The following is a 144179-nucleotide window of genomic DNA, read 5'->3' on the forward strand; positions in this document are numbered from 1 at the left end:
AATCCTAAACTCACAGAGACACCTTAACCTTGCAACTTCACTCAAATGTAATCTAACCAGATGTCCCATGCTTGGCTAATAAAGATTCATATAGGACTGTTCATTGTTAACATTGCGTCGGCTATGGGAAAGTTAGTGGGTGCTTGTGAAATAATATCACAGTCAGACTTAAAGCATCTCTAACTTTACACTGGGAATTCATTCCATGTGATAACAAGGAATGGTTGAGACAGTGAATATTTCAAAGGCTATGGGTGCTCCGTTTCCCTAGCCAAGATGTTCCAGTACAGCTACAACACTGACATCTACCCAACAATGTGGAAAATTGTCCAGTGATGCCCTATTCACAGAAAAACAGGATAAATTATGGCTCCAGTAGTCTCCTTGAGCATCAGTAAAGTGATGGAAGGTGACATCAACAGTGCTATCAAGCTACACTAGCTCAGTAATAACCTGCTCAATGATGCCCAGTTTGCGTTCTACCAGGGCCACTCCGCCCTTGGCCTCATTTCATCTGTTTACAAGCTTCGTTTCCTCAATTTATTAGTTGAGAATCAAACTGCTGATCATTCCCAGTGAGCAGGACACAAATTGTGCTTATCCAGCCCATGCTTGCGAGCTTCAGAACACAATGTCCAAGGTTAAATGTGGTTGTGCAATTATACAATGTTTATTAAGTCATCCAGACAGCGCAATGAATTACACTGGAAGCCAGTTTAAGATTATCAGGCAGGCACACTGTGAGATTCAGATTAACGCACACAGCCCTGGTTTATATCAGCAAAACAAATTTAAATTGGGCAAAATCAGGTCATGGAACCTGCCAATCTCTGCAGTATTCCCATGCCAATGTCCTGACCAATCAGTGCCTACCTGCCTGGTCTGAGAATTAAGACTGACAGTTAACTGTTTTTGTTGCATCTCCATGTCAATGATGGCCCAAACAGTCAGCACCCTCTTCTCATGGAGTACAAAGTACAGCCCCTTCTCCCAAGTTTCTTGTGGCATAATCCTGATGAGTGCAAGATGACCTTATAGAAGTGTTTAAGTTCTATACGATTGTTCCTTCAGGGTCACTGGGTCAATGCCTTAGAATTTCCTTCGTCACAACACAGTGGAAAAACCTACTCCCTGGGGACTACAGCAGTTCAAGAAGAAAGTTCATCACCACCTCCTCCAAGGCAATTAGGGATGAGCTGCAAATGTTGGACTGGCCAGCGAACAAATAAAAAATGTGTTGAAAGCAACACACTAACCCAATATGAGTTGTGCCACTTTACTTGCACCATTGCTGGGTGGAATCCATGGTAGTTCTTGCCTACACAGCCCTGTTGTTGGTGGTTGGTTTAGCTCAGTTGGCTGAATAGCTGCTTTATAACACAGAGCCACTGGCAACAGCTATGAGTTCAGTCCCCCCATACTCCGCCATGGACTGTAAAGATTCAAGACTGGCCAATTTTCTCTGCTTCCTATGTTATAACAGTGACCAAGCTTTACAAGTGTTGCATTGCTTGTGAAAGGCTTTTGGACTTACAGATGCTTGAAAGACTCAATAAAACTGCAAAACCTTTGTTCCCAAGTTGTCTTTTTTTTTGTAAACATTCAGATTAATTAATGTTGTTCCTTCTTGTCACTCTATAGTGATTGGAATGAAGTTGGCCAGGTAGATTTCATTGAGTATGAGGTCCCTGATTGGGTTTGTTATCCTAGGCCAATCAGGGAGTCCTGGCTGACAGATATAAACAGGAATCTCAGGGATTCTCCTCACTCTAGGACCTGGCTCTGAGCTGGTTGGTCAGAGTCTATGTACTGTGCACATGTTAAAAAAGGATGACTTGGTGATGGGATACCGGCCTCCATGGAGTTATTTCATTTTCAAAAACCAAGCAGTTCATGCATGGAAATAAAACTTATATACACCAAAGAAAAGTAGCTAGGTTTCTGGAGATAAGGTTGTTCTAAGGAAGGGTCGCTGGACCTGAAACGTTAAGTCTGACTTTTTTCTTCACAGACGCTGCCAGACCTGCTGAGCTTTTCCAGCAACTTCTATTTTTGTTCCTGATTTACAGCATCCGCAATTCTTTCGGTTTTTGTTCTTTGTTCCTATCAGGCAGCAGGAAGCTGTGGGGAATGGAGATGTGCGGGGAGAGGTGTTTCTGCACTAGACCGAGAAATGTAGTGCAGAGGAGTTAGCGATCTGAATTGTAATCCCCGTGATCGAATAATGGTAGAGAGGGATCTTCCCCATCCATGAATATACCAGGCTGCTGGTTAAAGTGAGGGTGAGGACGGGCACCAACACAGCACCGGAGAAAGGAAGTGGTCGACTTGCCTCGATGTAGGTTTCAGAAAGAATGATTGTAACCTTCACCAAGAAACATGACCTCCTAAAAGTAGCTAAGGTCAGTTTTGGGATAGCAAGAACTGCAGATGCTGGAGTCAGAGGTAACACAGTGTGGAGCTAGAGGAACACAGCAGGCCAGGCAGTATTAGAGGAGCAGGAAAGTTGATGTTTCAGGTAAAGAAGAGTCCCAACCCGAAACATCAACTTTCCTGCTCCTCTGATGCTGCCTGCCCTGCTGTGTTCCTCCAGCTCCACACTGTGTTATCTCTAAGGTCAGTTTTGGCATGGTTACCAATCCACATACACACCGATGGATAAAGCTTTTACTCTCCTCTTGTCTCCTTATATATTTACCACTTCACCATCACTAGTTGCACTTGAGAAGGAGCTGGTGAGCTGCCTTCTTGAGCCGCTGCAATCCATGTTCTGTAGGTAGACCCACAATATTGTTAGGAGAGCGAAGAGGTGTCTGTTTCGGTATTTTGACCCAACAACACTAACAGAATGCTCTCCCTAAACCTCTCCAATCCCTACTTTACTTTTGCTATGCAAATGGAAAACTCTGCAGTTTTCCAGCACATTATTTGCCAGCACCCCAAAAGCACAGCCCATGCTGATGATTCACCGCCTCCATCTCTCTCTGTGGGAAGGCCACATGGTAGAGTTTGTGCGATAAAACGGGTGATAACTGCCCAGATCTGGGGTAACAACTGAACATTCTGCCCTGTCATCTTTCCTCCAATGGCATGAGGTGCTGCACTTGGTTTGAGAAAGGTTCCCCTACTAATATAACAGTGGAAACTTAACAAAGAACACTGTGCAGCAACCTTGTATAAGCAATAAAACTTCAAAGTTGCTTCACAGGAGTGTTTTATAACCATAGTTCGTACTTAACCAGCTGCAAGGCAATACTGGGTGTACAAAAGGCTGGTCAGTGTAGGAGTGTCTTAAAAGAGGAAAATGAAGTAGAGCGCTGGAGAGGTTGAAGGAGAGCATTCTATCAATGTCATTGGGTCAAAATACTAAAATACATCCCTCTGCTCCCTTAATGGCATTGTGGATGGGGTCAGTCTTAAAGGGAACTTTGTCTAATTTCCAGCCTTCAGTTGGATTCCTGCTAGACTAATGGTAGCAGTGTGCCAGAGTGACTGCAAAGTTCCAAACCCTTGCTTTCCTAACAATAATCAAGGACATGGATCAAAATGTATTCTTCATCCCTCAGGGCTCTGCTTGACATTTTTACAAAGACTAACTCTTGACTTCTTTGGGGCTGCCCTTTAGCTTTCAGGGCTTCATTCTCATTCTCACTAACTCTTTTCTTGAATGACGCAGTCACGTAATCTCTATTAAACTTAAAGCCACAATACACAAGGGAATTATTCATTTACCAGACCATTATATTAAATTGACATACAGAAAACAAGCATTAATTAATAACATAATTTCTGTTCCAAATGACTGAGACACACTCTAAATGGTCCAGGCAATGCTGTGTTGTAAAATCAACTAGTGACACAATGTAAACTGTGGGAGATTGGGAACTGCACTGAAATTCTAGCATTTTGGCCATTTCCCCTTCTTTTAGTTAAAGTATGGGGTGGGCGTCTTTATGAATGAGACATTCCACTCCACCAATAATGGGATCACCCACTGGATAAAGTGCCAGTCACACACCAAAATGCTCACCTGGTGGTCTCTACGGCCCATCACTTCCTGGGATAGTGATATCCCCCACTCTGCCTGAAACCACCAGCCAAGCAGAGGCTGACAGACATTGTCAGGAGCAGCATTTCCTCAGAGGCCATGCCTTTTGGTTGCATGGCAATATCGAAGCCCAGGAAGAGTGGGCAAGGGAGGCAATTTATATTTTGGGGAAAAGATCACAGAATGAGGGTCACAAGGAGAAGCAAGGTCAGAGGCAAGGACAGGCAAAGGCAATCAACTACCCCTACCCTGCATTCCGATCCCTGTCTGGAGCAAATCTAAGCACTGCCGTCAACTAGTCAAGAAGTCTGCTACTTTTCTCAATGGCTAGGAACAAAATTAATCATTCAGATTAGGCCTTCAAGTCATTAATTAACCTCTTGAAAGCCTTAATTGGTGGGAAGGTTGACCATTTTCCTCTCTTACAGAACTTAATCCCTGAGATGGAAGATGTTTCCTATTCAGTCCTGAGATTTCAGTAGCATTCAATGCATCATTTAAACACCTTCTTTGTATCAGTTTTCAGTCCATTCAGTGTTTCAATTTCCAGCTTTTTCAATACTCTTTGAATGTCTCAGCCTTGCCCTCTGCCTTCTCTTTTTCATCACAAATTGGCTCCACCTCATCTCTTCACTCCACACCTTTCGAAGACTTTTAGGTTCGCACTTATGTTCGCTGCCACTCTGTCCTTATAGTCCCTTTCGTCTTTTCTGATTTGCTTTTGCACTTCCTTCTGAACTTCCTATACTTAGCCTGGTTCTCACTTGTATAACTGATCTGGTATCTGTCGTAGGCGACCACTTCATCATACTCTCTATCCCTTTCATCATGCAGGGATCTCACTTTTGGTTGGCCTACTCTTGTCCCTCCTGGGAATGTACTCGGACTCTGTTTGAAAGCCTCCTCTTAAGGCGAACTGTTTTACCCAGACAGTTTATGATCTGGGACAGAATGAAAGTATTAATCAGTTGCTCCTCGTCTTGTTCCATAGCTAATGTAAACCTTATAATACAATTCGCTTGGTCCCTTAATATTTCTCTATTGACATCTGATTCTCCTGTATCACCTGCAGTCACATACAAACTCACACAGAAACGCATTGTAAGCCAACACATTATTTACATTGCATTAATCAGTTTGAATTATGTAACCTTTCATTTCTTTCTAGTTCCGGTGGAGTCCTGTGTATATTGGATATAGGAGCACAAGGAGGCTTTTCCGCCTATTGAGTCCGTCATTAGATTCTTAATTCCAGATTCCTTTTTATTGAATTCAAATTCCACCATCTGCTGTGGTGGGATTCGAACCCAGGTCCCCAGAACATTATCTGACTCTCTGGATTAACAGTCCAATAAACATAAAGAAAGCACACTTGCACAAGGAAATTCAAGAAAACACCAGGCACCAAAGAGGCAATCTTCTCTCAACTATAAAATATTGTTGATTAACTTTAGAATCCGTCAATTTCAAATTGCAGAGAACAGGGTAGTCAAGGGGCAGCTTATATGTTGAGGGTAAGGGTGATACAAATAATTGATCGTCTGTATAGTGGGTTTTGGCCTGCTCACTTTATACTAATTAAGCTGCTTACCACCAATCTCACCAACTTTGAAGGGTCACGGCCAAAGATTATTGACAGGCATGTCCAGGATCACCATTGTTCAAGTCCTTAATGTTTTGAGAAATATATTATTGTTTTAAAATTTGTTGGGGAACCAATCTTATCATTTTCCAGAACTAGACCAGTTGACTCCTCCAGTCGGGTCTAACATTGCTAATCTGGGAATCCTATGTAAGTTTTGTTTATTGGAAGCTGAAGGTCCTTTGCAGCATCTCTAATCAGGATGGTTTGTTCTGATACTCGTGTTCAAAGCTTGTCAACTGGTATTTAAGTCTGGCATTTAAGACTGTAAGTAAATCATGTTGCAAAAGTAACATTATATCAAACTTCCCAACATTGTTATTTCTAATGCGAATTCCTTGACAGTTCCAGAAAACTTCAATATGTGGGGGCTTCCATTCAATTTTGGACACATTGTTTATTTTGACTCTCTTCAATTTTCAAATCATATTTTTGAACTGTTTTCCAAAAATCCCATTGCCCCAAAAGCTCATTCTTTAAATTACACCCGGGAAAACCATTTGCAATAAGATGTAGTGGTTGAATCAGAACGATACAATTTTTAATATTCATTCACAAGATTTGAGCATCAACTGGCTAGACAAGAATTTATTGGCCATCCCTAATTACCTAGAGGGCAATTAAGAATCAATCACATTGCTGTGGGTCTGGGATCATGTATCAACCAGACCAGGTAAGGATGGCAGTTTTCTTCCCCAAATGGTATTAGTGAACCATAGGAGTACTTCCCTGGATAATCAACAATGGATTTGTGGTTATCATTAGACTCTTAATTCCATACTTTTATCAGATTCAAAATCCACCATCTGCCATAGCAGGATTTGAACACAGGTCCCCATGACATTACCTGGGTCTCTGGATTGACAGTCCAGCAATAAAGCCACGAGGGCATCACCTCCCTTATTTCAAATTGACTCTACAAGTAATATATTCGGATGCTGGACATCTAAACTAAAAACAGAAAATATTTGAAATCCACAGCACAGTAAGCAGCATCTGTAGAGAGTAGGAAACAGTTAATATTTCACACCTGTAACCAGGAAGAGAGTTGGTGCCAGTCGGAGATAGGATGGCTGTTCACATGCCAATCAGGCACCTTGCCAGTCACAGTGGAGGAGCAAGACTGACGATGCATTGGGTGTGGACACCATGCATAGTCAAAGGTCTAAGAGCAATATGTGAACTGGGATGGGCACCCACACCTTGCCAGTTGGCAGCATGAGGTGTTTTGTAGCAACATCAGTTACTGACGCACATTTTTACCTTGAGCTGATACCAGCTGTTCCTCTGTCTGGCAGCCTTGAAACCTTGGAAACACTACCACCTTCCCTCTACCTGTGGATCGATTTTGCACTGGCCGCTCCCAGAGCAGCAGGAGGTGCTGTTTCCTGGTGATGATGGCAGAACCTCAGTGGCCTGGATGGACAGAGCTTACTGCAGAGGTCAGCAGCAATAAGATCCAAGAAATCAAACTACGCCCAGTGCTGAGAAAGAGTCAACATCCTCCTCACTGCTGCTTGGCCAAGTGGCACAGAGTGAACTCGCTGCACATTGGTACGTCTGATGTAAGTGTGTGAGTGGAGAGGGCTTTTAGGATAGAGTGTAGGATTGTAGGCTTCAGCACAAGAAGGTGCGTGTGAAGTGAATGTGTGTGGGACTTGATGACGCTGTGTAAGTTGTACCAATTGCAGGAAAGTCGTGTGTGTGTGTGTGTGTGTGTGTGTGTGTGTGTGTGCATGCTTGCATATCTGTGTGTGTGTCTGTGTGTGCCTATAACGTCTGTGTTGTGTGTGTGGATCTCTAGTGCATGTCTGTGTGAGAGTTTATGTGTTCATATATGTGTCTCTGTGTGTGGGTGTTTGTGGGTATATGTGTGTGTGTATGAGAGAGAGCGCGTGTGCGTGTGTGTGTGTGCGTGTGTGTGTGTGTGTGTGTGTGTGTGTGTGCATGTGTGTTGAACCTAATGCCATGGGCTGTCATTGGCCTCCAAGCTCCTGAAGGGGTTGGGGATTATCATGTGAGTGTAATGTCCCCTCCATAGAGAGATGAGTTGGCCATGGAGAGCCAGACCCAGCACACCCCTCTGCGGCTTGGCCCTTTATTCATGGCTCTGTGCAGCAGTGGCTAAAATATAGGGGCACGAGGTACCCTGACTTCCCTCCTACTGACTCTTCTCATCCTGGAATAAGGGAGAAGCCATTGCACACTGAAAGGGAGAGGAAGTGCCAGCAATTTGTCATCTGAGGGTGAATCCAGCTTGTCAATTTCCCGAGGCTAGTCATTCCTCATCCTTCTGCTGTGTGAGGTTTTGCAGGGAATAGCAGGCTGTAACCATCGATGAGTCTGTCTGTGGGGGTACTTGCTATGTCTGGGTGGAATGTCTCCTTCCGTAGCTCAACGGCCTGGAACACTTTTTAAAGACTGCTGTGTGGCTCTGTGACTCTAAGACCGTGGTAAAATCTAAGGTGACTGGTATAAAATTACCATTCATTCCACTGTCAGCCGTCTCTGACATTTGTAGGCAGTTACTGTGTATGTGGTTTATTCAGTCATGTGCGATTGCTGAGCCAGCACCCTGACCCTCGGCTGTTGCTCTGTGTTGTCGTTCTGGTCATTGCTAAGCCCGATCCTGGGCACATCATTTACTTGATCCTGTTCTCCTCTACCCCAGGCAGTCTGCCTGGACTGGACTGTGGACCGAAAACCAGCAAAGAACTATTTGGTTTTTCTATTGACTTGACGACTGCAGAGTGTTAGGGAGTTCTCACATCCCAGTCTTCAACCGCCCCACCATGGCCAGATGCCTTCTTATGTTCCTGCCTTCCAATGTATCTCATGTGTAATCCCTTATAACCACAGAGCCTCTTAGTCAGTATTGTGTTCCTGATCCCACCACTTGGGATAGATTTTGTTACCTCTGATTACAGGCTGACTTCTCCATTAGCTAGGGAACACAAATAGAGGAAGCCACTCCTTTGCCATTGTTGTTATGTTGTGAGAGCTAATTCACACAGCAAGATTTCACAAACACATAAAACCACAACCTCTGTTTCAGAACTTCAAAAGAGACATGGCTGAAACTGAGGGAAGCAAATTCATGATCTCATTGCTGCTTGTGGGATCTTGCTGAGTGTAAATGGGAGTTCCAAATTTGCGCAATGGTGCCTTTCTCAATAAATGTTCTCTTTACGGGGGGAATCTGGCCTGTAACCAGAGGCAGAGTGTTGTGATACACATTGCATCATTCCACAGTGGATGTTAAAGTATGTAATCTGATTAGAGTATTTCAAAATGTACAACAGCAATCATGCCTTCATTCAATTTGAGACCATCAATTAGGACATTCAGGAATCTTTTGAGAGAAGTAATTCCTCCTCATCTCTGTTTTAAATCTGCTGCCCCTCATCCTCAAACTGTGGCCCCTTGTTCTGGATTAACCCACATGGGGAAGCCTAGTCTTTCCATCAACACTATTAATCCCCTTTAGCATCTCATACACCTCAATTAAAGCTCCTCTCATCCTTCCAAACTCTAGCAAATATAGGCCTAAACTGTTCATTCTTTCCTTGTAAGATAAGCCTTTTATCTCTAGAATGACTTTGTGTAGTGTCAACTGCCTCCAATGCAGCTATATCCTTACCTCCTGTAAGGGGACCAAAACGGTATGCAGTACTCCACTTTAATGTGCAATCATCATCTGATTGTCAGAGACAGGGAAGTCCAACAGCCTCACTTACTGGGGGTGATGGGAGTCACTGCTGGAGAGGAGGGGGACTAACTACTAAACACAGAGTGCCCTGGAGTGATGTCCCCAGACTTGCTGGCATCCTCTTTCCCATTGGGGTGTTATGACACCTTCAGGACTCGAAAGTTAAAAGGCCCCAAGGTGATTAGGAACCTAATTTCTTTAGCCTGGTTGTTCCATGAAATGTCAGCCGAAGGGGGAGAAAAGGCACGAGAGTAAAAACAAACAGGAAAATGGCAAAGCAACAATCTCAGATTAAAGCAATGTAACCATAAATATGATAACTACAGTTAGGTGAGCCAGCATCCCACCCTCTCCTAAATATACTCCACTTCCAGAGTCCAATCTGAATGTATCTGCATGGTCAAGGTTCACAACCCATTATTCTTTTAAGAGTTTATTTCCCAATCTAATATCTGAACGTCCAAATAACAACAAAAAAACACATCTGTGGCAACAATTGAATTAACCTTACTGTTCCGTCTGACTGATTTTTGGATTGCAATGTCTTAAATCTTGTATCAATTCCACATCCTGATTTAGATGTAGATTACATTTAGATTTTATTGTCATGTATACTTGAATGCAGGAGTCCAGTGAAAAGTGTATAAGGTCACCATTTTGAATTTGTGAAGAATCTAAAGACATTTTGATGGGGACTATTCTGGGTTTATCAACAACCATCAAATTGGTGAATGACATTTACTCTTTGAAGCAGCTATCACTTCCAATGGTACTGACCTGGAACCACAGAGATAGCAAGAACTGCAGATGCTGGAGTTGGAATCAATGCAGTGTGGAGCAGGAGGAACGCAGCAGGAAAGGCGGCATCAGAGGAGCAGGAGAGTCAACATTTTGAATTGGGACCCTTCATCAGGATCAATAATCATCAGCATCCTGATGAAGGGTCCCAACCCACAATATCGCTCTCCTGCTGCTCGAATACTGCCTGACCTGCTGTGTTCCTCCAGTTCCACACTCTATTGACCTGGAACCGCAGTCATTGGCTTTCAAATGCCACATAGAGCTTGGTCTAAAAATTCACTGGTCGAGAGAGTCACTTAAACCTGGACAAACACATCACATTGTATGGTAAGATTGGATTGGCTGTCTCTTACTTAATGTTTCCATCAAGTCTTTTTAAAGCTCTGTTAAAACTCTTACTGATTTCTGGGCTATGAAATTTGACCCATTCCTGACAATTGCACATTTGCAAGCTGCCTGTCTCAATCAACTGGTGGGAATCAGAAACTTTCCCGATCAGATCTGGAGTCAGGCAGGGCTGCCCACTCTCCCCTGCCTTGTTTGTGTGTTGTGTAGAGTCTTTTGCTGAGTCCATCAGGAAGGATGCAAGCCTGATAGGGGCAGGCAGTAGAGGCCCTGCAGGTAAAAGCCTCCCTGTACATGGACAACGCTGTTGTTTAATGCTTGGATCCACCGTCAATGCACAGACTCAGGAGCATCTGCAACAGGTTCAAACTGGCCTCCAGAGCCAAGGTAAATTGGGGCATCAGGGAGGCCATATTCTTTGGGAACTGATCCTTTAACCTTTTCATTGTCAGGACAGATTAGGATGAACCTGGCATATGCTAAAATTTGGGTGAAGCATATTGCCAAGGTGAGGCAGAAACTGGGCAAGTGAGAGCACCAGTCCCTCTCCACTGCGGGTACAAAGCCAGTCATCAAGCGTGAGATACTCTCAGTCTCAGCTGTACATGGCGCAGGTCTGGCCCAATCCCAAAACCTGAGCTGTTTTCTATTTCATCTGGAGGTCTAAGATGGACCGTGTATGCAGGGACACCATGTACAAAGCTCTGGATAAGGGGGACAAGAATGTAGTCAATCCTGCCCTCATCCTGATGACCACCTTTGTGTGATTGCTGCATCAAGCTGCAAATGTGCAATTGTCCAAAGATTCAGGTTAGGTGCATTAACTATGGGTAAATGTAGGGTTATGGGGATTGGGTAGTGGGGGTGGGTCTGGATGGGATGCTCTTCAGAGGGTCTGCATGGACCCGATGAGCAGAATGGCCTGGTTCCACATTGTAGGGATTCTATGATTCAATGGAAACGGTGTATAGACCTTCGGTACACAAACATAAAGTGTCACAAGGTCCTGATGTTCTAACTGTCCCCAGTGTTGTGAAGGTTGGGTAGTAATTGGTACCAGTGACTAGACTATAATGTTATCAGCTGTATCTTGTGGAAAAATTTGGATAAGAAAACCCCTTCAACTGCACGTCCATCAGGCAGTGGTCAACATGTAACCTCCTCAGTGCCCTGTGGGGAAAGGAGAAGCTTGAACTGGTCTTGTTGGAGGGTTCCCTGAGCAGACTGTCATTGGCAGAATGCCCCATTGCCAGAACTTTTCAACATGCACCAAGTTGTAGCCTGGCTGGCGGTGATCCTTCATGTATGTCCAGACTCCCTGAGCCACCCCACTCTGCCCTTGAGATGACCTCAGTGGTGAAGAGACTGTCACACATCTTCTTCTGGAAAGTTCCTTTCTGAAGGTCTGGAGAGAGATGCCATAGTTTTTGTCAAGGTTTGTCCTGAGCAGCTCTGTGACACGGGACTATGTCCTCTGTGTTGCCCACACACACTGAGACAAACAATGACTGCTCCTGGAGGACTATCAACTTGCTGAAAGATGCTCTTTGGTCTGCCCGAAACTTGTTGGTCTTCCAGAGCAAGGAGTTGACCTGACCGAGTGTTGCAGACTGGCACATTCCAAGGTCCAGGAATACGTGATGAGGGATGCACTAAAGCTGGGGCAGCTGTGGCCAAGGTGCAGTGGGAAAGACCACGTTCTGAGGTCCGTCTACCATGTAATACTGATCGTTTGTTACATCTCACAGCCTTTAGAGGATTGTAAATAATTTCTTGTTTACTAACTGTTTTTGTTTTTGCAATTGTTTTGAGGCTCTAATGAGAAATTTCACAATTTTACTGTATTTTCTGCAATGTCCAAAATGAACTCTTACCATATTGTACTTATAGATAACTTATGAATAAAGCGTATTTTTGCAAAACACATTTGCAAACCATCTGTGCAGCACAAATACGTGACCTTTAATGTGACTTCACTAGTGAAACATGACAAATCTTGCATGGAGAAAGTAAAAGTAGCTCAGTGGTAAGAATATGCTTAAAACTTTCAGGCGACCAGAAAGATAATTCCCATTAGATCCTTCCTCCATGCCTGAAAATGCACCCTGTAGTGATTGGAACCAGGTGGACATCATTGACTATGAGATCCACGACTGGAGTTGTTAACCTGAGCCAATCTAAAAGCCCTGGATGACCAATAATAACAAGGGATTTAGCAGCTCCTCAGTTCAGGGGACTGACACCAAGCTGGCTGGCTACAGTGTACTGTGCACGTGTAAATGAAGGGTGACTTGGTGATGGGATACCGGCACCAGTGCAGTTAATATCCACCCCTTCCTCACATTACCCTGGAGGAGGTTGAGAGACTGTTGTCCACTCCTCGTGAATGTGTCTCTGCAAAGAGGGTCTGGACAGACACAAACAGAAACTGCAGGAGAAACTCAGCAGGTCCAGCAGCATCTGTGGAGGGAGAGCAGAGTTACCATTTCGGGTCCACTGACCCATCATCAAAACCGATGATGGTGATGATGAAGGGTCACTATGGCCAAAATATTAACTCTGTTCTCTCTCGCTCTCTCCATTGATGCTGCCAAACCTGCTGGGTTTCTCCAGCATTTTCTGTTTCTATCTCAGATTTCTGGCATCTGCAGTTCATTTAAGGTCTGGACCGAGTCATTCTTGTCATGGTATGTGTAAGATGGTAATTGCCTGTAATACAGACCATTTATTTTGCAATGCATTAACATTTGTCCTTCATAGGACCCATTTATTGACTTGTAGGGACGACCAGCACAGACTACGGGGAAAACCATACAGTGTCTGAAATGGTGTCTATTTGGTCTTTAAATGTGGCATTGGAACTTTCAAACCTGGAAAGACCCTCCTGTGATCACATTTCCAACTCTTTCAATGCATGATTCACCAAGTAACACATGCAACATCTTATTTGTGGAGATATAGGGATGAGAACTGATATTGGGGCAGCACGGTGGCTCAGTGGTTAGCACTACTGCCTCACAGCACCAGGGACCGGCGTTCGATTCCAGCCTCGGGCAACCATCTGTGTGGAGCTTGCACATTCTCCCCGTGTCTGCGTGGGTTTCCTCTGGGTGCTCTGGTTTCCTCCCACAGTCCAAAGATGTGCGGGTTAGTTGGATTGGCCATGCTAAATTACCCATAGTGTCCAGGGATGTGCAGGCTAGGTGGACTAGCCATGGGAACTGTAGGGTTACAGGGATAGGGTAGGGAGGAGTGGTTTCTGGGTTGGATGCTCTTCGGAGGGTAGGTGTGGACTTGATGGGTCGAATGGTCTACTTCCACACTGTAGGAAACACATAATCTGTTGATATATCTCACCCTGGACCATGGTGGGGTATTACCAAATCCAACATACTTGCCCTCATAACTTCAAATGAGAAAATTCCACCAAAGATGACCGGGAATATTACTTTAAATGCACTAATGCAGTGGATCAAGAGAATCTAAAGGTTCTTACTAGTGATCACTGGAAAATCTTCCACAGACACTGTGTAATCAACAAATAGAATGGGCTCCAGAGAGAGTCATAGAATCATAGAATCCCTAAGGTGCAGAAAGAAGCCATTCCACCCATCAAGTCTGCACCAACCCTCCAAAGAGCATCCCAACCAGACCCAGCGTCCCCGCCCTATCCCCATATCTCTGTGTTTCCCATGGCTAGCCCACCCAGAATATCCCTGGACACTATGGGCAATTTAGCATTGCCAATCCACCTAACCTGCACACCATTGGACTGTGGGAGGAAACTGTAGCACCCAGAGGAAACCCACACAGACATGAGGAGAATGTGTAAGCTCCACACAGACATTCAGAGAATTGGAGACAAAAACATTGAGTGTACTTCAGAAGTGACTGGACCCAATACTGAAGAGAAAATAGTGTGACTTTGAGTGTAAGGTTTAAGGAGTGTCTTTATCACTTGGAAGACTCCTTTGCCTCTGGCCCATGTCAAACTCACTGCTAAACAGAGAAGGAGAACCGCGATTAGTTAAAGAGCTTACAGGCCTCTTCCTGTGCAATGATGCCTTCATGATTTAAGTGCAAAGCAATTGTCACAAAATCGTCAAGCAACTCTAAATGGAGTGTACCATAAACAAATGCGGAACATTATGTACAAACAAAGTAAGTATGACAGTGAATCTTTTAGTTGTTTAATCACATAATCAAAGGTTATTTTCCTTCTTGGCCTTTGCTTCCCACGAAAAACTCTCATTTTGCACAAAACAGAAAGCAGGAAATGAGGGCTGAGTGGTGTGAACTGCTGCAAACATAAGCAGACACAACCAAAAATAACCCCACCCCACAACTTTTCTCCTCATGATCCCTGACTGCTGTTTCAGAGTAACATTCCTGTAGGTCCATTCTTTTGTGATCTCTCCTCCTGGAGTTCTGGGAATGTTGGGAGATCTTGTTTCCCAGTGATGGCAACAGGAAGCAAGGCTATGCCCAATGCTAGACAACAATCTCCTGCCCACCGCTTGGCGAAACGGCACAGAGTGTACCCACTGGGCATTGGTACACCTGGTGGCATCAAGTTGTGTAAGTGTGTGAGTGGAGAGGGATGTTAGGCTGGGGTTTCGGATTGTACACTTCAGCACCAGAAGGAGAGTGTGAACTGAACGTTTCCTGCCCAGTTCACAGTGTTTGGATCTTTTAGAACGAATGGATCAGGATGAGCTTTGCCTCTCCACCCCTTTATTAACATACTTGGCTAAGGAAAGTTCATGCATTTAATCCACCAACTCTTACTCCAGACCACTGTAAAGCTTTTTGCCATTCTGGTATTATACCTGGGTTGTTGGACGCTTTAAGGTGTTCTGGTTTCCGAATGTTTCTGCCTGTCATGATGTAAAAGATTTCTTTATTTTATCTCTCTCTAATTTGCCTGTATTTGCATTTCTGTTAAAACAGGCCAGAGTCTGGAACTTGTCACTGAATGGAGCTACACATAAGAAAATCTTGACCAAAGATGTGGTCGCTGACACAAATTAGATTTGGCACAATAGATTTTTTTTTAAAGTTTGGACAATAGATTTTTGATTTTATTGTCACGTGTATTTCACAGTAAGAGTAGAATAAAATACAGTCAAAAGCTTTCATTTGTCGCCAGGATATGGCACCATTTTGAATAATTTCAGAATAAGGAAGAAAATAAAGATATAGCTTGAAGATCCTTTCCTGAACCACTCGCCACCACTTTGCTGCCATCTACACAGGACCCAACCAATGTCAAAGACACCAATCCCCAGAGCTGATTCTCCTCTGCCATCGTCTCGCTACCCCCTGCACTGGACCCACCATCATCAGCGTGTCTCTTGCTGCTGGGTCCACCTCATTGTTGTTGTCGTGATGCCCTTCCATCAACGTTTCGCTGCGCCAGCACCAGACCCAACCAACAATGAAGTTGCTGATCCTCATGCACCATAGGCCGCTGGGCCTATCTCACCCACATCATACCAGACATGTGAAACAGGTGGCTCACACACATAAACACCTTGTCTACAGTAACAGTCTTGGCAATGGTCATCAGGCCAGTTTGGAGGGGGGCTGGGGGAAGCAGAGGGTGAATGCTGTTCATCCTGCCTGAGGAATACAGCAGATCACACCTGTTTTGGCACAAACCTAGAGGAAGCCCCATACTGAGGTTAGGGTATGTTGTACAGAGGAGGTCTACCCGCTCTGAGAACTAACACCAAAACACCCAAAGAGGAGCACCTCGCCCTATAATCTGTAAAAGGAGCATGAAAAGTGGTGTAACCTACCTTTCAGCAACTTCTAGTGGACTAATCAAATAAATTCTCAACACTTACTTTACAATCAAGAAGTAACAAATTATTTATCTAACTCTAACAGTGAGCAAATTAACTAAACTATTAAAAAACTGAATAAACACCTTCTAACTACTACCATTCTCAAATAAAACAAGATTCTAATGGTACGCTGTTGTAACAAATACAAGTCCCACTTATTTAGGTTATGAGTCTTCTGAAATGTTCTGTGCCTTCTCCATCGTATCTTTTGGTCAGGAATATTGATTAGTTAAGCCTTTGGTACTATTGTTATTTAGGTGGTGCTTTCTCTAAGACATAGAGGAGGCTGCGAGAGCCAGTGATTCTCTCTTCAGGGCTGAGGGCGTTTAGCTCTAGCAGATGGCAATTAGCTCTCTGGTCTTTGTCTAACTGCCTCCTTCTTTTATATCCTTGATGACATATCAATACTTCTTTCAATAGGATTGGTCCTATGTTGTCAAAACCATAGATTTAAATTTAATTGGGTTTTGGTATCTAAGTGCCTGGTTCAAATTGATTGGCTAAATTCAAAAACTTGTTGTCCTGGTAAAAACTGCTGCTTGGCCTGCTAACTGTACGGCGTCTTGATACAAATATTTCAATTTGGGTGCTCTCTGTGTACTTGCAGACTTTCAAGCTGCTGCTTACAGGCATCCATTTTAAATCTCTAAGCACAGTAAAAGCACATCATCTTTTAAAGGGACCACACAATGCTCTCTCTTCCCCCCACCCCACCAGCATTTTACAAACATAAAATTCTAACTTCCTACCTCCCAATCCACAAATACTCTACCCAACATTGCAACAGTATGAACTACTGGCATTTGCCTAAGTTGCCAAAGCCTCGGCCAAAGAATGTATAAAAAAAACCTTCAAGAATGTTGATCAGTTTATGCTTCTGGCTGTGGACCCAATTCCAGGGTAACACATGGGACAGTTCATAACCACCTGATAACAAACTCTTTTACATGGGAACACCCTGAGCGACTGTTCCTGTGAGTATATATTGTTGTATGGTGTGTTAAGAAAGGGTAAACGTAGTAAGTGGAAGTTGCATTGATAACAAAGAGAAGATAAAGTCATCGTAGTCCCAGAGGACCATAGGCTGCTCTCTCATTAGAGAGAGAGAAACAGAGAGAGAGAGAAAGAGAGAGAAGATTTGTAGCTCGGGTTGTGGATGAGGTTGTAGACTTCCTCGCTGAGCTGATGTGTGTGAATGCAGACATTTCGTCACCCTGCTAGGTAACATCATCAGTGCGCCTCCAGTGAAGCATTGGTGTTCTGTCCCGTTTGTTATTTATGTGCTTTGATTTGCTGGGGTGGTCCAGAAGTGATGCCAACTAGCCCAACAAACCAAGGCATATAAGTAACAAGCGGGACAGAACACCAACGCTTCACCGGAGGCGCAATGACGATGTTACCTAGCAGGGTGACAAAACGTCTGCAACCAAAACCACCGGCTCGGCGAGCAAGTCTACAACCTCAGAGCAAGAGAGATGATGGGTGATGGCTCAACCTGAGGGTCACCATGTCTCAGACGCTTAGCAACTTTTAATAGATGCACCATAGAAAGCATCCCATCTAGATGCATCACAGCGTGCTATGGCAACTGCTGTTCCCAAAACCACAAGAAACTACAGTGAGTCATGATCACAAGCCCTGTCCATCATGCAAACCAGCCTTCAATTCTATGTCTTATCTGTACTTCCTGCTGCCTCGGGAGAGCAACTAACATGAAAGACCGTCTACAGGCAGATTGCACATACAAAGTATGTCAGAGTAGCAAAACAGAGTGCAGAGTATAGTGTTACAGCGGCAGAGAAGGTGCAGAGAGAGAGATCGACATTAACATTTGAGAGCTCCATTCAAAAGTCTGATGCCAGCAGGGAAGACCCCTCCCACCCCAGTTATACTATCTTCATCCTCTTCTGTTGAACAGAAGATATAAAAATTTGAAAACATGTATTATCAAATCCGAGAACAGCTTCTTCCCTGTTGTCGTCAGACTTTTGAAAGGACCTCTCAAATGTTAATGTTGATCTCTCTCTCTTCACCTTCTCTGCGGCTCTAACACTGTACCCTGCAATCTAATCTGTTCTGCTACCCTGACGTGCCTTGTATGGTGCGATCTGCCTGTAAAGCATGCAAAACAACACTTTTCACTGTATCTTTGTAAATGTGACAACAATAAATCAAACCAAAACTCAAAGGGAGAGGTTACTAAGTGGGTCCTTCATAGTAACTGAACCTGTGCTATTGACATTATTCTGCATCACAAAGCAGCTATCTATCCAACGGAGCTAACTATGCCCCTGCATTCATTGTAGTGCTTTGTATGATAGATATCAAAGTATGAGATGAAAGGGTAGGGAAACCCTGTCTCCCCCTTTAATTTACTTCACTCAGTTTGCATTTAGCTGATTGATGTCTAACATTGAAACATACTTATTCTTCTCGTATTTCCTAGTCCTCCTCCTTATTTTTATTCAGTGGTCTATAGCATATTCTTGATATTAGTTTGGAATTTTTAAAATTAGGCTGTTTAATCAGAAGGGGCATTTTTTACAACTTTTTACATACCACATAATCAACTTCTTCTACCTCCCAAGTGTCACTGATTTGTCATCCATTTGGGATTTTAAATGTCAATATCCTGAATCTATCCTCACTTTCTCTGGTTGGAGTCATACCTAGCTCAAATGAAGACGGTTGTGGCTGTTGTCAGCTCCAGGACATCTCTGCGGAAGTTCCTCAGGGTAGTGTCCTAGGTCCAAACATTTTCAGCTGCTTCATCAATGACCTTCCCTCCATCGTAAGGTAAGAAGGGGGAATGTTCACTAATGATTGCACAATGTTCAACTCCCTAGATTCTGTAGCAGTCAATGTCCATCTTCAGCAAGGCAACGCTTCTCCTTCCTCAGGCAGCTAAGGAAATTTGGCATGTCCATAAGGCCCCTCGCCAACTTCTACAGATGCACCATTGAAAGCATACTGTCTGGGTGCATATTGGCCTAGTACGGCAACTGCTCTGCCAAAGACCATAAGAAACTACAGAAGGTGGTGTGCACAGCTCAGACCATCATGGAAGCCAACCTTCCATCCATGGGCTGCATTTACAGGGCTCACTGCCGCAGAAAGACTGCCACCATCATCAAATATCCATCGCACCCTGGTAATGATCTTCTACAACCTCTTCCATCAGGCAGAAGATACAGAAGCCTAAATTCACGTATGAGTGGGTTCCCGAACAGCTTCTTCCTGGCTGTTATCAGACTGATTAATGGACTCTCTAGTCTCAAATAATGCTAATCTTGTTAATGTTGATCTGCCTAGCGCACACACTGTGCAATGTAACCTGTATGCTTCTGTCTAATTCTTTTTACAACCTCTGATTGTACATCCTTGGTTACTATGATCTGCCTGGACTGCTCATAAACAAAGCTTTTCACTGTCCTTCGGTATACATGACAATAAATCAATCAATCAAGACATGGCCAATTATCAGGCTTGCGCTGATAAATGACAAGTAACACAAAAATACCAGACAATAACTACATCACACAAAAATGATTCTAATCATCTCTCTTTGATATTCAATAGCATTACCATTGTTACCCCTGGGGTTAGGATGAACATCCTGAGGGTTTCCATTGTCCTTTAATTGAACTGGTCCTGCCATATAAATCCTGTGGCTGCAAGGACAAGCCTGAGAATGGGAATACTGCAGTGAGTAACTCACTACCTGTCACCCCAAAGCCCTCCCGCCATCTACAAGGCACAAGTCCCCACTTAGCTGGATAAACGCAGATCCAACAACACTCAAGAAACTTGATTGGCACCTCATCCAACACCTTCAACATTACTCTCCCAATGCTCACTGACAGCATTCTGGACCACAGCGATGTATACAATGTAGAAGCTGCACAGCAGCACTTCACTAAAGTTCTGTTGGCAGCACCCTTCAAATCTGTGGCCTTTCCCATCAAGACGAACAAGGGCAGCAGATACATGGGAACCACTTGCAAGTCCCCATCCAAGCCACACACCATCCTGACTCAAAAATATATCATCGTCCCTACAGTGCCACTGGATTGAAATTCTAGAATTCCCTTCCCAACAGCATTGAGGAGCAGTGGCTCAAGAAAGCATCTCACCACTACATTCTGCAGGACAATGGGTGGACACTAAATGTTGGCCAGCCAGTGACACCCACATCCCAAGATTGAGGGCTTTTAAAGTCTTACAGATGTGATTCCCCTCACATTCACACCGTTCATTGTCCTTGCTCGAGATGTTTCCTCCCCCTTGTTGTACAACATTCCAAGTTCCTGCAAGCTCCTAGTTTAAATGATTCTTAATAGCTGCCTCAATGACTATCACTTTCTTTGACCAGATTTGCTTTGTAAGCTCTATCTATGTAAGGGGTCCACTTTATTCTGCAAAGAATCACAGAATCTTAGAGCTATACAGCACAGAAACAGACCCTTTGGTCAAATTCATCCATGCCAACCAGATATCCTAAATTAGTCTAGTCCCATTTGCCAGTATTTAGCCCATATCCCTCTAAACCCTTCCTATTCATGCACCCATCTGGATGCCTTTTAAATGTTGTAATTGTACCAGCCTCCACCACTTCCTCTGGCAGCTCATTCCATACACGCACCACCCTCTGTGTGAAAAAGTTGCCCCTTAGGTCCTTTTTAAATCTTTTCCTTCTCTCCTTAAGTATATGTCCTCTAGTTTTGGACTCCCCTACCCTGGGGAAAATACCTTGTCCATTTATTCTATCCATGCCCCTCATGATTTTATGAAGTTCTATAAGGTTACCCCTCAGCCTCTGACACTCCAAGGAAAATAGCCCCAGCCTATTCAGCCTCTTCCTATAGCTCAAACCCTCCAACCCTGGCAACATCCTTGTAAATCTTTTCTGAACCCTTTCAAGTTTCACAACAACCTTCCTATAGCAGGGAGACCAGAACTGAACACAGTATTCCAAAAGTGGCCTAACTGACGTGCTGTAGAGATTCCAATCAAGTTAATGTGAGCACTTTCTTGTCCCATTGACAGCTCATTGGACACAAGTTGGCTAAAAATACTTGACTCGACAGAGACATTATTACATACTTCTGGGGGTGGGACTTGAACTCGGGCTTTCTGGCTCAGAGGTGGAGATATTACCACTGTGTCTCCAGAGCCCCCCCAAGACTGGGAATTTCCAGAGGTAGGCAGAAGTGCTTGACTCATTGGAATTGGCCATTTGTGTTGGTGAGGGAAGGGAATGGGAGCTGACAATAAGCTGATAATGATCGATCTTCTCCGCAGTGCGACGTCATGTGTTAAAAGAGAGTCAGATGATGCTGGGTCATACCCGGAGACAGCTAGAGATTGCGCTTTGTTTGTGTCTATTTATACGGGCAGACGTACCGAGTTTTCTTTACACCGCTCTCGGACATTGTGCATTTGAAGGATTTGAGGTATGGGATTCGTTGGTATCTCTGCAATTCTCTAGTTCATTTACTGGGGTTTGCCGAAGTGTTAATTTTCTTTTATATAAAGTAAAAATTTTGTACGATGACGGTGTGTGGGTTAGAATCTGTTATTCAACAACAGCTGTAATGTTGTAAACGTTCTGGAAGAAAGTCTCTCGTAGCTCACCGCCTCAAAAGTCAAGCAATGTTGTGTATGTTAATGTTAGTGCGGGTGTTTCTTTTTGTGTATTTAAAGCGTTTTGGTAAATAACTGACTCAAGGGCGATTGTTCATTATCGTTGTATTTAAAATAGTTCGCTTTTTAAATCCTGGTGCTTGGTAAAGAGATAAAGTTAGTACATATTCTTATTTTAATCTTTTTATAAGACGCTGTATTAGGTCAACATCTCTTTTTAAAGCTAGCTACCACGATGATGTGGGAAGAACTAACTTTATTTAGAAGCTACTTTACTTTTTACGGAAGAATCCACAAATTTCTCAACTCGCAAAGTCCCCTAAGCACTGCGAAATGACCTCAGTAGCTAGTTTTAATTTGAAATTTGTTTCACCGGTCATTAAGCAAGGTATATTTACACTAGCCAAAATAAACATTGCCATTAAAGCAACAGGTAGTTTCTGTTAAGTGATTGGAGAGTAATTTTGAGTGGGGTTGGAAATAGGATCATTAAACTATAGCTGTTTAGTACTAAATAGCCAGAGCTTAATTCGAAAACGAACTTTTCATGCTCTCTGAATTTTGGATCTGCAGTAGACTTGCAAGGAAATGGAGTTTTAAAAAAAAACTGAAAAGCCACCAGGATTCAAAATGTCAACTCTGCTTTCTTTGCGCAGATGCTGCCAGACCTGCTGAGTTTTCCTGCAACTTGTTTTGCTTTGAAAATAAACTTAGTATCTTATGTTTTTGCCACTTTTTAATGGGTTAATACACCTGTAAATGGCAAGCTGTCTATAGGGGATCACTGGAATGAACATGAACACTCAAGCCAGAGATAGTAGGAACTGCAGATGCTGGAGAATCCGAGACAACAAGGTGCAGGGCTGGATGAACACAGCAGGCCAAGCAGCATCATAGGAGCAGAGAGGCTGACGTTTCGGGCCTAGACTCCTCTTCATCAGAAGAGGGGGAGGGGAAGGGGGTTTTGAAATAAATAGGGAGAGAGTGGGAGGCCGATAGAGGAGAGGATAGGTGGAGAGGAAACAAACGGGTCGAAGAGGCGGGGATGGGGCCAGGAAAGGTGAGTGTAGGTAGGGAGTTAGGGAGGGGATAGGTCAGTCCAGGGAGGACGGACAGGTCAAGGGGGCGGGATGAGGTTGGTCGGTAGGAGATGGAGGTGCGGCTTGGGGTGGGAGGAGGGGATAGGTGGGAGGAAGAACAGGTTAGGGAGGCAGGGACGAGTTGGACTGGTTTTGGGATGCGGTGGGGGGAGGGGAGATTTTGAAACTTGTGAAATCCACATTGATACCATTGGGCTGCAGGGTTCCCAAGCGGAATATGAGTTGCTGTTCCTGCAACCTTCGGGTGGCATCGTTGTGGCACTGCAGGAGGCCCAGGATGGACATGTCGTCTGAGGAATGGGAGGGGGAGTTGAAATGGTTCGCGACTGGGAGGTGCAGTTGTTTGTTGCGAACCGAGCGTAAGTGTTCTGCAAAGCGGTCCCCGAGTCTCCGCTTGGTTTCCCCGATGTAGAGGAAGCCACACCGGGTACAGCGGATGCAGTATACCACATTGGCAGATGTGCAGGTGAACATCTGCTTGATGTGGAAAGTCTTCTTGGGGCCTGGGATGGGGGTGAGGGAGGAGGTATGGGGGCAGGTGTAGCACTTCCTGCGGTTGCAGGGAAAAGTGCCGGGTGTGGTGGGGCTGGAGGGGAGTGTGGAGCGGACAAGGGAGTCACGGAGAGAGTTGTCCCTCCGGAAAGCAGATAAAGGTGGGGAGGGAAAGATGTCTTTGGTGGTGGGGTCGGATTGCAGATGGCGGAAGTGTCGGAGGATGATGCGTTGGATCCGGAGGTTGGTGGGGTGGTACGTGAGGACGAGGGGGATTCTTTTTTGGTTTTTATTGCGTGGACGGGGTGTGAGGGATGAGGTGCGGGAGATGTGGGAGACACGGTTGAGGGCGTTCTCGACCACCGAGGAGGGGAAGTTACGGTCCTTGAAAAACGAGGACAACTGAGATGTACGGGAGTGGAATGCCTCATCCTGGGAGCAGATGCGGCGGAGGCGAAGGAATTGGGAATAGGGGATGGCATTTTTGCAGGAAGGTGGGTGGGAGGAGGAGTATTCTAGGTAGCTGTGGGAGTCGGTGGGCTTGAAATGAATATCGGTTTCGAGGTGGTTGCCCGATATGGAGACAGAGGTCCAGGAAGGGGAGAAAGGTGTTAGAGATGGTCCAGGTAAATTTAAGGTTGGGGTGGAAGGTGTTAGTGAAGTGTATGAACTGTTCGAGCTCCTCGTGGGAGCACGAGGCGGCACCGATACAGTCATCAATGTAACGGAGGAAGAGGTGGGGTTTAGGGCCGCTGTAGGTACGGAAGAGGGATTGTTCCACGTAACCTACAAAGAGGCAGGCGTAGCTTGGGCCCATGCGGGTACCCATGGCTACCCCCTTTGTCTGTAGCAAGTGGGAGGAATTGAAAGAGAAGTTGTTGAGTGTGAGGACGAGTTCGGACCGTAACTTCCCCTCCTCGGTGGTCGAGAACGCCCTCAACCGTGTCTCCCACATCTCCCGCACCTCATCCCTCACACCCCGTCCACGCAATAAAAACCAAAAAAGAATCCCCCTCGTCCTCACGTACCACCCCACCAACCTCCGGATCCAACGCATCATCCTCCGACACTTCCGCCATCTGCAATCCGACCCCACCACCAAAGACATCTTTCCCTCCCCACCTTTATCTGCTTTCCGGAGGGACAACTCTCTCCGTGACTCCCTTGTCCGCTCCACACTCCCCTCCAGCCCCACCACACCCGGCACTTTTCCCTGCAACCGCAGGAAGTGCTACACCTGCCCCCATACCTCCTCCCTCACCCCCATCCCAGGCCCCAAGAAGACTTTCCACATCAAGCAGATGTTCACCTGCACATCTGCCAATGTGGTATACTGCATCCGCTGTACCCGGTGTGGCTTCCTCTACATCGGGGAAACCAAGCGGAGACTCGGGGACCGCTTTGCAGAACACTTACGCTCGGTTCGCAACAAACAACTGCACCTCCCAGTCGCGAACCATTTCAACTCCCCCTCCCATTCCTCAGACGACATGTCCATCCTGGGCCTCCTGCAGTGCCACAACGATGCCACCCGAAGGTTGCAGGAACAGCAACTCATATTCCGCTTGGGAACCCTGCAGCCCAATGGTATCAATGTGGATTTCACAAGTTTCAAAATCTCCCCTCCCCCCACCGCATCCCAAAACCAGTCCAACTCGTCCCTGCCTCCCTAACCTGTTCTTCCTCCCACCTATCCCCTCCTCCCACCCCAAGCCGCACCTCCATCTCCTACCGACCAACCTCATCCCGCCCCCTTGACCTGTCCGTCCTCCCTGGACTGACCTATCCCCTTCCTAACTCCCTACCTACACTCACCTTTCCTGGCCCCATCCCCGCCTCTTCGACCCGTTTGTTTCCTCTCCACCTATCCTCTCCTCTATCGGCCTCCCACTCTCTCCCTATTTATTTCAAAACCCCCTTCCCCTCCCCCTCTTCTGATGAGGAGTCTAGGCCCGAAACGTCAGCCTCTCTGCTCCTATGATGCTGCTTGGCCTGCTGTGTTCATCCAGCCCTGCACCTTGTTGTCTCGGATTCTCCAGCATCTGCAGTTCCTACTATCTCCTTGTATGCAGTCCAGCACAGTGTGAAAAGCAAGACAAAAGCAGTTGCATTCCTTTTACAACTGCAAGTGTTCGCTGGATAGTCCATCCTGAGGTCCCTGGCATCATGCAAGGGCTGCATTGTTCAAGGAGGCAACTTGCTGGGGCAGCAGCTAAGCACTTGCTGACTTTTTTGCCCATTGGCAAACAAGTTTAAATTTACACCTGGACAGTGCAGGCTTGGTTTCTGGTGGTTACACTGCTGTTTTTGTCATTTAAAAGCTTTAAATCCCACGTATGCCAACCGTTCTGCAACAATCCAAACTGCTCTGTTCATCCCTGCACCCCCCACACCCCTGTTTCACATATACCTAGCTGTCTGATGGTGAGCAAACATTAACCAAAATGAGTGGTCAATGGTTGACGTTCATGATTCATCTTGGCAACACATTAATGGTAGAGAAATTGGATTGGCAGTAATGTCTTAAAGTATGAATAGCTTTTTAGCTTTTCTGCAATGCTGGAGAAACTAAGCAGGACCGGCTGAATCCATAGAGCAAGTTTAACATTTGAATCCAGTGAATTTTTTTTGGGCAACTGTTTTCAGTTCTTAAATACTAGCATTTATCACAAAGTAGACTGAATGAACAACCTGTTTGCTATGGGGAAAGTAATGAATATTTGAATGAGTTGAGACGTAACAATTTTTGAAAAGCAAAAGCAATTATAAAAATGCTGTGACGCATTTGTGGCAGGATTGAGTCAGTCAATTGGTGAGAAATTGTCATTTCTCAACAGGAAATTGAGCAAAGACCAGATTAGTTTGGCCTTAGTGTAAGTGATAAACTTGTGATTTGAAGGGAAATTAAGTAACCCAAGAAGAAGGAGTCTTAAACCACTTTCAAGTGAAAATGGAAGAAAAGAGAACTGAAACAGGAGCAGGCGCTCTGCGAACACTAAAGCTTTGCTACCATTTTAATCTGACAAACAGTATAATTTGTCACCTCTAATCTTTTCTTAAACAAAGGAATAACCCCCCCACCCCCATCAGACTCCTGAGTTGGGGCAGCATCAGTAAAACAGTTCTCCACTGCATCTAACCAGACAGGAAGGTTTCCTCTAATCAAAATAAAACTACCTTTTGCTTCTGGTAAATGAATAAATAAACAAATGGCTTCTTTGACTTCTTGTCCACCAACCACTCAAGGTAGGCACAACAGGGGGTTGAATTGTAAGAAACTTTCCCCAGCTTGTTCAAAAGCAAAGGAAACACATTTTTGGAAAAAAACAAATCTCTGCTACTTTCCCCATTGAAGACTCCTGGGACAAGGATGGCAAGAGTTTCAAAATCCACAAGTTCCTTACTCTTAATTTTTTTTAAAAACCTCACCTCAACCATATCGAGCACACCTGGGACAGGGACAGTGCAGAGTTTAAATAAAAGCTTCCTTTGGCTCTGCCAATGGGTCCAAACTCCACAAAAATTAAAACAGCCCTTTTCTGGGCACAAAACCAAGAACTAACAAACTTTTTAAAAGTTGAACAGAAACCTGCATTACAAAATCAAATAACTACCATTATTCTGATTTGGAAAACATTTGAATCTGTTCCTTTTTAGGAAATTTTTACTTGCCAGTTACATCTACAGTTGTCTAATAGATCAGTTCAATTGAGTAGCTTTTTGATCTGAAGTACAATTCTTCTGATATGTCACTTGCAAGTTAAAGGTGCATGCCTGCTTGAAATAATCACTGATCCATTCTTAAAGTAGAATGGCACCTAAGTAAGTTTTATATTAACCAGTAATTGCCTGTGGAATTTCGGGAGGCTTACTGGCATACAACCAGCTATTGGGGATCCACTTTTTCTTAAACACTTTCACACTTCTGGCTGTTGCACAAATGTAGATATTTACATTGTACTACTAGACTGTTCAGTGGAAAATATTTTTTTTGACTTGTGGTCTTTTTGGTGTGGATGGGTCAGGATGTGGTTACCACTTTGTGACAGCAGCCTGTCTCTCAAATGGCCAGATTTGAAAGAAAATGGTGAATCCTAGCATTGTGATGTCTGTAACCTAACCATTGTTTTTCAAAAATGGTAAATGAAACTCTTCCTAAAGCAACACCAACTAGTTTCCAGAAGTGAAATAAACTAGAAGGTCCTTTTTTGACTTTTTTTTTAATGTAGCAATTCTGCAGCAAGTAGGTTTGAATCATGCAGGCTTCCGCTTTAACTTCCACATGTGACTGAGTTTCTCCAACTACTTCTTCTGTTTTTGTTTGAATAATGTGTTTTTTTTTGTGAGCAAGTGGTTTTTTAATGGCTTGATGAGCAACTTGTGTGCTGTGGAATGGCAGGGTTGAGTACAAGATGGAGTCAAGCCCCTGAGCCTAAATAGTCTCTCTGGCTGGAAGGGTCTAGGTCTGAAACGTCAGCTTCCCTGCTCCTCTGCTGCGTGGCCTGCTGTGTTCATCCAGCTCTACACCTTTGTTATCTCTCTCTCTGGCTGGAGTTTTTTTTAGGCCCTCTAACTTCCTTCCCCTCCCTCCCTCAGTCTGGTCCTCTTAGTGTTTGAACTTGTTTGCAATCTTGCAAGTAACTTCTTTTAAACTGGCAATCAACTGCCAGAATGAGTCTGGTCATTCCTTTTTCTTAAAATAAGCTATTGTAACAAAGTACTTGTACTGTAGACTAAACTCTCTTGCTGCTTTGAGTGGCCTGGGGGAGGTGGCAACTTTGAACTGCAGAAAGGAGCATTCCTTTTTAAACCCTTATCCCACTCATCTGACTTGTGGTCCACAGTTGCTCCCTGCTTTCAATATATTTGCATTTAATTGCTTCAAAGTAGTAACTGACTTCTTCCCTAGATGTTTCCCTTTTGGGGAATTTGGGGAAACTCTGAATTACTGGCAGTAAAGCATTTCCTGGCCATTCTGCCTTTTTGAGGTCAGGACTCTGAGACTATCCTCCCAGCATGCATCTCCTAGACACTGGAGAAAACCTGCAAGTTACTACTAGCCTCACAGCAAAACTCAAACCACTGCCCTGACTCAACAAAATCTCCCTCTAGTCTGACTCATCCAGACTACTTGTGCTGTTCAGCTGCCTTTTTTTTCTTTATTTTGATACCTAACAGGGGTCATGCCCCCTCTTCTTTCATGCATTTGTTGTTTTTTTTTTCCCCTAAGACTAAATGAAACCATCTTGCCTGCAGCTAGCATTGGTACCTCCTGGTTAGAGACCAGCTGAGGCATGGCAATCTCTGGCACTGCTATTGACACATTTTCTGGTCCAATTTCCTTGATTGGAGTTGGAGACCAGCCATGGGGCGAGTGGAAACATGAGATGGCATGGGAATGTAGCCTAGGTTGTTTATGCAGCACTATGGCTCAGTGGTTAGCACTGCTGCCTCACAGCACCAGGGACCTGGGTTAGATTCCACCCTCTGGCGACTGTGTCTGTGTGGAATTTGCACATTCTCCCTGTGTCTGCATGGGTTTCTTCCAGATGCTCTGGTTTCCACCCACAGTCCAAAGACCTGCAGTTTAGGGTGCATTGGCCATAGTGTTCAGGGATGTGTAGATTAGGTGGGTTACAGGGGGATGGGTCTGGGTGGGATGCTGAGGTTGTCATAGAAGTCATAGAATCCCGACAATGTGGAAACAGGCCCTTCGGCCCAACAAGTCCACACCAAACCTCAGCATCCCAGCCAGACCCACCCCCACCCCCATTTAACTCTGGCAGACCGTGGACAGTGGTCTTTCCCTACTGAGCCTTGGTGGTAGCAGCTGCTGCCCCAAGCTTTAGTGTCCCTCAGCACATAGTTCTGTCAGTCTGCGACACTCGGTCAAGGTCCATCTCCTTGCACTGGAAGACCAGCAAGTTTTGGTCAGACTAAAGTGTCTTTTGCCAAGTTGGTCCTCCAGGTGCAGTCAGTGTTTACATAACAACAAGGTGTAGAGCTGGATGAACACAGCGGAGCAGAAAGCTGACGTTTTGGGTCTGGACCCTTCAGAAATGGGGTGGGGGGGTGCAGAAGGGGGGCTGTGAAATAGAGGGGGAGGCAGTGATGGAAGGTGGATAGTGGAGCAGATAGGTGGAAAGAAGACACAGGTCAAGGAGGCAGGGATGAAGCTAGTAAAGTAGGTAGAGAGTTGGGATGGGATTGGTCAGTGGGGAGAGAGGGACGGGTCTGTGGGGGGGGGGAAGACCCAGGTCAAGGAGTTGGGGACAAAAAAGGGGGGGGGTCGGGCCAGGGGGGGGGGGGGGGGGAGATTTTGAAGCTCAAAGTCCACATTGAGACCATTGGGTTACAGGTTTCCAAGGCAGAATGAGGTGCTTCCTCCAGCTTTCCTGCTCCTCTGCTGCCTGGCCTGCTGTTCCTCCAGCTCCACATCTTGTTATCTCAGACTCCAGCATCAGCAGTTCCTATTATCTCGCAGTCAATGTTTATCTGTGTATGCCCTGAGGAGCAGATGGTAGAGCATAAGAGCTGATCAGGATGAACCTCCAGTCTAAAAACCACTTCATCTTTCTCTAGACTTCCTTTGCAAAGGCACATTCACACTCCCACTGCACCTTTCTCCCCGCCCCCCCCCCCCACCCCACCCCCACCTACTCCTGGTGGGTGGGGGTGTGTGGTGTGGTCACTGCAGGAATGCTTTTTTGAGATACCAAGGGGTAGAGCTGGATGAACACAGCAGACCAAGCAGGAAGGCTGACGTTTTGGGCCTAGACCCTTTCTGATGAAGGGTCTAGGCCCAAAACATCAGCCTTCCTGCTGTGTTCATCCAGCTCTACCCCTTGTTATCTCAGATTTTTCCAGCATCTGCAGTTCCTACTATCTCTGCTTTTTTATGAGCTGCTTTAATACATAAAGCAAGAGGCCAATGTGAACACAAACCTTTTTTAAAGAAAATGTGACTGGGGAAGCAAGTGTTTGAAAACTAAAGCAGGATGCTCATTCATGTTTGATGCTAATAGCATTCCAAAATGACTAAACAAGGGCCTGAAATACAAGTACTGTCATTACTAGCTTAATGTCAACTGGTGGTTACATTAGCATATTTAAAGAAAATAGCTGGAGGTGATGGATCTACTAATTCCAAGTATCCTTGGATCCTGGAAAAGTGCCAGAGAATTAGGAAAACTGCCGATGTAATACTTTCCTAATGGGAAAGGAGAAAGGTCATCTGTCATGGGAAAATATTCTTGTATTCTGAAAGGATTAACAGTTTTAAAAAAAAGTATAATTGAATTGCAGAGTCAGCATGGCTTCATAAAGGAAAATCATGCCTGATACTTGTTGCTTAAGGTACTGAGCAGGGTAAATAAAAGAAAATTGGTAGATGTGATCTTTAAGATACTGCACATCGTTCCACCCATGGTGTTGGGTGTAGTGTATTTCTGATGGAAAGAGGAAAGGCTCATTAGAGATGTGATAAATGGCATCCAAAAAAATGCCTATCTGAGGCTAATGGCATGCCACAAGGATTAGTGCTAGGGCTACAATTTGTTGCAATATATTAATGACTTGGTTAGGGAAAATAAACAAACATAACCAAATTTACTGATCCCAAAGAGGTGGGAAGGCAAGTTGAGGATGGTGAGGACTCTGTAGAGGGATTTAGACAAGTTGCAGAAGCAAAAACTGGGCAGATGGAATATAATGGAGGTTTGCACTTTGGCATGAAGAGCAGAGGGGGTCACTATTTAAATTGAGAAAGCTAAAGCACAGCAATTTAAGAATCTTTGTGCATATCTCAAAGCTAGCATCCAAGTTCAGGGTCATAGAGAAGGCAATAGAATGTTTGGCCTCATTTTCAAGGGGAATGGTGTATTTAAAAATAGGGGGCCCTTGTTAAATTATACAAAGGCACAAGTGGATCACACTGGCATTGGCAGTTCAAAGCCAGTTAAGTTGATCCTGGTATAAGTGATTTTTTTTTTTTAATTGAGTAGGAGGGTCTGTACAAGAGTCCTGGGAAAGCTTGACAGGGTAGATGCAGTGAGGTTTTTCTCTGGAAGAACCAGTGACCAGAAGGCATACTTTTTAAAATATTTGTTCATGGGATGAGGGCATTGCTGGCTAGACCAGTATTTATTGTGCCCCCAGAGGGCAGCTAAGACTTGACAATGTCTGAGTAAGAGGCTGTCGGGCAGAGATGAAGAATTCTTCTCTAGTTAATGAATCTGTGCAATTCTCTTATTGCAAAGGCTGGGTCACTGAGTATTTTAAAGGCTGAGGTTGTTAATTAGTAATGAAATTGAAGGTAATGGGTATAAGGCAGGGAGTCCAAAATTGCAATCAGTCATCCATTAATTTGTATAGTGGAGCAGACTTGATGGGTTGAATGGCCTACTACTTAGGCCTTGTCAAATTGATCCTGACTTTATTCACTTGAACTCCAAAAAAGCTTAATTCTGATGTATACAAGTATCAAGACTGGTTATTCTGATCTTTTGGAATTGAGATTTGTAACTCCAGTTCCAGCACTGAACTTGCTAAAGTTGGGTGAAATTACTCTTGGCAAGATAAAACACTAACTCACCAAGAGTGTTTCAACAGTAGTGTTAACACTGCTGTGCTCTGTTAGGCAACTTGAGGGGATAATAATGAAATCTGTTTCTCCAACTGCCATGGTTTCTTTTGTAACTACTTTTTTTTTCCTTTCCTAAACAACCACTCAGACTAAATGTAATTCCTTTCAATCCAAGAATACTTTTTTAATATTAATACATACTTCCTGTGAAGTGGAATATGAATTGAACACCACTCTTACTTGGGAAGGACTTTGACTTTGTGAAAAATGTGTTTAATGAAGGAAGTTTTCTTGTGGATGTCTATATTAAACTACCTAGATAACTGCCAAATGGTCTATTGATGAATGATACAACCTAATTTTCACTTATCTACCATGAAGCATTCACTGGTGGGCTTATCTGTTTTTTTGGTTAACATCAAATGCTGTATGACTTTATTGCCTGGGTAGAGTGGTTAAATTTTTTTTATGACTGTAGAGAATGGTTTCCTGGTGGTAATCTCCTCCATTAAGCTCTTCAAAAGCAGTAGATCAAAAATACTCACTTGAATTGGTAGGACGAATTTGGTTTTTGGAAGAAGCATAGACTGGAATAAATAGCTTAGTAGTTCTGATGTCCTGGGTAGACTTCAGGTTAAACTGTAGAACACGGGATGTTCTACTTGCTGCTTTCCCTCTCATCAAATGAAACTTAAAATTGAGGTATGGAAGATTGAGTAATAGAACATACGTTCTAAACTCTTGAGCCTTTAACTTTCATTGGATGAACTTTTTTCTGTAAAGAGACTTCAAATACAAACAACACTACTTCTGAGTAATTTTTTTCCTAACACGAAGGAATGATGCTTGAGGCAGTCATGGAAGTTATTAGCTGACCTGATCTCAAAGGAGCAGATGACAACTTTTTTGATTTCTGAAGGGTATGCTGGCTTTGCACTTCCAATGCAGTTAATTCAAAAGGCACTACTTTTTTTTTAAAAAAACTTGGCTTGTCTTTTTAATATTCTTCCTGTGCCTGCCCACCCCCCACCAAAAGCCAAGGATGTTTTGTTAGCACTTGGTTCACACGCTTACTTTTCTACACAATAGACAATGCTGACATGTTGCTGGTCCAGAGTGTTCTATCTTGATAAAGCTCCCATGGTGACTTCATTTTCCTGTACTTCACCACCAAATTGGCATCTTTTTTTAAGCAGGAGTAGTCTGAAAAGCCACCAGACCTGCTTAGTTTCTCCAACACTTATTTGTTTCTGATTTCCAGCACATGCAATTTTGCTTTGATAACTGGCTAGGTTCAGTTTGCCCTGCCTCCTTGTGTACTGGACATAGCTGGGCAAATTTTTGCGTTGAGTCAATAGCTGTAATGGAATGATTTTTAGCTAAGGATTTGGCAAGTGACTGAGTGTAAGTCTTCAATACTACTTCTAGAATGTTGTTGGTGCCTGTAATCTTTGTGGTATTTGGTGCCTGCAGCCACCTTATTTCCAGTGAGCAGGTTAGAGATGATATCTGGGGATCTCGTGCTGTGATGGACTATCTACTAGGCACTTTTGCCTGAAGACTGCAATTGCTTCAGCCTTGTCACTTTTCTCTCTGCTGGACTCCTCCACTGAGTATGGAGCTATTTGTGCAGTCAGTCTGATGTATGGCAGGGAAATGGACCTTTCAAAGGTTTAAGATTTGTAGCTCAAGTTGTGGATGAGATTGTAGGCTTGCTCACCAAGCAGGTGTTTAGTTACAGATGTTTCATCACCCTGCTAGTTAACATTCAGTGTGCCTCCATTGAAGCATTGGTGTTCTGTCCCACTGTGTAAATAACCAATACACAAGCCACTGAAAGACTGAACCAGAAGTAGTGCCAACCACCCCAGCAAACCGAGGCATAAATAGGTAGCAGGGTGTCAAAATGTCTGCAACCAAACACCGCTCAGCAAGCAAGTCTACAACCTCAATGGACCCTCTTCAGTCCAACTTGTCCATGCCAACCAGACATCCTAAATTTAGTCCCATTTAGCCCATATCCCTGTAAACCCTTCCTATTTGTATACCCATCCAGATGCCTTTTTTAAACATTGTATATCCCTGCCTCCCATGGAGTTCTCTTCAATTCAATTATCCCTTCATGATTGGATGTGGCAGGACTGCAGAACTTGGATCTGATCTGTTGGCAGTAGAACCACTTGACAGTGTCTATGACTTGTACTGTTTGGTAGCTTTGCCAAGTTGAGACCTCCCTTTGGGCATGACTGGTGTGTCTCCTGGCACATCCTCTGCACATTAATTGATGGAGTGATATCACACAGACCAGTGGTAATGGTGGGGGCGAATACATTGGGCTGAGATTATAGATTGTGCTGAAGTGCAATTTGCGTGCTGATGGTCCACAGTGCCTCATGGATACCCTGTCTTGCTAGTTTTATTCAGTCTCATTCAGCACAGTGATACTGCCACATCACAATTGAGGGCATTCTCACTGTCTACTTTTGAAAAGAATTACTTTTTGGCTTTGTGTGCAATTTCTAACTTATTTTAAATTCCAGTCTGGCAATAAGACTTACACTACTTGAAGCAAGGTATTACAATAAAATTCCAGTTGCAAGTTCTCCCTTCAAGCTCCACCAAAATGGTAGAGGGCTATCTACAAGATGTAACTGTTTCCTATTTTCCCTTTTTATCAGAATTCACAGAATGTGACCTTTTTAGTATTGATGTACTACTGCTAGTTACAATTTCTGTAACATGGTCTCCCATTTGAGATGCTCTGGCAATAGTGAAATTGCCCATGCTCTCAATTTGACACAATTGTCATTGAAGCAAGGTTGCAACTAAGGTGGATTCTTTTTTTAACCTGTATCTTGTTGCACACTTTAAACAACTGATGCTCAGTTTATTTATTGTCCACAATATCTGATTTAAAGGAAAACTGCTGAAAATGCAGCTCAGTAAAACATACTGTGCATGGTGCCTACTCTAAGCCTTGATGTTTAGATATCAGAACACCTCGCACTTCATTGCCTTCTAATACTTTATCTGCTCAAACAATGGGCAAGTTCACACTGAACCTTGCTACAGTATTGCTTGCCTGTCCTAGTAGCAAGTACATGCCTGGCCAACTCTTCAAAGTTACTTGTAGTACTTTTTCACTAATGGATTGTAGAGTACAGTATGAACTGAAGGAACCAGATATGTAAACATGTCCAGCTGCTGCAATATTTTTCTTTCTGACTAGGTGTTATTTTATGGTGTCTATATGATCTCAAATCCTCAACTATTCTTCTAGCACCTGCAGGCAAATTGCCTAGTGTCTCATTGGTTAACTTTTTAATTACAAGATGACCCTTTTCAAATGTTTGATCTATAGTTATAAAGGTATGGTTGATTTATTTTGAAATGGTTTTCTGGGGATGGGAGACAGAAGGGGCTTCTACTTGATTTTCCAACCCAAAGATGGCACTTCCCAGGTGTTCCACATCCTGACTATTTCCCACTTCCCTTCCCCAGTGCTTGAGTCTGGACTATGGGGTTGCAATTGAGTGCCCATTCAGTGTAGTTTCGTGACTATTTCCTGCAGTCGGATGCCTATATGAATAATAGGGGTTTAGAGGGATATGAACCTGGGCAAGGTTGGGATGTCACAGGGCAGTTGGACTGAAGGGTCTAATTCTGTGCTGCATGGCTTTTTTTTGTTTGATTCTGGCATTTGGTTATAGTTCTGTACACAACTAAGTTTGCATATTGTGTGAGTGTAATGAGTCTGAAGGATAAACCACTCCATTCAGCTCAACATGGTTACTAGTGTTCATGCTTCTAACGTTGGTGTTTTCAGACCCTATTTTTGTGGATGTCAATTTAAGTCCTTGTGGCTTGTTTTAATGCTGCTCTCCACTTTTTGAGCCTTGTTGCTATTGAGTAAGGGTCATGGGGTACTATGACTGAGCTCTATGCCAATGCCACTGTGGATGGGGAGTGAGGATTACAAAGTCTGGAATCTGCACCAGGCCAGGTTACAATGTGGGCACACGATTTATCCTTGCCCAACTAACTGGTCCTGGAATATCAGATTGCTATGCACATAGTATAGAACATCTGAAAAACTCTTACAAGGCAGAAAGAAGCCACATACCACTGACCCTCAGCATCCCACCTGGAGCCCAAAATTTTAGCATGGCTAATCCACCTAACCCGCACATGTTACAACTCTGAGAGGAAACCAGAGAACCTGGAGGAAACCCATGCAGACACAATGTGCAAACTCCACGCAGTATCCTAATTTAGTGGAATCAAACCTGGGTCCCTGGCACTGAGGAGCAGAGCTAACCATGGAGTCAATGTTTTGGTAATGTATCATGGTGTTACTTTGAAATTGCTTACAGGACTGTGTTTTCAGGCTTTGAAGAGATGGCAACCTCACTACTTTTTGAGCCCAAACATTTTTCTGTGGCATTGCTCCCCCACAATTAGCTATCCTACCATCATAGGGGGGTGGGGGAGAAACTAGGTAATGCTTTTCCAACCTGAACAGCCATTGTTTGTTTTAGCAGAATATTAACTTTCATGACTCATGATCAAGTTCTCCCACACTCACCTGTTTGTTACACACAGTCGTCATTACCAGGAACCAAGGTTTTTAAAACAAACAGACTGATATATCTGATTTTGTCACCCTTTTTCTTTTGTTTGACTTGGCTTTCCAAATATTTAACATGCAGAGACAAATGGGCTAACTGACCTTTTTTTGATCTGTTTGGGGGAAAGGGGTAGGGTGATGAAGTCAAACAGAATTACTTTTCTTCTGAGTGAATCAAAAAGGATATAGTGATATTGTAAAAATCCAGTAGGCTGGACAATAACAAAACTATGGGTGTCCTTCAAAAAGATTGGTTGACTAAAAAAGGACAGTCCATCTTTTCCTCCTCCCAATGAAGATGCAAGAAAGGGCACTTTGAAACTAGAGCTGCTTGGGTAATGTAAATGTAACAATCCATTCTGTTCTGCTGTACAGGCTTTCTGATCCAGGAGCTCAATGGCCAGTCTGCATCCACTTGGCCTCTTGACTGCCAAGTGGAGGTGACTGCACAGGCAAACCTGTATGTTGGGAGCATGGTGATCATCAGGCACTTCATTTAATTCTGACTCCTGCTTACAGTAGACAGTTATACCCCTTTCCTAAAGAATTTGAGCACAGTGTGACAATGGCTTCCAGTAATTTGGTGACTAAAGTTGTAGAACAGCCCCTCTTGACCTTCAATGTGTGAATAGCACCAATAAATTAGACAGCTCTCCTCCAATTTTTACTTCATAGTTTGCTGTCTTTAAACCTGGAATTTCAGCTGAGAAGGAGCATTCCAGATTTTCTGAAGTGTTGGAGACATGAACTCTGGGCTCCAGATTCTAATCAGATGAAAAGAACTGTTTCCTTATGCCATGCTGATCCCAACATTCTTAAATGGATTTTAAACATCATATTTTCAGTGAATTCTTTAATAGTAATTGTCAGGGAGTTGTCAGCAAAGACAGGACACTTTTTAAAAAAAAAAAAGATTTTCAATGAGGCCTACAATTTAGAGGGAGACTCTCTCCAGTTGTAATTGTTCTACACAACTTCCACTATTTTGAAGATGTAGGCCTTTTAGTATGCATTATAACCCTCTGAGCAAAGTAACAACATTACAGGAAACCTAAAGTTATCCATGAGTACTCCGAGATGTTTCCCAGTTTTTTGTTTTTGTTCAGTATTTTTCCTTATCTCTGCTGTGAATCGGTGTCCTTTTGGGTTATGAGCTGTGGCCATTGCTGGCTAGACCAACATTAGTGGCTCTCCTGTTTGCCCTAAACAATGGCTCGCTGCTTTGATTCACTGGATTCTGTGCTGTTGGGAGTTTTTGTCTGTCTTGAAAAAGACCAGCAACTTTAACATCTTGAGCATTGCTTAACTTGTTTGGCTCCTGCCTGTCAACTTTGCATGTTCATCCAGTTGCAGAGTGTAGAATGTTAGTGTACGTGTTTTAACAAAGTGTGGGTTAATGTTTGTCGTAAACTTCAGCCACATAGCTGGGGGTTGTGGGTGCATGTTAACATCTAGATTGTTGATGACATAGGAGTGAACTTTTTGATGGGTTGCCTGACACTTCCACATCTGGGAAGGAACAATAGAGCGCCAAGAATTTTTCCCCACCTTTTGGAGGTTAAAGTTGCAGAGTGTTTGAGTTTTGAGATTCAACCTTAATTTATATAGCACCTTTTTTTAAGAAAAAGTGCTAAAACATCTTGCACCATCTTACAATTTTACACCTCCCTGTGAGGGGAAATCACAACAGATGAACCATCTCTAAATTTTGAGGTCAGGAGTCCCTAATCAGAGGTACCTCAAACCAGTGTAAATGTTAATGTATCTGAAACAAAAACTAGATTTCCCCCACTTGGGTATTCTTACTCATTGCAAAAGCAATGAAACAGTAATTCTATGGACTTTTCATCTTTTAGCTGTGGTGACATCACCCATGCTAAATTTTAAACATGATCATTGGGGACATCTCCAATGTCAGATGTCATGAGGCCAATGTGGAGCTATTGAGAGAAATCTACTGTTTGTGGCTGTTTTTATTCCAAGCTAGATCATTTAAACGTGAGGGTTGCTTGTGCTCACTTTGTCTGGTGGCATGCACAACCACCCACTCTGATGAATTGAGCACAAAAATGAAGCAGAGGCCCTCTTCCTAACCTGTAAACATCAGGCAAAAACTGGAATCCTCGAGTTGAGGGCTTCAACTTCATCTTGAAATCACAGGCTTTGTCTGTGTTTGCAAGCGTTACAAAATAGTTTTGCTGAGATGATGAGTACTGCCCCTGTGCATACCTACAGGATGGGTCTGGGTGGGATGATATTGGGAGGGTCATTGTGGACTCCATGGGCTGAATGGCCTGCTTCCTGTCCTGTAGGGATTCCATGATTCTATAGATACTCAGTCAATGATATACTTGGATCATGCCATCTCAAAAGGCATATCTTCCATGGACAGATGGGTTTTTGTACATGCTGTTGTTTTTCCCTCCTTCAACTACTTCTGTAACTTCAAGTCCTGTGCATAAGACCTCTGTTTTGTGTCACTTCCACTGTATATTGTGATGGTTCTAAAAGGGTCCATGTAAGAAACTACATTAAGCACCAAGCAGTCTTTTGCAGGCCACTAGGATTTCTGGCTTGATTGAATTAAATAGAAGCAATTTTATGAATTGAATCCAAGGTAACACTAATGCATAACAATCTCCATCACTTGTTGAATATGGACTGATTGCTGACTCCTCTTCCCACTGCCCACATCTTGATGCCAGCTTTGCACTGGTCAAGACCACATGTACCTGCAAGACCACACAAACACCTCTTGGTACTGCAATGACTGCACTTCATCAGTCACTTAGCTTTCTAGAACATCCTCAGGTTTCTGAAAGTTGCTGTCCAAATACTAGAGATAACAAGGTGTAGAGCTGGACGAACACAGCAGGCCAAGCAGAATCAGAGGAGCAGGAAGGCTGACGTTTCGGGCCTAGTCTAGCCTGAAACATCAGGCTTCCTGCTGTGTTCATCCAGCTCTACACCTTGTTATCTCAGATTCTCCAGCATCTGCAGTTCCTACTATCTCCAAATACTATTGGCTTTCTATTGATGTAAATGTTTTTTTACGAAACTGTTTGTTTGTTTTTGTTCAAAATTTGGCTTATCTTTCTGATGTTCCTTTTTTAGTGAGGTTCAAGCATGAATGGGTGTAATTTTTAAGGTCGGGGCACTAGGTTCCGAGGGAGATTTGTTGGGTGGGGAATGTTTTCACTCGGTGTCTGAATCTGAAATGTGCTGACTGGGAAGGTAGTGGAGGTTGGAAACCTTACAATCCGTTTTTAGGAAAAAAAAAAATTGAGTACTTCAAATGTCCCATATCTTTGAATGGGACAAGTGTGGGAAATTGGGATTAGTGCTCTTTTGGTGATAGTTATATTTGGTGCAGACTCTGGACCAAAGGACTTTTTTGCATGAATCTGAATAAAGTCACATGTTGGAAATAAAGTTGTCAAACTGCTCCAAATGAGTGGATACAGTTCATAAGCTGAGCATTACTCAACTCTTCCAAAGTTCAGATTATCTCAAACTGTATTTTTTTTAGGTGATATATCTCTAATGGAGTCGAAAGGTCCTTATGCACCACCCCCTAACTATACTGATGCTATGCAACCACCAAGCTACCAAGCAGCTGCTGACAATCTACCTTATCCTGCTGGATCTCCCATGGGAGGTCCTGGGGTGCCAACTGCTCCATATCCACCCCAGCCTGCAGCTGCTCCTATTGGTAAGTCTGTTACCCCCTTCCTTTCCACCCCCCCCCCCCCACCAAAAAAAAACACTAATGAATCCTTAACTGGTTACACACATTAGATGCTTGTGAAATGGGGAATTTGAGTACGTGTCCACTTGCATGAAGGTGGACAGCTTCCATGTTGTAGCCTGCAGAATGTGCTAATACTTGAAGTAATGAAGCTAGTTCGTGCCAAAAGAATAGACTAACTTGATGTGTTCTCATGGTCAAACTTGCTCTTGATCTACAGTAGTAATCTGGATTTATTGGCATTTTTCTATCTGCATAGTGTCTACTGACTTTTCAAGAAAGGGTTAAGTCTTGAGCCTGCACTTTAACCCATCCTGGATGCTGTTTGGTTTTATCTCCAAGCTTACTGTTGGCTGTTTTTATGCTCATCTGCCTTTTGTTTACAATGCTTGAACACTTAATCTACTTTGTTCAGTTGTGCAGGCTGGGTTTGACCTGTTGCCAGTATCTCTCCAGTTCTAGTGATGTGGCTCCAATATGTTGCAGACCACAAATTCTTCAAGGGAGGCATATTTCAACAGAATACTATAGAAATATTAATTATTTGATCTTTGGTCTATTTTAAATTCACTAAATATCATCTGAATGGAGGATGCATTTCATATGCTGCTTTTCTTCCTTCCCTTTAGTGGTGCAGACTGTTTATGTACAGCCCAGGCAACTTGGTTTCCAGCCAACGCAGACTACCTGTGCATCCTGTAACCAGTTAGTGTTAACCCGTGTTGTCTACTCACCAGGTGCACTAACATGGCTAAGTTGTGGAGGTCTCTTCCTTGTTGGGTAGGTCGTCAAAGTAACTATTTTCTTCCCTAAAATCTTGTGTAAAATTCACTTTTAAAATACAGCAGCCATGCACATCTGCCTGCTTCATCTAACCTCTTGGTTTAATGGACTTTTATTTTGCATGAATACAAAGCTGTTTCTGTGGATGCTGATAGGAGCTGGCAAACACTGGTGGGTGCAGAAAATGGGCTATTTGTTTTTTGATTGGGCCCACTTGCAGAATTGATAATGGAGTGCTGATCATGGAGAAGTGAATACTTCAGCCCATGAACATGACCAAGCAAGAAATTGTTACTGTAAATATGTCCTACTACAGGAAGGTGTCAAAGAAATCATCAGAACAGTGAATAGCTACAACCATGAGCCTGTTTTCTTTAAAGAAAACTTGAACACTGCTGAATCTGATCAAGTCACCAAACATGTCTGACAGTCCCAAGGGGCAATAATACCAGACATATGGCAGGCCTCCTGAAGTTTTTGAGAAAAACATTCTAAAAATTTCCCTCTTGAGGGGGGTGAGGAACTAAGATTCTGCTCCTAGCCTTGTGCGGGAAGATGCAAAGGTGGCACTGCTGCCTCGCAGCACCATGGACCGGGGTTTGATTCCAGTCTTGGGTGACCTTGCAAGCTCCATGCAGACATATTCTCCATGGGTTTCCTGCAGGTGTTCTGACTTCCTCCCACAGTCCAAGAATGTGCAGGTTAGATGGATTGGCTGTGCTACATTGTTCTGTAGTACGCAGACTAGATGGATTAGGCATGGGAAATGCAGGATTATGGGGATAGGGTGGGGTGGGGGGAGGTGTGCTGTGCCTGGGTGTCATGCTCTTGGGAGGTTTGGTTATAGACTCACTGGGCCACATGGTTTCCCTGCACTGTAGAGATTCTGATTCAGCAAGTGGAGTTGTAGTTAGAGGTTTGTGTTAAGTCCAAAATTGGAGTCTACCTTCCAGAATGAAGGTAGATAATTTCCTGACTAAATGATGGTGATTTGGTGATGTCGGGAGTTTCAGAAGAGACCCCCCAATATGGAAGGAGGCTTTTGAGGGTAATGTGCATCCAGAAAGGGTCTGGCATTAAAAAGCCTCTGATCACAGTAACTGATCATTGGCTGAGGAGGAAGTGAAGTGTACTTGATGTTTTGGAGTATGGGGTTCAAAAATGGATGCAATAGGGCTAGAACAACTAGCATAAATGGCTGGAATCACTGCAATCTAATTAGTGCAAAAGCATACTCTGGATTGTAGAAAACTGAATTTGTAGCAATAAGGGTCTATGGGAAGCTCATGAGAAAAATTCACTTTAGTGTACAGTAAAATGCTACTTTTGGCTTAATTCTAGCTCCATTCTACACATTCATACACATTCTAGCTCCAAGTCTACAACTAAACCACATTGTTCTGTGATGCCCTTCATTAGACTACCTTTTTTTTACTCCCACAATTGTTTTGCTGTCATCTCCTTTTTTTTTGAGGCATTGTCTAATTCACCAGTCTGTCTTGAAACAGCATTGTCCTAGATGTGCTCTAATTGTCTGACCTCTCTCTCTTATTATAGGTGTTGGCTTGGCTGCTGTCTGATCCCATTTTGCATTGATGGCCTTAAGGATGTGGAACACTTCTGTCCAAACTGTGGAGCAAACATTGGTGCCTGCAGACGCCTTTAAATTTCATTCGGGTTTTGCTTTGCTCTGGATGTAATGTTGGCATTTTACACCTGGACTGCTCTTCACACAGTATCTGTTCAATTGCTCAGACTTCACTGAGATTCAACAGGCACTGAATCTGGAAGGAAATATTTCCTAATGCAGAAGACTGTCTACAGCCTGCCTCTAATCCCATAATTGCATCTGCTAATAACCTGTGGTTCTGAGTCATGAGCAGCAATTTTAATGACTGAGAGAATGTTTTAAGTATTCAGGTATTTTGTCACTTAGTTTAAATATCCCTTTTTAATGGGTTTTGGCAACTAGCATTATCTTTAAGCAGGTCTCCAAGTAAAAGGATTTGGATTATTAGGTAAAACTTGTGCCATTTGGTAGTTTTGTTGATTACAATTCTTTTAATAAAATAGTAACATTAAAATTAAAAGAAATCAAGGCCTGGATTAAAGATAGCAGCATATATCACATCACATGCCTAAACTGGTGGTCTGACATTTCTCTGGGTGCTTGGTCTATTTGGCTCTACTGTAGTTACTTGATTAACTTGATTTTGGTACATGTTTGCACAAATCACCATTATTAACACTGCCAAGACTGTTGGAAACACTTGGATTGCATTATGGATTCTAGAGTACTGAAATGTGTCACTTCAAAAGAAATCCTTAGCTATTTTTAACCTTTAGCATTGTAAACCACAATCCCTTCCCCAGATATGAAAATTGTTAAACTTTGGAAGTTCACGGCGGGGGGGGGGCGGAAAATGTACTAACAAGAATTAAATGTGACTAACACCTTTTTTGGATTGGGGTGGACAAGTTCAGAAGTCTGACAAGACCAGATTATAGTCCAAGTTTATTTGAAATCAATGGCTGGTTGACTTCACCTGATGACAAAGGAGCAGTGCTCCGAAGCTTGAGATTGTTGGACTATAATTGGTCATGTGACTTCTGACCTTTTTCTGTTGTGAACACTGAACAAGTTGTTGCTAATTCCAATGATAACCCACTTTGCGTTTACCTGAAGAGAGCTTCTTTGTAAAGAGGCTAAACCAGGTCAGTGATCTGATCATGCAAATGACTTGACCCAACAGGTGTGTAATGATAGTCTCCAGACTTGCTGCAGTGGCAAGATGTTCATTTTATTGTGGAAATTTTAAATTTGTAGCAAATAAAATGACTTTCTATGCTACATAATCAGAACTTGTGTAGAAACAGGCTTGATTGTTAGCCTGCTGGTCAGATTTGCATTATTACATATGAAGAATAACTTGAAATGACAGTGTAGTTTAAGGAACTTTGAATAAAATGGGAGTTGTAGTCTAGAAAATGGCAAGAGAAGCTAACACCTCTTAAATGTGCCCTACTGGTTATGTTTCAGAAGTTCTCGTATTTAAAAGCATTTTTGTAAATGTTGTATCATAACTTGTCTGCAATCTTTGTTATCCTGACCTAGCAGATCTGCTTATTTTGACCTGTATCCACTACACACTGCCAAGCCTACTTTCATTTGAAAATGGACAGCCAATCCTAGATACAGTACAATGATCCTCTACTTTCCACTCAATTTAAACAACCTTATTTTAAAAGTATACAATCTGTGGAAAAGGTCCAATGCATGTGCAGCTAAGTATAGGAACTGTTTTGGGGGTTATGCATACAATACCTATTGCTTGTACTCATTACAGTCTTGCATTTATTTCCTTTTTATGCAAACTTTAAACAGCACACTATTAACTGCAACAGATCAGCATACTTGTAAAATGGCAGGCTTTTGCAAGCTTGGTGCCTGCAGACACTTAAACTAAGATGCAGCTTGGTTCTGTTAAACATAACTCTTGCTATTACACCTAGACTACTCTTCAGAGCTTTTAATTGCTAATGAGACTTTCACTCAAGACTCAATAGCCACTGAATCTGGAAGGAAATTTTAATGCACTAGACAGGCTGTAAACAGTCTCTAAATCCTCCTAATTGAATAACCATTGAATTTTAAAGTTCTGGTGTTGCCAATGCAATCTGTTTTAGGATTTTTGTTTGCAAGTTTTTTCCCAGACTTTAGTGCTGGACACCGATGGAAAAAAATCTCCAATACTGAAAAATTGGATCTTTATTTGAATATGACTTGTTCCAACCTGCCAGCTGTCTAGATTAGGCTTTGAACAAATCCAAGGTAAAATTTTTCTAATTGTAATACTGTAAATAAACCTTTGGCTTTTTGTACCTATTATCCCTATTTTGAGTGGGAAGCTTTTTCTGTCTGAAGTCTTAAAGATGTGTTTTGACAAAATGTCTTCTGCTCAATGAGTTTCTTCTTATAAATAAAAACAAAATCATCATCACCAGAGGTTCAAATTGTCTGTCTTCCACAACAAACTGGCACATTTTTACAAGATAATTAGACTGTTGCACTTATCACTGGCTGCAGCTGTGTAGAAGCTTGAATACCAGATATCTGTGCATCAGCTTTTTTTCCTGTACTGAATTCCAGTTGCTTTGTTTTGAAGCATGAGACTAAAATGGTGGTGGAGCCTGCATGCGCATGCGCATGCACAGTCTCAGCTCACTGAATCCATCTCCAACATTATCCAGCATTTGGTCTGTTCACTGACATTAGGAACACCGGAATTCCCTTAAAGCATGTTCTCAGTCAGTGAGATCATGGCTGATCTATGGCCCAACTCCACATACTTGCCTTTGACCCATATCACACTTGCTGTTCTCTTAAAGAAATTTTAAATCGGAACTGAATAATTTTAACAACTGATTTAGTGTCCACTAGTTTGACAAAGGTTCAAACCTCGAACATGCTTTTGTGGAAGTGCTTCCCAACATCCCTCTTGGACAGTCTGGCCCTAATTGTTCAGAGTATGCCCCCAGTTCTAGAGTTTCCAAACAATGGAAATAGAAGGTAACTGTTAAGCATCTTCTCAAGATATTAAGACCTCAATCAAGTCATTCCTCAACCACCTAAATTCTAGACAATATGTGTATAATCACTCCTCAAACTTGAACCCCTGCAGTTCTGGTATCATTCTTGCACACTCCAGGTGTGATGCCTAGATTTATTCAGTGCTCCAAGTGGGGTGTAACCAGGGGTTTTGTATAACTGCAACATAACCTGTATCCTTTGCTGTATTCAGTTGGAGATGTACGGCACAGAAACAGACCATTTTTTTTGGTCCAACTTGTCCATGCCAACCAGAGATTCTATATAAATCTAGTTCCATATGTCTCTAACCCTTCCTATTCATATACCCATCCACATGCCTTTTTAAATGTTGTGATTGTACTAGCCTCCACCACTGCCTCTAGCATCTCATTTTATATGCAACCCTCTGGAAGATTGCCCCTTAAGTCCCTTTTAAATCTTCCCCTCTCACCTTTTAAACCTATGCCCTCTAGTTTTGGATTTACCCCACAACAGGGGGGGAAAAACATCTTGCCTATTCATCCTATCTGTGCCTGTCATGATTTTATAAAACCTCAAGGTCAGCCTCTGCTCTAGGGAAAGTAGCCCTAGCCTATTCACCCTTTCCCTATAGCTCAAACCCTCCAACCCTGGCAACATCCTCTGTTTCTGCACCCTTTCAAATTTTGCATCATCCTTCCTCTAGCAATGAGACCAAAATTGCAGTCCTCCATGTAAAGGCCAACATTCCTTGCTTTTTTTTCCCCCCCTCTGCACCTGTTCATGGCATTTTAAGGATCTATGCATCTGAACCCCCTGAGTCTCTTTGGACAGCCACTCTATTTAACTTTGAGAAAGTACCCTGAACTATCCTTCATTCAAATGGATAACTTCATGTGCTGATGTAGAACTCCTCCCTACTGGAGTTTTGCCCATGCATAATTTTAAGGAAAGATGTATATTGATAGTATATCATCAATAATGCCATTTCACTGTTGCATCAGCAAATTTGGATGAGAATTTGTGCCAGTTAATTGTTAATGAATGGCACCCTAATACATCCTTGTGGGACATCACTTGTCACATCCTGCCAATTTGAATACCTACCCATTATCCCTACTTTGTCACCTGCCTCTCAGCCCTGTTAGTCTCTTACAGGACTCTGTCAAATGCCTTATGGAAGTTCTTCTTTTGAAATGAAAACGCATCTGTAGACATTGCCTTGTTCACTACATTAGTTACTACTTTCAAAAAATTCAATGGTTTGTCAGGCATTGACTTGCCCAACACTCGTATTTGATTTTTGACAGTTCACATTTCTTCCATACTTGTGTTTTCCAGCAGTCCCACCTTTATTTTGGACAGTCTCCTTGGGATGGTGGCAGTGGTAATGTCCCCACCTCTGTGCCAGAAGGTCTGGATCCATGTTCTAACTGCCCCCCAGATGTGTTTCTGGTTAATCAACCAGATTAACAGAATGTACCTTTTGTTTTGGAGCTATCCATCCTTATACTAGAGCACTCATTCATTTGGTTAGAAATGACTTTGCAACCAGATGGAGACCTGGTAAGATTGTTGCATGTCTCAAACCAGATTGAGAAATTGATATCTTAGAGAGATGTCAGATTTGGGATGAATAAAGCAGAGAATCAACTGTTGGTGGTAATTGCAAGTAGGTGTAGCCTGCTGTGTATTTGCTTGGTCCCTTGAGTGAGAAATGAAGGTGTTATAATCTGGTGTCCTGAGCCTTTCTAACTTTCCCTGACCATGCTGCACAGTAAGTAGATTTTGCTACCAGCAAGAGCATACCATCAACAAGAAGTGGCCAAGGGGATTGGTGATACAAACCTTTGCAATAACTTTTAGACTTCAATTTGGTTAAAGGCAGAAGTGCATCTTCCAAGATTCACTGGATGTAGCCTGGCCTGTGCATCAGAATGTCCATTATGTATTGGTAGTGCCAGTTTTTTTGTTTTTTTTTTTTTTTTTTGCTGAAGAGGTTATCATATGTACTCTGGAGCTACAGCAATGAATTTCAAAGGTGCACCTTTTTAAGTTTGATATTGAAATGAGCTGCTTTTAATTATGGTATGCCTGACTGGCTGAATCCAGCACAGAGTGGGGTGTGTGTGTGTGTGTGTGTGTGTGTGTGTGTGTGTGCGCGTACAAGCCCTGTGGCTTTGGATCATTTTACAACTAAAGGCTAATGTCTCGGCCATTGCCTCGAGTCAATTTACTGTCTTAAAAACCAAAAGTACCGTGGATGCTGGAAATCAAACTGCTGGAAAAGCTCAGCAGGTCTGGAGAGAAATCTGAATTAATGTTTCAGGTCCAGCAATCTTACCTCCGAACTAGTAGTTTGGAAAAGGGATTTTTTTTTTTTTTATAATGCAGAAGATAGGGAGGGTAGCTATTCCTACTCCTGGGCCAACTATTATCCCCTCCTTTGTCTGCCCAACTGTTCTTTTTGGGGTTTATACCCCACCTATTGGTCACTCCTTACCCCCTTCTTCCCACCCCCAATCTTCTGCATTAAAACTAATTATTTTTTTCCTAGCTACCACCAGTTCTGAGGAAGAGTCACTGGACCCAAAATGTTAACTCTGATTTCTCTCTACAGATGCTGCTACCAGACCTGAGCTTTTCCAGCAATTTCTGTTTTTGTTTCAATCTCCTATCCACCAGTCTGTTATGCCTCATGTCAGAGAGCCTTTTATTTCTCACTCTGCAGTAACTGTGGCCTACCCTTTCTCATTCTGACTTTCACTGTCTCCACACCCTTCACATTTTGCCGGGAATTTCAGTGCTCTTCTCTCTTCACTCCTGTTTCTTATCCATCTTTATTCACCAAAGAGTGAATTATTGAATTTGGATAGAATTTTGCGTGCTACATTCCATACCTTTTTTCTTAATAAGCCTCCAACTGGAAGATAGCTTAAAACACTAAGCTTGAAACAATGCCAGCCAAACATCTTGCAATTCTTCTCAAACAATCCTTTGTCATGTCCATATCTAATATTGATGCTCTTAAGATTTCATCCACTTTAGTTGGAGTGCAGTTTAATTCAATTTCCTTGAGAGAAATATTCCATCCCTGTTAAGTTTTTATAATTTATTATATTTTTGTGCTTGCAACTTTCATTCTCCAACTTTCAACTAATGTCCACTTGTGGCCAAAGAATTTTTTATTTATTTATTTATTTTTTTGGTGCTCCTAATTCAGAAATGGCTGTCTGTGTTGTTTTAGCATTTCTCCAGCATTCCTGATCGGAGATACAAAGGAAAATCTACCCTCCCATGATCTTTTACTATCAATCATTCCCTTCATCCTTGCTATTGTGATCTGACCTGGCCCTGATGGGCTTCTCTAGCACTTCGGGTCTATGAATACTTTTTCCTCTTGAGTTTTCCTATTATAATCTTGACCATAGAGTCACAGAGTTGTGCAGCATGGAAACAGACACTTTGGTGCAACTTGTCCTTGCCGGCCAGATTTCCCAAATTAATCTAGTCCCATTTCTCCGTATTTGGCCCATATCCCTCTAAACACTTCCTATTCATGTGCCTATCCAGTTGTCTTTTAAATGTTGAAATTGTACCAGCCTCCACCACTTCCTCTGGCAGCTTATTCCACAAATGCACTACCCTCTGTGTGAAAAAGTTACCCCTTAGGTCCCTTCTAAATCTTTCCCCCCTCATCATAAAACTATGCCCTTTAGTTTTGGACTCCCCTAGTCTAGGAAAAAGACCTTGGCTATTAACCCTATCCATGTCCCTCATGCTTTTATAAATCTCTCAAAGATCACCCCTCAACGCTCCAGGGAAAATAGCCCCAGCCAATTCAGCCTCTCCCTTTAGCTCAAACGCTCCAACCGTGGCAACATTCTTATAAATCTTTTCTGAACATGTTCAAGTTTATCAACATCTTTTCTATAGCAAGGAGACCAGAATTGAACACTGTATTCCATAAGTGGCCTAATCAATGTCCTTAGGGAAGGCAAGAAGATGGGTTTCTTGAGCCAGAATAGGGATTAAACTCTGTGCTGCTAAGCCACCACCCACATCCCAACAGACCAAGTTTCTGTGGTAACCACTTATTATCCATATCTATAACATGATGGAGGCTCTAATCATCACATCCCATGTCTGACCAGGAATCTGTAGCACTTGCTGCCTGTTATTTGTGCAAAACACTTATCAATTGAGGTTTCTGGGTCATATATTTCATTTGGCATGTGGGACGGATGTGCCTTTATGTCACACCCTCTAACAGGTTGCTAGCTTGTCCACAGGGCCTGTACGTTGAGGCATCACTCTGCAGTGAGAATGCCTGATTGACTGACCTGAAGATTTTCACGCGTCCTGATGCATTGAAAGGACTTACAGGCTGATATTCAACCTGCTTGACCATTTTATGAACACTCTTTCCATTGAAAACGTTCTGGGGTGGGTGTGAACCCAGAAGGTAGGGATGGCATCACTGTACCATACGATCCCCTTACTGTCTCCTCTATACATTCTCTTTGCTTTATTTTCATAACATGCAAAGTCTCCCGTACTGTGATCTTTGCTTTATCTGAGAATGACATTTTGCGGGGTTACACTAGATACACGCTGTGTTTATTTAGATTTGTAGTCAAATTCTTATTCTCAGACCTTTTGTTCAGCAATTTAACTTAGGCTATTTATAATCAACCTGTTCAAACATATTTTGATGTAACACTGGAGCAGGGCCATAGGTAGAGACATTACCACCGTGCCACATGAGTTTCTACTGGTAAAAGCTTGTTGTAATAAACTCCACCAGCAGAAGGCAGCAGGGAAACTCAAGCAGTTGTGCCAGACCTCCAGCAGAAGGCAGCAGTGACGGAGGGTGCAGAGCAGGGAAGCTCAAGCAGTTGTGCCAGACCTCCTCCAGCAGAAGGCAGCAGTGACGGAGGGTGCAGAGCAGGGAAGCTCAAGCAGTTGTGCCAGACCTCCACCAGCAGAAGGCAGCAGTGACGGAGTGCATCTGGAGGAGTCAAACAGACCCTCTCTGGGGGAGAAAATAGTCCTTGAGGTGGGGGTTGAAGGATGGCTCATGAAGGGGCAGGCATAAAATTCTTAAAGTCTAGCATAATGCGGAGGCTTTGTTCCATGTAAGTAGTTTATTGCTTAAACTTAATTTTAATTTCTACCTGAAGCAGCAATTCTTTACTCTGTGGCATCATGATATTTGGGATAACACAGCGTGGAGTAGGAGGAACACCGTAGGCCAGGCAGCATCAGAGGAGCAGGAAAGTTGACAATTTCAGTTGGGACCTTTCTTCAGAAAATGATATTTGGGCCTTTGTTTTCAATTCTCATTACATTGCAGAATGATCCATCTAAAACAATTGCATTCCTATATTGTGCACAATTTTGATGATGAATTTCTTAAATTACCGCAAAACGATTTTCCAAATATATTTTTCAGCACATCAGCAGAAGTGGATTCTTATGAACTTAAGGTTATTTGCATTCAAGACTGAAAATCTGCAGAGTTCAGATTTTGGGACAGCACGGTGGCTCAGTGGTTAGCACTGCTGCCTCACAGCTCCAGGGACGCGGGTTCAATTCCACCCTCGGGTGACTGTGTCTGGAGTTTACTCATTCTCCCTGTGTCTGCGTCGGTTTCCTCCGGGTGCTCCGGTTTCCTCCCACAGTCGAAAGATGTGCAGGTTAGATGGAGTGGCCTTCATAAATGCCCATAGTGTCCGAGGATGTGCAAGCTACTTGGGTTAGCCAAGAGAAATGCAGAGTTACAGGGATAGGTTAGGGGGTGGGTCTGCGTGGGTGCTCTTTGGACTTGGGCTGAATGACCTACTTCTGCACGGTAGGGGTTCTATGATTGGAAGCTGTGAAAAGATGTTGGCACATTGAAACTATAAAAGGGACATACATTGAACCATGCAAATAGGAGTTGATCCAGAGTTTAACCATGGCTTAGCTGGCAGCTAAGAAGATGTGGGTTCACATTCAACAAAAGAAAAATCAAGGTTACCTCTAGTGAGGGAGCTCTGCACGCCTGGAGGCTGCTTTTCAGGTATGATGTTAAACTGAGACAGTGTCTGCCTCTTTGGTGGATGAAAAAGACATATGTTAGGTTTCTTGTCCCAGTTGGATCAATATAAGTCATGCTTATACAGGGTAATCAGTGTCTGAACCCCTTCAAATTACATTGAAATTACTTCCTAGTTAGTTTGTTTAATTTAATTGTATCATGCAACATTCATTGACAATAGATTACTGGTTTGGATAGCTCTTTCTGGGGATCCCTCATCTAAGTGTACTGTGTAGATCTAACCTGTTTGCCTGTGGCTGTTTCAAAGTAATGGTATGGTAGTCTGAGTTCTGAGGAAGGGTCACTGGACCCAAAACGTTAACTCTGATTTTTTTTCTTCACAGATGCTGCCAGACCTGCTGAGCTTTTCCAGCAACTTCTGTTTTTGTAAGGGGAGTCTTATTAGCTGTAACCACTATTGAGCAGAACAAGTTCCCACAGTTGGCAATGTGATCGTGACTAGATAATCTGTTTTAAACACTTGCTGAAATGTGAGATAAAATCAAAGCTTTTCATCTTGCACTAGGACCAGGCCCAAAAAATTTTGGTATGGGAACACAGTGGTGTATTGAGGTGACAGGCTTGGGGTCGCTTTTACAGACAGAATGTAACTGTTGTGCAAAGCCAATTTCTCCTGAATATGAGCTCTTAAAAAAAAAAAAAAAAAAAAAAAAAAAAACTGGAAAAATGACAGGTTTTAATTTCAGTGTGCTCCCTTACTATTGCACAAGGTTTAACAAGATAATTAGGTAGGACTTTCTCCAAATGCTCATTTCCTTTTACATCTCCCAGCATTGATATCTCTTCCTGTCATCAGTCAGCAATCACTCTCACGTTTGTCCAACATTGGGAATTTTATACGGGAATCGCTCCTGACAACTTGAGAACCATGGCTGATTTGACTTTCCTTTGATTTCAATGTCCGCAAACAAAACTGTTCAAAAGCCTTGTGCATTTAATTCATTTTGCATTGTTCAAGATTGCTTAGCTTCTCTCTTCACACAGTCTTATATTAGAGATGGCATCCAGGTAACTGGCGTTTGCATTATTGCAATTTGTCCCTTATCTGCAATATTGGAGGGTTCATGTTTTGGAGTCCAGCAGTTCAAGGGAAGGGTTGAACACCACCTTCTCAGTATATATCGAGCTATGTGGTAATTGTGAACTTGCCAGTGTTCACTCACGATCTAAGAAAAAAAAACTTGTAATATTCTTCTACTTAAAAAGCTATAAATGGGCGTGAAGTGAGGCAATCGAGATTAATATTTGAATGCACTCTAATATCTAAGAACATACAATCGTAGCTATGGGTACTTTCTTGAAGCAAGTAGCAAATCTTGTAGCCAATGCTGTAGGAATGGTGGATAGTGTTTCCAATGCTATGGTAATCTATCTAAGAATGGGCAAGGGCAGAGAGTCCAGGGCTGACAAGGGATATCAAGAGTCTGATAAAGAAAAAGAAGGAAGCAGATGCTAGGTATTAAAAATATGAGAATCATAGGAGTGCATTAAAAAAGGGGAGGTCCTTCAAAAGTATAGAGTGTGTTTGGCATTGCTTAGAAAGGAAATTAGGAGGGCAAAGAGGCAAAGTATTAAATACATCCACCAAGGCCCCAGCAAACTTCTTCTTTGCCAGGATACATTTCATCAGGCCCTACGGATTTGTGCACCTTCATGCCTGCAATAATATTTAATCTATGACTATAAATAAGAAGTACTCATTTAAGTGCTCACCCACATCCACTGGCTCCATGCGCAGTTGCCCCTTTGGTCACTAATAAGTCCCACTTTTCCCTGTTAATCCTTTTTTTATTCATTTGTGGGATGTAGGTGTCGCTGGCTGGGACAGCATTTCTTGCCCGTCCCTAGTTGCCCTTGAGAGCTGCCTTCTTGAACAGCTGCAGCCCACCTGCTGTGGGTTGACCCACAATGCCATTAGGGAGGGAATTCCCAGATTTTGATCCAGTGACGGTGAAGGAAAGGTGGTGGTTTTCCCATAGATCTGCTGCCCTTGTCCTTTTAGATGGAAGTTGTCTTGTATTTGGAAGGTGCTCTCTGAGGATGTTTGGTGAATTTCTTAAGTGCACCTTGTAGATAGTATACACTACTGGTACTGAACGCCTGTGGTGGAGGGAGTGGATGTTGGTGGATGTGGTGCCAATCAAATGGGCTGCTTTACTCTGGATGGTGCCAAGCTTCTTGAGTGTTGTTGGCGCTGCACTCATCCAGGCAACTGGGGAGTATTCCATCACATTCCTGACTTGTGGCTTGTAGATGGTGGTCGGCTATAGGGAGTCAGGAGGTGAGTTACTCGCCGCAGTGTTCCTAATCTCTGACTGGCTGTTGTAGCCACTGTGTTAATGTGGTGAGTCCAGTTGATTTTCTGGTTAATGGTAACCCCCAGGATGTTGATACTCTTAATATAGTCATAAAAAGCCTTGGGGTTTTTGCTGATCCAATCTGTCAGAGATTTTTTTTATACAAAGATATGAGAGGCATAGAAGTAGACCATGAGAATCTTTTCCCCATGGCAGATATATCTAAAACCAGAGGACATAAGTTTAAGGTGAGGAGTAAGTATATTAGAGGAGATCGGAGTAAAAAACTTCTTCCACTCAGAGATTGGTAGAAATATTGAATGTGCTGAGAGGCTAAGAAGCATCTGGATGAGCACTTAAAATGCCAGGGCATGTAGGCGATGGACCAAGTGCAGGTAAATAGGATTAGTGTAGTGTGGTGTTGTTGGTTAGTATAGGCGTGATGGATCGAAGGGCCTGTTTCTGTGATGTATGACTCTATGTGGCTTGGAAAACCATGTGAGTGGGCAGAAGAAGTGCAGAAGGAATTTAACATGGGCAAGTGTGAAACATTATGTCAGAAAATGAAGGAAAGGAATATAAATTCTCCATGAATGGTATTAAAACAGCAGAGAATGAAATTGAAAGGGATAAAGAGGTGGTTTCAACACTCAACATGTTAGAATATGTGGACAGAAGGGGCAACCTATGAAACAAGTGAAAATCTGAACTTTGTACTCAAAGCACAGAATTCCTGCAGTGCAGATGCAGCTATTCAGCCCATCAGTCTACACCAACCCTGTAAAGAGCATCCCCATAACTCTGCGTTTATCATAGCTAACCTGCACATCCCTGAACACTATGGGCAATTTATCATGGCCAATCCACCTAGCCTGCACATCTTTGGACTGTGGAAGGAAACCGGAGCACTCGGAGGAAAGCCATAGGGAGAATGTGCAAACTCCACACAGACAGTCGCCCAAGGGTGGAATTGAACCTGGAGCTGAAGCGGCATTGCTAGCCACTGAGCTACTGTGCTGTTCTTTATGCAAATTTGCTTCATTCAAACCATCTGATAATTTATTTTTTGAAATACCAATATTGCTGCTGTTTATATTGATTGAATCAACATGTTAGATTTTTATTTGCAATTGAGAAGAGTCAATTATTCAGAGTACTTTATGGATCAGTTCATTTGCTTGTCTGAGAAGAGAAAGTGGGGTCTCTGTGACAACTGGCCAATAGCCAATCCAAACTGAGATGGAAATATTTATACAGAGGTACAGGAGATCAGCCTATTTTTTTTTAGTCAGTTGCAAAATTACACTCACCCCAAACCAAATCTTTAAACAGGGTCCCTGACAATATCAGCTCTGACAGTGACAATCAAACAGACCACTGCCATCTTCTTTCCAAGCAGTTGAGAGACATTAAATGCCACGTTTTTTAATTGGCTGTGCACTGATATATAAAACACTCAATTTGTGTTTTGTTTTCTCTTGATGAATTTCTTCATCAGTTTTTCTCTGAAATGTGTTCTGCAGTCTGAGAACACTTCTTTCAGTGATACCTTTCCTAAAAGCACAGAGTACCGCCAACACTTATCAGCCCTTAATGCATAATCCTATAGCCTTCATGAGTGTTAAGGAGTTTTGTTCAACTAACGTGCGCAAAATCATCTACGCCACAGATCCAACTGGGTGCACGATCAGTCCTTTTGCGGTAGAAGCTGCTTTCAGTATTCAGAAAGGGCAGTAGTCACTGGTCTGAATTTGCAAAGCCTTTGCAATCCCTGTTCAGTACTCAATTTCAATTGATCTATGTGGCACAGCCATAACACACTGGCACTTTTACAATTAGCATTTTTCTAATGTGCCCATTCTAACAGTGAGCATTATTTTTAACTATAAATTCACACAAATTGTTCCTTTGATTTAATAACATGTCTTGGAGTGCTACGTTTTATGAAAATAGTTGCAAAAGTCTTTTCCAAAAAATGTTTTCCATTGGGTACAGTCAAACCATGATGACAGATAGGGTAGACAGCCAGAAGTTTGCACATTCTCTCTGTGTATGTGTGGGTTTCCTTCGGGTGGCTCTGGTTTCCTCCCACAGTACAAAGATGTGCAGGTCAGCGGGGGGTTGGCCATGCTAAATTGCCCCAAAGTGTCCAGGGGTGTGCAGGCTAGGTGGGTTAGCCACGGATAATGCAGGGTTATGGGGACAGGGTGGGGGGTGTGGGTGTGGGTTTGGGTGCAATGCTCTTCGAGGGTCCGTGCAGACTCAGTGGGCCAAACAGCCTCTTTCTGCACTGAAGGAAATCTATGGTATGTGCAGCAGTAACAGGAAGACTTGTAGTTATAAAGCACTTTCACAACCTTGATGTATGTGAAGGTTATTTTTTACTGTGAATTAAATACTTTGAAGTGTAGTCATTGTTGAAATGTAATAAATGACCTGTGCAGGTTTCCAAATTCATTGCCAACAAAAGGGATTCAACAGCGCTGTCGTCTCCCAGACCAGCATCTCCAACATTGAGTTGCTCAAAACAGACCCACAGGGCAAGACTATCAAATCCCTACAGTGCAGAAAGAGGCCATTTGGCCATCAAGACTGCACCTACCCTCTTATGAACATCCCACCCTATCCCTGTAATCCCGCGTTTGCCATAGCTAACCGACCTAGCCTGCACATCTTTGGACTGTGGGAGGAAACCGGAGCACCCAGAGGAAACCCATGCAGACACGAGGAGAATGTGCAAATTCCACACCGACAGTCACCCAAGGGTGGAATTGAACTCGGGTCCCTGGCACTGCGAGATAACAGCGCTAACCACCGTGTTTGTGTTTGTCTAAAATAAAAACAGGGATTGCTGGAGATAAACAGCAGCTCTGGAATATGCATGGAAAGAGAAACCAAGTTACTGTTTCGAGTCCATTGTGGCTGTTTTTTCGGAACTCCACAGATGTTGTCAGGACCTGCTGAGTTCCCGCAGCACTTCCAGTTTTGATTTCAGATCCCCAGCTTTGAGGTACTTTACTTCTGTCTCAGCTTGGTCATGTATTTGAGTAGGATCTCATTTATGTGTTAAACTCCTGCTAACAAGGATGTTAGAGATACCTGCTTCATGATCAGCAGCTCATACAATGCAGTGAGTTGGCCCTACTCATATAACAAATACATACCAGAAAATAGAGTAGTGGTGATTAAATGATACTTACAGTAAGTTATAAACCGTAGCAAAACAGACAAAGTGGCAAATTACAAGGATCAGCACTGAAACTATTGTTCCTCAATCTGGGCTGGTGTAATACTCCATACCAAGGAGGATTGCAATAACTTAGAAGAAAACACTAATAGACTTGTAGAGCTGTCAGATATTCAGGAAATGAATTTCAACACGGTTTGGTTTGACATTATATATTTTGGTTAGGAAAATGAGATTGTGTAATACTTGGAAAATAGGATTCTGAAAAGAGTGGAAGAGCAATGGACTCTGGGGCTACACACATCACTGACTGGAGCAGAGCAGTTTTATTCAGATATCAAAGAAAGCAAAACAAAAACTGCTAGACTGAGGGATGGATTTGAAAATGGAAAAGCTGGGCTAAACCTGTCTTGAGAGATAGTAAGATCTGCCGATGCTGGAGTCAGAGATTACACAGTGTGGAGCTGGAGGAACACAGCAGGCCAGGCAGCATTAGAGGAGCAGGAAAGTTGACGTTTCAGGTCTTCTGAAGAAGGGTCTCGACCCAAAATGTCAACTTTCCTGCTCCTTTGATGCTGCTTGGCCTACTGTGCTTCTCCAGCTCCACACTGTGTTATCTCTAAACCTGTCCTGATCAGTTTGCAGTTTGAGTACTTTGCATAATTTTGGTGAGTGTACTTTTGAAAGAGATTTGGGTCACACTGTAAAAGTTGCAAAATGATTTACAAGCAGAGATGTGGGATTTTATTTTATTAGGAAGACATAAACAGGCTGGGACATTTTTTCTTAGAAGGGAAAGGTTGGTAGGTGAGCATACTAGAGCCTTTGGGAATTCTGATAGGTTTCTGCTAGAATAGACATTCTGCTAGAATAGCCATTCAGAACTATTTGCCTCCATATGAGAAAGCCAGCAAGAATTCAAATGGAGAAATCAGAAGAAATGTTTTAAACCAGAAAGATGAGAATGTGGAAGTCATTACGACTGGGAGTTTTTCGGCGACTAATATAGGTACATTTAAAGAGAAGGCAATAGAGGAGCGCCCTAATTGAAGGAGGTTGTGAGGAAGTGCATAGAGTCATACAGCATCAAAACAGACCCTTCAGTCCAACTCCTCCATGCTGACCAGATATCCTAAATTAATTTAGTCGCATTTGCCAGCATTTGGCCCATATCACTCTAAACCCTTCCTATTGATGTAGGAGCAAATTACTGCAGATGCTGGAATCTGTACTGAAAACAACAAATGATGGAGATCACAGCGGGTCAGGCAGTATCCATGTTTCGAGTCTAGATAACGCTTCATCAGAGCTGAAGCAAATTGTGGAGGGGGCAGTATTTATGCTATAGTTTGGGAGAGGGTGGGTGCGCGGGTAGGTCTGGAGGTAGTGGGTAAGGTACTGCTGGAGAAGAGGTGTTGGTAGTTCAGATTAAGTGATCGAAATGTCAGACTGGCAGAACAATGATGTGTCTCCTGCCAGACTTGAAAGGACAGTCACTGGGATGGGGGAAGGCGAGGACGTGATAACAAACTAAAAGGGAAGAAATGGTTCACAGTTTAAAGGTGTTGAACTCAATATTAAATCCAGAAGGTTGTAAAGTGCCTAATCTGACGAGGAGATGTTGTTTCTCCAGTTTGCGCTGTAATTCACCTGTACGTCTCCAGCCTTGTGTACCATATTTGCTGCACCCAATATGGACTACCCTACACTGGAGAAACCAAATGCAGGCTGGGTGACCACTTTGTGGAACACCTCCGGTCTGCGTGCAAACATGACCACAACCTTCCCGTAGCCGGTCATTTTAACACAGCGTCCTGCTCGTGTGCCCACGCATCTGTCCTTGGCATGCTGCAGTGTTCCAGTGAATTACAGCACAAACTGGAGAAATAACATCTCATCTTCAGACTAGGCACTTTATAGCCTTCTAGACTTAATATTGAGTTCAGCCCCTTTAAATTGTGACCCATTTCTTCCCTTTGTTTTAGCTTGTTATGTCCTCCCCTCCACTCCGTCCCCCGATCTCCGTTACTGTCCTTTCCAGTCTGACAGGAGACACATCATTGTTCTGCCATTCTCACATTCTGATCTCTTAATCTGAACTATCAACATCTCTTCTCCACCGGCATCGTACACCCACTACCCCCACTCAGGGTCCCTCTCCCAAACTATCGCATAAATGCTGTCTCCTTCACACTTCGCTTCAGCTCTGATGAAGAGTCATCTAGACTCAAAACATTAGCTTGCTGTCTCTCTCTCCATGGATGCTGTCTGATCTGCTGTAATCGCCAACATTTGTTGTTTACTTTTCATGTACCCATCCAGATGCCTTTTAAATGTTGTAATTGTACCAGCCTCCACTACTTCCCCTGGCAGCTCATTTCTCTTTGTGAGAAAGTTGCCCTTCTGATTACTTTTAAATCTCTCCCCTCTCTCCAAAAACCCATGCCCTCTAGTTTTGGACTCCGCTACTCTGGGAAAAAGACCTTGGCTATTCACCTTAACCATATCCCACCTGATTTTATAAACTTCTGTAAGGTCACCTGTCAGCCTCCAACACTCCAGGGAAAATTGACTCAGCCTATTAAGCCTCTCCCTATCACTCAAACACTCCAACCCTAGCAGCATTCTTGTAAATCTTTTCTGAACCTTTTCAAGTTTAGCAACATCTTTATTGCAAGGAGACCAAAATCTGCTGTCTTCCTCCAGTTGTACACTGTATTGACTCTGATTCCTGTAGTTCCTGCTATCTCTGACCAAAACTGAACACAGTATTCTAGAAGAGGCCTAACCAATGTCCTGTACAGTTGCAACATGACCTCCCAACTCCTATACTCAATGCACTGACCAATAAAGGCAAGCGTACCAAATGCCTTCTTCACTATCCTATCTACCTGCGACTCCACTTTCAAGGAACTATGAACCTGCATTCCAAGGTCTCATTGTTTAGCAACACTCCCCAGGATCTTACCATTAAGTGTATAAGTCCTGCCCTGATTTGCCTTTCCATTTACAAAATAAAAAACTTCACATGCGAGTGGAACACACCCCAATATGGACTAATCAATCTGTTTTGTGCAGAATGTTTCATGTAATTCAATGGGATCTTATCTAATAGCATACCCCCATTTCTAATATACAAGGATTAAGATGGATGTGGAATTGTCATTTATTTTGTTGGTAGTGATTAGAAAGAAGTCTCCTAATTGAATTAAATGTTGCTGGGTTATGTTTAAATAATGCAGGTTTCCCTGGGTCACTGGTTGTGACATTTCTTAAGCAGTATGGAGGGAATGATTTGTCTTTTAGCACTTTCACATAGAGGGTGGTGAGTAAATGGAACGAGCTGCCAGAGGAAGTGGTGGAGGTGAGTACAATTACAACATTTAAAGGATATTTGGTCAGATACATAGATAGGAAAGGTGTAGAGGGATAAGGACTAAACATTGACCACCATGTCCAAATCATCATCTTACGAGGTGGAAGGCTTCAGAAGTGGCAGATGGAGTTTAACCCTGAAAAGTGTGAGGTGATTCATTTTTGAAGGACAAATTTGAAAGCAGAATACAGGGTTAACGGAAAGATTCTTGGCAGTGTGGAGGAGCAGAGGAATCTCGGGGTTCATGTCCACAGTTCCCTGAAAGCTGCCACCCAGATGGATAGAGTTGTTAAGAAGGCGTGTGCTGTGTTAGCTTTCATTAATAGAGGGATTGAGTTAAAGAGCCGTGAAGTTATGCTCCAGCTACACAAAACCCTGGTTTGGCCACATCTGGAGTATTGTGTCCAGTTCTGGTCACCTCATTACAAGAAAGATGTGGAAGCATTGGAAAAAGTGCAGAGGAGATTTACCAGGATGTTGCCTGGAATGGAGGGAAGGTCTTATGAGGAAAGGTTGAGAGAGCTAGGGCTTTTCTCTTTAGAACGAGTAAGGATGAGAGGTGACTTGATAGAAGTGTACAAAATGATCAGAGGTATAGATAGAGTGGACAGCCAGAGACTTTTACCTAGGGTGAAGGTAACTATTACGAGGGGGCATAGTTTTAAAGTGAGTGGAGGTAGATATAGGGAAGACGTCAGAGGTAGGTTCTTTACTCAGAGAGTGGTAGGGGTGTGGAATGCATTGCTGGAGAGGGTAGTGGAGTTGGCCTCATTAGGGGCATTTAAGCGGCTATTAGATAGGCATATGGATGATAGTATAAGGTAGGGGTGGAGGTTAGATAGACTTTAGGTTTAGGATAAAAGTTCGGCACAACATCGAGGGCTGAAGGGCCTGTACTGTGCTGTACTGTTCTCTGTTCTATGTTCTAAGGCTGCCACCAAATGGCTATTCAAGGTATAATGTTAGATGTGTAATTTTAGTTTGGCTTCTTTATTTTTGTTCATCCTGCTCAATGAATTTCAGATGGAGGAAATTAGGGAAATTAATTCCAATTCCAGTTGAATGCTAAGGGGTAATACAATTTTTCTCAACATCTCAGTTAAGAATGCATAATAAGGCTTGGCTGAGAGCCCAGACATCCAATAGTCTATTAAAACCCTTGAGCCCTACAGAAAACCTGGTTTGATTGAAACCTCTGGCTATCTGACCTCTGCTGTCAATTGCACAAAATTCATTAGGGCAAGGTTTCAAGTCCTTGTGGTTTTGGCTGTTGATACTTCAAAGTGTTCAGATGATCAACACTTTATTGCCCTGTAGTGGAAGGACATTTTTTTTAACATAGTTAACAGTGACAAATGAATGACATTTTAAGAATGTATTTTATTACATAACTTATTGTCACGATAGCATTCATTGATAGTCTACAGTCTATCGTAGGTCCATAGCTTAGCGTGGGAACATGAAGAGCTATGGGGTTGTGTTTAGGGGATGCAGGCTGGCTTAAGGGGCATGAGGGATTAAGGGGTGGCTAGGAGAGAATAGCCTAGCATGCAGACACAATGAGATGGCATGGATGTATTGGGGTTGGAAGACGTTTGCGTGGCGCTGGGCTAGAGAGCCTTTTTCCCTCATAAGTGGGATGAAGTCCCATAGCCCCAAAGCAGGCCCTTGTAAACAGCTCGCCTTTGTACCCACCAGCTAGCAGGGCTGACTCCAATCTCTTTCCCGTGTTGGCTGACCTGACTACAGAGTACTGTACCCCCAGTGATGAAAATCCCACCTTTGCACAAAAATTCCTCTCATGGTAAAGCTGAGAATATTCCTGATTCTCGCAACCCACCTCAGTGATGAAAATCCAAGCCGTACGGTCTGTTCTATTCAGTCCCGATGAGAACAAATGGGGAGAAAGTCAGGACAATTGTGAAGCGCATCATTAGGTCCTCATGTGAAGAGCATTGAGATAACTTGAAGCTAACTAACCAGTCAGGAAGCTGTCAGGCCACCGTATTGGAATTGTTTCTTTATGATAACATTAATTTACTCACTTTGACAGTATCCTTGTTCAGATCTTCTAGAAAAATCTATTAACTCACTTAAGCTTTACTTATGCATCATCCTGGAGGGCAGTTTCTGATTGTTATTGCAGTAACCCAGAACTTTAAATACTCTGGCAATTTGATTACTGCTGACAACTTAATGGGACAACGGACTGCACAATTGTCACATGGTAGAAGTATTAACTAACTCACTGAAACTAAAGTCTGCCAACTTTGTGGGATGCTTTGCCTCAGAACTCAAGAAAAGAAGTGATTTTCTGAGCTTGCAAACTAGGTAGCATGGATAAATACCGCAGCAGTACACAGGCCAAAGACAAGCAAGATACAGGTTTGAGAGAACCCCTGTGTCATTGCAGTGTATCGTGTTTACGTTGTCTGTTTGAAAACAGAAATTGCTGGAATAGGTCAGCAGGTCTGGCAGTATCTGTGGATCAAAATCAGAGTTAACTTTGAGTCCAGTGACCTTTCCTCAGTTCTGAGGCAGGGTGACCGGACCTGAAATGTTAACTCTGATTTCTCTCCACAGATGCTGCCAGACCTGCTGAGCTTTTCCAGCAATTTCTGTTTTTGTTTCTGATTTACAGCATCCGCAGTTCTTTTGGATTTGACGTTGTCTGTTATTGTTAAAAATCTAGAGAATAGGAGCCCAGATTTTCAGATCATTGAAAACAGATGTTTGACCCTAGATATGGACGCCAATACCCTGCAGAAATCCTGAAGCACTGATGGACATGGGAATTTCCAGAGATGGGCAATTTCCTTGCTTCCTAGGAGCCTCTGAGCTACTCAGAAACTGTGGACAGCTCAGCTCCACTTGCCTGGGTACTTAGCCAGGGTATGTCATACCGATTAAAACCTAGTCCTATTCCTGGGTAACTGTACAACTGACTCCCCTCTCCCTGGTTACTCCCGCTATCCCTACCTTGATTCCCTCCTCAATACCTCACTCTGCCCCCTGCCCACCCTGCGGAGCTGACTTGGCAACCTCTAACTGCACAAATCCTAAAGTGCCTGATGATCCTCCTACCAAATCTATCTACGTTACACGCCAGCTACCCTAACCATCAACCAAACTACCCATCTGCATCTTACCCATGTGCTATCTTATCCAGTTACCCACTTAGTTCACCAATTCTACCATTCTACCCACTCAGTTCACCCATTATACCATTCTACCTACTCAGTTCACCCATTATACCATTCTACCTACTCACTCATTCATCTACCAATTCCTTAACATCACACTAGACATTTACACTTACTCCATAGTGGCCAATGCTGTAAATAAGAGGCAGGGACTATCATGAGGCTTTCTTCCCAGATACTTAAATGTTATGGTCCTTTACAATTTTACAATGGATAAAGTCACAAAATACCTAAGTTCTTTCTGATAATGCCACCGCCCCGGAAGGTACTGTGATGAATTGCATTTCTTTCTGAACATTTGCATGCTTTGGATGAAGGGAATCAAGATTCCCGGGAGTCTCATGTCCAAGAACATTAATAGTGCACTGAATCATTGCCCAGTTTGGATCATTGTAAAATATCGTGCATTTCATCAATAGGAGGAAGAGAGTTAAAAACGAAATCTAAACTCAACAGGGCCATTTGAGCGATAGTAGGAACTGCAGATGCTGGAGAATCTGAGATAACAAGGTGTAGAGCTGGATGAACACAGCAGGCCAAGCAGCATCAGAGAAGCAGGAAGGCTGACGTTTCGGGCTTAGACCCTTCTTCAGAAATGGGGGAGGGGAAGGGGGTTCTGAAATAAATAGAGAGGGGGAGGTGGATAGAAGATGGATAGAGGAGAAGATAGGTGGAGAGGAGACAGACAGGTCAAAGAGGCGGGGATGGAGCCAGTAAAGGTGAGTGTAGGTGGGGAGGTAGGAAGGAGATGGGTCAGTCCAGGGAGGACAGACAGGTCAAGAGGGCTGGATGAGGTTATAGGTAGGAGATGGGGGTGGGGCTTGAGGTGGGAGGAGGGGATAGGTGGGAGGAAGGACAGGTTAGGGAGGCGGGGACGAGCTGGGCTGGTTTTGGGATGCGGTAGGGGGAGGGGAGATTTTGAAGCTTGTGAAGTCCACATTGATACCATTGAGCTGCAGGGTTCCCAAGCGGAATATGAGTTGCTGTTCCTACAACCTTCGGGTAGCATCGTTGTGGCACTGCAGGAGGCCCAGGATGGACATGTCGTCTGCGGAATGGGAGGGGGAGTTGAAATGGTTCGCGACTGGGAGGTGCAGTTGTTTATTGCGAACTGAGCGTAGGTGTTCTGCAAAGCGGTCCCCAAGCCTCCGCTTGGTTTCCCCGATGTAGAGTAGGCCACAACGGGAACAGCGGATGCAGTATACCACATAGATGCCACAAAGATGCTACCCGAAGGTTGCAGGAACAGCAACTCATATTCCGCTTGGGAACCCTGCAGCCCAATGGTATCAATGTGGACTTCACAAGTTTCAAAATCTCCCCTCCCCCTACCGCATCCCAAAACCAGCCCAGCTCATCCCCGCCTCCCTAACCTGTCCTTCCTCCCACCTATCCCCTCCTCCCACCTCAAGCCCCACCCCCATCTCCTACCTACTAACCTCATCCGCCCCCTTGACCTGTCTGTCCTCCATGGAATGACCTATCTCCTCCCTACCTCCCCACCTACACTCACCTTTACTGGCTCCATCCCCGCCTCTTTGACCTGTCTGTCTCCTCTCCACCTATCTTCTCCTTTATCCATCTTCTATCCACCTCCCCCTCTCTCCCTATTTATTTCAGAACCCCCTTCCCCTCCCCCAATTCTGAAGAAGGGTCTAGGCCCGAAACGTCAGCCTTCCTGCTCCTCTGATGCTGCTTGGCCTGCTGTGTTCATCCAGCTCTACACCCTGTTATCTCAGGGCCATTTGAGCTCTATGTTGACTTCAAATAGACCCTGTATTCATTTTAGTAAAGCTTTTAATCTACATTGAGGGAGTCTCAAACATTTAGAGTAGATATGTGGTCTCTTGAGCAGAGGAATAGGAGTAGGCCATTCAGTCCATTGGGTCTGCTCTGATATTTAGTATGATTGTGGCTGATGGAACACTGGTTAAGAAGGCATTTAGCACACTTGCCTCCTTTGCTCAGACCATTTAATACAGGAGTTGGGATGTTATGTTGAGGTTGTACAGGACTTTGGTGAGCCCTCTTCTGGAATACTGTGTAAAGTGCTGGCCACCCTGTTATCAGAAGGATATTATTAAATTGGAGAGGTTTCAGAAAAGATTTTAACAGGATGTTGCTGGAACTGGAGGGTTTGAGTCACAAGGAGAGGCTGGATAATCTGTGACTATTTTTCACTGGAGCATTGGAGGTTGATTGGTGACCTTATAGAGGTTTATAGAATCATGAAGGCTATAGATAAGGTAAATGGCAGGTGTCTTTTCCCTAGGGTGGGGCATTTCAAGACAAGGTGGCATATTTTTAAGGTGAGAGGAGAAAGATTTAAAAGATATGAGGGGCAACGTTTTTACAGGCTGTGGTTCATGTGTGGAATGAACTTCCAGTGGAAGTGATGCATGTGGGTACAGACACAACATTTAAAAGACATTTGGATAAGTACATGAAAAAGAAATCTTTGAAGCGATATGGGCCAAGTGAGACTAGTTTAGTTTGAGATTGTAGTCGACATGGACTGATTGGGCTGGAAGGTCTGTTTCCTTTCTGTATGACTCTATGACTTTAATGCCTTTTACGCACACGCTTCCCCCTAAACTTTCATGCTATTGGTAATCAGAAATCTATCAACTCCTACTTTAACGTACTCAACTGATCTTCCACAGTCCTGTGGTGTAGAGGATTCCAGAGTAAAAATACAAATTATCCTCGTCTTCTTAATGGCAATCCCCTTATTTTTAAATATTTCCCCTGGTTCTGGACTCCAAGGGAAGCATCTTACCTGTGTTTACCCTTTTTCCATCAATTTAGGTATTTTGAAGGTTTCAATTAGTCATTTCTCATTCCTTGAAATGCTAGAGAATACAGGCTCGGTCTGCCCAATCTCTCTTCTAAGGACAGTCCTTCCGTCCCAGGGACAATTACAGCCTGGTGGCCCTCCATTCAGTTTTTTAACCTATTTTTCTAATCATGGTGTTCAGAGACGTTATTACACACCTGCCTGAGGCTGGTGGTGCTTGAACCCATACCTCCTGATCCAGGGATAGGGACAATTATCCCACTGTGCCATGAGAATTGCACTCCCTTTATTATAATAATAATTTCTGAGATAAGGAGACCAAAAATGCACGTACTACTCCAGATGTGGTCCGATCAAGCTCCTATACAATTGAAGCAGAACTTCACTATTCCTGTACTCAAATCCTCTTGCAACAAAGACTAACATTCTATTAGCCTGCCTAGTTGTTTGCAGCATCTGCAAGTTAGCCTTCAGTGACTTATCGACGAGGATGCACAGGTCCCTTTGCACACTACACTTTACAACCTTTCACAATTGAAGAAATACCCTGCACACCCCACCAAAGGGGATAATCTCACATTTACCACATTATATTCCACCTGGCATGTTCTTGGCCGCTCACTAAACCAGTGCAAACCTTTCTGATACTGCTTTACGTCTTCCTGAAAACACACATTTCTGTCACTCCTTAATCCCAGTACAATGCCTTCTATCGCACATACTTTAATTTTTCTAACTACCTGCCTGTGGGGAACTTGTCAAAAGTCATCTGAAAATCCAAGTATACCCCACATTCATCAACTCCGCTTTATTAATTTGTTCGTAACATCTTCAAGGACTTGGTCAAACACGATTTTCCAGTCACAAATATGTGCTGACTATGCTCAATCAGACTTTTATCAAGGCCTATTTATCATGGCCAGTTACAATCTGCTAATGTTATAAGGTTGACTGGTTTGTGGTTCACTTTTTTCTGTGTTTTTTCCTTAAGCAGTAGAGTGACATTTGCGATCTCCGAACCTGTATGAATCACTCCAGAGTCAATGGAATTTTGGAAGATAATAACCAAAGCATCATTGAATTGTTAGGCTTTATTGTCACATACACTCAATGATTACAGTGAAACGTTTATACGTCGTCATTTACAGTGCCATCTTAGGTACAAAGCTACCTAGGTACAGCTTCTTCTGTTACAAGATCTTAGAAAATAGAGAAATAAAAGCAGCATTGCAGAAATAAAATGTCCAGAACAGCAGTCTTCCAACCTATACCACACTGGCACCTTGCCTCCAGCCCACCCTGGCTCCAGACCACGCTGGGCTTCATCTTGAGGATCATGAGGCTGGGAGATCACTTCAGACCATGATGCCAGGCCAAGAGGATGCCATGCCAGGACCTGCCCTGCTACACCAGGAGGGCACTATGCCAGGCCGGGAGGCCGCTACGCCAGACTGGGAGCTACCCTGTTACACCGGGAGGCCGCTGTGCCAGGCCGGGAGGCCACTACGCCAGGCTGGGAGCTGCCCTGCTACACCGGGAGGCCGCTCCGCCAGGCCGGGAGCTGGCCTACTACACCGGGAGGCCGCTACGCCAGGCCGAGAGCTGGCCTACTACACCGGGAGGCCGCTACGCCAGGCCGGGAGCTGGCCTACTACACCGGGAGACCGCTACGCCAGGCCGAGAGCTGGCCTACTACACCGAGAGGCCGCTATAGGAGGTTTATCTCTGTTGCCACATCCTTCAACAATCTGGGACATACACTATCAAGACTTGTCTCCTTTCAGTCCTATTATTTTCTCCAGTACAACCTGAATTAAATTGCCTTCAATTCCTCATTCATCCAAGTCAAAATAGCTCAGTCGGCAGAGTTTTTAGACTGAAGATCTAAAGGTCCCCCAGTTCCATCCCATGTTTTGGCAAAATAATTTCTGTGTCAGCATTCGTTTAGATGTGTTGAGGAGAGTGAATCTGAACCTCTCTACCTCCCTTTGCTGGGTCAACAATTGGTTATACAGTTAATGGTAGGGCCCTGGAGAGCTGCTGAACAAAGAGACCTAGGGGTGCAGGTACATAGTTCCTTGAAAATGGAGTCACAGTTAGAGAGGGTTTGGCATGCTTGCCATCACTCCACTGAATATAGGGTTGGGGTATCATGTTGTGATTGTACAGGACATTGGTGAGGCCCCTTTTAGAATACTGCTTACAATTTTGGCCGCCCTTCTATAGGAAGGATGTCCTTAAATTAGAGAGGGTGCAGAAAAGATTTACAAGGATGCTGCTGGGACTGGAGGGTTTGAGCTAATGGGAGAGGCTAAATAGGCTGGGACTATTTTCCCTGGAGCGTTGGAAGCTGAGAGGTAACAATATACAGGTTTATAAAATCATAAGGAGTATGGATAGGATGAATAGCCAAGGTCTTTTTCCCTGGGTGGGGGAGTCCAAAACTAGAGGGAATAGGTTTAAGGTGAGAGGGGAAAGATTTAAAAGGGACCTGAGGGGTAACCTTTTCACACAAAGGGTGGTGCGTGTATAGAATGAGATGCCAGAGGAAGTAGTGGAGACTGGTACAATTACAATATTTAAAAGGCTTTTGGATGGGTACATGAATAGGAAGAGTTTAGAAGGATATGAGCCAAATGCTGGCAAACAGGACTAGGTCAGGTTAGGATATCTGGTCATCTGGACGAGTTGGACCAAAGGGTCTGTTTCTGTGCTATGTGACTGTAGTCACTTGGATCTTGAAGTCTGGGAGATGTCATGTCTCTTCCTCAGTGAGACCAAACAAAAAGTAATCAATAATCTTCCCTGCCATTTCTCTATTGCTCATTATAAATTCTGCTGACTCTGATTTCATTGGACCCACATTCATGTTAGCCTAATATTTCTTTATTGTGTACCTGTAGAAGCTTTTACAGTCTAACTTTATGCTTTTTGCTTGATTGTGTCCATGTTCTTTTCTTTATTCCTTATTAATTTCTTTGTCTTGCTTTTCTGTATTCTAAAAGCTTCCCAACCTCCAGATTTGTTACTATTTCAGGCCACTTTATGACTCTTTCCTTTTAATCATATATAAACCCTGACTTCCTTTGAGAGCCAATTTTGACTGACCTCTTTTCAGTTTTTGTATCTTGAAGCAATTTATATTTGCTGTAAGACATGTAATAGTTTCTTAAAGCCTGCCCATTGCCTATGTACAGTGTACCTTTCTAATCCAGGTATTTTCCCAATCCAGCTCAGCTATTTTGTGCCTCATCCAATGATAATTCCCCTCATTCAAATTTACCATCCTTACTTCAGTTTGAACTACCTCATTTTCAACCATAATATAGAATTCTATCATATTGTTGTCACACATCCCTAAAGGTTCTCTTACAACAGGCTCGTCAAGTAATCCTTTTTAATTACTGATACTAATTAATACTGAAACTGATAATTTTGATCTAAAATAGCATGCCCCCTAGTCAGCTTTTCACCATATTGCTGCTGAAAACAACGCCTAACACAATTCAGAAACTCATCCTCCACAGCTTTAATGTTCAATTGATTTACCCATATACTCAGATTGAAGACACCCATGATAACTGTATTGCCTAGGCTACATACTTCTCTCATCTCCCGCTTAATCCCATGCCCCACACTAACACCACTATTTGGTGGTCTATAAATAACTCCAACCAATGTCTGCTGCCTCTTGCTGTTCCCTAGCTCTATGCAAATAGATTCCATACAGTGCTCTTCTGATCTAAGATCCTCCCTCACTAATGTAAAAAACTCATCCTTTATTATCAGTGCAACTTCATCTCCTTTTCCTATTTGTCTGTCCTTCGTTAAAGTTGGATATACTTGAATATTCCATTCCCAGTCCTGGTCACCATGCAGCCATGTTTCTGTTATGGCAATTACATAGAGTCATATAGCACAGAAACAGACTCTTCGGTCCAACTTGTCCATGCTGACCAAATTTCCCGAACTAAACTAGTCCCTTCTGCCTGCGGTTGGCCAATATTATCTTTATTTGTGCCTGCAGATCATTTATCTTGTTGTGAATACTGAATGCATTCAGATTGAGTGCCCTTAACTTTGTGTTTTTGATACCATTGTCAAAACTGTTCTGAGGAATGGTCACCGGACCTGAAATGTTAACTCTGATTTTTACTTTATAGATGCTGCCAGACCTGCTGAGCTTTTCCAGCGACTCCTGTTTTTGTAAGTAATTGGGGATGTTGGAGTTGGCAGAAATCCTTCTGACCATCTTGGAAATGAGAGGAAGGCTCTTGCCGATTCCAGTCTTGCATTCAGTTAAGTATTTTGGAAAATGTATCTTTTCAGATAGTGACTTCCTACAGTCCCTTTTAAAGACTCGTAATTAGGATGCATGTAATCTGAACCCTGGGGTGGTCATGGAAGCCTGGTTTGGGAAGATACCCCTTCACCCAGTGATGTTTGTGTTAATAAGGCTGATGACTAAAGCCAGTTTCTTACGCAAAGCTCAAAAATCCATACTGGAACTTTGATCGAAACAATGGGCGATTCACGTAGAGTGCAGAAAGATTATTGGCACACTGACTTTATTGGATTCAAAAGTACCTGTCTTACAGTTGTAAAACAGACCGTCAGCCAATTACCGAGCAAATATGCTTCAAGATTGAGAGGATAATGCTGCCCTCTTGTTGGTTAGGCCTCAACGTGGAAAACAATTTTTACTATCAGCATGAAAACCCAAAGAACTGCGGATACTGGAAGTCATAAACAAAAACAGGAATTGCTGGAAAAGCTAAGTAGGTCTGGCAGCAGAGAAATCAGAGTTAATGTTTCGGGTCAGTTGACCCTTCTTCAGAACAGATAGTAGCTAGGAAAATGTTAGGTTTTATGCAGAAGGTTGAGTAGCGGGAGTGGTTCAGGAGTAAATGATAGGTAGAGCCCAAACAGAGAGAACAGTTGGACAGACAAAGACGTGGATAACAGTTAGCCCAGGAGAATGAATAGGTACTAATGGGGTCTATTAGTGGCTAATAATGGTTATGTGTAATAGCAGGCCATGTGATGACAAGGCCTGGCGTGTGGGGGTTGGCGTAAGGACATGGGAGAAGGTGTCTCAAGCCCTAAACAATGGCTGGAAGACCATCAACTCAATGAAAGATGCTCTTTGGTCTGCCCAAAACTTATTGGTCTTCCAGAGCAAGGAGCTGACCCCGAGCGAGTGCCGTAGACTGGCACATTCCATGGTCCAGGAGTACATGCTGAGGGATGCACTAAAGCTTGGGGCAGCTGCTGCCAAATCTCAGTGGGGAAATACCACCGTCTGAAGTCTTTATGCCAAAACATAATGAGGATTCCTTTAGTTGTCAGATTCTCTCAGTGCCTCAATATGAACAAAAATAGTTTCCTGCATAAATAGAGAGTGCCTTTTTTTGGCAACTCTAGAGAAGTTCTGAAAAATATCAAAGTCCCAATGTTTTGCTTGTTTTTTTACTCTCTGCAAAGACTATACAGATATAATTTAGAATCTTTATATGTACTTGTAGGTGACTTTTATGGATATAGTATATTTTTTAATATAAAAAATAGTTTTTTATTGACAGGAAGTTTCACATCATCCTATTTGTATGTTTTTTTCATACATTAATGGGATGAGGGCATCGCTGGCTTGACCAGCATTTATTGCCAACCCCTAATTGCCCAGAAGGACATTGAAGAGTTAACTACATTGCTGTGGATCTGGAGTCGCGTACAGGCCAGACCTGGTAAGGATGGCCGATTTCCTTCCCTGAAGGACTTCAGTGAACCAGATGGGATTTTGCTGACAACTGACAATCATCAGTAGATTCTTAATTCCAGTTCTTTTTATTTAATTCAAATTATACCATCTACCATGGTGGGATTTGGACATGAGTCCCCAGAACATTAGCTGAATTTTTGGATTGATGGTCTAGCAACAATACCGCTAGGCCATTACCTAGTATGACCAATTGGCTGCTGTAAGATGAACACATCATCTTGTCAATTGATTTTGCTATGAAATTGGAGCAACAAATTTGCTGCTGGTTTACGCTTCTATTTATCCTATTCTGAAAATGGCTAGGTTTGTTCCCGTCTTAAGAAAAAAACTAAAGTGCTGCTGTGAAAATGCATATTTTGAAAGCCTGGAGTTTTACAATGGATTCACATATTAAACAAAGCTATGTTGATCATGTGATTTTACCAGACTGCTTTTAAACAGTTCACTACAGACTAGCTTCAGCAACATGTTTTGATCAAATACCACAAAATTAAAATAAGTAGTCTGATGAAGGGTCTAGGCCCGAAACGTCAGCCTTCCTGCTCCTATGATGCTGCTTGGCTTGCTGTGTTCATCCAGCTCTACACCTTGTTATCTCAGATTCTCCAGCATCTGCAGTTCCTACTATCTCTAAGTAGTCTGCAGTTTTTTAATGCGAGATAAGTTTATCATCTATCACTCTAGAAATTCACACCTCCACTACATGGCATTGTGGTATAGAATTTACAGACCACTACAAACAGCAATCAAATCATTCCTTTGGTTAAAGCAAAGTGACATACATTTACATGTTTTGTATCGAGTCGCTGTAGTTAACAGTTTGATTTTTGAGATTACAATTGATATGACTGAAGAGTACAGTCATTCCTCCGTATCCGCCAGGATTCCATTCGTAAGATTCCCTGTGAATGATGAAATCTGCACGTCTGGAACTCGCTTAAAAATAGATTAAAAAGTTTTGCCCATGGATGTTGTTTCTTTTGCCTTTCTTATTTGTTGGCGCGGACAAGCAAATTTGCGATTTCGCAGATACAGATGATTTACTGTACATGTTATTTGACATCTGTGCTTCATGTGGTTGGACACAAAATATCGGAAAGGTCTAAAGTCAGAGAATACTTAATCTCATGAAAACACTCATTGTGCTGGCTGCCAGTATGATTACTTTGAAAAGGACAAAGGGAAGTGTTTTAGAACTGAAATGGATAAATACTTTCTGAAAGTACTGATCACAGAGGGCGAGGTGTCAGAACATATCCCAACACTGAAGGAAGAGTGTCAAAGCGTACAGATAAATTGTAGAAAATAAAGAATTGCCTGGGAGCCAAGGAAGGAGATATTAGGAGATGTAACAAACAACTTGGCCAAACAGCATCTGAAAGGAAGGGGAATGTGGAAAATATTGACAAGATGTCCAAATGAAAGCACAGCTACCAATGGTGAGGGAAAGGAAGTGGAATATTTATGTTAAAAAATATTTGGAAGAACGCAGAGTCCTGAAAGCAGCGGAAGGTGTTGCAGGGATCAGGAGGGGCAAAGTCATGGAGATTTAAAAACATGAGGTTGAGTGTTTTAAAGTTGTGGACTGGCACTGATTGTAGAACATTGGCACAGGATAGTTGGGTGCATGGGACTTAAACTAATTTCAAAAATAGAAGCAGAGTTTTTGGCAAACTCCCATTTATTGAGGATGGGAGGCTAGGTGGGATGTTAGTCAAGTCAGGAGGGCTGAGGGTTTCATTTGAAGATAGGTTGAGGCAAGTGCAGAGATGGATGAAGCTTTGGTTGTGGAAGGAGATGGTCTTTGTGAAAAAAATGGATTTAAGGTCAAGTTCACTTCATGGGAAATAGGGAGCTGACATTGGAAATAGTCTGGTTCAGCTTCAGAGAGTGCTAGCAAGAGGTCTATGTTCAATGGCTAGGGAACAAAGTTTATGCTAGCACCAATTCAATTGGATTAAATTGTAGTTCATCAAGAACAGAAATTTGGATAAGCACTTCTTAAAAATTCTTTCAATTATTGCCCAACTCTAATTACTTTTGAGAAGGTAGTGGGGAGCTGCTTTCTTGAATACTGAAGTGTATGAGGTGTAGGTACATCCATAATGCACTTAGGGAGAGAATTCCAGGATTTTGACGCAGTGACACTGAAGGAACAGCGATTATATTTCCAAGTCAGGATGGTAAGTGGCTCGGAGGGGAACTTGAAGGTGGTGGTGTTCCCATATATCGGCTGCCCTTGTCCTTCTAGATGGAAGTGTTTGTGGGTTTGGAAGGTGCTGTTGGAGGAGCCTTAGTGAGTTGCTGCATCTTGTAGATGGTACTAGTAGCTGCTACTACTGAGTGTTGGTGGAGGCAGTAAATGCAGAAGTGGTGGAATGGTTACAGATCAAACAGGCTGCTTTGGTCTATAGCAACACAAAGGCAGTGAAAGGTAACATTTGGGTAAATCTCTCGAAATTCACTGCTCCACTTCATGGCATTGTAGTACAGAGTTTGTAGACACCACAACAGCAATCAAATCACTCCTTCAGCTAAAGAAAAGTGACTGATATTTACACATTTTGCATTGTCAGTGTAGTGAATAATTTGATTTCTGACATTACAATTACAATTGATATGACAGAAGAGTACGGTCATTCCTCTGTATCCACAAGGGTTCCATTCCTGAGAACCCCCGTGAATGATGAATTCATGAGGTCGGAGTTCATTTTAAAAACAGGTTAAATCTGTCATGAGTGAATACATGGATCCTGATGTCATGTCATGGGATGGGATGGGATGGGGGGATGGCGGTGGGTGGTATTTAGATGAAAACTAGGAGGAGTCTCGTGTTCAATCGTTGCGAGACACTGGAGGTAATGGTGTTGGGGTGGGCAGCGAGGCTACTCTGGGGGGGTTCTCTGGTTTCACCTCATAATAATAGTGAAGGAAATCCCACTCAGCTGCAGGCTCATGGAGGAGAGGGTCTGGAGAACAATGGCATGGTCAACCATGTCCCCCTAAAAGTGTCAACATTGAAACATAGCAAATAGGTGCAAGAATAGGCCCCTTTGAATCTGCCCTACCATTCTATATGATCATGGCTTATCATCAAACACAGTCCCCTGTTCTCACATTCTCCCCATACCTTTTGATCCCTTTAGCCCTAAGAATGTATCTAATTCCTCCTTGAAAACATCCAATATTTTAGCCTCGAACACTTTCTGTGACAGAGAATTCCACAGGCTCACCACTCTCTGGGTGAAGACATTTCTTCCCAGTTCAGTCCCAAATGGCCTACGCTGCATGGTTAAATAGCCTGCCATCTTCAGGAGTCACGGCCAATGATATTGTTGCCACTATTGTACTTTCTTTTGGCCTTTTTACAACCTTCCTCTGGCATTGCCACAAAATGGGCAGGTCAAAACTGGAGAGCAATTGAATGGAGAAGCTTGAAATCTATCGATAATGACCATCATAAAAACCTCGTATAAGTGCACTGTTTCCACTTCAAAACCTTATCATCATGATCATTCGGAATACTACTTTGACTATGTTTTATAGAGCCAAAAAGCGTGGAAACAGATCCTTCAGTCCAAGTCGACCATGTTCCCAAACTAAATTAGTCCTGCCACGCTGCGTTTGGCCCATATCCCTCCAAACATTTCCTATTCATGAACTGATCCGAATGTCTTCTAAACGTTGTAACTATATTCGCATCCACCACTTTCTCTGGCAGTTCATTCTGCATACGGACAACACTGTGTAAAATAGTTGCTCCTTGTGTTCTTTTTAAATCTTTGTCCTCTCACCTTAAGAATATGCCCCCTAGTTTTGAACTCCCCCACACTAGGGAAAAGCCCCTTGCCATTCACCTTATCTATGTCCTTCATGGTTTTATAAACCTCAATAAGGTCACCCTCAACCTCCTATGCTCCAGTGAAAAAAGCCCCAGCCTTTCCAGTCTATTTTTATATCCCAAATCCTCCATTCCCAGCTACATCCTGGTAAATCTTTTCTGAACCCTCTCCAGCTTAATAATATTCCTTGTAAAACAGGGTGACCAGAACTTCACCAGACCTCCTGTCCTCTCAGGGGTGGGGACAGAGCCCAACCTGGTTCTGGTACCAGTCTCCTGAAGCTGCTCCTCAGGCCTGCCAATTTAGCAGAGGTGATATCAGGGTTGTCAGGGTTACCGACCCCATCTCCCCCACCCACATACGGCAGGCAGCCATTTAGGCTCCATAAGAGCCTTTCTTGTTATGACCATTTAAAGGACCCTACCTTCAACATCCCATTTGGTCTCCAGTTTCACACATTGGATTAGGTGCCACATTGGAAGTGGGCACACAGTTACAGGCTCATGGTGAGTGGTTGGAGTGGGGCGGGGGAGGAGGGTGACAGAACTTCGGACTGACTGCAAACATATCCATAGACTGCCCTTTGAACCCCACACCAGTGATATAGATGCAGGAAATACTTTTTTAATGGAAGTTCTAAAAATGCTGGGGAGACGGACCCCTTCATTTTGAACAACCTTACTTCCCTATCATGTCATTTCCAGTTGCTCCTCTCAAGCAAGAAGACCTTTGATTGGCTTTGCAGTTTCAAGAGGCTGCCCTCCATCTTTAATTACAGGAGAAACAAATCAATTAAAGGTTATTGCTGGAAAAATCCCAGTTAAGAACTATTTCCAATCCCAGAATTTCCCATCTGGGAAGGAGTAGACCTCGTTTCTGTTTCATGTCGGGAAATGTAGAAACTGTTCCTGGCAACACTGGGCTTCCACAATTCGACTATTTCTGAAAAAGGGTCCTGACCTGAAACATCAACTTTCCTGCTCCTTTGAAGCTGCCTGGCCTGCTGTGTTCCTCCAGCTCCACACTGTGTTACCTCCGACTCCAGCGTTGGCAGTTCTTACTATCTCTGAGTGAGTTATAATCCCACTGCAAAGTTTCTTCTAGGGATGCCTACTTTGACGAAGTTATTCTCCCCCCACCCCCCCCGTCCATTTCTGAAGAAGGGTCCCAACCCGAAACGTCAACTTTCCTGCTCCTCTGATGTTGCCTGGCCTACTGTGTTCCTCCAGCTCCACACTATATTGTCTTCCACAATTCACCTTCTGTCCAGTGGGTGGTGCTATGCCATATAATTGTCCCAAATCCCTGTATATTGAGTGCATTCAACCTGGTCCTGTCTCTTGCAATTCTCACTTTTTTGATATTAGTTTTCCCACTGATCTTTGACATCAGTATTTGTCCCTTTTATCTTACCCCTGTTCACTTTTACCTAATCTTCAACAATTTCACTCTTCAAATGGTCAAGGCAATGCAGCCAGATGCTGCTTAAAGTGAAAATGATATTTCTATTGAATTCGTTTGCAAAAATTCAATGACCAGAAGAGTTGTGCAGGTGCTTCAGATAAACTGGCTCTTGTCGAACGATCACATCATTCAATGAATTAACTTTAAAAGTTAAAGGGACAGCACGGTGGCTCAGTGGTTAGCACTCGCAGCGCCAGGGACAAGGGTTCGATTCCACCCTTGGGCGACTGTGCAGAGTTTGCACGTTCTTCCCGTGTCTGTATGAGTTTCCTCCAGATGTTTCAGTTTCCTCCCACAATCCAAAGGTGCAGTTTAGGTGGATAGGCCATGCTAAATTGCCCAGTATCCAGGAATGTGCAGGCTAGGTGGATTAGCCATGGGAAATCCAGGGTTACAGGATAGGGTATGGAGACGGATCAGTGTGAACTTGATGGGCTGAATGGCCTGCTTCCACACTGTAGGGATTCTATGAAATGTTTGTGATGAGAGGTCATTAACTTGATTTGTTATCTCTGTTTCTCTTCATAAATGCTGTCTGACCTGCTGAGTTTCTCCAGCTTTTCAACCTTAATCTCAGATTTCCAGCATTGCAGTATTTTGATTTTATTTGTTAATTTTTTTGGTGCATATTCCCAATGGCCCTAATCTGTACCAGCCTCAAAAACTAAATGGTGTTCTAAAGGTGCGTATTGAGAAAAGATTAAACGTTTAATTCTGATAATGCTGTTCAATAATTCCACTTGTTTGCTAGTCTGTAAAACAATCCTGAGAGATGTGGCCATTGTCAGTACTGTTTTGAGATTATCAGCTTCCAGGGAGGCGATGGCTTGGTGGTACTACTGCTAGACTATTAATCCAGATACCTCGTAATGTCTAGTGGACTGTTTCAAATCCTACCATGGTGAAATATGAATTCAATAAAAATCTGGAATGAAGAGTCTAGTGATGACCATGGAAACTATTGGTGGAAAACCGATCTGGTTCACCAACGTTCTTTCAGAAAAGAAATTTGCCGACCTTACCTGGTCTGGCCTATACGTGACTCCAGACCCACAGCAATTTGCATTCTGGGCAATTAGGGATGGGCAATAAAAAAACCCTATTGAATTTACAAGTGCGAGAAAAAAAAAACTTAACAAAGAGCAACAAAATGAAAGGGAAAAGCAATATGAATGTATATTGTTAGAAAATGGGGTGAAGTCAAGAGGCTGGTTGATTTTTAATTCCTGGTGAAGGCCGGGATGATCCCAACATACACTCACAGGCCAGGTTTCACTCTGAGGATACTTTAACTCCTTGCCTTGCCTACAGATGTTATGTTCAGAATGGCTGGGAAGACAGAGTTGGCCAGTACAGGTGGCCAAATGCCACTAACAATGGATCTACCATCATCGAGAAAGGGACAGGAGTAGGCCAATTGACTCTTCTACCATTTCATAAGATCACATCTGATCTGATTGTAACCACGAATGCACTTTTCTGCCAACTCTGAATAATTTTCAACCTCTTGCTGACTAAGAATCTATCCATTTCCGCCTTAAAATTATTCAAGCACTCTGCTTCCACCATCTTATCAAGGAGGGAGTCCCAAAGATTCACTATCCTCTGTGAGAGAAGTTTTGCTCATTTTTGTTTCAAATGGGCAATGCCTGAATTTTGAACAGTGGTCTAGATTCTCCCATAAGAGGCAACATCCTCTCCACATCTACCTTTGTCAAGACCCCTTGGGATCTTATATGTTTCAATGCCAGTGGATTCAAGACCAGCCTGTCCAACCTTTCCTTATCAGATAACCCATGTATTCCAGGTATTAGTCTGGTGTATCTTTTCTGAACTGCTTCAAACACACTAGCATCCTTCCTTAAATAAAGCAATCAGTACTGTATACAATGCATCTGATGTGGTCCTTGTATAACTGAACTGCAACCTGCTGACTTCTGCATTCAGTTCCCCTTGTGATAAATGATAATATCTATGAGCTTTCCCTAATCCCTTGCTGTATCTGTGTACTAGCCTTTAGTGAGTCATGCACTGGGACACCAGATCTCTCTGCATCTCAGAGCTCGTAATCTGTTGCCATTTTAGATTAAAAGCATTTTTTATTAATTCTTCCTGTCAAAATGAGCAATCTCACATTTTCTGACAATATACTCCATTTGCCACACTTTTGCCCCCTCACTTCGTCTATCCATATCTTAGAGCCATTGAGTCATACAGCATGGAAACAGACCCTTCCATCCACCTGGTCCATGCCAACCACACTCCCAAACTAAACTAGTCCCACTTGTCTGCATTCGGACCATACCCCTCCAAACCTTTCCTATTCATGAACTCATCCAAATGTCTTTTAAACATTGTAACTGTACCTGCATCCACCACTTTCTCTGGCAGTTCATTACACACACGAACCACTCTGTAAAAAAAAAAGTTGCCCCTCATGTCCTTTTCAATCTTTCTCTTGCCACCTTAAAAATATGTCCGCTCGTCTTGCTCACACCTACCCTAGCAAATAGACCCTTGCTATTCACCTTATTATGCCCCTCATGATTTTATAAACCTCTATAAAATCACCCCTCAACTTCCTACGCTCCAGTGAAAAATGTCCCAGCCCATCCAACTTCTCCTTTTAACTCAAACCCTCCATTCCTGGCAATATCCTGAAATTTTTTCTGAACACTCACCAATTCAATAATACCCCAAGTACAGTAGGGTGACCAAAACTGCACACAGTACTCCAGAAGAGGCCTCATCAATGTCCTGTACAATTTCAACATGACATCCCAACTCCTATACTCAATGGTCTGAGCAATGAAGGCAAGCATGCTAAGCGTCTTCTTAACCACCCTGTCTACCTGTGATGCAAATTTCAAAGAATTACATACCTGAATCCCTAGGTTTCTGTTTTACCATACTACCCAGGGCCTACTATTAATTGTATAAGTCTTGCCCTTGCTTGTTTCACCAAAATGCAATATCTCAGATTTATCCAAATTATTTTTGTCCTCCTTATGTCCTCTTCACAACTAATTTTCCTACCTTTTATTTTGTCATTAGCAAATCTGGCAACATTTTCTGCCCTGCCATTTCAGTCATTGAAATAAATTGTAAACAGTTGAGGCCCCACACCAGTCCCTGTGACACACTATTCTTTACATCTTGTCTAATGCAAGATGATAAATTTATGCCTATTCCTTGTTTCCAGTTAACTAGCCAACCTTCTCTCCATACCAGTTTTTTTTATTCATTCATGGGATGTGGGCATCAGTGGTTGGGCCAGCATTTATTACCCATTTCTAGTTGCCTGTCTTTGAGAAGTTGGTGGTGGATGAAATGACTCCAGAGGCCAGTATCCTGTCACCAAATCCCTCTTTATTTACACGTGGAGAGTCCTTTACATTGATCCAGCTCCCTTAGAGCCAGAGTGAGCTGAACCTCTGACACTCCTGTTTATATCTGTCAGCAAAGACTCCCCGATTGAACCAGGTTTACAGCCCCACTCAGGGAACTCATGTGCTGTGAGGTCCAATTGGCTGACCTCATTACAATCACTACATTCCTCCACCTCTGAGTCCAAGGGCATGGGCTCATTTCTTTTTGTAGCTCCTCCTGGGACATTTTAGCATTGGGTCAAGTTCCTCCATGTTCCTCCTAAAGCTTTCTATAGGTATGTCAGGAATAAAAGAATGACTAGAGTAAGATTGGGGCCGGTCAAGGACAGTAGTGGGAAGTTGTGCGTGGAGTCCGAAGAGATAGGAGAGGTGCTAAATGAATATTTTTCGTCAGTATTCACACAGGAAAAAGACCATGTAGTCAAGGAGAATACAGAGATACAGTCTATTAGACTAGATGGGATTGAGGTTCATAAGGAGGAGGTGTTAGCAATTCTGGAAGGTGTGAAAATAGATAAGTCCCCTGGGCCGGATGGGATTTATCCTAGGATTCTCTGGGAAGCTAGAGAGGAGATTGCAGAGCCTTTGGCTTTGATCTTTATGTCATCATTGTCTTCAGGAATAGTGCCAGAAGACTGGAGACTAGCAAATGTTGTCCCCTTGTTCAAGAAGGGGAGTAGAGACAACCCTGGTAATTATAGACCAGTGAGCCTTACTTCGGTTGTGGGTAAAGTGTTGGAAAGGATTACAAGAGATAGGATTTATAATCATCTAGAAAGGAATAATTTGATTAGGGATAGTCAACACGGTTTTGTGAACGGTAGGTCGTGCCTCACAAACCTTATTGAGTTCTTCGAGAAGGTGACCAAACAGGTGGATGAGGGTAAAGCGGTTGATGTGGTGTATTTGGATTTCAGTAAAGCGTTTGATAAGGTTCCCCATGGTAGGCTATTGCAGAAAATACGGAGGCATGGGATTGAGGGTGATTTAGCGGTTTGGATCAGAAATTGGCTAGCTGTAAGAAGACAGAGGGTGGTGGTTGATGGGAAATGTTCATCCTGGAGTTCAGTTACTAGTGGTGTACCTCAAGGATCTGTTTTGGGGCCACTGCTGTTTGTTATTTTTATAAATGACCTGGATGAGGGCGTAGAAGGATGGGTTAGTAAATTTGCGGATGACACCAAAGTCGGTGGAGTTGTGGATAGTGCGGAATGATGTTGCAGGTTACAGAGGGACATAGATAAGCTGCAGAGCTGGGCTGAGAGGTGGCAAATGGAGTTTAATGCGGAAAAGTGTGAGGTGATTCACTTTGGAAGGAGTAACAGGAATACAGAGTACTGGGCTAATGGTAAGATTCTTGGGAGTGTGGATGAGCAGAAAGATCTCGGTGTCCATGTGCATAGATCACTGAAAGTTGCCACCCAGGTTGATAGCGTTGTTAAGAAGGCATACAGTATGTTAGGTTTTATTGGTAGAGGGATTGAGTTTCGGAGCCATGAGGTCATGTTGCAGCTGTACAAAACTCTGGTGCGGCCGCACTTGGAGTATTGCGTACAGTTCTGGTCACCGCATTATAGGAAGGATGTGGAAGCATTGGAAAGGGTGCAGAGGAGATTTACCAGGATGTTGCCTGGTATGGAGGGAAGGTCTTATGAGGAAAGGCTGAGGGTTTTGAGGCTGTTTTCGTTAGAGAGAAGAAGGTTAAGAGGTGACTTGATAGAGACATACGAGATGATCAGAGGATTAGATAGGGTGGACAGTGGGACCCTTTTTCCTCGGATGGTGATGGCTAGCACGAGGGGACATAGCTTTAAATTGAGGGGTGATAGATATAAGACAGATGTCAGAGGTAGGTTCTTTACTCAGAGAGTAGTAAGGGCGTGGAATGCCCTGCCTGCAAAAATAGTAGACTCGCCCACTTTAAGGGCATTTAAATGGTCATTGGATAAATATATGGATGATAATGGAATAGTTTAGGTTAGATGGGCTTCAGATTGGTTTCACAGGTCGGCGCAACATCGAGGGCCGAAGGGCCTGTACTGCGCTGTAATGTTCTATGTTCTATGTTCTATGTTCTAAGTCTGCCTCAGATACAGGCAGCATGTAACGCACAGTAGCTCGCCTCTTGTGCCTGGAGCTACTCGGAACAAGTTCATTCTCTTCTTCAGGTGGCAAAGGTGTCGAGTTGGTGACATCTCATCATGTCTGTCTCAGAGTTTGAGATATCTTCAGCACTTGACTGAGAGAGAGAATCCATGGCTTCTGAAACAGTTGGAAAGGCTGTTGAGGAGCTGGGCACATTTTGCTCCCACACCGTTTGCGAGTTTGTAGCTTTCATATGGTCCACATGCTTGTTCAGGAACCTTGCACCCACCCAAACTTTATACATAGCTCAACCTGCCGTCGTGTCGACCGTGTCCCTTACCCATGCAGTGCTATTCCTGTGATTCCTACACTGAACCTGGTCCCCTGAAGTAAACTGTCTCTCTCGCTTAACAGAGTCTTGAGTCCTTCCTTGGTGTTCCAGATGCCATTTCACCCCCTCCCACCCCAGGCACGGGAGGATCAGATTTAACTTGGTGCGGAGTCTTCTCTTCTGGAGGTTTCCCTGTAGTTGCATGTGTGGTGGTCCCAAAATCAAACAGGAACCAGGACAGTTTAGTATCTAGTGAAACTGCAGGTTGTTTTTTTAAACCTGTCTTCAAAGTTTGGACTGCTCTTTCTGCCATACCATTGGATGATGGATGGTATGGAGCTGTCCTTATATCATTTGACTTTAGGAAATATGTAACTTCTCTGTTGGTAAATGATGGCCCGTTATCTGTGACAAACACTTCTGGGAGTCTGTGTATTGCAAAAGATGCACGTAGTTTTTCTATCGTCATTCCAGTGTTTGATGATTGAACTCCACGTGCATCTAGCCACTTTCAGTGGGCATCCACAATGATTAAGAACATTGAGCTCATGAAAGGACCTGCAACGTCGATGTGTAACTGAGTCAAAGGGTTGAGCTAGCCATTCCCACAGATGTAGAGGAGCTACTGGTGGTAAAATTTTTCTTGTTGGCACTCTGGGCACTGCCTCACCAACGCAGCTATGTCAGCATCTAATCCTGGCCACCAGACATAACTTCTCACCAACATCATCATTTTGGAAACCCCTGGATGATCCTGGTGAAGTTCAGCCAGTAGCTGCGGCGACCTTTGCTCAGGACAATCACTCTTGTTCCCCACAGTAATACACCGTCCTCTAGTGTGATCTGGTCTCTCCGGGTCCAAAAGGTTTCAGTTCTGGTTGTGACGGCCCTTTGGTTTTGTCCATCACCACCAACTTTTGCCAGGACCGGATCTTTATATTCAAAGTCTGATATTGTCAGCTGTGACTGGAAATAGAGTCACAGAGACATACAGCATGGAAACAGACGTTTCGGTCCAACTCGTCCATAGCCTAGATAAATCTAGTTTCATTTGCCAGTATTTGGCCTATATCCCTCTAAACCCTCCTTATTCATATACCCATCCAGATGCCTTTTAAAATGTTGTAATTGTACCAGCCTCCACCACTTCCTCTGACAGTTCATTCCATACACACACCACCCTCTGCATGCAAATGTTGCCCCTTAGGTCCCTTTTAAATCTTTTCCCTCTCATCTTAAACCTGTGCCCTCTAGTTTTGGACTTGCCCAGCCAGGGAAAAAGACCTTGTCTATTTACTCTATGCATACCCTCACGGTTTTATAAACTCTGTAAAGTCACACCTCAGCCTTTGACACTCCAGAAAAAATAGCTCGAGTTTATTCAGCCCTTCCCCATAGCTCCAACCCTGGCAACATCTTTGTAAATCTTTTCTGAACCCTTTCAAGTTTCACAACATTCTTCCCATAGCAGGGTGACCAGAATTGCACACAATATTCTGAAAATAGCCTAACCAATGTCCTGTACAGCAGCAAAATGACATCCCGACTTCTATACTCAATGCGCTGTCCAATAAAGGCAAGCATACCACATGCCTTCTTCACTATCCTATCTCCACTTTCAAGTAACTGAACCTGCACTCCAAGTCTCTTTGTGCAGCAACACTCCCCAGGACCTTACCATTAAATGTATAAGTCCTCCCCTGATTTGCCTTTCCAAAATGCAGCACCTCACATTTATCTAAATTTAACTCCATCTGCTACTTCTCAGTCCAGTGGTCCATTTGATCAAGATCCCGTTGTATTCTCAGGTAGCCTTCTTTGCTGTCCACAACACCTCTAATTTTGGTGTCAGCTGCAAACTTTAATCATGCCTCCTATGTTCACATCCAAATCATTTATGTAAAATGAAGAAAAGCAGTGGACCCGACACTGATCCTTGTGGCACACTGCTGGTCACAGGCCTCCAGTGTGAAAAACAACCCCCCACCACCACCCTCTGTCTTCTACCTCTGAGCCAGTTCTGTATCCAAATGGCTATTCTCCCTGTATTCCATGTGATCTAACCTTGTTAACCAGTCTACCATGAGGAACCTTGTCGAATGTTTTACTGAAGTCCATATAGATCACATCCACCGCTCTGTCCTCATCAATCCTCTTCGTTACTTCTTCAAAAAACTCAAATAATTTAAAGAGACATGATTTCCCAGGCACAAAGCCATGTTGACTATCCCTAATCAGCCCTTGCCTTTCCAAATACATGTAAATCCTGTCCCTCAGGATTCCCTCCATCAACTTACCCACCACCAGTGTCTGGCTCACCAGTCTATAGCTCCCTGGCTTTTCCTTACCACCTTTTTCAGATAGTGGCACCACATTATCCAACCTCCAGTCTTCTAGCACCTCACCTGTGGCTATCGATGATACAAATATCTCAGCAAAGAGCCAGCAATCACTTCCCTAGCTTCCCACAGAGTTCTAGGGTACACCGGATCAGGTCCCAGGGATTTATTCACATTTATTCGCTTTAAGACATCTAGCGCCACCCCCTCTGTAATATGGACATTTTTCAAGATGTTGCTATTTATTTCTCCGCGTTCTACATCTTCCATATCCTTCTCCTCAGTAGACACTGATACAAAAAACTCATTTAATATTTCCCCCATCTCCTGAGTTTCCACACATAGGTGGCCCTGCTGATCTTTAAGGGGCCCTATTTTGTCCCTAGTTAACATTTTGTCCCTTCTGTATGCATATAAAACCCCTTTGGATTCTCCTTCACCCTGTTTGCCAAGGCTGGCTCATGTCCCCTTTTTGCCCTCCTGATTTCCCTCCTAAGTATAGTCCTATTGCCTTTATAATCTAAGGATTCACTCGATCTCTGCTGTCTATACCGGACGTATGCTTCCTTCTTTTTCTTGACCAAAACCTCAATTTCTCCAGTCGTCCAGCATTCGCTACGCCTATCAGCCTTGTCCTTCACCCTAACTGGAACATACTGCCTCTGGACTCTCATCATTTGTTTTTTGAAGGTTTCCCATTTTCCAGCCGTCCCTTTACTTGCAAACATTTGCCCCCAATCAACTTTTGAAAGTTCTTGCCTAATACCATCAAAATTGGGCTTCCTCCAATTAAGAGCTTTAACTTTTAGATCTAGTCTATCCTTTTCCATCATTATTTTCAAACAAATAGAATTATGGTCACTGGCTCCAAAGTGCTCCCCCACTGACACCTCAGTCACCTGCCCTGCCTTATTTCCCATGAGTAGGTTAGGTTTTACACCTTCTCTAGTAGGTGCATCCACATACTGAATCTCAAAATTTTCTTGTACACACTTGACAAATACATCTCTGTGCGAATCCTTAACACTATAGCAGTGCCAGTCTATATTTGGAAAGTTAAAATCCCCTACCATAACCACCTTATTACTCTTACAGATAACTGACGTCTCCCTACCAATTTGTTTTTCAATTTCCTGCTGACTATTGGGGTGTCCATAGTACAATCCCAATAAGGTGATCGTCCCTTTCTTATTTCTTAGTTCCACCCAAAAAACCTCCCTGGATGTATTCCCAGGAATATCCTCCCTAAGTATAGCTGTAATATTATCTCTAATCAAAAATGCATTCCCACTCCTCTCAAACACCGCCCCCCACCTTTCTATCCTTCCTATAGCGTTTGTAACCTGGAAAATTATGTTGCCAGTCCTGTCCATCCCTGAGCCACGTCTCTGTAAATGCTATGATATCCCAGTCCCATGCTCCCAACCATGTCCTGAGTTCATCTGCCTTAACTGTGAGGCCTTTCGCATTGAAATAAATGCAGTTTAATTTATCAGTCCTACCTCATTCTCTGTTTTGTTCCTGCCTGCCCTGACTGTTTGATTTGCTTCTTTCCCCAACCATTACAGACTCTGGCAGTGCCACCGGTGGTGTATTTGCCATTGGGAGGTGGCTCAATGCATTCACATTTGCTACTTGGCCTCACGGACGGTGTTCCAATTTGTAATTAAACACACTTTGTATTAGAGCCCCCTGCTGAATTCAGCCTGAAGCTATGGGCAGCATTGTCTTGTCCTCTTTAAGTAGACCTAGCAGGGATTTGTGATCAGTTATTATTACAAATTTACATCCGTAAAGGTATTGGTGAAACTTCCTGACTCTAAAAATGACCGCCAAAACTTCCTTCTCTATCTGGCCACATTTACACTCTGTATTAGCCAATGTCCTGGATGCACATGCTATTGGGTGTCCCTTTCCATTCGGCACCAATGAGCTAATACTACCCCAATGCCATATGGGGAAGTATCACATGTCAGTACCAGATCTTGCTTGGGATCATGGTGTACCAACACCTTAGAGGATGATCGCTGTTTCTTCACTTCCCTGAATGTATGGCTTGGCTATGCAATCATTTCCAAGGCTGACTCTTTTGTAAGAGTTGATACAAGTGATTTTAGGATGGATGTCAGGTTATGTATGAGCTTTCTGCAATAATACACCAGCCCAAGGAAAGACCTAAGCTCCGGTACAGATGTGGGAGCTGGGGCACCTTTGATTGCCCTGACATTATCTTCCAATGGGTGTAACCCAGTCTTGTCAACTCTGTAGCCCAAGGAGGTCACTTGGAGGGCCTGAAACACCTTTATTTTTCCCTTCTAAGGCATACGCCCGCCTGGGAGAAACAAAGGACTACGTCCAAGTTCTCCTTATTGGTCTTGCTGTTGTTAGCAAGTCATTGAGATAAATGGTGATTTGGGGCAGACCTTGTAAAACGTCCGCCACTGTCCGCTGAAAAAATTGCACACGCTGACAATACTCCAAACGGCAGTATTGTGTATTAGTACAAAGCTTTATGGATGTTAATTGTCGCATACTTCTGGGAATCCTCATCTGACTGCAATTGCAGGTAGGCATGGTTCATGTCCAGCTTCATAAAGGACAGCCCCCTTGCCAGCTTTGTGTTTAAATCCTCAATGCAAGGGACTGGGTGTTTATCCAGCTGCAAAAGCCTACCACTGTTTGTCTAAAATCCCCACAAAGGTGAACCGACCCATCGAGCTTCACAATCAGTATGGTTGGTGCTGCCTATTCTGCAAACTGGACTGGTTTATGTCTTCGCTTTCCAGCTTTCTGATTTCTGCCTCTACTTCTGCCTGTAAGGCAAATGGCATTGGGCAGGTGTTGCAGAATCGTGGAATTGCTTCCTGGTCAACATGCAATGTGGCCTTGGTTCCTTTGATAGTCCCTAGACCTTCTTGGAAGACTTCTGGGTATTTAATTAGGACTTCACTCAGGCAACCGTTTTCTAATCGAAAAATGTTGAGCCAATCTGGGTGAATGTCTCTCAACCAATTTCAGCCCATAAAGCTTGGGCCCAAGCCTTTTACTACAATCAGTGATAATAGAACCAGCTCTTCCCATTAGAGACTAGAACTGAAGTTGTACCCTTAATCTATAAACGTTCCCTGGTATACGTTCTTAGTCTAGCTGAAGACTTGTGCAAACTGAAAGGTTGGGATCTAGAGCAAATTTTGTTAAAGACTGGTTCTGCGATCACTGAAATGACCGCACTGGTATCGACGTCCATTACAACCAGGTGACCATTTAACCAGAGGTTTATTTTGATTGGTTCTGAATTGGATGTCCCTAAGCAATTTAACTGTTCCAATCTAGGTTAGGTGGACTTTCCGGGACATGCACTCTCCTGGATACCGGCCTATGGGTTCTATTACTCAATTTAAGTCTAGTGGGACACTTTTGCTGTCTCGAGTCTGCATATTGGCAGCAGCTGCAATGGCTTGCTGGCCCGGATCCTGAAGAAAATTTTAACCTTCTGGCTGAGGCTTGGCTTTGTTTTGGGGTTTTGTTGTGGGCTGATGTAGAGTCCCTCAGTTCAGGATTTGTATTGAGTGAGGCTTCACTCAAGTGGTGCTCCCCAAGCTCAGTCGGCCTGGCAAGGGTGTCCACTTCCATCCGAATACCCTGCAACTCATACGCTCCACTTGACACATTTTCCAATGATAAAGCCTGTTGTAGTGCCTGTTTGAAGTCCAGTTGGACTTCAGCTATTAGGTGCTTTTGCATGGTTATACCATTGGTCTCAATTACCAAATGGCCTCTCAGCATCTTGTTAAAGGTTAAACAAAAGTCAGATGCCTCTGCCAGTTGTCTTAACCAATTCAAAAACACCGATATGTATTCCCCTGGTTCTCAAATTGCCAAGTAAAACTAATAGCACCTCAGAATTAGAGGAGGCTTTGGGTCGTAATATTCCTTAACTAAATCTGTCAACTCTTGAATGGTTTTAGTATCTGGGAAAAGTTAGGTTCCTAATAACCATAAAAAAAGCTGCAAGTCCACAACCTGACAGGAGAATTACTCGTTGCTTTTCATCTGCCCCAATGTCATATGCCTGGAAAAAAATAATACATTCTTTCCACATACTTGGCCCAGTCTTCAATTGCAGGATTGTGCAAGTCAAGCTTCCCAAATAACAGCACGATGCCAGAAATGCTTACCCCAACTCAAAGTCAACTGTTACAAGTTAATTTCTTTAGGAACATACTTTTCTATCATCGCCGCTGAAGTAACTCCATAGAGGCCAGTATCCTGTCACCAAGTCCCCCTTTATTTACATGTGGAGTGTCCTTGATACTGATCCAGCTTCCTCAAAGCCAGCTCCCAGAGTGAACAAAACCTCTGACGCTCTTGTTTATCTCTGTCAGCCAAGACTCCCTGATTGTACCAGATTAACAGCACCAATCAGGGAACTTGTATTCTGTGAGATCTAACTGGCTGACCTCGTTACAGTCACTACAGTGGTGAGCTGCCTTCTTGAACTGCTGCAGACAATGTGTTATCAGAGACCCCAATGCTGTTAGGGAGGGAATTCCAGAATTCTGACCCAGCAACATTGAAGGGACAGTGACATATTTCCAAGCCAGAATGGTGAGTGGCTCGGAGGGTCTTTTCAGTTGTTGGTATTCCCATATAACTGCTGTCCTTGTCCTTCTAGATGGAAGTGGTTGTGGATTTGGAAGGTGCTGCAGTGCACATTGTAGATAATACATGTTTGTGGTGGAGGGAGTGGAGTTTGTGGATCTGATGCAAATCAAGCAGGCTGCTTTATCCTGGATGGTGTCTAGCTTCTTGAGTGTTGTTGGAGATGCACCCATCCAGGCAAGTGGGGAGTATTCCATCACACTCCTGACTTGAGGGTGGACAGGCTTTGGGGAATCAGGAGGAGAATTATGCACTGTAGGATTCCTAGCTTTTGACCAATTCTGTAGCTATTGTATTCATATGGTGAGTCCAGTTCAATTTCTGGTCAATGATGATCCACAGGATATTGATAAGGGCGTAATTTAATAATGCCATTGAATGTAAAGGGATGTTGTTTAGATTCTCTCTTGTTGGAAATGGCCATTGCCTGTCATTTGTATGGTGTGAATATTACTTGCCACTTCTTAGCACATGCCTGAATATTGCCCAGGTCCCGCTGAATTTGTAATATCTGAGGAATTGTGAATGATTTTGAATGTTGTGCAGTGATTAGTGAACATCCAACTTCTGAGGAAACAGCTGAAGATGGTTGGGCCTAGGACACTACCCTGAGGAACTCCTGCAGAAATGTCCTGGTGCTGAGATATCTGAACTCCAACAACCATAACTATTTTCCTTTGCTTGCCCCCTACACCAGGAGCTTTTATTTTACCCAATAATACCAGACTTAAAATGTTAACTTTGTTTCCCTCTCTGCTAAGCTGCTCGACTTGCTGAGTTTCTTCAGCATTCTCTGCATTAGTTGAAGAAAAGATTTGCTGGTTTTTATATCTAGAGCACAGGGGGCAGATGCCGTGCTTCAGCTACACAAACGCCAGCTTGGACCACACCTGCAGCTATGTTGAGCAATTCTGGGCACCCACCTCAGGACAGAGAAAGGAGCCTTGACAGAATACAGTGGAGATTTGCCAGAATAATACTGGGACTTATAGAGTCATAGAGTCATACAGCACTGAAACAGACACTATGGTCGAACCAGTTCATGCTAATCATAACCCCAAATTAAACTAGTCCCACCTCCCTACGCTTGGCCCATATCCCTCCAAACATTTCTTATTCCTGTACTTATCCAAATGTCTTTTGAATGTTGCAATTGTACCAGCAACAACACTTCCCCTAGAAATTCATTCCACACACAAACCACTCTGTGTTTAAAAACAAATTCCCCCATGCCTTTTTAAAATCTTCCTCCTTTCACCTTAAAAATATATCCCTTAGTCTTGAATCCCCCACCCTAGGGAAAGGACACATGCCATTCACCTTATTTATATCCCTCATGATTTTCTAAACCTCTATAAGGTCACACCTCAACTCCTACACTCCATGATAAAAAGTCTCAGCCAATTCAGCCCCTCCTTATAAGTCAAACCCTCCATTCCTGGCAACATCCTGGTAAATCTCTTCTGAACCCTCTCCAGCTTAATAATATCCTTCCTATAACAGGGTGACCAGAACTGGACACAGTACTCCAGAAGAGGCCTCACCAACATTTTGTACAGTCTCAATGTGACATCCCAACTCCTATACTCAAAGTTCTGAGCAATGAAGGCAAGTGTGCTAAATGCCTTTTTAACCACCCTGAATATGAGACACAACTTCCAAAGAATTATGTACCTGAACTTGGTTAGCTCAATTGGCTGGATTTTCAGTTTGCAAAACAGTGATGCCAATAGGATGAGTTCAATTCCTGTACCAACTGAGATTACTATGAAGTTCCTATCTTCTTCCCTTGCCTGAGATGTGGTGGTCCTCTGATTAACCTCCCCAACAGCCATCTCTTCCTCTCATGAGATTATGGTGAATTTTACTGACTGGGACTCAAAAGGTGACATAACAAGGCAACATTTAACAAACTAGAATTGTATTCCCTGGAATTTATCAAGTTAAATGGTGATTTGTTTAGAAATTTAAGATACAGAGATGAACAAGTAGGCTGGAAAGAAAGAGATTTTCACAGCTTGAGACATCAAGGACATGGGTGGGGGACATAGTGTTAAAACCAGACCCTGTCTAGAATGAAACATTTACACTTGGGGAAGTGATGGCCTTGCGGTATTGTCGCAGGACTGTTAATCCAGAGACCCAGGTAATGTTCTGGGGACCTGGGCTCAAATCTGATGGTGGAATTTGCATTTAATAAAAATCTGGCATTAAGAGTGTAATGATGACCATAAAACCATTGTTGGAAAAACCCACCTGCTTCACTCATGTCCTTTAGGGAAGGATATTACCATCTTCACCTGGTCTGGTAAACATGTGACTGCAGACCCAGAGCAATGTGGTTGACTCAAACACTCCTTGGACATTTAGGGATGGATAATAAATGCTGACCCAGCCTTCATCCTGTGAATGCAGTAAAAAGAAAATCGTGTAGTTTGAAAACCTCTTCTGCAAACAGTTGCTACTGCAATTGCTAGTTTTTTTTTCGTTTTAAGGTTTTGAAGGCAAAGTGGCTACATTGAGTTAGACAGCAGTTTAGTCAGGATCTCATTGAGTGATAGGAGAGGCTGTAAGGTCCTGTAACCTCTTCTTGTTCCTGAGCTTCTACTATAGGGAGCACTTGAGATCATCGTACATTCTTAACACAGATACAATCTACAGGAAGCTGGTGTAATACTGGCACCGAATGCTACCCTGAAAGAACAGCCCCAACTTATTTGAAAAAAATACTTTAGTGAAAACGACAGTAATTCAGCAAGAAGCCTTTTAACTTAATTAGAAATCACATTGTGCTACTTTTAAGCAACTCATCATTTAAGTTTCCTGCTTTTTAGAATATAATTGATTTTTGTGTGTGTGTGATATTGCTATTTTCCTGTTGGTGGTTCCCTTCTCCTAACCAATGAGAATATTAGCCGAGCTGGTGAGCCCCTGGGATTGGTGGAAAGTTTTCCAGCGGCTCCCCCTTTCTCCTCACACCCGGGTGAAGGAGTTAAGTTTGCCGCTGGATGCCCAGCCCAAGCGCAGGAACCGGCGCTGCACTGCTCCCAACTATCTCCAGGAGCGTCCCTCTTGTGACAGCGATGAGGGTGCGGGCAGTTTTCTGCCTCTGGGCGGCTGTTTGCTGGTTCGGCAGTAAGTCTTGTATCCGCTGGAGATTTGGAGGGGAGTGGTGTGAGAGGGAGGGGGTAAGAGTTACCCAGCCTCTGTGTGTGTGTCCGTCCGTCCGTGTCCATGTCCAAACCGATTCTTTCCAAGATCTAAGGTTCCTTCCAATAAACTGCACTGCGAACAAGGGCTGAAATGGAAAGGAAACGAGGAACAGTTAATGAGATTGCTGACTAAATGAAGGCTATCCCTGGCATTGCTTGAAGTTATGTCTGTGTGTGCAATGGTTTGTTAGAATATTAAATTCCTGGTCTGCACCGGGGAACTGAGGGATTTTTCTCTCCCTCTCTCTCTGTTTTTAATTCCAATTTGCATAGATCCTGGTGGATTTCCGGGATTGAAAGGGATTTTTTTGCAAAATTGTCTAGAATGAGTTTTTCCCCTTGAGTTGACTAATCTGGAATAAACATGATGAGGGGATAGACTCTGTCCATGACATTCTATGGGGTGAGGTACTGTCTTGTATCGCTGCAAATTGACTCTTTCTCCTCATTCACAAGGAGGAGGAAGACAGGAGTCTGGTCTTGGGAAGAGGTTTTTTTTGGGCCAGCGGTCGCTGAGCAGAAAGGGCAATGCAGGACTGACTCCTGACCCTGACCGCCTGGGATCTCAAATCTGGTGATATCCGAATGCAGCTTTCCTGTAGCTTCCTTCAGTAATGATACTCCTTGGTCGCAGCAGAAAGAAAAGCCTCATTTCACACACCATGACTCACTCCAATGCATTTATCTCCTGTCTTTTACTCCGCAGGAAACCCAGCGGACGCTCGGCCAAGTAACACCTGCGTGCCCACTTGCACTGGTAAGCACCGTGTGTATTCGCGTGGGGCTGACCGCACTCTCAAGTTAAATAGTGTTGAGGCAGTTTGCAAACCGCAGGGATCCCTGTGCAGTGTTGGCAGGGAGGCATTCAAACAGTGCTGCTCCCATCGAAACACTGTTTGAAAACTGCTGGCCACCACGCGTTGCTTCAACCTCTCTGTGTAACAAGCTCAATTTTCCTGCCCCGCCGTCCAGCCCACCAGTGTCCTTACTGCATTACAGAATGAGAGCTCCCCAGCCAAGATATTAGTCACTGTATAACGGCCCAGGACAATAATTTTACTGTTGCTGGAACTCAGCATTGCAGTCTGCAAACACTGAGTTGAGAGCATGCGGTTCTGCAAAGGGAAAGGGAATTCCTCACTGCAAACAGAGGCGCCTACTCGCCCTCATTCATCATTTACCATTCATTATTATCACCGCTTCAGCTCCTAGGAGTGTTAATGTTCTGCCCTTCCTATACAACTTACTTTGCAATTTTGAAAATTAGAGGAGGGTATAAAATCATGTGGGGCATGGGCAGGGTGAATAGTCAAGGTCTTTTCCCAGTGTAGGGGAGTACAGAACTACAGGGCATAGGTTTAAGGTGAAGAGGGAAAAGATTTTAAAAAGGGACCTGAGGGGCAACTTTTTCACGCAGAGGGTGGTGCATGTATGGAATGAGCTGCCAGAGGAAGTAGTGGAGGCTGGTACAATTACAGCATTTAAAAGGTATCTGGATGGGTACATGAATAGGAAAAGTTTAGAGGGATATGGGCCAAATGCTGGCAAATGGGACCAGATTAATTTAGGATATCTGGTCGGCATGGACCAGTTGGACCGAAGGATCTGTTTCCATGCTGTACGCCTCTATGATATTACTTTCCTACGCAGTAACATCCCATCAATTGTGCACAGCCATTTGCCCATTTTGCAACTTCAAGTCTTTTTTCTGCTCCACTTAATATTCTGCAGATTCCCTGAAACACAAGGCTGCCAAGCAGTTGCTGAGCCTCTCATACTGCACATCAGTGTGTACATGTGTGTGTATACTGTGGTCACTGTTTTTAAGCCTTATTAAATGAATAATACCCAGTCAGTGCTTGAGTACTGTTCATTTAATGAGTGCAGACTGTTGAACAAACTTGGTTTGATTTAGTTTGCTGTGGCCGTTTGCTATATTATAGACAAATAGACAATCACAAAGCAATGTTCAATCCTGATCCTCTCAAAATGCAAGCAAAAGTGGGGGAATAGGCAGTAATGAAGTGATCTGTAAGGTAATAATGATTGTTGTTAAAGTCACAGCCCTGATTCTGACCAGAACTATGTTGCAAATATGATCTCAACTACTTGTTGGGACCATTTGTGTTTCAGAATTAAACCTTCTATTAAATCTCCAGAATTCAGTCATTTAAAGACCAGTTAGACTTCACTACCATTCCCTTCCCAAAAGCAATTCTGTGTTCAGTGCTAGATCAGCAGCTATTTCTGGTATTCCTTATAGACTAGTGTGTAGCGTGGATTCCTCTGCCACTAACATTGGTAACAGTCATATTTGACAAACTTTTCTTTGAGACTCTAGCAAAGTGAAAGAGGCTTTGAAATATTTTTTGTCATAGTTATAAATTAGGAAAGATCAATTAAGTACAATTTAGTTAATCAAATATTCAATATTCACCACTGTTTAATTTTAATTTAACAAGTTAACTGAAATGTTGTTGTTACTTTAGGTACCAATCAACTGAATTACCAGAAAGGTTTCCAGTATACTTACAAATACACGACTGCCATAAACAGCTTCTTGCAGGGAAGTTTACATGAGAGCAGTGGACTCACAGTAGAATGTTTAGTCATTATCGATGTTCTTGACAAGTGTCACCATGTCTTAACAGTAAGTATTATTTTACTCTTTTTCTAATGTTCTTTTCAAGTACAATACAATGCAGGCAATTTGTAACATTCAAAATGTAAAGCTAATCTCCGTAATATAGCTATTCCAACTATCATTGGTTGTTCTAAAAACCCTTATGGCTCACTAATGTCCTTCAGGGAACAAAATCTGCCATCTCTACCTGGTCTGGCCCCTCATGTAGCTCTGGACCAACTATCTCCTGAGATGGCCTGGTGCACTTATCAGTTCACAAGCAATTAGGGAATGGAGGCATCAAAGGTTACCCTTGCTGGTGCCGCTGACATTCCATGGAAAAATTTAAAGAAAAGCATGATCAAATGTGTGATCTGGAAATGTTTTAGCTATGAATTGATGATGCATAGTTGACTGTAATTTAACTAGAGTTTAAATTGCTGACATTTCCATATTACTGCTGATTGACTTAAGTGTAGAACCTGTTTTAATCTGATCAACAAAGTCGAACTTGATATTTGTGGTTGCTTAGCCTCTATTTGATTTCTCACCAGAATAGTTTTGTTTTATTTATTTTCTCATCCATACGTTTTTTTTGTTTAATTGTATTGTACAACAGTAAATGCAACTTGTGCTGGTGGGTTCTGTCATGCAAAGTCATTTTGAGCACGTGTTCTTTTTTTGCAAAGTTGCTTTTGCAGGGCATGTGTTTCCTTTTTTTGCACGATTTGTTCTCTAACTGGTGATACAAAATGTGAGGCTGGCACCCCAGTGTGACGAGGTGGGAGAAGCCACCTACAAGCGGATCCTTCTGACCAAGTTATCTGGGACAGGGAAGCTGGCAGAACCTCAAATTAAATATTTGTGTTATAGCTATAAAATATCAAGCCATCCTTGTGATCTGGAGTTGTTGCTCTAAATTTATAGGGTATGGTCTGTATTGGTGGGTAGTTCTGTTTCTGGTTTTGTACCATAGTTGTATGTAGATGGGGTCTATTTCAACATGTTTTTTTAAATCGCACTATTGGTTGAAAACTAAGTCTCCAGGAATACTTGTCCTAGTACTGTTACACTGTCCCAGTTAAACTGATGTCCTTCTTTGTCGGAGTGAATAGAAACGAGGGAGAGTTGGTTGTGCCGTTTTGCTGCGAGTTGGTGTTCATGTATCCTGGTGACGGGTTTCCTGCCTGTCTGTCTGTCCTATGTAGTGTTTCTTGCAGTTGCTGCATGGTATTTTGTGTATCACATTTGTCCTGCTCATTGTGGGTATGGGGCTCTTTGTCTTTGAGAGTAACTGGCAAAGTGTGGATGTTGGTTTGGGTGTTATCCTTATTCCAAGAGGTTGTAGGAGTCTTGTTGTCAGTTTTGATGCATTTCTAACATAGGGTAGGGTGGCCAGTCTGTTTGTGGACATTGTGTCATGACTCTGTTTAAAAATGAGCAATAACACACTGCAACACATTGGAGCTGCGCAAAAATGAACAGGAACACCTGTACAAAGGCTTTACAAACAATGGGTATCCTAACAGCTTTGTCCGCTGATGCCTGGCAAATAAACAACACCAAGAAGACACTGTATGCCCCAGCACACTGGCCACCCTACCCTACATTAGAAACAAATCAGAACTGACTACAAGACTCCTACGACCTCTTGGAATAAGGATGGCACACAAACCAACAGCCACACTTTGCCAGTTACTCTCAAAGATGAAAGACTGCATACCTCCAATGAGCTGGAGAAACATGATATACAAAATATCATGCAGCAACTGTGAGAAATACTACATAGGACAGACAGACAGGAAGGAAACTTGCCACCAGGATACGTGAACACTAACCTGCAGCAAAATGGCACGACCAACTCTCCCTTGTTGCAATACCCTCGGACAAAGAAGGACATCAATTTAACTGGGACAAGGTTACAGTACTAGAACAAACAAAATGAACACTGGCATGAGAATTCCTAGAGGTCTGGTTTTCAACCACCGATGCGATAAACAAACACGTTGAAATAGACCCTATTTATATACCACTACAATACAAAACTGCCTACCATGACAGACCGGACCCATATAAATTCAGAGCAGGACAGAACAACAGTGCTTCAACGGAGGCTACACAGCACTGACGATGTCACCTAGAAGGGAGACGAAACGTTTGCATGAAAACCAGTCAGCTCAGCGAACCAACCAACAATTCCAACTGCAACCCGAGTCACAAGTCTTCGTTAAAACATTAAGCCTGTGATCTTGTGAAAAGATCTGTATTACCTTTCCTACATGTCTGTGAGTAGAGTTCAGTCTATACCATTTTCTGTTTATCTTTTGGCTGTCAGTATGTTGCAATAATCTGAAGAACCTCTTTAGAGCTAGTGGTGTTGGCTTTCAGTCTCGCTCTGATTCCTCTCATACGAATAATGCTGCTTAACAGCTTATTGAACAATTTGCCAATTCAATACGATGTGTCCTTTAACCAAAAAAGAATGTGTTATGGGTAATTAAAAACTTGTTGACGATAAAAATAAACAGAACAAAATTGTTCTTATGACAAACAGTATGTAGGTTAGGCAACTGCAAAAGTCAAGTTCAACTTAGTTGACCACAGCATTCCTTAGTTATTGCCATGAGCCCAGCAAAATCGAAAACAGAAAATGCTGGAGAAACTCAGCAGGTTTGTCAGCACTTTGTGGAGAGAATGCAGCAGGTGCTGAGGAAGGGTCCCCGGACCCGAAAAATTAACTGTCCTTCTCTCCACGCATGCTGCTAGACTTGCTGAGACTGTCCAGCAATTTCAGTTTTTGTTTCTGATTTCCAGCATCCGTGGTTCTTCGGATTTTAGCCCAAAGAAATCCTTTGAGTGACTTCAGAGAGTGGGGGAAGTAACAGTTGCAAAATGGACTTTTGTAATTGAATGCCTTAATAAGGAATGCAGTCACTGATACCACTTCATCTCCCTGTTGAACCGTCTGCTTTCACTATGTGTTTCATCATAAGTTTATATTTACAGCAGCTTTCTGTCATTCATATACATCACTCTTAGCATCCTCCAATCTTGCTTTACAACTCTTCCTCACTTTGCAGTTCTTGCGTTTAATGGGTGATTGGCCAGCCTTATATTGCTTGACATTTTGGCTAATGAGGTGAGAAATTCATTCGACACGTCTTCTGCCACCATGTGTCCCAGTTCGTTGACCCAGCCTCGCTCTGTCAATATTCTTCTTTCCGTTGGGTCTTTGGGCTCGGTCATCCGTAAGACAGAGGTCATCGGGGGCTGAACGTGGCAGTCGCCAATCTCCTGTGGGGCCAACATCTTGCCCAAAGCAGCTTCAAGCTGCCTTTTTGACAAAGAAGCTGACCTGTCAGTGGTCCCTCAGCAGTATGCATAATGCAATGGGGGAAAACAAAAGGGTGTTTAGTTATATCTGGGACAATACGTTATCTTTTTAATCCTGATGGCATCTTAGACATTCTTGGAAGGTTGCAAGTTTTTAATCAGGTCCTGATATGTTTGCATTATATTTCATTTGGAAACCACTGCCAGCCATTTGTTATTTTTACATACAGTTTATGATTGATTTGAATGGGTTATATTCCTATCTCTATAGATGAAGATGGTCAAATGATAAAATCTGGCACAACTCAATGCAATTGCTCCTCTCTAGTCAGGAAGAGCTGTTAAATAAAACAGGAACCGATAGAATAAAACATTCTTTCTGTTTCATTTATAAAGCAAACTGCACATTGTTGAACGTACGCAGTATACCCCTGTGATAGCACAGTGATCTGATGAGCTTTCACTTAGCTGCTCTTTCTTTTATTATCATTTGTTCCTTTTCCCAATTCTTCTTACTCAACCTCCTCTCCCTTTAAAATCCAAGGGCTACTTTTCATGGTATGCTTCCACCTGCCAGCATATGATTATGATGTGTTTTTATATTTTCCTGTCATTTCCCTGTCTGATGAGAGATATTTTAAACTGCTACAAAACTGATTCGGTTTTATTGAGATTTGATTCCATTGGCATTGCCAGAAAAAGACTGAGTTATCTTTTCATACACAGCATAGTACTGTGCAAAGAGCAATAGTGTGTTTTTGAACTGAAATTCAGAGTTATTGGGTGTTCATGTTGTTATAAAAAAATTATAGGATGAGGTTTTATTGGCATTTATTGTCCAGGGGGAATTAAGAGTCAACTATGTGGCTGTGGTTCTAGAGTCACATGTAGGCCAGACCAGGTAAGGATGGCAGATTTCTTTACTTGTACCTTTCTAAATTTGTTTTTTGTTTCCTAAGAATTTGATCTTGAGTATCTGTACCCAGGTACCTTTGTACCTAAGATGGTGCTGTAATGCGGTGACCATAGACTTTTCACTGTTCTCATTTGAGTACATGTGACAAAGCTAATTTAATTCAATTCCTGTCCCTAAAGGACATTGCCATAGAAGCCCGTTTGGTTCATCAATTGACAATTACGTGATCACTATTAAGCCAGCTTTTTAATTGTAGTTTTTTATTAAATTTAAATTACGTCATCTACCATGGTGGATTTGAACCCATGTGTCCAGAACATTAATATGATATTTTCGATAACTAGACTAGTGACATAACCACGAGGCTGCCACCACCTCCCCTCTACTAAAATTGTAAAATGCAAAAATGTGCGGAGTTTGCATTTGCAATGGATAGCTTCTACCAATATTAGTGGCTGAGCTGGAGAGATTATGGTGGGAATAACTGTCTACATTGAAAAACATTGAAAGTGTGGTGGTGGTGTAGGCAGCAGAATTTCTGTTCATGATAAAGGATGTGAAAATATATTTACATAGCACCTAGATATTTTCTAATCAACCTGCTCAAACATGTTGCTGCACACCTCTGGAACAGGTGGGACTTGAACCCAGGGCTCCTGGCCCAGAGACGCATGGTATTGTCCTGAACAAGGCATTTCAGAACAAGGGTTGAAATATTGTGAAAAAGAAAACTCATCTTAATGTTGGCTCTTCCTCTTTGCCTCTCTGAGGGAGGTGACGCCTCATTCCTGTCAAATACTGTAAGTGTGTTTAACTCTTTAGGGTTGAAATGCAATGTGATGGCAAGAAATGGAATCCAGTTTCTCAAATGGACAGATGCGTTCAAGAGGGAAATGGGATAACATGGGGATTACCTAGTGCCAATAGAACCAGAGCAGACATGATGGTCGAATGGTCTCTCTCAGTGCCATAACAATTCTATGATTCTCTGAAGATTTGTCTATTAAATATTGTAATTCAGCGAAGACACAGTCTTTACTTTCAATTCTGAACTACCAATTTATATTTTCAGCTTAGAAATACAGAGATTAAAGGATCGATGTCAAATGAGGTGGAACTTCTCCCAGGTCAGGAAAAGCTAAGGTACTGTATCCATTCACAAACTTAGTGTACTTAAGTACAATTTGACCATTTTGACTCTGAACCAGCTGCTGGTCTATGATGCTAACTGACAGTGGCCCTTTCCATTCTGAAGGAAGGGACTGATTCTTGACGTGAAGCTGCAATGAAAGATCGGTGGAGTTATGGATAGTGTAGAAGGTTGTCAAAGGATGCAGCCGGACATAGATCAGTTGCAGATAAGGGTGCAAAAATGGCAGATGGAGTTTAATCCATGCAAGAGTGAGGTGCTGCACTTTGTGAGATCAAATTTGAGGGAAAGTATACAGTTAATGGCAGGACCCTTAATAGCACTGATGTACAGAGGGATCTTGGGGTCCTAATCCATAGCACCCAGAAAGAGGCCACACGAGTAGATAGGGTGGTAGAGAAGACATATGGCATGCTTGGTTGGGGAATTAAGTACAAGAGTCTGGAAGTGATGTTGCAGCTTTATAAAACTTTGGTTTGCCACACTTAGAGTATTTAGTTCAATTCTGGTTGCCACATTATAGGAAGGATGTGGAGGCTTCGAAGAGGATGCAGAAGAGGTTTACCAGGATGCTGCCTGGATTACAGGGTATGAGGCTATAACGAAAGGCTGGACAAATTAGTGTTGTTTTCTCTGGAACAGTGGAGGCTGAGGGGAGACCTGATAGAAGTTTATAAAATTATGAGAGGCGTAGATAGACTTGACAGTCAGACTCCTTTTTGCAGAGTTCAGATGTGTAATACAAGAGGATATGCATTTAAAGTAAATGGGGAAAGTTCAAAGGAAATGTAAGGTGCAAGTTTTTTTTTACTCAGTGGTAGGAGTCTGGAATGTTCTGCTAGGGGTAGTGGTGGAGGCAGATATGATAGGGGTGGTTAAGGGGCTTTTAGATAAATAGCAACGAATGGAGGGATATGGACCAAGGGCAGGCAGAAAGGATCAGTTTAATTTGGTGTCATGTTCAGCACAACGTTGTGGGCCAAAAGGCCTGTTCCTGTGCTGTACTGTTCTATGTTCCAGAGGGAATGGGTCAGAGGAGAGGATACCATTTTCCTTTCTCTGACTTTCACTCCTTTTAGAATTCACCTCGGAGAGCCTACGACAGCCACATTTTCTCTTAAACTGCAGAGTCCCTATTTAAAAAAAAACATTATTCTTATACCTGAAATTAAACAGCCACAACTCATTTACTAAGTAGAGTCACCACAATATGACCTGTTGGTGGTGGTGGTCTGTTGCGGAGTGATCTGTTGCTATCCTTTCTACGTACCAACGCAACAGTTCAGTCATCTCCTAAAACTTAGAAAAGGTCAATGTCAGTTAGAGAGAAAGAAAACATGTTCTGTTACATTACACGCATCACAGCTCCCTCTAAAGTGCCTTCCAAAATCAATTTGGAGCTAAACATGACGTTTATAGGAAGTTTGCACAACTCAGAGGATTTTTAAAAATTATTAGCAGATCTCCCGTGGTATTGCTTTCTAACCCTGTTTTCATAAGAATTGGAGATTTTGATTTATTGACCAGAAGATCTGATCCACTTTTTGAGTAAGTCAGATTTTATTTCATGATCAAATTCCAGAACTGACCGGTGTTCTGTGAAAGAGCAAGCAGTGAGGAGGATATAAAGAGGCTGCATAAAGATAAAGACAGGTCAAGTGAGTGAGCAACGAGGTGCGGAAATATGAAGTTATTCAATTTAAGTTTCAAATGTAAGGCTGTACAAATGAAAAAAAGCAGAGTATTGTTTTTAGAGATATCAAACTTGTTGAGGTTGAAACTTGGGTAGACATGTACAAGAACTGTCGCAGCGTTCAGGTATAGCAAGCAATTAGGGATGCAAATGGTGTGTTGGCCTTTTATTGTAGGTAGATTGGAGTACAGGAATAAAGAAACCTTGCTTCAGCTATAGAGGACTTTGGGACCACTCCTAAAATATGGTGTGCAATTTTCATTTCCATACTTAGGGAAGGTGGTGGTACAGGAAATGTCTCTGGAATGAGAAGCTGAGTAAATTGGGCCTAGAATCAGTGGGGAAAAATGGGAGGTAATCTCATTGGAATACGCAAAACTCTGAAGGGGCTTGACATAGTAAGTGCCGAGAAATTGTTTCGCCTCAAATCCAGAACATGGTGCACAGTCTTGGGATAAAGAGATCATTTCAGATTGAGATGAGGAGAATTTGCTTCACGTAGAAGGGCAGTCAATCTTTGGAATATTTCACCACAGAGGTCTACGGTAGCTCCATTGTTGAATATGTTTAAGGCTGAGACAGACAGAGTTTGTCTCCTGCGGAATCAGGGGACGAGGAAAAGAAAGTGAAATTGAAGCTAATTATACAATCCCTACAGTGTGGAACCAGGCCATTCAGCCCATTGAGTCCATTCTGACCCTCTGATGAGCACCTAACCCAGGATGATAATCTTGAACTGCAGGGCTGGCTCAAGGGGCTATAAAGTGAGACTCAAATTTCTTACGTTTGTAACATAAATGATATGTGTCTTGTATAAGAACATAAGAACTAGGAGCAGGAGTAGGCCGTCTGGCCCTTCGAGCCTGCTCCGCCATTCAATAAGATCATGGCTGATCCTTTCGTGGACTCCGATCACTTACCCGCATTCTCACCGTATCCCTTAATTCCTTTATTGTTCAAAAAAAATCTACCTTTTTTTTTAAAAACATTTACTGAAGTAGCGTCAACTACTTCACTGGACAAGGAATTCCATAGATTAACAACCCTCTGGGTGAAGAAATTCCTTCTCAGTTCAGTCCTATGTATTACTTTACACGAGAGTTTGACTTATTCCTTACCATATTGTTGAAGCTGATACTCAACAAGATGGTGTTTGCTTGAAGATAAGTAAGGGAGATTTTGCAGGATTTGGGCCTCTGTGTATGACAAATGATGAGAATTCTGGAGTTTGGCAGCACTTGGGTGGGGCGCTGTGAGGGATTGGCAGCTTGGAAGAGGGTCCTGTGGTCCAGCGCTATCCTCTGGAGGGGGGAGGTTGAGGTTTGGCAGAACTAGGGAATGTGATGTGGGCTTGGCTCTGTGCCCCCTGTGTGGATCTGTCAACAGTGAGGGGAGAGGTAAGGGTATGTGCCTGGCAGCATTGATATGAACAAAATCATTTGGCAGCCCTGGTTCACAAATTTCTCCGAGATCTCCACAAATTTTGACTTTGGTATTTTATGATTAACTCGTGGACATATGCCTTCTTGCTGTTCTGTGATTTTTACACATAGCTGAAAATGTTTATAATGGTATTTGCCCTCTTGTATGTTCCCTTTCACTCTCCGTCATCCTTCACTTACTCTCATTCCCATTCTTTGTGTCGTCTTGTGACACAATTTCCATTTTTTTCTTTCTACTGTCGGTGACAAAAGAACATTTAGCACCGTTCAGCAAAGAAAAATGAATTCCGCTAATATTGTGTCTGTGAGAGTTTCAAAAATAAGTCGGTTTGTTTGTGACCAAAAAAAAGACAGTAAAATGAGTGTGAGTAACTCTTAGTTCTGTTGGGGCTACCGGAGCATTGTGTTACAATTCTTGGCCAGTTCTGGGATCTGTTGATCAGGCTCCAGGCTCCACTGAGTGGTGTTTCTAGAGAAGATCTTTAAAGGAACATATTGTGTTCAGACAACTGGGGTGACTTCACTGTTTTGTCCTGGCATGCTTCCATCTTTCATTTATTTGCTGGTTCAAGGAATGAAAAGTTTCTGCTTTTGCCTCTGGAGTTGCTGAGTTGCAGTTTTTCACTTTGAGTACTATAGAAAAAAGTGACATGCTGTCGAGATGCTATCATCATCAAGACAGACGCAAGAATATCAAATCTCAAAGGGAGCAATAATTTACACGGCATAAGAAGAGGAGGCTGATTTTTAAAAATAATCCTTGAGGGATAACCAAAAACCAAAAGGACTGCTGATGTCATAAATCAGAAACAAAAACAGAAGTTGCTGGAAAAGTTCAGCAGGTCTGGTAGCATCCGTGAAGAGAAATCAGAGTTAATGTTTTGGGTCTGATGACTCTTCTTCAGAACTCAGCTTTCCCCAATGAAATAAGGGCAGCAGTTGAAGTGGAGATGTGATTGAAGAGGAGAGGTCCACCCTGGGTTATCCTCATTCCTCAGTCTGGCATTACAGCAGTGTACCAGTGCCCTGAGTGTGATCAGGGATACCATATCACTGTCTCAGGAAAGTGTTTTTTTTTTTGCACAAAAAAAGAACAGATCCAAAGAAATAATTGGAGCATTTCTCAGAACATTGGTCAGGCCCCATCTGGAATATTCTCTGTAATCTTTGGCACTGCCACTACAGAATGCATGCATCTGATCTGGAAAATGTACAAAAAATGTAACTGATATGGTAATGAAGCAGAAGATTTGAACCATTCCCACTAGAAACTATAAAGTAGAAGGTGGATATAATTGAGGCATTTAATTGGATGGGATTTAGCAATGTAGTGTGGCATGGTGCTTTAGTGGTAGCAATGCTGCTTCACAGCTCCAGGGACCTGGGTTCGATTCCAGCCTTGGGTGGCTGTCTGTGTGGAGTTTGCACGTTCTCACTGTGTTTGTGTGGGTTTCGTCCCACAGTCCAAAGATGTAGAGGTTAGGTAGATTGGCCATGCTATAGTGTCCAGGATTGCGTAGGTTGGGTGAATTAGCTGTGGGAAATGCAGGGCTACAGGGATAGGGAGGTGGATCTGGGTGTTTTGCTCTTTTGAGGGTCAGTGTGAACTTGATGGGCTGAATGGCCTGCTTCTACACTGTAGCATCATATGGTTCTAAGATTAGAACATTAATCTGGACCAACAGTAACTAAACTAGTGTAACCTGACTAACTAGTACTTTGTATTAATTCATTATTAATTTTTTGACCTGCATGTTATTCTCCAAGAATTCTACTGACCTTTAATAAAATGACTTTATCCACTGAGCCCTTTCTGGGATTGGGTGTTTAAGGCCCTGACCTCTGTTTGGCCATAGACTTCAGCAGTTTTCCATCGTTTTTATGTTTGTATTCCTTGCATTCCGTTCCAGAATAGGTTAGCTCACACTTATCCGCACATCTGCTGTCTGCGAACCTGTCTGCATCTTCCTGAACGCAACTTTTTCTTTCACGTTCCTTCTCAATGTTTTTCTGAACCAACCTATTTCTACATTTCCAGCACATTGGGAACCCAGTGGCAAAGTCCAACTTCCAGCCCAATCACTCAAGAACTGACCCATGTGATAATTTAAACATTTAATTAACAGGCACCCATGGGAGAGAGAAAGAGTTAATGATTTGAGTTTGGTATGACCATACGTCAGAACTAGGGGGATTAAATTGAACCATGTTCCTTCTTCAGGTGCCATCTGATCTCCTGAAGCTCCAAATTCTGCCCGCCATATTGGATAAAGCTGAACAAGGGATTTCCTTTTGTATATGACTAAGTCCTACTTCAGGTCCCTACTGAAACTTTAATTTACCCTTGGGCAGCCAGCCAAGGACACCAACCATTAGATCGATTTTAAAAATAAAAGAAATACTTGCCAAAACCGTTTAAAAAAGCCAAACCTGAGACACAGGATCCCCGATTATCCGTGAAAACCATGGCAGACATCCTCCAACTTCAGTCTCTTAGAATTATAGAATCCCTATGGTGCAGGAAGAGACCATTTGGCCCACCAAAAAACATCCACCCTATCCCTGTAACCCTCTGTTTCCCATGGCTAACCCACCTAGCGTGCACATCTTTGGACTGTGAGAGGAGACCGGAGCATCCACTGGAAACCCAGACAGACACACGGAGAATGTACAAACTCCAGACAGACAGTTGCCTGAGGCTGAGATCAAACCCGGGTTCCTGTTGCTGTAAGGCTAACCACTGAGCCACCGTGCAGCCCCTCTTCCTCTCAACCACATGATTGCTCCTTTACAGACACCAAGACCTCTCATGCTGACTATTACTGATAATTTGCCCAAGTCTAGTGACGCTTATCTGCAAGTCGAGCAGCAACCCAAACCCAGAGTATTTTTATTTTAAACCCTACAGTGTGGAAACAGGCCCTTCAGCCCAACAAGTCCACACCGACCCTCAGAGACCACCCAGACCCATCCCTGTATAACCCACCTGATCTACACATCCCTGACCACTACGGGCAATTTAGCATGGCCAATCCACCTAGCCTGCATCATCTTTGGACTGTGGGAGGAAACTCGTGCAGACACGGGGAGAATGTGCAACGTCCACACACAGTCACCCAAGGGTGGAATTGAACCCGGTTCCCTGGCGCTGTGAGGCAGCTTTGCTAACCACTGAGCCACCGTGCCGGTTTCTTTGTGGTGTAGAGGTCTGAGATTGAATAGCCAGGACCTTCGGACTTCACAGGTTTTGGATGGGTGAACACTGCACTGGGATTCCTCCTAAAGTATGGGTTCCTGAATTTAACCCCCTGAACCTATTGTGTTGCCTTCATCATTCATTTTAGTTGCTTTTAACAAATGTTCTTATTGTGTGAGACATGGCGAGTCTCCAACATATCCTTGTAGGTTGGCCCTGTTTAATCCATGCAAACCACTGCCAATTACTTTGACCTCTGATTTTGAACATCATTGATATTTAGATTGATTAGTTTATAGTTATTCAGTTTATTCTTTTCTCTGTCTTCGACAAGGGTGTTGCTATAGTTACCCTTCCATCCCAAGACACAATTTGTATATTTAAGAACTGAATAATATGGCCAAAACTTGCTTAGTAATTTCTGCCTTTTTGGCTTGGGTGCACGTCAATGTTGAGTTTCTTAGCTATCTTATGGTCTGTTCTTTATTTAAGGAGGAATTTCTTCTCTACGCTTGTCTGTACCAGTTGCTCCAATATCTTCTGTAATGAATCCATCTACTCCTTTCATTAACAATCCAAATTTTTATTCGCTCTGCCACGCTTTCTTGTTGCATGATGAGACGTACCACTTGATGCCTGTGTATTGCGATCCACTTCGTTACTCTTGGTTTTGTATCCTTGCTATTTTGTGAACAAGAGTGAATCTTTCCAGGCCACAATACATTGCTTGTGTGTCAAAGCCATTACTGGGTTTGATTCCTGATGTTGCATGTTGTGGTCAAGAGCGTTTGGGGCCATGATTTGGAGTTCACACGGTAAGTAAATGCCTAAGGCTCAGTGGTGTCTTTCTGCAGTATTGTATGGGCGTCCTTGTTACACTATTACCCTTTTAAGTGCTGCAAATTGCATCAAAGTGAAGCCCCCTCATTTACAGAATGAAACACTTACCCTGCCCACTGTGGGTTTGGGAACATCTATTTTAAGCTCTATCGTGCACTTGTTATTTGCACATAATTGAATGAAACAGCAGTCACTATTCACACAGTGTGGCTCAAACTCAACCTCTTGTGCTTTGAACTCCCAAATATACACGTTCCCTTCTTGTAGCCAGTCAACCTATTGGCTTTGAACTTCACCACCTTCCAACTCAACCCGTCCATCTAACTCTTCATCTCTGCACTTTAATCCCCCAGCGCCAGGCATATCATAGAATCTCCACAGTGTAGGTGGAGGCCATTCAGCCCATTGAGACTGCATTGACCCTCCAGACGGCATTTCCACTGTCCCCGTAATCCCGCATTTACTATGGCTAATCCACCTAGCCTGCACATCTCTGGACACTACTGGGCAATTCAGCAATGCCAATCCACCTAACCTTTGGACAGTGGGAGGAAACCGGCAGACACTGGGAGAATGTGCAAACTCCACATGGGGAGTCGCCCGAGGCTGGAATTGAACTCGGGTCTCTGGCAATGAGAGCCAGCAGTGCTAACCACAGAGACATGTACTGCCCAAATACGAATCAACATGCCAGATATAGTAGATATATAGGTGTATCCCCATCAAAGCCTGGTGTTGCTGGCTGTCAATGATTCCACCATCTCTCTTGCCCCACCCCCCTCCCCCAACCCCACCTCCAGCATTACCCATTCCATTTTATGCTCTGACAACAAGGTGCAGGGCTGGATGAACACAGCAGGCCAAGCAGCATCATAGGAGCAGAGAGGCTGACGTTTTGGGCCTAGACCCTTCATCAGAAAAGGGGGAGGGGAAGGGGGTTTTGAAATAAATAGGGAGAGAGTGGGAGGCGGATAGAAGAGGGATAGAGGAGAGGATAGGTGGAGAGGAAACAAACAGGTCGAAGAGGCGGGGATGGAGCCAGGAAAGGTGAGTGTAGGTAGGGAGTTAGGAAGGGGATAGGTCAGTCCAGGGAGGACGGACAGGTCAAGGGGGCGGGATGAGGTTGGTCGGTAGGAGATGGAGGTGCGGCTTGAGGTGGGAGGAGGGGATAGGTGGGAGGAAGAACAGGTTAGGGAGGCAGGGACGAGTTGGACTGGTTTTGGGATGCGGTGGGGGGAGGGGAGATTTTGAAACTTGTGAAATCCACATTGATACCATTGGGCTGCAGGGTTCCCAAGCGGAATATGAGTTGCTGTTCCTGCAACCTTCGGGTGGCATCGTTGTGGCACTGCAGGAGGCCCAGGATGGACATGTCGTCTGAGGAATGGGAGGGGGAGTTGAAATGGTTCGCGACTGGGAGGTGCAGTTGTTTGTTGCGAACCGAGCGTAGGTGTTCTGCAAAGCGGTCCCCGAGTCTCCGCTTGGTTTCCCCGATGTAGAGGAAGCCACACCGGGTACAGCGGATGCAGTATACCACATTGGCAGATGTGCAGGTGAACATCTGCTTGATGTGGAAAGTCTTCTTGGGGCCTGGGATGGGGGTGAGGGAGGAGGTATGGGGGCAGGTGTAGCACTTCCTGCGGTTGCAGGGAAAAGTGCCGGGTGTGGTGGAGCTGGAGGGGAGTGTGGAGCGGACAAGGGAGTCACGGAGAGAGTTGTCCCTCCGGAAAGCAGATAAAGGTGGGGAGGGAAAGATGTCTTTGGTGGTGGGGTCGGATTGCAGATGGCGGAAGTGTCGGAGGATGATGCGTTGGATCCGGAGGTTGGTGGGGTGGTACGTGAGGACGAGGGGGATTCTTTTTTGGTTTTTATTGCGTGGACGGGGTGTGAGGGATGAGGTGCGGGAGATGTGGGAGACACGGTTGAGGGCGTTCTCGACCACCGAGGAGGGGAAGTTACGGTCCTTGAAAAACGAGGACAACTGAGATGTACGGGAGTGGAATGCCTCATCCTGGGAGCAGATGCGGCGGAGGCGAAGGAATTGGGAATAGGGGATAGCATTTTTGCAGGAAGGTGGGTGGGAGGAGGAGTATTCTAGGTAGCTGTGGGAGTCGGTGGGCTTGAAATGAATATCGGTTTCTAGGTGGTTGCCCGATATGGAGACAGAGAGGTCCAGGAAGGGGAGAGAGGTGTTAGAGATGGTCCAGGTAAACTTAAGGTTGGGGTGGAAGATGTTAGTGACCAACCTCATCCTGCCCCCTTGACCTGTCCGTCCTCCCTGGACTGACCTATCCCCTTCCTAACTCCCTACCTACACTCACCTTTCCTGGCTCCATCCCCGCCTCTTCGACCTGTTTGTTTCCTCTCCACCTATCCTCTCCTCTATCCCTCTTCTACCCGCCTCCCACTCTCTCCCTATTTATTTCAAAACCCCCTTCCCCTCCCCCTTTTCTGATGAAGGGTCTAGGCCCAAAACGTCAGCCTCTCTGCTCCTATGATGCTGCTTGGCCTGCTGTGTTCATCCAGCCCTGCACCTTGTTGTCTCGGATTCTCCAGCATCTGCAGTTCCTACTATCTCTGATTCCATTTTATGCTCTATAGGCTTCCACCTTTTATATGTTGAGTTGCCCTCCAAACCGCCAGTAACCCCCTGTCCGAGCATGTTGCCACCCATCCTCACAACTAAGTTCCCCAGCTTTCCTCCTGCAGTAGTGGCTCCTAATAAACCTCTCCCATGTTTTGAAATTTAGTGGATGGACTTCAGGAGTGACCATTCCCATTTCCCCCAACTGGTCAGACTTGGACAGACAGCCCTGACTGATGACTGAACAGATCACTGACTGATCTCTATGCAGCTCCTCAACTGACTTCAAACGACTCCCCCAACTGATCACACTGGACCCAGAGGGCTGACCATGACCCACTCCCTGTTCTGTACAGTCAATGGGCCCTGACCCCTGGACAACTCCCTGTGACAAACTGACCACGCCCAAGCTACTGAACTAATATCGAAGGCTGCCTTTAACTTACTGTGCTGGGAACTCCTGACTGAAGTGACCTTTCATTTGACTGAGGACTGTACCCCTTAAACTTTGAGACGTGGTCATTTGTTTGAATCAAATGCAGTGCTGACATGACCAGCTGAAACAAACACAAAGTGCTGGAGGAACTCAAAGTCTGGCAGCATTTGTGGAGAAAGCAACAGAATTAATGCTTCAAGTCTGAAATAACTCTTCTTCAGAACAGTTCCAAGTTATTACCACAGCTGTAACGTTAACTCTGCTTCTCCCTCCACTGGTGCTGCCAGACCTGCTGAGTTTCTTGAGCATTTTCTGTTTTGAGTTCACGTTTCCAGCAGCCACGGTTTTTTGCTTTTATCTGTGACTAGCCACCTGTCTTTGTGTCTGAACAAAAAAGCGATGCAAAACGGAAGAACTTGAGTGTTTTTAAACTTTGGCTGAGGGCCATGGTGCAAAAAGACAAGACAAGACAAGGCAAGGGATGCTGTGGGTATCCATGTTGACTCTAAAGTGGGTGAGCTGTTCCAGTACAGCTTCAACCTTGGTATCTATCTGACAATGTGGAAAATTTCCCAGGTATGTCCTATCCACAATAAATAGGACAAATCCAATGGCCAGTTAACATTTGGGACTGCACAGTGGCTCAGTGGTTAGCACTACTGCCTTAGTGCCAGGAACCTGGGTTTGATTCCAGCCTTGGGTGACTGTCTGTGTAGAGTTTGCACGTTTTCCCCCGTGTCTGCGTGGTTTCCTCCGGGTGCTCCAGTTTCCTCCCACAGTCCAAAAGTTATGCAGGCTAGGTGGGTTAGCAATGGGAAAATGCCAGGTTGCAGGGATAGGGCAGGGGGAGTGGCTCTGAGTGGGATGCTCTTCAGAGGGTCAGTATCGTCTTGATGGGCCAAATAGCCTGTTCCCACATTCGGGGATTCTATGGTTGTATGAACTCTCTACCAGTGTACTCTCAATCATCAGTAAAATGAGGAAGATGTCACCAGGAGTGCTATCAGATGACTTGTTCAGCAATTTCCTGCTCACTGACACCCAGTTTGGGTTCAGCAACGGCCACTCAGCTCCCAATCTCAGTCCAAAGCTGACTTCCAGAGGTGACAGTCCTTTATATCAAGGAAGCATTTGGCCAGTTGTAGCACCAAACAGCCTTGGCAAAACAGGAGTCAGTGGGGTTCAGGGAGAAAACTTTCTGCTAGTTGGAGTCATACCTGGCATATAAGAAGACGGTTGTAGTTGTTGGAGGCCAGTTAATTCCGCTCCAGGGCATCACTTCAGGAGTTCCTCAGGGCAGTGTCTTTAGCTGCTTCATCAATGACTTATTGACGCTGCAAAGCCCTCCTCACTAACATCAGGGGGCTTGTGCCAAAATTGAGAGAGCTGCATCACAAGCAACAGTCCTTTGATAGGACTGGATTTGTTTGTTTGTTCGCCGAGCTGACTGGTTTTCGCGCAAACGTTTTGTGTCACTTCTAGGTGACATCATCAGTGCCGTGTAGCCTCTGTGGAAGCGCTGTTGTACTGTCCCGCTCTGAATTTATATGGTCCAGTCTGTCACGGTGGGCAGGCTTGTTTCCAGTTTTGCACTGTAGTGGTATGTAGATGTGGTCTATTTCAACATGTTTGTTTATTGCATCGATGGTTGAAAACCAGGCTTCCAGCAATTCTCATGCTTGTCCTAATGTAAGGTAGGGTGGCCAGTGTGCTGGGGCGTACAGTGTCTTCTTGGTGTTATTTATTTGCCAGGCATCAGCAGATGAAGCTGATTGTATTGTTCGTAAAGACTTTGTACAGGTGTTCCTGTTCGTTTTTGCGCAGCTCCAAGGTGTTTATAGTGTGTTATCGCTCATTTAAACAGAGTCCTGGCACAGTGTCCACAGACTGGCCACCCTACCCTATGTTAGAAACACATCAGAACTGACTACGAGACTCCTACGACCTCTTGGAATAAGGATAGCGCACAAACCAACAGCCACACTTTGCCAGTTACTCTCAAAGACAAAAGACTGCGTACCCCACAATGAGCAGGACAAATATGATATACAAAATAGCATGCAGCAACAGTGAGAAACGCTACATAGGACAGACGGGCATGAAATTCGCCACCAGGATATATGAACACCAACTCGCAGTGAAACGGCACAACCAATTCTCCCTTGTTTTAATTCACTCTGACATAGAAGAACATGAATTTAACTGGGATAAAGTTACAGTACTAGGACAAGCGAGACAAAGACAAGCACCAGATTGCTGGAGGCCAGGTTTTCAACCACTGATGCAATAAACAAACATGTCGAAATAGACCCCATCTACATATCGCTATGGTACAAAGCCAGAAACAAGACTGCCCGCCCTGACCGACCAGACCATGTAAATTCAGAACGGGACAGAACAACAGCGCTTCGACGGAGGCTACGTAGCACTGACAATGTTACCTAGAAGGAAGACAAAATATTTGCATGAAAACTAGTTAGCTTGGTGAACCAACCAACAACTCCAACCGCAACCCTCGCACTAAAACTTTGATGGGACTCTCCAAAGACATGGTCTGTTCCAAGGACAAGGTTATCAGATACATGGGAACACTGCCATTGCAAGTGTCCTTCCAAAACACTTACTGTCCTGACATGGAAATATCAGTTTGCAGTTGTTTTCTCTGGCTTAAATTGCCAACATCGTCCCAAATAACTCTGGGTGTTCCTACACCGCAAGGACTGTAGTGGTTTAAGAAAGGAGTTCACCATTACCAGGATAATTAGTGATGGGCAGCTTGCATGTGGATAATTCAGATAATTCAGATAACTGAAGTGTGGACATGCAGTTGAATCTGAACTTGTTTCAAGTTCTGTAAGGAGGCCAGATGCACCGGGAATATCAAATGAATAATAAAGTCAGTTATGTTCGCTGTTAATCATCATATTATAATTTTAAATTGTTGGCTGTCTATGCTTCAGTTTTGTATCTGTTTGCACAGATTAAGGTGTTTATGTTCTTCTGTTTGCTTAAAATTGAAATGAATTTGAAGAGAATGTACATCCCATTTGCTTCTCTTTGCTGTAGTATCCTATGTCTGTAATAGCAAGTGTTGATAGAATAAGTACAGGAAGCTATTGGTTTAAGAAAAACTAGACTGCCAAGTCTGCTGCCAAGACAAGGCAACTTGCTGCAATATAATTCAAGATGAACGAAATAACTGCTGTTCATGATTGAAATATGTGTGGGCTATTAAATCTAAGCTGCTGGTGGATTCTGTTAAGTTTGTGTTGATTACATATAGGTGGTGGGCATTAACTGGGGATTCACTTGAGTCCCCTCTGAATAGTTACAGAATGAAACTGAGAGTTGGGAAATTTATGCTTATGATGTGTAGCTCTGTAAATAAATACAAAGATGCATAAAAATTGGATTCAGTTCTACTCTTCACCAACTGGATTAGAATAGATTCTGCCTTGTATATGCAATATTTCCAAGCTAGTTGCTCTCTCGGCATATTTCCTAAGCAGTGCTTAATGCACAACTTGTGAAGGTTGAACTTATATTGTATAAAAACATGCAGAAACAGGTCTTTGCCCCAAGTATTCAATGCTAGCATTTGTGGTCCACTTGAGCCTCTTTTTTTGTTTTGTCTTTGTGATTAGTTCTTTGTTATCAGTTGAAGCAGGAAGTTATGTTTCTTTTTCACTCAGTGGTTTATAACCATGTGAAATGTTTTACCATCCAGCTGGAGGGTGAAATAGAATCATTATTTGAGAGGGAATTAGAGATTTTTTGAGAAGTAAGTGAATATGAGAGAATAATGTTTATATCTCCCATCAGAGGCTTTTATTCCCACTTTCTCTGTTCTGTTGGGTTTATGCAGGATATCAATAACTCAAGGTAGTTCTAACAACAGAATGTGCCTTATGTTTTTTAATAAAGCAGGGTGCTCTGCAGAAAAAAAACTACAAAACTCCTCCCATTCACTGCTTACAACCACAAACAAACCTGATCATATGGACATATCTGAGGATTATACCATAAAAGGTGATCAACCTGCTCTGTCCCAATCTCCAGCTGATATTCAGCCATATGCCTTCCTGAGCTCACAAAATGCGCTCTGAGACAACACAGTGTGGAGCTGGAGGAACACAGCAGGCCAGGCAGCGTCAGAGGAGCGGGAAGGTTGCAGTTTAGGGTTGGGACCCTTTTTCTTTCTGAAGAAGGGTCCTAACCCAAAAAGTCAGCTTTCCTGCTCCTCTGATGCTGCCTGGCCTGCTGTGTTCCTCCAGCTCCACATTGTTATCTCTGACTCTAGCATCGGCAGTTCTTACTATCTCTGTTCTCTGAGGCAAGTCTTTATACCCTGTTTCCTACAAAGAAGTTGTGCGTTAAATGTTTTACACTGTCCAGTCTCCAGCAAATGACCAGTTCTACATCTCTGACTCCTCCCTTCCCTTCCTTGACATCTCCTTGTTTTGATTTCTGGGAATAGGCTGGCCACTACCACTCCCGCAGTTACCTGAACTATACATCCTCATACCCTGCTTTCTGTAAGGACTCCATTACATTGTCTCAGTCTCTTGTTCTTTGTCACATCTGTTCTGATGATGCCAGCTTCTGCACAAGAGCTTTAGAAATGTCCACCTTTTCTCCTCAACCGAGGATTCCCCACCCTGGTTGACATGGTCCTCAGCTGTGTCTGACTCGTCTTCTGCACTTCTGCCCTCACTCCCTCTCTTCCCTCCCACAACAGCGATAGGGACCCCCTCATCCTCACTGACCACTCCACCAGTAGCTACATTCAAAAGATCATTAACTGCCATTTCTACACCTTCAGCTGGATGCCACCACCAGAGACACATTCCCCACCTCTCCCTTGTCAGCCTTCTGCAGGGATCGTTCCCTCCAGGATACCCTGGTCTTACCCTCCTTCGCTCCCAACAGCTCCCACAGCCTCACGGCACCTTCCCCTGCAATCGTACAAGGCACAGCACTTGCCCATTTACCACCTCCCTCCTCACCATCCAATGCTGTATACACATCTTTCAAGTGTAGCAGCAGTTTATCTAGTCTACTGTATTCGCTGCTCACAGTGTGGTCTCCTCTATGTTGGGGAAACAAAACAAAGGCTGAGTGACAGCTTTGTGGAACACCTACGTTCTGTACGTAAGTATTACCCTGAGCTTCCAGTTGCCTGCCACTTCAACACACCACCGTCTTTCCTGGCCAACATCTGTCTCAGGCTTGCTGCAGTGCACAAAGTGAGGCTCAGCACAACATGGAAGAACAGCATCTCATTTTTTGCCTAGGAACCCTGTAGCCTTTAGGACTCAATATCGAGTACAATAATTTTAAAGCCTGACGCCTTGTTCCATGCCCTTTACCCACCCCCACACCCTAGGCCCTGTCATGACGTGGGCTGTTTTCAGCACAGCCAACCCATTTTCATGCACTTATTTTCCCTGTTATCGGCTTTTCTTTCTCCCTGGCAGACTATCATCCATCTTTTTGTCTAACTTGCTTTCTTCTCTGCCTCTATCTGCCTATCTCCTCACTCCTTTGCCCTCCCCCCAACTCCTGTCTTCAGTATGTATCCCGCTTTTTCCTAGCTACTATCAGTTCTGAAGAAGGGTCACTGGACTCAAAGCGTTAACTCTGCTTTCTCTCTATAGATGCTGCCAGACCTGTTGATTTTCTCCAGCAGTGTCTGCTTTTGAGTCAGTTTGACCACTGACAAACATCACAAATATGCTGTCTACTATGGCTAGTTTAAGTAATTGCTCCTTAAGACATGTTTGTGTAACCATGAAAAGAAACTTGTCTGTTGTGCTTTTAATAAACTCCAACCTCCGCTTTAACTTGTTCACCCTGTTGCCATCTTTATGTCATCTAATTAACCATACGGTATTTACGGTACAAATCTATGACACTCTCAAAGTCAGCTGATAAGTAGTCCACATTATCACAGCTGATTTACTGGCTGCAAGAGCCGGTCAGAAGCTAGGAATACTCCCTATAGCCTGCCCACCATCTACAAGGCACAAGTCAGGACTGTGATGGAATACTCCCCACTTGCCTGGATGAGTGCAGCTCCACCAACATTCAAATATTTGACATCATCTAGGACAAAGTAGCCTGCTTTATTGGCACCACATCCCCAAGCATCCACAGCTCGGTAGCAGCAGTGTGTACTGTCTACAAGATGCACTGCAGAAATTCACCAAAGATCCTCAGGCAGTACCTTCAAAACTCACAACCACTTCCATCTAGAAGGACAAGGGAAGCAGATACAATGAGAACACCAACACCTTCAAGTGCGCCTCTAAGCCACTCACCATCCTGACATCGTCGTTCCTTCACTGTCGCTGGGTCCAAATCCTGGAATTCCCTCCCTAATAGCATTGTGGGTCAACCCACAGCAGGTGGACTGCAGCAATTCAAGAAGGCAGCTCACCACCACCTTCGCAAGGGCAACTAGGGACCAGCAGCGACGCCCACATTCCCACAAATGAATTATAAAATGCTGTGTTTCTTTTCAACAAAATTTTAATCTTCACAGAGTTTCTGTGACAGTCCATTGCTACTAAGGTACAGTGCATAATGTTAACACACTCGTATTCCTTCAACAAAACACAGAAACACTTTAAAACTTCGTAATCATTAGGTTATCGCCAAGCTTCATATGTTTTCCTCCCCCCCCCCCCACTTCATTTAATTTCATTTCCGCTGACATAGCAAATTTTAGGTTAATATCCAAACAATGCAACTGACAAGCCTATGATGTACCAAAGGTTTGTCTGCTGTAATTAATTATTGGGATTTTATGAGCCTAGCACAGCTGCTGTGTGGTAGGGTTTGGTTCTTCTGAATTTGGACTGATTAGAAAATGTTTCCTTTATCTGGTGAGGAATAAAAATTATACACAAGTTTGCCCACAGCACTCAAATGATTTCAGAGACTGATTTCAGTCCTTTGAATATATCTGCTATTTATCACTGTATTGTAATAAGCTGTTTCCCACTTGACAGGGTGGGTGCAGGAAAAGCTGTGGGAAGTGACCATGAATGCATAACAGAGACCAGAATATTTTAACATATGCCAGATTAGTCTCATTACAATCTGTGAGCAATGAGTCCCTCCTCCTAGAATTAATGCTGACAAACCTGTGATTTTTGGGATAACAAGGTGTGGAGCTGGAGGAACACAGCAGGCTAGGCAGCATCAGAGGAGCAGGAAACTGACGTTTCAGGTTGGGACCCTTCTTCAGAAATGGGGGAGGGGAACGAGGCTCTGAAATAAATAGAGAGGGGGAGGGGCGATGATAGCAGGTGGATAGTGGAGTGGATAGGTGGGAGAGAAGACGGACAGGTCAAGGAGGCGGGGATGAGAGGGGGATCTGGTCTTGGGGTGAGGTCGAGGGTAGGGAGCTCTTGAAGCTCGTAAAGTCCACATTGTGACCATTGGGTTGTAGGCTTCCAAGGCGGAATATGAGGTGCTGCTCCTCCAGTTTTCAGGTGGCGTCGTTGTGACGCTGGAGGAGGCCCAGGATGGACGTGTCATCCAGGGAGTGGGAGGGGGAGTTGAAGTGGTTCGCAACTGGGAGGTGTTGTCGTTTGTCGCGAACCGTGTGTAGGTGCTCCACAAAGCGGTCTCCAAGCCTCTGCTTGGTCTCCCCGATGTAGAGAAGGCCACATCGGGAGCAGCGGATACAATAGACCACATTAGTGGATGTGCAGGTGAACATCTGTTTAATGTGGAAGGTTTTCTTGGGGCCTGGGATGGGGGTGAGGGGGGAGGTGTAGGGGCTGGTGTAGCACCTCCTGCGGTTGCAGGGAAAGGTGCTGGGGATGGTGGAGCTGGAGGGGAGTGTGGAGCGGACGAGGGAGTCACGGAGAGAGCGGTCCCTTTGGAAGGCAGATGGGGGTGGGGAGGGAAATATATCCTTCGTAGTGGGGTCAGATTGCAGGTGGCGGAGAATGATGCGTTGAATCCGGAGGTTAATGGGGACATACGTGAGGACAAGGGGGATTCTGTCTGTGTTTTTATTGTGGGGAGGGGGTGTGAGGGCTGAGGTGCGGGAAATGCAAGAGATGCGGTCGAGGGCGTTTTCAACCACTGAGGGGGGGAAATTGTGGTCCTTGAAAAACGAGGATATCTGGGATGTCCGGGAAAGGAACACCTTATCTTGAGAGCAGATGCGGCGGAGGCGGAGGAATTGGGAATAGGGGATTGCATTCTTGAAGGAAGGTGGGTGAGAGGAGGTGTAGTCTAGGTAGCTGTGGGAGTCTGTGGGCTTGAGATAGATATCAGTTTCGAGGTGGTCACCATAGATGGAGACAGAAGTCCAGGAAGGAGAGAGAGGTATCAGAGATGGTCCAAGTGAAATTGAGGTTGGGTGGAAGGTGTTAGTAAAGTTGATGAACTGTTCGAGTTCCTCATGGGAGCATGAGGTGGCACCGATACAGTCATCGATTGTAGCGGAGGAAGAGGTGGGGTTTGGGGCCAGTGTAGTTGCGGAAGAGGGACTGTTCCACGTATCCTACAAAGAGGCAGGCATAGCTTGGGCCCATGCGGGTACCCATGGCCACCCCCTTACTCTGTAGGAAGTGGGAGGAGTTGAAGGAGAAGCTGTTAAGGGTGAGGACTAGTTCGGCTAAGTGGATAAGGGTGTATAGTGGAGGGGGATTGGTTGGGCCTGTGGGAGAGGAAGAAGCGGAGGGCTTTTAGGCCATCTGCATGAGGAATGCAAGTATTCAGGAATTGGACATCCATGGTGAAGATGAGGTGTTGGGGGCCAGGGAATCAGAAGTTTTGGAAGAGATGGAGGGTGTGAGTGGTGTCCGAGACTTAGGTGGGGAGTTCCTGGACCAGGGGGGAGAAAATAGATTTGAGATAAGTTTGGTGGGGTGGGAGCAGGCAGAGACAATGGGTTGGCCAGGGCAGTCGGGTTTATGGATTTTGGGAAGGAGATAGAAACAGGCGGTGCGGGGTTGGGGAACGATGAGGTTGGAGGCTGTGGTTGGGAGGTCACCTGAGGTGATGAGGTTATGGATGGTCTGGGAGATGATGTTTTGGTGGTCAGGGGTGGGGTCATGATCAAGGGGGCGGTAGGAGGAGGTGTCAGAGAGCTGGTGCCTGGCCTCGGCGATGTAAAGGGTGTCAGAGAGTTGGCGCCTACACTGCGCCAGCTACGCTGGTACTATCCCCCACCTCTTCCTCCGCTACATCGCTGACTGTATCAGCACCGCCTCGTGCTCCAACGAGGAGCTCCAACAGTTCCTCAACTTTACTAACACCTTCCACCCCAACCTTAAGTTCACCTGGACCACTCCGATACCTCTCTCTCCTTCCTGGACCTCTCTGTCTCCATCTCTGGTGACCACCTCAACTGATATCTATTTCAAGCCCACAGACTCCCACAGCTACCTAGACTACACCTCCTCTCACCCACTTCCCCACAAGAATGCAATCCCCTATTCCCAATTCCTCCGCCTCCACCGCATTTGCTCCCAAGATGAGACGTTCCACTCCCGGACATCCCAGATATCCTCGATTTTCAAGGACCACAATTTCCCCCCCCTTCAGTGATCAAAAATGCCTTCGACCGCATCTCTTGCGTTTCCCACACCTCAGTCCTCACATCCCCTCTCCACAATAAAAACACAGACAGAATTCCCCTTGTCCTCGCGTATCTCCCCATTTAACCTCCGGATTCAATGTATCATTCTCTGCCACCTGCAAATCTGACCCCACTACGAAGGATATATTTCCCTCCCCACCCCTATCTGCCTTCTGGAGGGACCGCTCTCTCCGCGACCCCCTCGTCCGCTCCACACTCCCCACTAGCCCCACCACCCCCGGCACCTTTCCCTGCAACTGCAGGAAGTGCTACACCCGCCTCTACACCTCCCCCCTCACCTCCATCCCAGGCCCCAAAAAAACCTTCCACATTAAACAGATGTTCACCTGCACATCCGCTAATGTGGTCTATTGTATCTGCTGTTCCTGATGTGGCCTCCTCTACATCGGGGCAACCAAGTGGAGGCTTGGAGACCACTTTGTGGACCACCTACGCTTGGTTTGTGACAAACGACAACACCTCCCAGTCGCAAACCACTTCAGCTCCCCCTCCCACTCCCTGGGTGAGATGTCCATCCTGGGCCTCCTCCAGCGTCACAACGACGCCACCCAGAAACTGGAGGAACAGCACCTCATATTCAGCCTTGGGAGCCTACAACCCAATGACCTCAATGTGGACTTTATTAGCTTCAAAATCTCCCCACCCCTGACTTCATCCCAAGACCGGACCCCCCTCTCATCCCCGCCTCCTTGACCTGTCCGTCTTCTCTCCCACCTATCTGCTCCACTATCTACCTGCTATCACTGTTTCCCCCCACTTCTCTTTATTTCACAGCTCCCTTCCCCTCCACTATTTCTGAAGAAGGGCATGGACCTGAAACGTCAGCTTTCCTGCTCCTCTGATGCTGCCTGGCCTGCTGCATTCCTCCAGTTCCACACCTTGTTATCTCAGACTCCAGCATCGGCAGTTCCTACTATCTCGATGATTTTTGGGAATTGGTCTCAGTGGCCCTAAGATAGTTGATGCCTGGTGTTTTGTCTCTGGTTATTCAATGTATAAAAAAAAATGGGCCATTAGCTGGCTTTCAGGACAATGAATCTATGTCTGCATAAAGAATGCCAGGTAGATACTGTAATCAAGTCTTGTTTAGTGCGAGCACGGTGGCTTAGTGGTTAGCCCTGCAGTCTCACAGCGCCAGGGACCTGAATTCAATTCTAGCCTCAGGCGACTGTCTGTGTGGAGTTTGCATGTTCTCCCCGTGTCTGCGTGGGTTTCCTCCTGCAGCTCCGGTTTCCCCCCACAATCTAAAGATGTGCAGGTTAGACGGATTGGCCATGCTAAATTGCCCATAGTGTCCAGGGATGTGTAGGTTAGGTGGATTAGCCTTGGGAAATGCAGGGGTACAGGGATGGGGTGGGGGGGGCGGTGGTGAGTCTGGGTGGGACACTCTTCAGAGAGTCGGTTTGAACTTGTTGGGCCAAAAGACCTGTTTCCACACTGTAGGGATTCTATGATGATTTGATGATTTAATTCTGGAACATAATTAACTTCATTTCTGTCAAGCAGATACACGTTTAAAGATGGAATAAGCATTCCTAAACTGTACACTTATAAAACAAAAGTTGCCAACAAATGAAAAAAAATACAGTTGTTACAAGATTTTACTTAGTGCATGGACTATGACGGATGGTCACAGGGATGCAGTGCACTCAGGGCACCCTACACATTTTCCACAAAACTGCAAAGAAACATTGTCTCTGTCGCTCAAAGAAGCAGAATAGGTACGTTTATCACTTGTGATTTGGAGAACTGCCAACAAAGTTCTGAACCATTGGTTTGTGTTATTCAGACAGACTTTAACCCCTGCCTGGGTCTGATGGAATGATATGGAAATTGAGTATTGTTGGAAGAAGTGAGATCCTATTAATGTTTCCATCTTGTACTCCTCAGGACAGATGCAGTAAAAAACTTTCTGAAAGAGGGCAACAATTTATACTCGATTTCTGAGTCTTTGGGATTCCCTTCCTCGAAAAGCAGTGAATGCAGAACCTTTAAATATTTTCAAGGCAGAGGTCGATTCTTGATTACCAAGGGGATGAACGATAATGGGCATATGCAGGAATGTAGAGTTGAGGTTGGGTTCTTGTGATCTTATTGAATGGCACAGCAGGCTCAAAGGGCCAAGTGACCTATTCTTGATTCTTTTTCATATGTTCATGCGAGAAAAGGGTGTTGATTGGATGGCTCTGATTGCTCGAGGCAATGCCATGGAGAATATGCTAGGGAACATTTGCTGTGCCTTCTTTTGTTTAATTAAACAAAGGCACAATTTCCAAGCACATTCCTTTTTCTTGCAGAGGCAAGGTCCCTGCATGTGAATAGCAAGGACGTTTACCAAATCAACCTGACAGAGGTTTGTAAAATCATGAAGGGCATGGATAGGGTGAACAGCCAAGGTCTTTTTCCCAGGGTAGGGGAGTCCAAAACTAGAGGGCATAGGTTTAATGTGGAAGAGAAAGATTTAAAAGGGACAACTTCAGAGGGTGGTGCATGTATGGAATGAACTGCCAGAGGAAGTGGTGGAGAAGATATAATTGCAACATTTAAAAGGCATCTCAGTGGGTATATGAATAGGAAGGGTTTAGAGGGATGTGGACCAAATGCTGGCAAATGGGACTAGGTCAGTTTAGGATGTCTGGTCGGCGTAGACAAATTGGACCAAAGGGTCTGTTTCATGCTGTACGCGGCTCTGTGACTGTGTGATTCCAGTTTTCCTAGCGCAGCTTAAAGCCACACTTGATCTAATGCAGGATTGATGTCAATGGCAGGCACTCTCTCCTCACCTCTGGTGTTCAGCTGTTGTATCTTTGCTTGGACTAAGGTTGTAATAAGGTTAGGAGCTGAGTGATGCTGACAAAACCCAAACTGAGTGTTTGATAGCACTATCAATGGCTCTTTCCATCACTTGGCTCCGTGATCAATAGTGCATTGATAGAGATGTAACTAGCCAGGTTGGATTCATCCTGCTTTTTGTGTCCAGGACATACCTGGGAAGTTTACCACATTGCCAAGTAGGTGCGAGTCTTGAAGCTGTACCAGAACAGCTTGGCCCGGGGCATTGTTCAATCTGGAGCAAAGTCCTTAAAACTATCGCTGGAACGTTTTCGGAGTCCATAACCTTTGCAGTTATCCGGTGCTTTCTGTTCTTGTGTAATATCATGTCGTGTAAATTGGATTGTTTGAAGACTGGCATCTGTGATACTGGGGACCTTTAAAAAGTGGCCAAGATGGATCATCCACTCAGCTCACCTGATTGATTGTTGGCTCAAATATTCAGCCTTGTTGTTCCTGCTCTGTTCATGTAGCATGTACCTGGTCTAGGTAAGGGTGGTGGATTTCCTTCCCTAGAAGGCCTTAGTGAACCAGGTGATCTTTTACCGAAATAAAACATAGTTGCCATTAGTCTAACTTTTTAAATTAATTCCAATTTAGTGAATTCAAAAGTTACTATCCGCCCGAGATGTCCTTTTGAACCCATGTCTCCAGAACGTCAACATTACTAATCCAGTGGCATTACCACACTGCTGGTGCCTATCCTGCATTGGCAGTCCTTAAAGGGATCCAGTACCATTCACAAAACACATTTGCTAAGCAATGATCATCTCTCAGAAGAGGAAATATAAGTATTTCCCTTTGACATTCAATAGCATTATGATCACTGAATCCAGCACTGTCATTAGCCTGAGTGTTACTGTTGGCTACAAAACTGAACTGGATTCACCGTATAAACCCAATGGCTCCAAAAGCAGGACAGAGGCTGGGAATCCTGCAGCGTGTAACTCACCCCCTGACTCCCGAAATCTGGCCCCCAAATCCACAAGGCACAAGTTGACTAAGAATTAATTCAGAAAGACAAAAGCAGCAAAGGCTGAAAATACTCAGCTGGTTTGTGGAGGAGATGTTGGCAAGTCAAGGTCTCAGGTATTCTCAAGACTAACAAAGTTCATCATAAAATTCAAAATTGTACTCCTGAATTGTACTCCTTTGAACAAAAATTGACAAGAAGAGGCAATGGGAAGTTTCTTTTTTAAATGTTAGTGCAAATAGAGTGCAACTATTTTCTCTGGTGAGTGAGTTGAAAACCAGAGGCCATAGATTTGAAACCACGTAGAGAGGTGGTAGGTTCTGGAATGCTCTATCTGATGAAATGATGAAAGTTGGAATAAATTGGACTTGAGGATGTGGAACTTGCAGGGTTAGAGATCAAACATGGGTGAGTAGTATCTGAATTTCCACTTTCCTTGTGACCACCCTATTTAACCTTTCTGCTGGGATCCTGGTTCCACATCGGTTCAAGTGGAGCCCATCTGACAGTACAATTCCCTCCCATCCCAACAATGATGCCAGTGCCCAACAAAATGGAACCCCTCTTTCCTGGACCACTCCTTTCACCATGTGTTTACTTCCCTAATCTTGTCTCTTTTTGCCAATTTGCATGTGACTCAAGTAATAATCCAGAGATTTCAACCGTTGAGGTCCTGTTTGTCAATTGCATTTCCTAATTACTGATATTGCCCATACAGGACCTCTTGCCTATATTGTTGGTGCCAACATGGACCACAACATGACTGCTCCCTCCCCAGTATCCTTTCAAGCTCACTCGAGATGTCTTTCACTTTGGTACAAGATAGGTAGTGACCATAATATGATAGACTTCATCCTGCAGTTTCAGACAGAGAAGTTGGAATCAGATGGAACAGTATTACAACTGAATAAAGGTAACTACAAAGGCAGGAGCTGGCCAGACTAATTGGAAGGGGAGCCCAGCAAGGAAGATGGAGTTTCTGTGGTAATTTGGGACACACTGCAGAAACTCATCCCAAGGAAGAAGAAACATACAAAGGGGTGGAAGAGGCAACCATGGCTGACAATGGAAGTCAGGCACAACCTAAAAGCAAAAGAGAAAGCATACAATATGGTGAAGATTAGTGGAAAGCCAGAGGGTTGGAAAGCCTTTGTGAGGGTAAGCTAGATCGTAATATTAAAGAAGATTGAAAGAGTTTTTTAGATATATAAAAGGGAAGAGAGAGGCAAGAGTAAGACAATGGATCGCTGGAAAATGAGGCTGGAGAAGTAGTAATGGGAACAAAGAAATGGCAGAGGAACTGAATAGGTACTTCCGATCAGTCTTCATGGTGGAAGACATCAATTGCATACCAGAACTTCAAGAGAGTCAAGGGCAGAGGTTAATCTAGGGGCCATCACTAAGGAGAAGGTGCTGGGGAAGCTGAAAGGTCTGGAGGTGGATAAATTACCTAGATCGGATAGACTACGCTGCAGAGTTCTGAAGGAGATGGCTGAGGAGATTGTGGAGGCATTGGTGGTCAGGGAGGATCCCAGAGAACTGGAAACTGGTTAATGTAACACCCTGTTTAAGAAGGGAGGGAGGCAGAAGACAGGAAACTATAGGCTGTTCAACCTGACCTCTGTCTTTGTTAAGATTTTAGAATCTATTATCAAGAATGAGTTTGAGGAGTACTTGGAAGGACATGGTAAAATAGGCATGAGTCAGCACGGCTTCCTCAAGGGGAGGTCATGCCTGACAAATCTGTTAGAATTCTTTGAGGAGGTTAGACAAAGGAGAGCCAGTGGACGTGATCTATTTGGATTTCCAGAAGGCATGTGACAAGGTGCCGCATAGGAAGCTGCTAAATAAGATAAGCCCATGGTGTTAGGGACAAAGTACTGGCATAGATAGAGGATTGGCTGACTGGCAGAAGGCAGAGAATGAGGAGAGGGGTCTTTTTCAGGATGGCAGCTGGTGACTAGTAGAGTTCTGCAGGGGTCAGAGTTGGGACCTCAACTATTCACAGTATACATTAATGATCCAGACAAAAGAAAAACTGATGGCATTGCTGCTAAGTTTGCAGATGATACAAAGTTAGATAGAGGGGAAAGTCATGTTGAGTAAGTGGGAATGCTGCAGAAGGACTTGGACAGGCTGCAAGACTAGGCAAAGAAGTGACAGATAGACTACAATGTGGGAAGTTGTAAAGTTTTATACAGTTTGGTCCAAAGAATCATGGTGTAGAATCATGTTTCCTAAATGGGAAAGGCTTCGGAAGCACAAAGGGACTTGGGAGTCTAGTTCAGGACTCTCTGAAGGCTAACATGCAGTTTCAGTTGACTGTTAGGAAGGCAAATGTAACGGATGTACTGCTGAGGCTGTATAAGGCTCTTGCAAAACCACATTTGGCATATTCTGGAACGGTTGAGGAGTCTGAGTCTGTACTTGATGGAATTTAGAACGATTGAAACTTACAAATACTGAGACACTTGGATAGATTGGATGTGGAGAAGATGTTTCCATTGGTAGGATTTCCATTGGTAGGAGGGACTAGGCCCTGAGGCCACAGTCTCAGAGTGAAGGGATGACGCTTTAGAACTAAGATGAGATGGGCCCAGCATCGGGTTTTAGTCCAGTTCAGGACCCAGCAGCATCAGCTGCTTTGCCGACATTAGCCCAACATGGACTGATGCTGGCGATGATGTGGTAGAGGCCAGATGGGGACTCTGTTCCAGTGGCGGTGGTGTGGTGAAGGGACTGCTTTGTGCTGGTGTTGGACTCAGCATCACGGTGGAAGAGCCCAGATCCAGGCTAAGGCACTTGACAAGAAGGACTGTAATGTTGAACTTTTGACTTTGTTTCTCATTTTTTACCTTTTATATTCTGTCTTGATTTATTTTCTGAGTTTTAAAGATGGTGCTGGATAGTGGCAACTTTATAAAACACTTCACTGTATTTCTAACAAATACAAGCAACAATAAATAAGCAAATATCTTCAGCCAGAGGGTGGTGACTCTGTGGAATGTGTTGCCACCGAAAGCCAAGTCATTGACCATCCTTAAGACAGAGATAGGTTCTTGATTAGTAAGGGAATCAAGGGTTGCAGGGAAAAGACAGGAGAATGGGGTAGAGAAACAGATCAGCCATGATTGACAGTGGAGCAGACCCGACAGGCCAAATGGCCTGATTTTGCTCCTGTATTTTATGGTCTTATGGGCTACCCTGCAACAGCAAGGCTGTGGTCAGAAAGTCGGTGACTAGAAGGAATCAAGTTTGCTACACAATCCTTTGCAAAGTGAATTGAAAATTGAAATTATGCCCCATGTAAAGTGCATGTTCTTTTTTCAAAAATATATTTCACTCATAAAACTTAATAAAAATATTTCAATTGAAACAGTACAGAACTTGCAAGAAAATTCAACTTGTATGATTGTAACAGTCTTTGTATTTAATAAATACATTCCACATCATGTACACAGCCCAGAGACACAACATTTCAAATTACAATCGATACAAAGTTTGCGGTACAACAAAATTCACTCTGAGGTACCTGTTACATTTACAATACTCTTAATTCGTAGCAAACCTTCAGCACATTATGGATCAAATTCCTCACCATTTTGTGGTTTGTGACGAGGAGTGTTGTACTAGAGGGTGGACAGCACAGATTTGTTTTCAATTTATTCTACAAGCTATATGCTCGATACATAATTGTTTGAACTCGCAATGTTGCACTTGACAGGCAGTTTCTGGGTTTGGATAGAGGGCTAAAGGAGGGTTTGTTTGTTGCATCTGCCATTTTGAATTGACCATGTTTGTGTACAGCTACTTATCCAGCATGATCATTATTGCAAGCTGTCACTACTGAATTAGACATCAAGGAGTGTGAGAAGTGGAAAAGGATCTGGGCGTAAACTCCTCTTAACCCTCCTCTCCTCATGACCCTTGATGCACCTGCCCAACAAGCATTTGTTGATAACTGCTCTGCTTCTGTTAGTCTGGCTTCTTCACTCGTTTGGGAGACTGTGTGTTTCAGATCTGCACTGGCTTTTCTATGGAAAAATGTTCTGTCACTTCACTGCTAAATAGCTTAGTTCTAAATTGAATATTGTTCTGGATTCCTCCACACTGCCTCACAGCGCCAGGAACCTGGGTGACTGTCTGTGTGGAGTTTGCACGTTCTCCCCGTGTCTGTGTGGGTTTCCTCCGGGTGCTCCAGTTCCCTTCCACAAGATGTGCAGGCTAGGTGGACTGGCCATGCTAAATTACCCATTGTGTTCAGGGATGTGTAGATTAGGTGGATAATAGTGGAATGGGTCTGGGTGGGATGCCCTTCAGATGGGCAGTGTGGACTTGTTGGGCTGAAGGGCCTGTTTCCACACTGCAGGGATTCTATGATCTATGATCAAATGGTGTCACAGTACCTGAATTATTCTATACGTTAACTCAATACCACGTAGAGGTCTTCATTTTTATGCTTTTTTTTCCCCAAAATATGTTAGAATTACATGGGTTATTCTGGCTGTAAAATACTTGTGCGGGTCAGTATCAGATCATTTTGCAGTTGGAGAGATTTGGCTGTGATTAATTAACAATTTCCAGTTTATAATCTGGCAACTCATCAGTTCTTGATTCACTTCAATGTTAATGAGTGTCATGGCCATTTTTGAATTAAAAATGGGATACAAAAGAGCATTAGTTATTGAAGAACACCGAACGCAATTGAAGATATGTTTTAAAAAATGCTAAAACCAACAGATGTCCATCACAATGTTAAATATTTTATTTAAAAAGCTATTTTTTAATTGGCTTTTAATTAAGATAGTTCCAGCTACAGTTTCTCCAGAAATGGGTTTTATATTGTTTGACTGATCTTAAAAAAAAAAATCACATTTCCACTTACTATTCTCTTGGTTATTTGCCTTTCTTCTTATAAAAAGAATTGTGTCTTCAAGCCTCCTCTGTGTTCTATTCCCACTGATCAACACTGGTGGTCATGGCTGAGCAGTGTTGCAGAGCTTGTGGCTATGAAGGAGATAAATGAAAATACACAGATATAATGACAACAGTACTGAAAAACCCCAAGCAAATTATGCAAATTCTCCTGATTTTAGTGCAGTTCCCACACACTGTCAGGCATGGAAACACTTCCTAGACACTTTCCCAGATGATGTCATGAAACACTCGCTAATCACTATTGAAATGAAAATTACGAACCAAATCAATGGGAATGGGTGACAAACAGTGAAGCATTAACATTAAGGACACATCTTCCAAATTAAAAGAGCTTCTGTTGACAGAAGCTGATTATGTTTTGCTGAAGATTCAATTGAGATGACAATTGAAGAGCGATCTACCCACATATCACAGTTCACATCAAACTTAGCCTAAAGGTATTACTGTCATCTGAGATCTCTCTATTTCTCAGCTCTTTGTTTCAATGGAATTTCGCTAACCATTCCCTGAAATGCTCATTTGCTCAGACATTGTCTGGTTTCCATGCTTTAGAACATTGAGCGAGCTGGACTGGTAAAAATCTAATGAAACCTATCTCCGGACGTTCCACTCTTTACATTAGTCTGTAAGGCTTATTCAGTCTGTGTGTGACTGTTTCCCTCTCCAGCCTGGGAAACAGTGGAATAGTGGGAATGTCACTAGACTGGACAACCAGAGACCCTGGAGACACAGGCTCAATCCCACCTTGGTAACTGCTGGAATTTAAAACTCTGAGTAAAACCTGGAATTAAAGTAATTGTCACTGATGGTGACCAGGAAATTATTTTTGATTGTTATTAAAGACCATCTCGTTCACTAATGCCCTTTAAGAAAGGAAATCTGCTGTTCTGGCCTATATTCATATCCTTCTTAATCATTCATTGAATTTTGGCTTCGCTGACTAATACATCGTTTATTGCCCATCACTTGTTCTTGAGAAACTGCTGGTGAACTGCCTTTGTGAACCCCTGCAGTCCATTAGGGATAGGTAGACCCAAAATGCTGTTAACGACGGAATTCCAGGATTTTGATCCAGTGACACCGAAGGAACAGTGATATATTTCCGAGTCAGGATGACGAGAGACTTGGAGGGGATGGTGTCCCATGTATCTGCTGGCCTTGTTCTTATGGTTGGAAGTGGTTGTGGGTTTGGAATTAGGAACCTTAAAATTTTGCAGTGCATTTTGTCGGTAGTGCACACTGCTGCTATTGAGTATTGGTGGCAGAGTTAATGGCTGTTTGCTGATGTAGTGCCAATCAAGCAGTCTGCTTTTTCCTGGTTGGTATTGAACTTCTTGAGTGTTGTTGGAGCTGCACCGATCCAGGCGAATAGGCAGTATTACATCATCAGCTTGACATGTGTCTTGCAGATGGTGGACAGGCTTTGAGGACTCAGAAGGTGAGTTACTCACTGAAGGACTCCTAGCCTCAGATCTGTTTTTGTAGCCACTCTATTTATGTAGTGAATCCACTTAGTTTTTGGCCAATTGCCAATGGCCATCTCTCAGGATGTTAATAGTTGGGGATTCAGTGATGGTAATGCCATTGAATGTCAAGGACCAATGGTTAGATACTCACTCACTTATTGCCATTAACTGGTATTTGTGTGGCGTGAATGTTACTTGCCACTTTTCAGCCCAGGTCTGGATATTATCCAAAGCTTGTTACATTTGAGCATGGACTGCTTCAGTATCTGAGGAGGTGTGAATGGTGCTGAATATTGTGCAATCATCGGCAAACATCCCCACTTCTGACCTTATGGAGGGAAGGTCATTGATGAAGCAGTTGAGGATGATTGGGCCTAGGACACTACCCTGAGGAACTCCTGCAGAGATGCCCTGGAGCTGAGGTGACTGATCTTCAACAACCACAACCATCTTCCTGTGTGCTTGGTAAGACTCTAACCAGTGTAGAGTTTCCCCCTATTTCCCATTGATTCTAGTTTTCTAGGGCTCCTTGATGTAACATTGAGTCAAATGCAGCCATGATGTCAAAGGCTGTCACTCTCACCTCACATCTGGAATTCAGCTCTTTTGCCCACGTTTGAACCAAGGCTGTATTGAGGTCAGGAGCTGAGTGGCCCTTGTGGAACCCAAACTGGGTGACACTGAGCAGGTTATTGCTGAGCAGGTGCTGCTTGATAACACTGTTGATGACACCTTCCATCACTTTACTGATGATCGAGAGTAAGTAATGGAACAGTAATTGGTCAGGTTGAATTTGTCCTGCTGTTTGCATGCAGGGCACGCCAGGGCACAATACTACCCGCATTGTCAACTAGATGCTATGTTGGAGCTACACAGGAGCAGGTTGGTTTTGGGGACAGCAAATTCTGGAGCACAAGTTTTCAGTACCTTTTCTTGGAATCACACAGAGTGAATCAAATTGACTGATGAGTGACATCTGTGATGCTGGCCAAGCTGGATCATCCAGTCGACATGCCTGACTTGTTAAGTGCTTCTGCCTTATCTTTTGCACTGATGTGCTGGGCTCTTCTATCATTGAGGATGGGGATATTTGTGGAGCCCCCTCCTCCAGTGAGTTGTTTAATTGTCCACCACCATTCACGGCTGGATGCGGCAGGACTGCAGAGATTTGACCTGATCCTTTGATTATGGAATTGTTCAGCTCTGTCTATCACTGCTTGCTTATTACTCTAGAATCACAACGGTGTGTTTGTCTCTTAACTAAATTGGCCTGGCAAGTCCATTCAGATATAACAAACGGGTAGAGATAGCAGATACCCACAACCAATGAAAGAATACATTAAAAATAAACCCCTATAACGGCAGCTTCCTGCTTCCATCCTCGTTGATGTAACCTTGGTCTGATTAGTGCCTATTTCACAGTATCAGCTTACTAACTAGTTCCATGACTGTGACTGATATGACATTCATTGGTGCTCTCAGTATTTATACAATAGTATTTGAAACTGACATTCAACTTCACCCTTTTATTTGTTTCAAGCACTAACCTTTTTAGTTCAAAAACAAAGTTGCTGGAAAAGCTCAGCAGGTCTGGCAGCATCTGTGGAGGAGAAAACAGAGTTAACGTTTTGGGTCCGGTGACCCTTCCTCAGACCCTTCCTTAGTTCACTTGGTTTCTCTGCTTTCCCTCCCAGCTTTGTCTCTCTCTTTTGGCTAAAGTCACAGTTCCAATGTTTCTGTGTAACTGACTTCAAGAGAACTGGAGGGATAGATAAAATCACTTTCAGGTTGACTTTTTCCACCACCTGGTGCACAGAATCTACTAAGTCCTATGCTCATGATCTGACTCTTGTTGGAAACTTGCTACCAGCAACACGTGTACCAACAGATTCAAGAACAGCTTCTTCTCCACTGTTGTTATACTTCTGAATCAAATCATAGAGCCATACAGCATGGAAACAGACCCTTCAGTCCAACCAGTCCATGCCAACCATAATTCCTCTCATATTTTAAATTTAATGTTGATCTCGCTCTTTGTGCACTTTCTCTGCAGTCATAACATTGTATTCTTCGCTCTGTTCGATTAGCCTAATGCACTTTGTATATTTTGAGATGTCTGAACTGCACACAAAGCTAAACTTTTCACTGTACCTAGGTACATGTGACAAAAATAAATCAAATCAAATCAAAATCCTCCAAACTCCAACTAAAATGATACACATAACCTAACTTTTTTTTTGAAAATGTGTGTAAAATCTATTGAGAACTCCTCAAACCTCATTGCAAATGGAATATGTTTTCAAGTTAGTTAGTGACTGAATTATGGATTATAAAAGGTATTATTTACCTTTTGTGAATCTCGGATGTGGTTCCAATTAGAATATTGTATCCATTTCTGGTCACCACCCTTTAGGAAGGATGGGAGGGTGCAGAAGAGATTTCCCAGAATAGTTCCAGCGATGAGAGACTGTAACTACAATATTCCAGAAGCTGTAGCAGAGGATTTAGGGGAAAAAGAGCATCCATGATTATGAAGAGTTTAGATAAGGTCGACAAGAGAAAGCTGTTTCCATGAGCTGTTTCTTTGGCTGATACACCAGTCTGCCTCAACGAGTTTCAGTGATGAAGCATTCCATACATTAGCTCACTGGGTGAAGGTGTTTCAACTGGTGGCATGTTGCAGATTTAGTGCCTTCCCTATTAAGCAAGTGGAGAATATGTGAACTGGCCTAGCCGTTGACAGTATTCTCTACATAGATGCTTTGAAGGCCACTAAATTGTGCTTAGTTTGAGAGCACAGCAGAATATAAATAAGAGTTTATGCTCTCTGCTAAACATTATTGATGTTTTCTTTTTAAGTTTTGCAATAACAGGAACTAAGATTCTTTTGCCTCAGCATCTTGCAGTCTGTGGCATTCATAGAGTGACAGTCTTGTGCACTAAGGCTCATTAATGGAACTGGATGTTCAAAACATCTTACGACAACCATTGCAACAGATTACGTGACTGCCACTATCTTCCAACATGAGTGAACAGTCCCAAAATACCTTGCCTAGTCTGCAGTACAATCCCCACCACTGTATTGCCCAGGACAACTGTCTGTACTGGGCAATTTCCTATAAACATATTACATTACCATAGAAATCAAAAACAAGAAGCCCCACTTACAATGTGTTATGTGCACCGACCGTGGATGTGGTACCAATCAAGCTGGCTGCTTCTTGAGTGTTGTTGGAGCTGCACTCATCCAGGCAAGTGGGGAGTATTCCATCACATTCCTGACTTGTGCCTAGGAGATGGTGGACAGTGTATATGGAATCAGGATGTGAATTACTTGCTGCAGGACTTCTGTCCTTTGACCTGCTCTTGTGACCACTGTGTTTAAATTTTCTTTAATCCCTACAGTGTGGAAACAGGCCATTCGGCCCATCGAGTCCACTGTGACCCTCCAACGAGCAACACACCCAGACCCGCCCCTTATGCTATCCCTGCATTTCCCACCCTAGACACTATAGGTAATTTAGCACGGCCAATCCACCTAATCTGCACCTAATTTGGACTGTGTGAGGAAACTGGAGCACCCAGAGGAAACCCACGTAGACAAGGGGACAATGTGCAAACTCCATACAGACAGTCGCCCGAGGGTAGGATCAAATCCGGGTCCCTGGTGCTGTGAGGCAGCGGTGCTAACCACCAATGGCGAGTCTAGGCCAGTTTTTGGTCAATGATTATACCCAGGGTGTTGATAATGAGGTCTTTAGTGATACTGATGCATTTGAATGGCAAATGATGATGGTTAGATCCTGTCTTGTTGGAGATGGTCATTGCTTGATACTTCTGTGGCATGAAAGTTATTTGCCACTTTTCAGCCCAAACCTGGATATTGACCAGGTCTTCTGCATTTGAACATGGACTGCTTCAGTAGGTGAGGAGTTGTGAATGGTGCTGAACATTGTGCAATCATTGGACAAGACAGTCACTCTCCCCGCTAGAATTCAGCTCTTTTGTCCATGTTTGAACCAAGGCTGTAATGAGGTCGGGAGCTGAGTGGCCCTGGCAGAACCCAAACTGGGCGTCACTGAACAGGTTATTGCTGAGTGGGTGTTGCTTGATAGCACTGTTGATGACACCTTCCATCACTTTACTGATGTTTGAGTGTAGACTGATGGGGCAGGAACTGGCTGGTTGGATTTGTCCTGAAATTGAGAAGTATCCTTTACCCATCCCTACCTCCGTAGATGTTAATCTCTTTGTTCTACCTTTTAAAGTTCTCATGTCAATATAGATTTTTCCAAGGTTTACTCAGGGCTAACCAATGTCATCATGGGCTAAATGCAAGTAACCCAGTCCTGCCACTCGAGAAAGTAAGTAACTTGTCAAAAATGGATGCATAGTCTGAAATACCTGTAATGGTTGCAGTCTGCAGTGTTCTGAGGAATTGGATATAGGATGGTGATCCTAAATTAATGTAAGCAGGTCCATATGTGACTGTATTCTGACTAGTTGTTTGTTACAGAGCTTCCTTGGAGAAACACCCACTTCAGTATTCATTCCAAGATGGCTTAATCCCTGAGATCTGTCCTTCAGACAGTGAAGAAAGTTGGGCCCTGAACTTTAAGCGAGGCATTCTCAGTGTTCTCCAGGATTCTTATGCAGTAAATAAACAGCGGACTGTTGAGGAGGTAAGACACTTACAAAAATCCTTTGTATTAATGTTAGGGGTCATCGTTGAAATAGAGACTGGTATCCACATGAAATTTCACTGGAGTGATGGAAAAGGTGCATCTATTCTAGGTGGAAGGAGAAAATATTGTGATGCCTCAGGCAATTCCACAACACTCTTACAATCAAATCCTTTAACTAATCAATTGATTAAGCGTCCAGTACTCTTATTGTTGTTTAATGGGCTATCGTGACAAGTTTGACCTCTGAGACAGAAGGTGGTTTCAAGGGCTACAAATATCCAAGCTGACAATTATAGTACTGAGGGAGGGCTGCACTGTCAGAAGTGCTGGCTTTTGGATAAGATGAGAAACTAAGCTCCTTTTTGCCTTCTCAGGTGGATACAAAAAAATCCCATTGTGCTATTTTGAAGATGACTATTTGGGGGCAGGGTGGCCAGGCAAATATGAAATGTCCTAGAGTTAGATGTTCAAACCCCATCCAGGCAATTGTGGAATTTGAATTCGATTTAACAATCTGGAATTAAGATTAATAATGACCATAAAATCATTGTCAATTGTTGGCTAAACCCATCTGGTTCACTAATGTCCTTTAAGGAAGGAAGCTGCTGTTCTTGCCTTGTCTGGCCTACATGTGATTCCAGTCCCACTGCAATGTTGTTGACTCTTAACTGCCTTCTGGGTAATTAGGGATGGGAAATAAATACTGGCCTAGCCAATGATGTTCCCGTAGAGTCATACAGCATGGAAACAGACTCTTCAGTCCAACTCGTCCACGCTGACCATGTTCCCAAACTAAACTAGCCTCATTTGCCTGCATTTCATCCATATCCTTCCAAACCTTTCCTATTCATATACTTATCTAAATGTCTTTTAAATGTTGTAACTGTACCTCCTGTGAATGAAAGAGAATTCTGTCTAATACCTTCACTTAAACAGATTACGTGGTCACATTGATGTTTGTGCTGTGGTAACTTCTGCATCATAACAGTGATGACTATTTTATAAGAACTTCATTGGCTGTGAAGCATTTTTAGGATGCCTTAAGGAAATGGATGGTACTATGGAATTGTAGCTTTTTATTCTTAAATTATGATCTTTTAAAAAAGAATATTATTGGGATGTGGGTGTCACTGGCAATGCCAGCATTTATTGCCCAGACAGCAATTAAGAGGCAACAACATTATTGTGGTCTGGAGTCACATGTAGGCCCAACCAGGTAAGATTGGCAGATTACCTTCCCTAAAGGACATTACGTTCTTAATGACAATCGACAATCTCCATTAAGCTTGCTTTGTAATTCCAGATTTTTGTTGAATTCAAATTTCACCATCTGCCATGGTGGGATTCAAATCCCTGTTTTAAGAACGTTAGCCGGGGGCTCTGAATTACTTGCCTACTGACATTCCCACTACGCTATTGCCTTCCCACATTTCTGATCTTTTGATATGACTTGAGGGTGATACTCAGCTCCATCATTACTATTGCTAATATATAATTGATTCATTTGGGTCAAGCTCCTGGTTGCAGAATTGTGCTATTCGAGGTTTTTTAAAAAAAAAATAGTGACAAGGCTTCTTTGCTCCCAAGTCTGAGAGTTATTCAGAAAATGCAGTCTGATGGTTAACCAACTTTGCTGTCACTGGCACAAATTTATGTTTTCATTTGACAAGCATTCCTGTGGACTGCATTATGTTGCATTTCTCTTCACGTTGAGGTACATATATTTTCGTTGAGTAACAAATTACCACATTTATAGGATGAAAAATCCCACATTATAAGCTAGGTAACATATGAAAGAAGTTCATAGATATCTGAGCAAATTTTCAGGAAATGAATTAAAACTGTACTAGAGGCTCTCCGAAAGAGCTCCTTCAGAGTCAGTGGTGACTGTTGAGCAAAACTTAGCATTGAACCCAGGAAGAAACCAGGTTACAGCCTCCCTCACACTATGTGAGGTCATCAGAGCATAATGGCCTCAGTTGTTTCCTTTAGGTTTACTGGTGTGAAGCATGACAGAGTCTCACAGATATGTGTTCAGCTTTTAACTCATTATGTTTGCAATGGGAGACTTCGAAAGACATGAAAACACTCTGCTGTTACATGAAGTTTATCAACAACTTGTTGTCGACACAATCAGCTACATTTGAAAATGTCATACTGGTAACCCTCCATAAATCTAATTGCACGTTTAAGGGGCCATGTGGACTGTGAGCTGGCCCTTGTGCAGTTTTCATGTGTAGATTTAGAATAGGAAATTCATGAATGTTGTCTGACTGAAATAAGCAGCTTTTCGGTGTGTTCCTAGTGCTGTCTCTGATCCAGCAACTACTACAATGTCAGAGATTTACCCAGTGCCTTGATACACATAAATATCTTCACTGTGGCTTCATGTTTAGGCACAAGGAAAACAAATAATGTCCAAAGATGTGCAGGTTAGGTGGATTGGCCGTACTAAATTGCCCTTAGTGTCCAGGGGTGTGCAGGCTAGGTGGGTTAGCCATGGAAATTACAGGGGTAGGGTAGCAGTGTAGGACTGGGTGGGATGCTCTTTGGAATGTCACTGTAGATGCAATGGGCCAAATAGCCTGCTTCCACACTGTAGGGATTCTATGATTCTATTAAAATGAGCCAAGAAGGGAAAAATTAATGGAGTAAGGACTACAACAGGGTGCAATGAGATTTCAAGAGGTGGAAAGGTACAGAGAAGAGTTTGAAAGAACAACTTGAAATTCACTTAAATTCTCTGCAAAATAATGTGAACAGTATAAGACATATCAGAATGTTCTAGTGAAATTATTTTAAGTGCATTTTGGAACAACTCAGTCAGCTCTAACTACTATGATATATACCATTCTATATTTATAGCTCTTTGTTTTTAATACTTTTTCTACAGGTGGATATTTCAGGAAAGTGTTTGTCTACATATAAGATGCAAGGTTCCCTCCTTACAAAGTCTAAAGACCTGAACCGTTGTTCCTTACGTGCTACAGCTGTCACTTCATTGCAGTCAGTACGTCTACCCGATTCTGCAGTAAGCAAAACCATTAATAACATCCATTAGAGTTCAAATAGCCTTTCTCTATCATCTTCAAAATAAAAACATTATATTTTACCTATTTCATTGTCATTCTGTATCAGTTAATAGATCAATATATTGATTAGTTAACTTCTGAATAGTTCTAATGAGAATTCTGAGATGAACTGTAACCAAATAATTGTTCTAAAAAAAAATCAATTAAAGAGTGAGTTTTTCATTATCAAGAGACCAAGACGTTTGCAAACATTATTGCGGGTATTTTAAATCAAATAATTGCTTGGTAGTATAGAACTCAAACATTGCTAGAAAGGGGCATAAGGTTGAATCATCTTATCTTCGATTTATCATACAAGAATCTAAAATTTGGAAGGGAACTGTGATTTATACAGCATGAGGAGAGAGTACTGACTGGCGGGACCATGGTTGGCATGGAGATAAAGTTGGATCTATTTACTGTCAATCTCAGTCAGCTGATTCACCTGAAACCTCATTGGTCAGGGTGTTGATATGGACAGCATGGTTTTGGCTGCCTCTCTGACCCTTTGCACTCCTCTCATTGAGAATGTGTACTTAAATCAGCTTGGGGCAGCATGGTGGCTCAGTGGTTAGCACTGCTGCCTCTCAGTGCCAGGGACTAAGGTTCGATTCCACCCTTGGGCGACTTTGTGCAGTTTGCACGTTCTCCCCGTGTCTGCGTGGGTTTCTTCTGGGTGCTCCAGTTTCCTCCCACGGTCCAAAAATGTGCAGGCTAGGTGGATTGGCCATGCTAAATTGACCATAGTGTTCAGGGATGTGCAGATAAGGTGGATTAGTCATGGAAAACGCAGGGATAGGGTAAGGGGCTAGGTCTGGGTGGGATGCCCTTCGAAGGGTTGGTGTGGACTCGATGGGCCAAATGGCCTGCTTCCACACTGTAGGGATTCTACGTATTTCGTGTGAAAGACAAAATGATGATTGTAAAAACAAGCATATCTCTGCCTGAAAGAAATGGTGGTGATTAAGCCTCTCTGACGTTTCATTGTTCTCATTTAGTCCCACCAACAGATCCTGGATTCACAGCTGGAATGTGTACAGAGCTATAATGATGGCACCATAGAAATGACCATTTGCAATGAGTCAAATGTCTTTCAGCCTTTCTCCAAAGAAGGAAAAGGGGCAAAGACAGAAATTCTCACCACACTGAAATTTTTAAAGATGGAGGAAGTGGTATTCACGCCCAGAGGTGAGTCAGAAATACCGAACGCAAACCTGAATTCTGCAATGATTTGTAATCAAAACCAGCATTAACCATGTTGGCATGGACTCTCTGAATGGCTGCGAAATGTGCTGGCAAACAGCGTGTAGGCCACTAAGCTTTGTCTGTGCCAGTGAGCTCTTGTCAGCGTTTACTAGCATGAATAAACTAAATGTACATGTTCCTTGCTGGAATTAAGAGCAGAGCTCAACTTAAAATTTCTGCCTTAAATCAATTCTTAGATCGTCTTGTCCATTGTTTCCAGCATTAAAATGGGCATTTCACTGTACAGTTGAGGGGCAAAATCATTATTGTTCAGTGTGATTTGGACAAGTTGTGACTGGGCATGTGCATGGCAGATGAAGTATAATGTGAATAAATATGAGGTTGTTCACTTTTGTTGCAAAAACAACAAGGCAGATCATTATCTAAACATTGATAAGTTGGGAAAGGGAGAGGTGCGATGAGACTTGGTCTACTAAAGGTAAGTGCAGTAGGCGGTGAAAGAGGCAAATGGTATGTTGGCCTTCATAGCATGAGGATTTGAGAACAGGAGTAGGGATGTCTTGCTGCAGTAGTACAGGGCCTTGGTGGGACCACACCTGGAATATTGTGTACAGCACTGGTCCCCTTATCTAAGGAAGGATGTTCTGGCTAAAGAAGGAGTGCAACGAAGGTTTACCAGACTAATTCCCGTGCTGATGTATGAAGAGACACCGGATTAATTAGGACTGTGTTCACTGGACTTTCAAAGAATGAGTGGGGTATCTCATAGAAACCAATAAAATTCTAAAAGGACGCAATAGGGTAAATGCAGAAAGGATGTTCCTAATGACCAAGGAATCCCAAACCAGGGTTCACAGTCTAAGGATGTGTGATAGACCCTTTAGGACTGAGATGAGGAGAAATTTCTTCACCCAGAGAGTAATGACGCTGGGGAATTCTCTGCAGCAGAAACTGGTTGAGGTTAAACATTGAATATTTTCAAGAAGGAGTTAGAAATAGTTCTTAAGGCTAAAGAGATCAAAGGGTATGGGAAGAAAGTGTGAGGAGGGTACTGAGTTGGATGGTAAGCTGTAATTCTTTTGAATGGTGGTGCAGACTTGATAAGTCGAATGGCCTACTCTTGTTCCTATTTTCTGTTTCTAAATTAGGAGTTATAGGATTCTTTGGAAGATGCCCTTTTTATTCCTAAATCTAGATGATACAGACACTTGTGGAACACCTCTGCACAGCCTCCAGCTTGCAAAATGTTCTTGAATCCTAACAATTTGCTTTTTTAGTCAGTGCAGTTCTACTTAGTAGAATTCTTATCTTTATCATAAATGCCTAACTTTGCACTTAATCAAATATGTTTTGAAATCTTTATAAATCATATCCACTACATTTTCTCAATCTGTCCTCTGCTTATTTTCCAAAAGATTTCTCCAATCTTAACACTGGCTGAAGAAACGTCATTTTGGACCCGAAATGTTAACTCTGTTTCTCTCTCCCCCCAGATGCTGCCAGACCTGTAGGGTTTCTCCAGCAATTTCTGTTTTCAAATCTCTAATCAGAAGTTTGATCTGACTTTTAAAAAGCATGTGGTCTGACTCATATTACCTCTTGATTCTTCAAATGGTCCTGTCAATTATGTTCAAGAACAAAAATAGAAATTGCTAGAAAAACTCAGCATGTCTGGCAGCATCTGTGGAGAGACAAACTGAGTTAACATTTCAAGTCCAGTGTGACTCTTCATCAGAACTATCTTTGACTGGGGTCCAGGGATCACTAGGGCAATTTTACAGGGATTCAAACAATCTTAACAAATGGTTAATGCTGAAGTCAGAGATAACACACTGGAGGAACACAGCAGGCCAGGCAGCATCAGAAGAGTGGGAAAGCTGATGTTTCAGGTCAGGACCTTTCTTCAGAAATGGGGGAGGGGGAAGGGAGCTCTGAAATAAATAGAGAGAGGAGGGGTGGAGCTGGGGAAGTTAGGTGGGAAGGTGATAGGTGTGTGCAGGTAGGCAGAGGTGGGGATTGGTCAGTGAGGTGGGAGAGAAGACGGACAGGTCAAAGAGGCGGAGATGAGAGGGAGGATTGGTCATGAGATGAGGCCGGGGGGTGGGGAGATTTTGAAGCTAGTTAATTATCTCTTGTTATTAAATGTCTTCTACCCACATTGTACAATACTAAATATAGAAAACCACATGGTATTATTGAAGGCAAAAAAATTTGTTGACAGGAATAATTCAGCAAGTGCAGTGAGTAGTCATTATACAAAGGGAATAGATTGTTCTAAACATTGTGTCTGTCCACTGGTGATGCATAGAGAATCTCTAGAATCATAGAGTCACAGAGACATACAGCATGGAAACAGACCCTTCGGTGCAACTCATCCATGTCAACCAGACATCCTAAATTTAAGTTGGTCCCATTTGGCCCATATCCCTCTAAACCCTTCCTATTCATGTACCCATTTAAATGTTGTAAAATCGTACCAGCCTCCACCACATCCTCTGGCAGCTCATTCTATACATGCTACACCCTCTCACCTTAAACCTATGCCTTCTAGTTTTGGATTGGGGGAGGTGATGGCCTAGTGATATTATAGCTGGACTGTTAATCCAGAGACCCAGATAACATTCTGGGGACCCGGGTTCGAATCCCACCATGGCAGATGGTAGAATTTGAATTCAATAAATATATGGAATTAAGAGTCTAATGATGACCATGAATCCATTGTTGATTTTTGGAAAAATCCATCTGGTTCACTAATGTCTTTCAGGGAAGAAAACTGCCATCCTTACCTGGTCCGACTCTAGACCCACAGCAATGTGGTTGACTCTGAACTGCCCTCTGGGCAATTAGAGATGGGCAATAAATGCTGCCTAACCAGTGACGTCCTCATCCTGTGAATGAATAAAGAAAAAAGAACTCCCCTACCCTGGGGAAAAGACGTTGGCTATTCACCTTATCCATGGCCCCCATGATTCTATAAACTTCTATAAGGTCACTCCTTAGCCTACGACACTCCAGGGAAAATAGCCCCAGCCTATTCAGTCTCTGCCTATAGTTCAAACCCTCCAACATCCTTGTAAATCTTTTCCAAACCCTTTCAAGTTTCACAACATGTATTGAAATACAGTGAAAAACTTTGTTTATGTGCAGTATAGGCAGATCACAG

At 43.5% G+C, this 144179-nt stretch overlaps 2 protein-coding genes and 1 long non-coding RNA gene across 4 annotated transcripts in view; all 3 read left to right on the forward strand.

The window, feature by feature from the left end:
- The first annotated feature begins 6792 nt into the window (after positions 1–6792).
- LOC125485631 lies at positions 6793–16401 on the forward strand. The gene is made up of 2 exons (XR_007264325.1): positions 6793–7244; positions 15496–16401. It is a non-coding gene; the product is annotated as an uncharacterized LOC125485631 (long non-coding RNA).
- A 5086-nt stretch (positions 16402–21487) lies between these two features.
- On the forward strand, positions 21488–45372 carry litaf (lipopolysaccharide-induced TNF factor). Of its 2 annotated transcripts, XM_048609818.1 has the most exons (5): positions 21488–21594; positions 21696–21847; positions 40370–40552; positions 41218–41368; positions 42929–45372. In XM_048609818.1, exons 3-5 carry the CDS (start codon positions 40384–40386, stop codon positions 43035–43037), a joined length of 429 nt encoding a protein of 142 aa, XP_048465775.1. In that variant the 5' UTR covers positions 21488–21594; positions 21696–21847; positions 40370–40383; the 3' UTR covers positions 43038–45372. The 2 variants fall into 2 exon arrangements, with proteins under 2 accessions (XP_048465775.1, XP_020377021.1); XM_020521432.2 differs by lacking the exon at positions 21696–21847 and having other exon boundaries at positions 21491–21594.
- A 48461-nt stretch (positions 45373–93833) lies between these two features.
- The window catches only part of LOC109917276 (apolipophorins-like), a 103045-nt gene continuing 52699 nt past the window's right edge, over positions 93834–144179 (forward strand). Inside the window, exons 1-7 of the mRNA XM_048609762.1 lie at positions 93834–93930; positions 94714–94764; positions 96497–96657; positions 101952–102022; positions 136571–136736; positions 139633–139770; positions 140809–140998. Of these exons, the coding sequence (XP_048465719.1) occupies positions 93879–93930; positions 94714–94764; positions 96497–96657; positions 101952–102022; positions 136571–136736; positions 139633–139770; positions 140809–140998 (829 nt within the window). The 5' untranslated portion in view covers positions 93834–93878. The remainder of the gene's footprint in view (positions 93931–94713; positions 94765–96496; positions 96658–101951; positions 102023–136570; positions 136737–139632; positions 139771–140808; positions 140999–144179) is intronic.

Source organism: Rhincodon typus, chromosome 21, assembly GCF_021869965.1.
Source record: "Rhincodon typus isolate 14 chromosome 21, sRhiTyp1.1, whole genome shotgun sequence".
NCBI lineage: Eukaryota > Metazoa > Chordata > Chondrichthyes > Orectolobiformes > Rhincodontidae > Rhincodon > Rhincodon typus.

What these genes read in the sequence shown, in the direction of transcription:
- litaf (XM_048609818.1), top strand. Translation starts at nt 40,384, where the DNA reads ATGGAGTCGAAAGGTCCTTATGCACCACCCCCTAACTATACTGATGCT. An exon ending in GCCTGCAGCTGCTCCTATTG is followed by an intron (nt 40,553 to 41,217) that starts GTAAGTCTGTTA and finishes CCTTCCCTTTAG; the next exon opens with TGGTGCAGACTGTTTATGTA. An exon ending in GGAGGTCTCTTCCTTGTTGG is followed by an intron (nt 41,369 to 42,928) that starts GTAGGTCGTCAA and finishes CTCTTATTATAG; the next exon opens with GTGTTGGCTTGGCTGCTGTC.